This window comes from Hemicordylus capensis, chromosome 2 (genome assembly GCF_027244095.1).
Source record: "Hemicordylus capensis ecotype Gifberg chromosome 2, rHemCap1.1.pri, whole genome shotgun sequence".
NCBI classification, from domain to species: domain Eukaryota; kingdom Metazoa; phylum Chordata; class Lepidosauria; order Squamata; family Cordylidae; genus Hemicordylus; species Hemicordylus capensis.
Window position 1 is genome coordinate 149,288,181 of NC_069658.1, and position 135,075 is coordinate 149,423,255.

General features: G+C 46.1%; 2 protein-coding genes across 2 annotated transcripts; one reads left to right on the forward strand and one right to left on the reverse strand.

The window, feature by feature from the left end:
- Positions 1 to 14,738: 14,738 nt before the first annotated feature.
- Positions 14,739 to 15,506, forward strand: CLDN23 (claudin 23). The gene has a single exon (XM_053288556.1). It carries the CDS (start codon positions 14,739 to 14,741, stop codon positions 15,504 to 15,506), a length of 768 nt encoding a protein of 255 aa, XP_053144531.1.
- An 8,385-nt stretch (positions 15,507 to 23,891) lies between these two features.
- On the reverse strand, positions 23,892 to 91,972 carry LOC128347203 (low-density lipoprotein receptor-related protein 2-like). The gene is made up of 33 exons (XM_053301477.1): positions 91,785 to 91,972; positions 90,740 to 90,853; positions 87,678 to 87,797; positions 82,022 to 82,249; positions 80,389 to 80,502; positions 80,170 to 80,289; positions 78,521 to 78,646; positions 76,351 to 76,557; positions 67,639 to 67,807; positions 66,200 to 66,368; positions 64,520 to 64,754; positions 61,527 to 61,652; positions 60,548 to 60,772; positions 58,440 to 58,751; positions 45,477 to 45,686; positions 43,780 to 44,196; positions 42,970 to 43,182; positions 40,946 to 41,181; positions 39,898 to 40,021; positions 38,110 to 38,285; positions 37,129 to 37,318; positions 35,640 to 35,855; positions 34,750 to 34,933; positions 33,298 to 33,499; positions 32,578 to 32,742; positions 31,101 to 31,301; positions 29,849 to 30,392; positions 28,022 to 28,150; positions 27,531 to 27,638; positions 26,939 to 27,178; positions 25,708 to 26,167; positions 24,536 to 24,656; positions 23,892 to 23,963 (listed from the first exon to the last, which is right to left on the reverse strand). The coding sequence occupies exons 1-33, from the start codon at positions 91,933 to 91,935 to the stop codon at positions 23,925 to 23,927; spliced, it is 6,591 nt and encodes a 2,196-aa protein (XP_053157452.1). The 5' UTR covers positions 91,936 to 91,972; the 3' UTR covers positions 23,892 to 23,924.
- Between the last annotated feature and the right edge of the window lie 43,103 nt (positions 91,973 to 135,075).

Genomic DNA, 135,075 nt, shown 5'->3' on the forward strand with positions numbered 1-135,075 from the left:
CAATCCAAGATCGTTTTGCACTAAGTATTGCCGAACCTACCTCATTAAGTTTATGCAACACACTGTTGGAGATGAACTTCCAGTGCATCGACCTTTTGCACCAACTGTCCTAATGATCACTAGGGGCATTGGCAGTAGAGACAGTGAGTCAGGGTCTCCCTATCTGTCCCTACTCTATGACCCCTGAACTGACTCTGCAGCACTTCCTGTGCTGAGTCACAATCCTTTCTTTTCCTCCTAGAGAGCAGATGGAAACATCTCTCTCTCTCTCCTTACCTATCCACTATGTAGTCCTTTAGATTAGATATAGGTCTTTCCTATCTAAGTGTATTTAACCAATAAATATTTAGTGTTTAGTCGTACAAGGATCTCCATGTGTTTTCTCTAAATAGCTGCAATAGCCAAACCATCCTCTGCTACCTGCTCTGGAACTGGAGTGTGTGCTCATTCCTTAGTGCTCTGCTGTTTTACCTATTGTGGGTAAAAATCAACAACCTCTAACACACACTTCCTCCCAGGGGCAGCGTCAGCTATGCTGGGCACCAGGCAAGGGCCCACCTGGTCAAGTTGAGCCTTTGTTATATTGTGGGGCTATTCTCACAATCGGGAAAAATTTGGCTCGGAAAGCCTAGCCTGATTTTTCCCGATCGAGCCTGGTGGTTCTTGAGCAGGTAACCCGCTTTGGTAGCCCTCCTCTTAGCCCGGGTTTGCGGAGCAAGCGCTTCGCAAACCCGGACTATCTGGTCGTGAGTAGCTGCAGCACGGCTCCACGCCGTGGCTACTCATGAGGAGACCCCCGGAGGGGAGGCGAAAAGTCTCGCCAGCATGCCCTGCATGCTCGTGCAGGGCATGCTGGAGCTTGCGGGGGCCATTGACCCCCGCTCCCTCCAGTCCCCACCTGCTCTATCACGGAGCCGGCAATTGTGTGGGCGGCGGGCCGATCCGGCCGCCCAGGGCTACTGCCCCGATCGTCTGCAGGGAGAGCGGGCTTAGCCCACTCCCCCTGCAGTATCATCAAAAGCGGGTCTCACTGATTGTGAGCCCCGCCTCTATGTCTTGTAAGCTTTTGTGTTTTGTTCTTTGGGTGTTTGTCCCAGTGGGGATCCTGTAGAGATTGTAAGGGGTGGAGTCAGCAGGAAAAAGGAGGGAAAGGAGATGGAGAAAAAAAATGGAGTTGCTTCTGAATAAAGCCTTAAAACCTGCATAACATTTCTTTGGTTTACAAGGGAAGCAGTTATAAAAGCCTTGAACCCCCCAGGCCCAGTGCAAGTTGGCGAATAGACTCGTGCCAGTGCTCTACCCTGCACACCCATCAACAACTGAGAAGGTTCCCCAGATAGGGTTGCCATATTCCAGCTTCCCAAATCCAGCTGGCCTAATGTGTATATTATGCAAATTATGCAGCAACTACTTTGCATTTAATTTATATATTTATTTGACAGATTTGTATACTTCCCTTCCTCCTCTGCCTTTCCATGTGATCGGAACCAGAGTAAAATCCGGGCAATTCTGGCAGCACATTTGAAATCCGTGTAAATCTGGGTGGAATTTAGCAGCCTGCTGGAGGAGCCAAAATCCCGGGGATACCCTAAATTCTGGGGGACATGGCAGCCCTATCCCCAGAGGCCTATCATTAGATGGCATCATCAGAGGGCCTCTAAGGACACCCTTACTGGCTGGTAGGGAAGGTGGAAGGAGGAGGAGCTGCTGCATGATTATCTTGGCCAGGATGTGGCAGCTCATTCACCTCTCACTGGCCAATCATAAGCAGCCATTCTAGTCCAGCATCCCATTTCACACAATGGCCCATCAAATGCTTCCAAGAAGCCCACAGGCAGCGGGTGAGGGCTTGCCCCCTCTCCTGCCATTGTTCCCCTGCAACTGATATTTAGCAGCATCTTGCCTCTGAGGCTGGAGGTGGCTTATAGCCACCAGACTAGTAGCCATTGATAGACCTGTCATCCATGACTTTGTCCAAGACCCTTTTAAAGCCATCCAAGCTGGTGCCCATCAGAGCATTCAATAATAATAATAATAATAATAATAATAATAATAATAATAATAATAATAATTCAATTTCTATACCGCCCTTCCAAAAATGGCTCAGGGCGGTTTGCAAAGAGAAATAACAAACAAATAAGATGGCTCCCTGTCCCCAAAGGGCTCACATTCTAAAAAGAAACATAAGACACACACCAGCAACAGTCACTGGAAGTACTGTGCTGGGGGTGGATAGGGCCAGTTACTCTCCCCCTGCTAAATAAAGAGAATCACCACGGTAAAAGGTGCCTCTCATAAGTTAATTATGTGCTGTTTGAAGAAGTACTTCCTTTTGTCAGTCCTAAATTTCCCGATCTTTAGTTTAATTGGATGATCCCTAGTTCTAGTGTTGTGTGAGAGGGAGAAAAATTTCTCTCTGTCCACCCTCTCCACTCCATGCAAAATTTTATACACCTCGATCATGCCTCCCCTTAGTTGCCTCTTTTCCTAGGTAAAAAGCCCCAGATGCTGTAGCCTAGCCTCATAAGGAAGGTGCTCCAGGCCCCTGATCATCTTGGTTACCCTCTTCTGCACCTTTTCTGGTTCTACAGTATCCTTCTTAAGATGCAGTGACCAAAGCTGTACGCAGTACTCCAGATGTGGCCACACCATGGATTTGTATAAGGGCATTATAATATTAGCATTTTTTATTTTCAGTCCCCTTCTTAATGACTCCTAGCATGGAATTAGCCTTTTTTTACAGCTGCCACACATTGAGTCAACACATTCAATGAGCTGTCCACCATGACCCCAAGATCTCAATCCTGGTCAGTCACCGACAGCTCAGATCCCATCAGCATATATGTGAAGTTGGGTTTTTTTGCCCCGAGATGGACAGTATCTAAAATACAAATATATTAAAATAGGTATTTTCAATACTTTTGTATTTTGTATCTAAAATACTTTTCCAAGCAAGTATTTTGTATCTTGTATCTAAAATACATTTGCTCAGCTATTCTGTATTTTTAAAATACATTGCCGAAACCAAAATATATCTCATTGCTTTGCTTTCTTGCTTCAGGAGCTGCCTTTTTATTGTGAGCAGGCAGCCCATTGGCTTCCAAGCATCCTTGTGTGGGTGCTCTGTTCCTCCCTCTCTGCCCTCTTAAGTCTGAATAGTTTTACTCTGCTGCTGACTGGTCAGTCAGCCAAGTTTGAAAATCAAAGGGGGGAATAGAGACACTGTCCTTGTGAGTAAAATGGGAAATGAGGGGTGAGGGTGGCATGGGAGTCCATGGGGGAGGGGCAAGAGGGAGCAGTCCCCCACCCCTGATTTTGGATACAAGAGAACTCCCTAACTCACAGCTCGCTTGCTTTAAAGTTTCTCTATCTCTCTAGCTGCAATGCTGAAACTAGTAGAAACCTGATCTGATCTGATCAGGCTGAAGTTCTTCTGATACAGTCTCTGTGTAAATCTGCAAATGTTCTAAGGCTTAGGCAAGTTGTTTTGCATAGTAGTTTACAAATATCCACCTGTCTGTGCCCCCTATTGTTTACTGTGGCTGACTGATGGTAGCAAATTTTCATTTCTTTCCTCTCCTTGAAACAAAGGAACAGCATTGAGGAGAGGAGAGCTGGTCTTGTGGTAGCAAGCATGACTTGTCCCCATAGCTAAGCAGGGTCTGCCCTGGTTGCATCTGAATGGGAGACTTGATGTGTGAGCACTGTAAGATATTCCCCTCAGGGGATGAAGCCGCTCTGGGAAGAGCAGAAGGTTTCAAGTTCCCTCCCTGGCAGCATCTCCAAGATAGGGCTGAGAGAGATTCCTGCCTGCAACCTTGGAGAAGCCACTGCCAGTCTGTGAAGACAATACTGAGCTAGATAGACCAATGGTCTGACTCAGCATATGGCAGCTTCCTATGTTCCTATGTTCTCAGTCTGAAGTTTACCTTTAGAGAGCTTTGTATTCACATTGTTGGAGGGCATGCAGAGTGCTTAGCTGGCTTTCCAGGTTACCTGACTGTGGTGGGAGTGAGACATATTGAGGCAATTCTCATGATCGCCGAGAGTGTGTGAGGAGGGCACAGGGGGAAGGCTGCTTTTAACTCACCTTCCCTCCAGATGACCAAGTCCCAGTTCTTTGGCAAACCTCCTACAAGCCCAGATGAGCAGCGCTTCACAGGGGAGTGCAGAGTGATATGCGGCCAGAACTGATTGTTCTGGCCACCACGTACCCCATAGTGCACCATGTGCAGTGCATTGGGGGATTCCCCCATCTCTGTGCCTCCTAGGGCTGCAATCCAAGGAGACACATAATACCCGACAGCTGGGTTAAGGGTGCACTCACACCCTTAACCTTGGCTAACAGATTTATTAAGGGGGTCAGGCTGCATGGGAGCGCTGGGATCTGCGAGGTTCCCAACACTTCACACAACCAGCCTGACCAAGACTTGGCTGCACTAGTCTGAGTTAGGCTGGTCATGAGAACAGCCTCAGTATTACTGTGAGACACACAGAACAATACAGGAAATCAAGTAGTCATGCTTGCTTAAAGTAAGTAAAGTGTGCCGTCGAGTCAGTTTCGACTCCTGGCGACCACAGAGCTCTGTGGTTGTCTTTGGTAGAATACAGGAGGGGTTTACCATTGCCTCCTCCCGCACAGTATGAGATGATGCCTTCCAGCATCTTCCTATATCGCTGCTGCCCGATATAGCTGTTTCCCATAGACTGGGAAACATACCAGTGGGAATTCGAACCGGCAACCTCTGGCTTGATAATCAAGTCATTTCCCCGCTGCACCATTATGTGGCCCATGCTTGCTTAGACTGCTTAGACTGGATTAAAAGCTTCTAAAGTTTTAAAGCCATCTTTTTCCTCACAACAGCCTGTTAGTCATATTGGAAGAGAGAGAGAGACTGCTTCGCAGGAGCAGATGACTCCATGTACAGTATCCCAAGTTTGTTTCCCCCCCATTTTAGCCTCACAACAATTCTTTGAGGTAGGCTAGGCTGAGATCACCCAGAAATCTGAGATCTGAGTGGCCAAGATCACCCAGAAATCGGAGTGAGTAAGGGCTTCATGACTGAGTGAGGGCTTCCACAACCAGGATCTCCCAGTCCTCATCCAACAACCTAATCACTACACAACACTGGCTTATGGAGCAGTGGGGACCTTCTTTATTTTCTGATTTGTAGGAGGATATAGAAATAAATCCTTTTGATTTGTATATAAACTAGGAGGATATTAAAAAATATCCATTTGATTTGTATATAAACTAGAAGCTTTCTTTAGCTTTATTACTGAGTAACAGCTTGGGTTTAGGGGATTCCTGAGTCATTGCTGTAAAGCTTTCTTTACAGACCCCCTTCCCCAATAGCTCTCAGTGTATCAAGAATAGCATAGAGAGAGAGAGAGGAAAGCAGGGAGTGGATTAATTGGGGTAAAAGGAATTGTTCTCCTTCCCTGTGATTTGACCATATGATTGCTTCACCATAAGTACAACTTGCTGCTCATTTGCTATAGGATTGCAGCTCTTCAGTTATTTTATTTCAATGGGTCTAATCTAAGCAGGATTAACATTGGATACATCCTGTTGTGTTTTGAATTTATATTGTGTATATCCTCTCCCCCAGAAAACATCCTGCAGGAGGCTTTGTTTCCCCATGGAGGGTGATGAGAATGTAGAAACATAGCAAATTTGTCCACTCTGTGCGAGAGGATATGGGCACATCACCCAAGGAAGGGGCCCCTCCTAAAGGAGCATTCCCCTCTTCCTTAGACTGATGTCTTCCTTCCCCAAGATCTTCATTCTCCATGACAGCAGAGGAGGTTTCCACTTGGGACTGGGATACCTCTATCACATCCCTGAGGGTCTCCTCCACACACTCCTCTGCCTCCCTGAGCTTCTCCAGGTTGGCCACCTTGGATTCGAGGAAACAGACTTGTTCCCTGAGAGCCAGGAGCTCTTTACACCAAGCGCACACTGACGATTCCTGCCCCTCAGGTGGATAGTCATACATGCAACACTCGGTGCAATACACTGGGAAGCAGCCCCTCCCCTGCTGGGATTCTACCTCCAAAACAGGTTTGATTGGCTATTTAGAATGTATATAGAGCTTGTTTACTTGAAAGCTGGTCTTAGGTGCAGTTGTCAGCTAATTAAAGGTTTTAAGCTCTGTCCCCTAAGAAAATTACAAAAGTGGAGTAGTACTCCCCTTCTCCTTGTGCTGGGCATCTCCTTTGCAATAAAAAGGGATCTTTATTTTCGTGATCAACTTTCTCTTAAAGGACCCTGCATCCTTGCAGAAGCCTTTGAGGAAAGTCTATTGGTCAGTGAGGGTGGGTGGGAAGAGGAGGAACTCTTGCCACTGTTAAAGGATTTGGCAGTGGTAGCAGCCTCTTCTTTCCATCTCTAGTGGCAGCTGTTTTCCTCCTAGTCTATGAGGGTGAGAGGGGGAGGAGCTACCATCACTGCTAAAGATCTCTTCCCCGCCTTTGCCAGTGGGGAAGGTGTGAAAAGCCCACCAGGGAGTTATTCACACATGGCTTCATGCTGCGGGGTAAATGTTGAGCGAAGCCACTTTGAATTACACTTGAGGCATCTGAAGGAAGCAGCCCCTCCCCTCTGCTCTCGGGTTTGCTTTTGATGCAGGTTTGCATTGCATGCCTCTGTGTTTTCCTTCTAGCCAAAGGGGAGAGAGAGAGAGAGAGAGAGAGAGAGACAGAGCACTCCTTGGATAGGAACAGAGTAGTTCTACGTCAGTCCCTCTCCCTATTTGCTCTGGTGTTTTCAGAAAAACTCTCTTGAAACCCGGAAATACATCAAGATAAACTAGAACTTGGAAGACAAAGCCCAATTTGTGTGTGGAGTGCTTTCAAGGATCTCAAAGGGACTTTGGGGTACGTTTGGCTGGTGTGTGAACGCACACAGTCTCTTCCGTAAGAGATTCAGGGTAACAGCCCTGTCTGTAAAAGCTCCAGAGGTCTTTCCCACCAGAGGAAAGTGGAGTTCCACCATACCATTGGAGTGGGTGGAAGCCCAGTGTATCATGGGGGACCCATCCAGGGCAGGGCTTTGCCCCAGGTAGTATTGTCCACCCTCCAGGACATAAGGACATAAGAACATAAGAACAGCCCTGCTGGATCAGGCCCAAGGAAGCCCATCTAGTCCAGCATCTTGTTTCACACAGTGGCCCACCAGAAGATGCCGCTGGAAGCCACAGGCAGGAGTTGAGGGCTTGGAGTCTCCACTGAAGGTAATCCTGGAGATTTTCATGGCTTGGTATTGGGAGGATCTTCAAGGATAGCTTCAGTCAGACTGGCAACCTGGGCTCTAGAGCCCCCAGCAACCTGCTGCTGGCACTGCACCCTCCATTCCATATTACACATATTAGAAACTGCACTTAGGCTTCTCATCAACTTCTGTTTTTCTCCCTCCACACTTTGCTTTTGCTTTAATTTGAGCACTTGATCACTTGTGCCTTCAGTTGGTATTTTGCTGCTGTTGGATTCTCAGTAGCTTTTGTATGTCTGAGGCCATAGAAAGAAAAGTAAGCTTGGCTTCCCCCTTGGCTTCCCCCTTGCCTCCTCAGGCTAGCCCAGACTTTTGACTTGACCTGGCTTTAATTCTCCCTCTGTCACCAGTTAATCTCCTTTGGTTTCTACATGTTTATTTCAAGTCAAGTCATGTTTATTTACGGTTGGTTTCTACATAGAAGATGTAATCACAGCTCCTGGTCAGTTCCCCAGGGAGGCCACCGGTCTTTGGCCTTTTCTTAAGAGGACGTTATCTCACAAGAACAAGGCTCTCTAGAGGCTAGCCTGAGGCAAGTCTAGAATTTGCTCCAGAAATCGTAGTACTCAAACTCACCCTTGAGCTTAAGGGCTCTTCCCCTGCTGCAAGGCTCTGAAAACAGCTGCCCGAGAGGCAGTAATGAAGTGGGTGTCATTTTTCTGGGAAGAATATTGAAAATAGTGTTGGAAAATGCAACATCTGGTGAATTTCTGCCTGTCACAAGCTGTTAAAGGGCAAAGCCCCCATCAGGACAAAAAGTGACAGCTCTATTGGACTGGCTAATTTGTTCAGTATCAGTGCTGTACAGTAAAAATGTAGGGCAAAATACCATTTTGTTGTGTGGAGAGAGGAAAAAATAACTATTTTTCATGGCTTCATGTTCCCCACTTAACTTTTTTCCAGGCCCAGCCCCTCTGCATGACGTGTGGAAATTCAGCAGGAAGAGCTTTTCCCATCACTGCATCACCATGGAGCCCTGGCACAATTCTTATCTATGTACAAGTATGACCCCAAGCAAAATGTTGCCCTACATCCCTGGTGTATACGTAATACCTGAGCCTACGGCTGAGCATGGTGAAAAAATAAACATTAATAACAAATAAAAGAGTCCCTGCTCTAAGTTGGGTATGACTGCTTGTGCAACTTCTCTCCCCCCCCCCCGGTTTCCTGGTTGTTGTTGCTTTAGGTGGGCGGGGGGAGGTGCTGGTGCTCATCCAGCCTAAAGCTTCAAGGGTTAATGTTAAGAAGGAGGGCCCTTCAGTTTTGTGTAACTGCTGGGCTAATGATGGGCTACAGCATGCTTCTTCTGTTAAGTCTTACTGTGGTTAACTGAACCTCCAGAGTGTTCCCATAGATCTGGGGAGTTGTGAGGAAATCCCCTCAAAACCTGCCCACCAGCACCTGGGAGGGAAGTGCTTCATAACTCCACGAGATTAACTGTGTCAAGCTTCTTCTCTTTCAGAAACAGAACTGGGTTCCCTGACTGGTGAGAGAGTCACAGAGCTCCAGCATTTTATTTTCTGGAAACTATTAGACAGCTTTGCCCCTCAGAAACAGTGGGGTTGACTGTCTTGAGTGGGTATTCTTCAAGCTGAAAATTTCCCCGCTCTTTTTGCTGAAGCCCCCTTGCCACTGAGTTTCACTCATTCTGCCCACTTGCTTAACTGCCTGAGCTCATGAACATTTTGTCCCATTGATTAACACAGATGCAGTTGGGGTGGGATTGACCCCCCCTTAGGTTTCCCTCCCTTATCTTTGTGAAACCAACATATATGCGGGTCATCTGGGCCACATTCACACATAATGCAAAACTGGAGGTAAACGGGGCAGAGGTCGAAACTCTGTTACGTCGGAATGTATGCAACCATGGTTTCGCAGCAAAAGTGACCTGCGCTTTGCCTCGCCAAACTCCAATTTGAACCTTGGGTTTGTAGTGAGTATCACTGCTGTAACCTGAGGTTTTTCAGCAGAAGCGTTATGTCAGAACATGATTGGTGCCATAACTGGTTCCATTCACTTTCTGGGGCTGCAATCATAGAGACGGCGGCACAGACCGGCCTAGGATTGTGCCTGTGCCATGCCTGTGGCCCTTCTTGCTGGCCGCCTCTCAGAGCATTTGCCCCGCTACCCCCCCCCGTCTCCAATCCGACAAAGCAGTTGCCTGGCAACAGGGATGCTGCCACATTCCAGCCCAAGCTTGGCAGCCTGTCAAATGGCAACGTCACACAGGGCTATTCCCTCTTCCCACTCTGTCCCTTGTTCCCCCCTCCTCGAGGCTTTACAGACAGGGCTCCTACCTCAAATCTCCTTCACACACCAGGCAAACTTACCCTGAAGTCCCTTCGAGATCCTCGGACCCACTCCACATACAAGTCAGGCTTTGCCTTCCGAAGTCTGGCTTATCTCGATGTATTTCCAGGTTTTTAAAATGCTGGTTTTAAGCTACTTTTTCTGAAAACGCCAGAGCAAATAGGAAGAGGCACTGAAGTAGAATCATTAGCATGAGAAGGGGATACTCTCTTTACAAATGTAGATGTAGATCTTTATTAATCACTCTCCCCCCCCCCATTGGCTAGAAGGAAAACACGATTTGAACTTGCATCAACATCAAACCTGAGAGCAGAGGGGAGGGGCTGCTTCCCTCAATGCCACGAGTGTAATTCGAAGTGGCTTTGCTCAACATTTACCCCGCAGCCTGAAGCCATGTGCAAATAACTCCCTGGCAAGCTGGAGAGAAAGGGGACAGGATGGCAAGACGGGCACTAAGTGCTTTGCTCTCCAAAAAATGAAGCAACAATGATGTTTGTTCACAAGCACATCCCTTCGAGATGGCAACACTAGCAGGGTAACCCAGTTAGAGCACTGGGAGGGAAAAATATGGCAGGGCAGCGATACCCGGGTTGGGTTTAAAAGGCAGCCCCAACCAGGAATTCTTGAATAGCTAAGGTCTACTTTTTGGTAGAATGGTGTTGGGGAAGGGAGCCCCAGCCCTTCTCCTTGGGAACAGGAAAACAGTGCCCCCCCCAAGACACCCCCCCCAAATTGTGCTTGTGCAAGACAGTTTTGTTTGGGGGCTCCTACGAGGGCAGCGGTGCAGTTGCTGTCAGATTAAAGGCTCGCATGGCATGGCATTTAAAGGGATTCAAATGCCCTTTCCCTGCCGAGGGTGAGCAGACCATTCTGAAAAGGCATGATCACACTCAGCACACCTCCGTCAAGATCAGGGCCAATGGCTGCTGCTCTTGTGACACGCTGAGGCCTTGTCCGCAGTCTGGCAACCAGAGCACTACAGAGCCTCGGGATGCTGCCTCGGTGGACCAGGAAGAGGGAGGGGCACCCCTGCCCTGAAAATGGAGGTTGCCGGATCGCAGCTGGACGAACGTCTGCAATGTGATTCACAGTTAGAAAAATTAACTGTAGGTCCAGCGACCTCCGGTTTCACATGACATACGAATGCAGCCCCTGAGTCTGTCAGTACCTCAGACTGACCCAGAGGTGCTCCGGTTCTCCATCCATAACGATTGTCACATTTCCAGCTATTTTGAAGTAGCATATAGATGTAGATCCTACAACTAGACACCTTCTCATGAGAGAAAACATGGGCATATACATACCAAGGACCAACATCCCGGCTGTTGTAGAGAGATGGGATTCAAATTATCCCAATTATGACAGAGCAAACATGTGTGAGGAGAACCAAGCCCATTAAGAGTATCTTGAGACAGACTTTTAAGGTCCCCAAACTTGCAAAGGTTACATACTTGGATAGAAAGCCTGTGTCCCTGAGCTTTACGTGCAGAGTGCAAGAGGAGAACAAGGAAGCGGGAAAGAGTAACATGCAACAAGCAGGTACGAAGAGGACGGGGAGACCTGAGAGTATCCATCTACCAATCAGAAGCCAGAATGCAGAGAGAGAGAGAGAGAGAGAGAGAGAGAGAGAGAGAGAGAGAGAGAGAGAGGAAGACCCTTGCTTACTATCTCTCTCCCCAGTGCCCCAAGTGGTCAATAGGATATTAAGGTATAAAGAGTCAGTGCTAGGGATGGTCAGCAACCATGGCCACCGCGCATGTGCAGAGGCCATGTGTGTGCTGGCACTGTGTAGGGGCAGCTGGGAGATGCCCCACCAGCATGCAGGCATAGCTTGGGGAGCACTGGGATGGCAGCAATGGTGGCAAGTGAAGGAAGAGCAGGTACGGACCTGCTCTCCTCCGTTTTAAAGGAGCTATGTAAGCCTTCAATTCTAAAGGGAGGTGCCCACGATTTGGACAGCCGAATCGCATTGAGGCACATCCCTAGTCAGTGCTCCTAGAGCTGTATCTCCAACACCTGTTGAAGATTTATGATGAATATTTAGATGAATAAGACAAATACGTATATACCACTTTCCAGCAAAAGCTCCCAAAGCAGTTGACACAGATGTAAATAAATAAAATTGTGAGCCCTGTCCCCAAAGGGCTCACAATCTAAAAAAACAAACATAAGATAGACACTCGCAACAGCCCCTGGAGGGATGCTGTGCTGGGGCTGGATAGGGCCAGTTGCTCTCCCCCTGCTCAATAAGGAGAATCACCACTTTTAAAAGGTGCCTTTTCGCTCAGTTAGCAGGGGATTTCCATTTTAATAGGCCTAGTGTACAGGGGTGCCAACTGATCAGAAAACAACCTGGCCTGCTCATGTGACTGCAAGAGCAGCCTGGCACATAGAAATCAACAGGGGAAAGTTTTCACAGGCACGGAGCGAAACATCAGGGGTTAGCATCTGAACATCAAGCTGCCGCTAAAGGCACAGCTTCTAAAGCCGGTTGAAAAGCTGGTCATCCCAATGTTGGGGGAAAGGGAACGGAAGCATATGGCATTAAAAGCACGCAGAAATGATCATGCATGAAGATCTGGTTTATAAATGGGTGCTGTTTATTCCGTTGGCTCAGAGTGCTTGCTGTGCTGCCCCAGAGATTTGTGGGCCATGTGACCCTTTCTCGCAAGGGCAATTACAAGAGTGCGCAAAGCTCTATTAATCCCATCTCATCGTTGCCTCGCAGTGTTTGGCCCTTCAGTCTCCAGGACCGCTTCAAAAAGAACGGCATGAAGAGTGTTGATTCGTTTGTACCTTGATTGCTTGGATGTGCACCTTCCCAAGGCATGAGTGCCGACCTTTGCTCAGAGGACTAAAGATCACTTCCTTCACCTTGGGGCACGTCAGTCAGTCTGACTATGAAGTTGCCCTCGCAGCCCGGACCCCACCTTCCTGAAGTCACTGACTTGGCATCATCACCTATAAAGGCGCTTCTTCCTGATTCTACTGTTCCGCTTTTGTTTTCATTCCCCCCCTCCCTCCCCCATAAAATACCACTCGGAACAAGTTTGGCAGCAGCAGCACTACCTTGTTTCTCTGTACACACAGAAGTTTCGGTCAAATTAGCCAGCTTCTTTTAACTGGGCACCCAGAGGAGGGAAAGCAGCAACTGAGCGGGTGTCTGCCACAGGACTGACAAAGGGAACAGGTAAAGGCTTGTTCTCTCTGATATCTGTATCCATTTCAGGGCCAGCTCCAGGGAGGAGCGGGGGAAGCTTGGGAGCCACGCAAACTGGGAATGATCTCGTGCTGCTTTGAGTTTCTTGGGTGCTCTGTGCAAAATGGGAATAACAGGACTGTAGCACGCCCTCTGACCATCGTGGGGGCCCAAGCAAATGCCTGAATTCAGCACCCTCCTGAGCTGGTCCTATGCCGAGCCGTAAAATCTCATTCACTTCTGATATCCAGTAAGGCAAGGAGAGCTTAGACTAGTAACAGAAGCAAGCTTCCTTTTATAACTCAGATCTCATAGCTCCAAGCAGGGAGACGTCCGCAATGGTAAACAAGGTACAAGCAGGAGGAGGGCAGAAGGGTAGCCAGGGATTCCTTAATAACACAGTAGGTCTTGGTGACGAAACTTCCCTAAGGACAGCTTGTCTGCCTTTTGCTAATCTTGTCCTGCTTTGTACAGCTATGGGGGAGCATAGAGTGGATTTTAGCGTGGACTTGGCTTCTGTAGGGAGTGGCTAGATCTGAGGGGTCTGTCCAGCAGTCCACTCAAGCACAGAGAGCACATCAGAACATGATCTAAGCCTTCTTTAGGCATTATGCAATGCGCTCTATGTGGGGCTGGCTTTGTACATAGTCCGGAAACTTCAGATGATACAGAATGCAGTGGCAAGCTTGGTCTCTGGGTCATCTCAGAGAGACCATATTACTCCTGTGCTTAAAGAGCTACACTGGCTGCCGATAGGTTTCTGGGCAAAATACCAGATCCTGATTATTACCTATAAAGTCCTAAACAGCTGGGCACTGGGTATTTAAGAGAACATCTTTGCCATGAGCCCCATTGCCCATTGAGATCATCTGGAGAGGATTGTCATATTTATCAGGAAATGGCATATCTTTCCTAAATGACTGTCTGGAGACAGTAATGGGCTGGATGAGGGATAACAAACTGAAGTTGAATCCAAATCAGATGGAGGTACTGACTGCGGGGGACCAGGACCTGAGAGATGGTTTAGATCTGGATGGGGTTACACTCCCACTGAAAGATCAGGTACATAGCTTGGGAGTGCTACTGGACCCAAAGCTCTCCCTGGTTTCACAGGTTGAGGCGGTGGTCAGGAGTGCTTTTTATCAGCTTTGGTTGATATGTCAGCTACATCCATTTCTAGAGGTGAATGACCTGAAAACAGTGGTACATATGCTGGTAACCTCCAGGCTTGACTACTGTAATGCACTCTATGTGAGACTGCCTTTGTAGTCCGGAAACTATAATTGGTACAGAATGTGGCAGCCAGATTGGTTTTTGGGACAACACAAAGGGGCCACATAACACCAGTTCTAAAAGAACTGCACTGGCTGATATGATAGATAGATAGATAGATAGATAGATAGATAGATAGATAGATAGATAGATAGATAGATAGAGTTGCCACCAACTCATCTGGTGGCTACTCAGGGAAGGGCCTTCTCCATTGCTGCCCCTGGGCTTTGGAATGCACTCCCAATTGAAATAGCCTCCCTGTCCCTGGCAAAATAATGGACACAGTTTAAAATATTTAAACTGTGCATTAACTGTCCATTATTTAAAATAATGGACACAGTTTCCCCCCAAGTACTGTGTCAAGCAGTCCAACACAGCACTTGAGGATGGTGGGAGGGCTACGGAGCAGGCTGGTTCAGGGGTGCAGCTTGCCAGCACACTCTCATGGGCATTGTATCTGGGTACAGTGCTGATCCTTTTTAGGATACTGGAAGAGGTTTCTAGCATCCCCTTTTATTGGGATTTTTTATTGGATGGATCTTCTTCAGAATGTAAAGATTTCCAGTGGGTTTCCTTGCAATAGATAAACAGATGTGCAGGCGGCTTCCTCAGTTCATTAGGGTTGAAAGCCACTGGTCTGTACCCATCACAGCTTCTCTCTCTGTCTCCATTGCCTGGCATAGCATGCGGACCCCAACAGCCATGATTGTGGGCATTGTGCTATGTCCCTGTGGCCTTGTCCTGAATCTGACTAGCACTCTGGCTCCCAGCTGGAGGGACGTGAGCCGTATCCCCAGCGGCCCTCTGGACCTGATCCAGCACCAAGGCATCTGGGACATCTGCGATGAGTACCAAGGCACCAGCCAGACCCAATGCGGCATCAAGGACAGCCTCGACTACTTTACCCAGCAGCCTGTGCAAGTGGCAAAGGGGCTCATGCCCTCCTCTGTGGTCGTCACTGTCCTGGGCCTGGTTGTGGCTTCCCTGGGCGTGCGCTGCTGGCAGGACATACCCCATTACCTGCTGGCTGGGCTGGGTGGCCTAGTGCTCTTCATTTCGGGACTGATGAGCCTAATTCCTATCTCTTGGTATAATCACGAACTCAACAACCTGCCTGTCATTTCTGGCAGTACCCTGCAGGTGGGCTACTGCCTGGTACTCGGCTACCTGGGTAGCTGCCTGGAAATTATTGGGGGCCTCTCCCTTACGCTCAGCTTTGGTCATTGCTGCAAGGAACGCAAGCGGAAGAAAGCTGCTGTGGATTACAGCTACCCACCCAGTCGGCAGCAGGGCCCAGCAACCATAGCCGCCATCTCCCCCTCCATTGATGGCCGAGAGTTCGAGCTGTACGACCGGACTTCAACGCCCAAGTCCTACACCAACTCCCTGGATGTACTGGAAGGCGAGAGTGTCAGTAACAGGAGCAGGCTTCCCTGCGACTCGGATTTATAGCCATCAGCAGAGACTTTCACAGTGGGAAACCAGCTATAAGCCAGAAGAAAGCGCATGGCAGGACTGTACTAGGACGACATGATGCCCGGCCAGACATGTCCGTTGGCAAATGGAATCTCAGCCATGACTTCTTCGACCTCCTCAGCACATGAGTGCAACTGTCATAGCAGTTCAGAAACACTGGACCTACATATTTTGTACTATTTCCCCAGTGCTTATGCTGTTATATTATTTGGACCGGTTTAAATGATTCCTGTACAGAGAAGAAATAGATAAGCACAAGCACTCTTCTCCTGCACTTCCGTAGGCAGCAATTTTTGTGGTGCGGAAGGAACAAAGGGTACACCGAGCAATCCTGTCAACATATAACAGCACCGACTAAGACATGTATTCTGATCAGTTCAAATATTGAGTTTAATATATGTCGTGCCAGGAGTGGTTTCTACACAAGCACCCTTCAGCTCGGCTGAGGCTTTTCTTTTCTGCTTCCACAGAGGCTTTTCCATGCATTGGTTTGTGCAGTTTCTTCAAAGCTTCCTGCCTTACTTAGTGACAGGCAAAGAAAGACTATGAGTTTCTTCAGAAGCCACCAGAGGCATCTGGAGCCTGCACGAAAGCCCATAGTTAAGTAAGGCAGGAGCTTAAAAAGAACCAACGTGTAGAAAAGCCCCAGAGATTCTATACGGCACTTAATATAGCATAATCGTTCCACCTAACATTTCTGTCATCCAGCAATGTCCTTCACAGTGGCCAAGATGCTTCTGTCATGTTTACTTAAGTGTCATGCAGGGTTAAAGTTTCCTCCTTTTAAGTTTTGCTCATGTGATGGCTTCTTGTTTTGAGGATTTTTGACAATTTGTCCCTTAATTAAGCAATATTCAGGCATGTGTGTGTGTGTGTGTGTGTGTGTGTTCCAAATGTATATGCACATTTGTATAGTCATTTTTGTGTGAATGCATTCATTTTAAAGGGGAACTTGGGTAAAGACCCTGTCAAATACAGGTATAGATAGGAAGTGTACTGCTGCTGTCCTTGTGTTCAACATTATATGAACTGTATGTATGTACAGATAGGTGTGTGCACATACTATACACAGAAGCCATTATCGTTTAAGTTCAATGTATGTACAGTCTAGTCCTATAGTATTGTATGTGCATTCAGGTACTGATACACATGTACATGCTTTTCTGAGAATGACACTGTTCATTTAAAAAATGAACCTGAGTAAAGTCGACCTCAAATTCAGATACAAACAGGAAGTGTACTGCTGTATATGCATTGAACATAACATGTGAATAGGGCTTCTGTGTACACTTGTACAGTAATTCAGATGTTATAATAGAGACAGCAGTATACCTTCTATCTGCATGTCAGGTTTACTTTTAATGCATGAATAGAACAACAAACAGCTTACAATGCAGAGGGATTAGGGTGGTGCTGTAAACTATTGGTTTCTTTGCCATTTTTCTTTCTTAGAGCAAACACATTTTACTATCAAGAATAATGATTAAAAAAAACCCCAACCAATTATGCCCCTCAAAAGTAGGCAGAAGCTACAAGCAGGCAGCTTTCAATTAAATCCACAATAGCATGTAAGAATTCAAAAGCGCTTGCTTGGCTAGGGCAGGAAACAGGCTCACTTTGCAATTGCATTTTATTGCTCTTGCTGATGAAGCTGCCACCACCGTCTGCCACCCCGCTGCCCCCCAATCAGGTGGGAGAAAACACAGGGAAATCACTGCAATGCACATCATCGTCTGGATTCTCCATAAAAAGGGAGTGGACAGAAATAGCAACTCCTGAGAAAAGGACTGGTGTGTGGAAGCAAGTGCTTATCAGTGACCCCCATGCTTTTGCACGCATTGTTTCCTCCTTCCAGAGCAACTGGGTGGAAGAGTCTCCCATGATTTTTCTGATGCCATCATCATAGAGTACACACACTAGCCCTTTCCCGTTTCATCAACACCCCACTCCCTCTAATTAAAGCTGCAAAGGCAGGAGGCGGGGCTCGAGATGATGTACCAGAGGGTGGCAGGTCTTGCTCAGACGACAGAGCTGCTGTTCACCCTCCCTTGCTGCTATTGGTCTCTTGCCACTGTAAAAGGCTGAAGATTCTTGCTCTGGGTGTGGATGTGTACTCGGGGCATATGTAATTTATTTACAGAGCGAGGAGGACTGCAAAACGGGAACAGAAATCTTTACGGGGCAGCTTGCTTTTGCCCCACCTGTATTGCATGGCTGGCTAAATCTTCCAGGCACTGAACAATGCATACCAGCTTGCCCTTGTGCTGCCAGTCTTTCTTTCAGCAAGAGCCCTTAGCAAGCCCCAGCCTTTCCTCTTTCCACACCCACTCCCTTTCTGAGCTAGCCAAATAATCAACAGGTACTTGGTAGGAATATGTAAAATGTTAATCTGCATGTGTTGTTTCTACACCCAGTACTGCTTGAGAAGGAATAACTACTCGACTAATGCAAATCTGTAGCAAAGCTTCTTCTACTCTTAGCAAGATTCAGTGGTGCAATATTTATATTTGTTGAGCAAGTCTGTTGTCCTCTCCTGTCAAGAGAGACCGCCACAGACCCATCATCCTAATTTACATTAAACCCTGTGTGTGAGAGAGAAGAGCAAGTCATCTTCATGGCATTCAAGAGAGAATGTTACTGTATCAGATGTTAACAAAGTGCTTTAAAAAAACCCCAAACCATTCTGGAATCTGGAGTGATGCACATACTGTGTTTGCATTTAAAAATAGGGAATGCATATTTTGGATTTTTTTATTTATTATGACCTTAGGAATGTGTTCCTAACTGCCCTCAGAGTTACAGCAGTTTCCAGAGGCCCAAAGAGGAAGAAGGTTCCCACATATATTGCCGCTGGATACATTTAATCGTTTCTACTACCTAAACAAGTGTTTTAGCTATACTTTAACATAAGAATTGGGATTACTCTGAATTAAGCAGGTTTTGTTTTTTTAAACATGAAAGTTAAAACAAAGCAGTTTGCTGGATTGTAGCACTTTATTCAGAGAACCCATGCAAAATTCAGAACAAGCAGAACTTCAAATAAACGATTCATGAAATTCATTCCTAAAGTAAGTTATTCTTTGAGCTACATGAAAAGGTTTAGTCAGTTAATACATGCACAAAATGGTTTTACCTTCTAAAAATATGTTCCGGAAACTCAAGAGATTAGCGCTCTTGAATTACCTGGCCTCCTAAAACAGGTTTTTACCTAGCAACCAAAGGCCACACCAGATTTTATGGAGGGGAGTCGAACATTGGCCAGTTCTACTCTGAAGGAAAAGGAGTGTTGCCTCCTTGCAAAATGCATAGCTATCAACATGGTACATCCAAGTTACTCTCTCTGTGTGTGTGCATATATATCTGTGTAATGTTGCCAATATAAATGAGTCAATGTTTGTGGACTATAAAGTGATACCAAGACTCATGTATTAGCCATCCCTGCTCTAAGATATGGCTATAAAAGCAGACCACCGCTGAGGGGTAAAAGGTCCAATTATAGAAGTGTCAGTTTCTCTCTCCAGCCTCTCCCCCACTGTTAATATTTTACTGGTGTGTGCATTGCTATGCAAACAATCACAGCCTGCATCCCTGTGGCTGTATGAAGACTGCTGTGCCAAACCATGTGAAAAGGTAACTCTGAAGGGAGATTTTTTTTTGCTGAACTAAGACTAAAGAACACTATGCTCATGTGTACAAAAGGCAACTTATTACTAATATAGTGGGTTGTGCTGACACTTAAAGCTATGCCCCTACTGTGGTTTTTAATGGAAGATGTGCTTATTTTCTCCATTGGCAGGCAGCAAGGAGGCTATTCAGGATACAACACACTACAACGGCACTTTCAGGGTAAAAGATGAATTGCACTGGTTCCCAAAACCTGAAGGGGCAAACAACTGTTTGCAGGAAGTGTCATTTATATTGTTATTATTTATTTATTTATTTATTTACACAGTCAGACAGGTGTTATTGACTGGTTTGTTTTATCCAGACATCGAATCCTTCCCAAGGACGTGGGATGGCTCAATTTTATTGTCAATGTTGTTATAGATATCGTTGCAGAATATAGGCTGTTCCCAGTAAAGTTGCTTTTTGTAATTGGCTGATGGTGATTTCTGTGGCCCCTATGGTGTTGAGGTGCTCTTCAAGGTCTTTTGGAACTGCACCCAGGGCGCCAACTACCACTGGGATTATTTTGGTCTTTTTCTGCCACAGCCTTTCAGTTTCAATCTGTAGATCTTTGTATCTTGCTATTTTTTCTATTACTTTTTCTTCTGTTCTACCACCTGATATTGCTATGTCAATTATTATGACTTGTTTTTCTTTCTTCTCAACTACAGTTATATCTGGTGTATTGTGTGGCAGATGTTTGTCTGTTTGTAGTCGGAAGTCCCATAATATTTTTACATCTTCATTTTCTTCAACTTTTTCAATTTTATGGTCTCACCAATTTTTGGCTACATGTAGCTTGTATTTTTTGCAGATGTTCCAGTGTATTATTAAATTAAATTTGTATACTGCCTAACGCAGATGGCTCTGGGTAGTTCAAACATAACTGAAAAACACACATCACTCCTTAAAAAGAAAATTAAGACTAGTTTAGAATCATTCCAGGCATTAAAATCAAATGCCTTTTCAGGGCATGTTCAACAGCAAAGTGGTACAGAAGTTTTCAGACACCACCCCCTCCCCTGCTGCTTCAGAGTAAAAGCTTAGACAAACATTTGTGTCACATGTGGTTTGGCCTCCTAGGAGTGTTTAATCTGGGGCTCTAAACTAGGACCTGATCCAGTCAGAAGCCAATTGTCTTTAAATTATGGCTTATAGTTCAGGGAGAATTACCCTTACAGTTACACACAAGGCTCTCCTTCAGTTGACTGTACTGTGGGTCACAGCTTGCATATCTCGAACTGGACCCTGTATTACAGCCAGCTGTAGACTGACCACAAGCTGTATCTGCCTCCACAGAAGCTCCATGCTACTCTCACCACAGTTGTCAAGGGCCACATTCTTCTAGTACACTCTTAACCATAAGAAAATGGTATGGACACATTATGAACAGTAATGAGAACACTATGGATTATATAGTAACATCTGAACTGTTTCATTGAGTGGTAGCCCTAGAAAATAGGAGTACATGAGAAGCATGTACAAGAGATCCCATTTCAATCTTCCACATCTCTAAAGCATTTCTGGAAGTAATGCTGAGAGAAACTTCTACCAGAGAGCTACTGGGAGTTAGAATAGTTAATAGGCTTGACAGACTATGGGCTAGCTGGCAGTTTCCAGTGGCCGCAGCTCCAGGGGTACTTTAGGTAAATTTGCATGTGAGTAGACATGCACCTCACATTGTAATTAGACAAATCACATGGGCATGAAGCAACATTAAACTACTGCAATTAAACAGTTACAAACTGGGGCCACCTTCTAGCTCAGAAAGTCTGCTAAGATCAATGCATTTTGTTATACCCCCATCCATGTGGCATTTATTTTTAATTTGCTTGGTTCAGAAATGAGATTTACTGTATATAGGATGCACAAGTTTTAGTGCATTAATTCTGGAAAGCTATTTTATATGCTACAACTCAGCCTATGGGTATAAAGTGTGCTGCCAGTTTTAGTTGTATTTAAGTCACCACATTTACCCTTTTCTATGCATTCGGACCCAAATCCAAAAGGAATCAAGCTTGCTTTCAAGCAAGCATGGCATAGGTCAAGTTTATTAGAGAGAGGCCTCTAACAATCTACTTCCAAAGGGTAACACAGCTACTACGATCTACCTGAAATTCTTCGTTTTGGTTAGATATGGTAGTTTGCTTTTGCTCTCAACACACACTGGATTAAATACTAACTTTTTGTAATCTACATCTAACTCCAGGTAGATGAAGTTTCTCTGTGGTTGGGGAGAAGTTTTAACAGCAGGGCCAAAGTGGCCCTAAATGCAAGACGTGCACAGCAACAACTCCTGGCAGAGCTTATACAGTATGATGCCAATCACCAATTCTCAAACAATGCAGCAGAGCTTAAATGTCAGGCTGAATTATTACCCATCTGTATTTTTAGGACTGCAGCATCAAGATTAGCACCAGCAAATTAAAATTACTAATTAATTCCAGTAGGACCACACATTTGGATCTATTCTTATTTTACTTTCAGTGGTAACATTTGATAAGTTTTAATGAGATACTAACATTTGCAGATTAACCTAGTTATAGCCTGTCTTTCTACAGTTTACAGAATGGAGTTCACATTCTAATCTCAAGTGCTAGAGCTCGACATTACAGATATCGTGCTCTGATTTAGAGGATGGGACAGAAGACACCAGTGTTTTGCTTTGAGCTTTCATTATGTGGATCTTCATTTCCTTCAAACACACCAAAATACAGTACTACCACGTACCTTTGGAAAGGTAGTTGCCTGACTTGTTGCCTCAGCAAGTTGCTGCTCCACAGGTGTCTGTTCGGCAGCAACAACTCACAGTGGAAGGCTTCTGAGGGCAGTTTGCTCTGCTTTGTCTGCAGACACTTCATAGCCAGGGCAGGAAACTGAGTGCTTGCCAGATTGGAAGCAAGACGTGGCCATCCCTCAAATAAGGTAATCGTTTCTACATAGATGGAGAGATGCCTAGTATGCAAACCTTAACTACTTGAAGAAGAAAAAATAGAGTTCCTGATGAGGACTGAGCATACTCAGTGACTTCCATAAGCCCACACACACACTCATCACACTGGGACAGGGAGAGAATGGACTAGCTTAATTCTGTAATGGCTTATAGAATACCTTGTAAAAGTGGAGTTATGGAGCAAAATGTGTGGTCACTATTTTTCAAGCCTTAGGATTTTTTGGTGTATAATAACTTTCCCTCAATGAATCCCTTTGAGGATTCATTACACACCTTCATTTCTTCTATTCATTTTGACTTTTTTTTGACAGTGCCAACTGCCATGTGCCAACTACACCCCACTCCCACCCACAAGGCAGTGGGGTACTACTCAGTTTATGTTCTAGGATTTTTTTTCAAATGTTTAGACTCTTTGATGTCTACAACCTTTCCTCATAATGAATCCCTATGAGGATTCATTACACAGCAAAGAGTCCAAACACCTCAAAAATTCCTAAAATATAAACTGAGTACCCAGTGGCTTGTGGGGTAGCTGGAACATGGGATGCCACTAATTCGCCACCCCCACCTGCAAAGCAGTGGGGTCAAAATGAACAAAAGAAATGAGGTGTGCAATGAAGACAAAGAATCTAAACATTTCAAAAATACCTAAAAAATAAACTGAGTACCCCAGTGTGTAGGGGTGGGGGAGGTGTAGTTGACACATGGCAGTTTGACAGTTGGCACTGTCTAGTGACAGTCAAAATGAACAGAAGAAATGAAGGTGTGGAATTAATCCTCAAAGGGATTCATTATGAGGAAAAGTTATTATACACCAAAGAATACAAACACTTGAAAAATAATGACTGCACATTTTGCACCATAACTCTACTTCTACAAGGGCTAGAGCTTAGCTTTTTCTTCTTAAATGAAAGCTGGGGATCCATGTTAGGGTTAGAATGTGGCAATTTTGAATCCCTATTGTTTCCTATGGCAGAAGTGTACAAAATAAGTAAAGACTAAAAAAAAAATCATTAAAAATCAACTAAATGTCCCAGAGCCTTGTAATTTGGGTGGTAGGTGGCACCCATGGGGACCTACCCATCATCCAAATTTGGTCCCCCTAGGACCTTAAGTGGTCCAAATCAATGCCAATAAAGGCAAATACAAATTGAATCTGGGGTGATTTGGAGTGGATAGATTTGGATACAAAACAAACCAGGGTGATTCATTCTGGGCACAAATTGAATTTTAAAAAAATCGATTTGTGCACATCCCTACTGTCAAGTCACTGTGTGACTGGAGGGTCTTGAAGTGGTCCAAGGTCGGTGGCTAGGAGATCAACTTTGGGTACCCATCCAGCATCCCTGAATCCTGTACCAGTAGCACTTCCCATCACCAACAAGTGTTAGGTACATGCTTTTGGTAAATTGATAACCTACACTTCAACAGTCCGAACATGCTGTTTTCCCTCATTTTCCAAGCCAACAGTTCTAGGTTTTGCAATTTCAGCACTATATACTAAACCTTTAACTGGTTTAGTCTATAATGCTGAACTTGTAGAGTTCTTGCACAGCAGTTATAACACTGGCAAACCTCACCTTTACTCTAGAGTCTTGTTCAATCATGCACACAGTTACAAGCAAAGTAAGAAAAGCTGTAGGAGGGAATGTCTCAACTATAGTTCTTGCAGAATTATGTACTTCTAATCTACACCAAGTAGTCCCCATCTCTTGGTGGCATTTGAAAAAAAAAATAAGCCATTGTAAGCAAGTTTGCACATTTTATTTTTGTTTTTACAAGTCTTTTTCAGTCTTCAGAGGAGTTTCCAGTTCCTGTAGAGGGGGAAAAAGGGAGAAGTCAGATTTTTCACACCGTTCCCTAGCAATGCTACAGGATGCTTCCGTGGAATACAAATCCTTCAGCCAAGTAGTCAAGCTACTTTCACTGACAGCCCTTCTCTACTTCCCACCACAGTACCTGAAGTCATTCACAATGACAACTTTGAGAGAGATGGAGTGACAACTGGACTACAACATTTATACACTGCTTTTCAACAAAAAAGTTTCCAAAGCTGTTTACATATAAATGATAGATAAATAGATCCCTGTCCCTGAAGGGCTCACCATCTAAGAATATAAGTTAGACAGCAGCCGCCGCCACTGGAGGTAGTGTGCTGGGGCTGGATAGGGCCAGTTACTCTCCCCCTGCTAAATAAAGAGAATCACCATATTAAAAGGGTGCCTCTTTGCCCAGTTAGCAGGGGTGTATGCTAACTCATGTAGTAGTATGCCTACTACAAGTTTAATATCTTGGTAGGACAGCCCCTATCTCAAGAATATGCAAGGAGTTAGCTTCCTAGCCTGCATATTGTTTGAGCTGCAATCTTTGAACAGGATGCCCTCACTTGTTCTGGCTGATAGGCTTCATTGATACACGTTTCGTCTTCTACGAAGTGGACTTCTGCTTCAGATTCACTCTCTTTCTGGTAGGTGGTCAGTGTTCTAGAGGAGCTTGTACTTGAAGACCTGCAAGGAGGAACATGCAGGTGGACTGAGGTTTAAGAGCAAAATTGAAGGCCTTAACTGTAGTGTAGGTGGTGCTATAGCAAAATAACTACATTTCTAGTGTAGCCAGAGAGGTTGTTCACACCAGATCAGGGGCATAGTAAGGTTGGAGTGGGCCCAGAGACAATATTTTAAAATAGGCCCCCTACTCACTGAAGCTCAGCTCATGAAGTAAAGAAATCTTAAATGAGGCTGAATAGTGGTAACAAAAAGCATAGTAAAATGAATGAATGAATGAATACACACACACACACACACACACACACACACACACACACACCCTATGTGCCACAATAGATCATCATCCTAAATTATTTTTAAAAGGTTTGTAAATTGTGGACGATGCAAGTCATTTAATGGTACTAGAGAAAGACATGCTGTTCTGGTAGCTCCAGGTCTTAACACTCATATCAATTTCGGAGGAAGAATACAACTGAAGGAAGCCCTGGCGGGTGCGCGGCTGAAGGAGTCAATCATGTGACTTGCCTCTGGGGCCTCCCCAAGGCAGTGGGCCCCCAGACAACTGCCTCCCCTTGCCCTATTATAGTTACACCCCTGCGGCATGATGCTTGAAGGTAGATGCTTCAGATGCTTGAAGGCAGATGCTTTCAAGGTCAGGTGGCAGCATCACTGAAAAATCCCTGCAGTAGAGTTGCAGGAACATATCCCAGGCCAGGGGTAGTTTATAAAGAATGGTACAACCCCCACCCCCCACGCCAGCCTGAATCTCTTGGAGGAACGGAACGATACAAAGTATAAGCTGCTGAGTAGGAGGGCAGGGGTACTACTCCCACTCTTGTCAGTACACTATAACACCAGTAGTGACCTCCAGTATCCCACACCAGTTAGCTACATCCCAGGAACTTTCACATTATCCTTCAGCCTTTATTTAGGAGTATTAAAAAAAATGCAGAGGCTGAGGTTTCCTCAGGAAACTGCATTATGGTAATCATGGAGGAGATGTCTCCAGATCATGCAGTTACTCAACAGGGTGTTAAGACCACAGGCTTACCTTTTGCGAGGGCTATGTTTCCGGAAGTAGACGAAGGCCCCTGCTGCTGCCATAGCAACAAGCAAGAACACAATAATACCCAGAACAGTGGAACCTGCTGTAGAGCTTTCCTCTTCTTCACAATAGTCACCACTGTAGCCCAACAGACAGCGACACTTGGCTCTGTTGTCTTCAATGGTGCAGTCTCCTCTCATGTGACATGTGTCACTGCTACAAGCTTGTGACTCCAGACCACCCTTCACAATTCCCTGTGTCCGAGACGACTCCTGCCATTTCTGTAGTGTGGATAACCTGGTCTGCGGACCGCCGCTTGGAGGGAGTGCTGGTGCCATCGTAGGTTTTGCGGCTGTGGTTCTCATAGGGGCCAATGTTTTTTTCTTACCAGGATATTGTTTGGTTTGCAGCAACGTTGTCCAAGATGGGCTTGTGGACCGAGGTTTCTTCTTGACAGTGTAGCTGCCTGCAGATAGAGGATGTAAACTTGTTACCTCTGGAAGACAGTGTCAACTTAGTATTGTATAAATGGCCGGGTGAAATTCTTGCCACGAGAGAGAGCAGGCTTTTCCCAGCGATTGTACTACGCCCTCGAGGCAAGCCGACTGAGTTTTCTTTTTCACCCTCCTCAAAGATGCAGAGGTTGGACAAGCTTCCAGAACCAGTGTGTTGCCTTCAAGTGGGTTATCACCCAACCTGAAGCAAGGATGGCTAGCATTCAGCTGTGGGCATATTCCACTCTATTTTTGCAATTTACCCCATCTACACCATGACTATTCCGTATTACTGCAATGCTTGCTTCCCAGAAATTTTGGGAGAACCACAGATTGGCAAGGTGCCAAGTATTTGGGAGGTCCCTAGTGCACATGCTCTCTCTCTCTCTCTCTCTCTCTCTCTCTCTCTCTCTCTCACACACACACACACACACACACACACACACACACGGAACCCAATAAGAGCGAGGGCTCAAAATTGGTTTCAATATGTAGTGTGGCTATGCCTTATCCGCTTGAGACTATGCATGTCAATACTGTACTTTCCAGAAGTGTTGCCCAAATTTAGTGCATCTAGAACTCTACTTAAGCAGAGTTCCATAAAATGGAAAGGAAACCATTTTACCCCAACCTTTAGCTTCACCCCTTTTGTGCCAACACGTTTCCTAATCTCTGAGAAAAAGTGGGAGGCTAGACCCGTTTTGCATATTCACCAAGGAACATTTAAAGATAGATTGACTCACAGCCAGTCTCATCAGATCCATCAGGGCAATTGGCACTACCATCACAGACTTGCTCCTTCTTAATACATTTACTGTTGTCCTTGCAGGCTTGAAGTGGCTCCGAGCATCTTAGGGCTTTAGTGCATTCAGTACTATGTTCTAGATTGTACCCAGTGGTGCACCTGCAGCTCCTCTTGCCTTGAGGAACTGGTAAGCAGATGTGGCTGCATCCCCCATTGTTTTCCGAACAGCCATTGCTACCTAAATGTGGCAAGAGAAATGAGCTTAGCTCTTGGAAGTCACATTTTTGGAGCGCAGCAGAGAGGCTGCTTCTCATCTGCTTTGTTGCTAGTGTAGTAAACTCAACATTTCTTGGAAGCATTAACTCCTTCCCTGGTTTAACCAACCAGGAACAAGCTTAGAGATACATACATTTCCTCCCACTGCCACAGAGAGGTGCTAAGCCTATAGGAAACAGCTAACGTGCCCTTGTCAGAGACTGCACCTCTAATCAAGAGCACCTTTTTGCATTTGATGCAATGGCCATCAGCATCAAGTTATTGGTCAGTATAACCCAGCTCACCCTTTTTGAGCACAGAGATATGAATCTTACCTTGTTGGTTTAGTCTGCTGTAGATCTTTATATCCACAAGGTTCTGGTCCACTTGGAACCACCAGTTCTCTTTCACTTCCAGTTTGCTGTACCATACCTTGGTTGAGCCTGAAACAGATTGGTCAGTTAAGGAAGCCATGCACATGGCATTGCTGCCTCTTACCCTGTAGATATCGAGGACTACAACTCTCACCCCTTGGCTAGGGGCTGGCATCCACTTATGGCTGAGAATTCTCAGCTAGAGAATGCTGGATTAAGAAACGCATGAACACTTGAGAGTTTATACCAAACGAAGGCTCCCCTTAAGTTTTGGAGAACGGGAAAGCTCATGTAAACCCATGGAATGCTCAGTCAGTTAGATCTTTTAGTTTGTCCACAAGTCTTCGTCTGGCCCTTTGACATGCCATGGGAACAAGAGTATGCCATTGTCTGCCATATCTAGTTCTATTCCAGATCTGTCCCCGGCTGAACTCTATATCAAGCCTGCTTACCACCACGTGCCACTGTTGTCCAGAACATCATTCCTTCCCCGGCTGCAAAGAGTGCGATGTTACGCAGCCCTTCCCGAACGACTTGGAACTGGGAGCCATCCATGTGGATGCTTTCTACGGTGCCTTTTGCTGCAGAATAGAAAGTTATGTAGTCCTGTCATAAGAACTTTTGCATGAGAGAGAGAGAGACTGCCTACAATATATTGTTACAATGATTGTTTGCTGCAGAGTCATTTGTCTTCATACAATGGAGAGCCTCCAAGCAGGTGTTCCATCTCATCTAGGAGCAATTAGATGCTCTAGTAGGAAGTTGTCAAACACAGCTGTGGCTAGACCTGGTTAGGAGTCTGTACCGGATGGTTTGACTTTTGCAGGCAAGGTACAGCTAGAAGTTGGTATCCAAGTCTGGGCCAAGAGTCAGTTGAAAGTACTCCCATCTACAGGAAGCGGCCTCTATGGTACCCTGCCTAGGACGCCAAGTTGCTAGATATACCGGATATTCTAGAGCTGTTAGAAGCTACTAGAGTTCCCCATCTTGAAGGGTTTGGAGGATTTGCAGCAAGTGTCTAGACCAAGTGCCCTATTTGGGACAGAGTCTATCAGAACTAAGCTGACCTTGTGCGCTTGTCTGCTTAACTATAGAACACCTGCAGTTTAGTGATACTTTTGCCAGCTGTTTATCAGTTACGGCCAACTAGATGTGGTCACCTTAAGTGGCACAGCAGGGAAATGCTTGACTAACAAGCAGAATGTTGTAGGTTCGAATCCCCACTGGTATGTTTCCCAGACTATGGGAAACACCTATACTGGGCAGCAGTGATATAGGAAGATGCTGAAAGGCATCTCATACTGTGTGGGAGGCAGCAATGGTAAACCCCTCCTGTATTCTACCAAAAGAAAACCACAGGGATCTGTGGGTGCCGGGAGTCAAAAAAATAGACTTGACAGAACACTTTACCTTTAGATGTTGGTGGCTAGGTCAGTGGACCAAGGCTGAATGCCATTACAACTGTGCTTTAGAGCAGGGGTTCTCAACATTGGGTCCCCAGATGTTATTGTACTTCAGCTCCCATAATCCCCAGCCCCAGTGGCCTTTGGCTGGGGATTATGGGAGTTGAAGTCCAATAACATCTGGGAACCCAGTGTTGAGAATCCCTGCTTTAGAGCATTAGCCCATTACTGAGAAGCCCTTCCTCAGTGTATTTTATTATAGGATGGCCTATAGTTTTAGATTTATAGCTATGAGATGCTTTTAATGTAGTGTCAGCAACACAGTTTGTTTTCCTAAGCCATTTTATACAGATAGTCTAGTTTTCTTTTATACTCAATTTTTTGATAGAATTATGAGTGCAACTAAAGGGAACAGACTTTTCAGTCATTTTATAAAAGCCACCTTGAATAATAGTTCACAGAAGAGCAACATCTAAGGGGAAGCTAACTCTCCAACACACACCTTGGCATAAATAACTCCGTTCAGGTATAGGCTGGCATGGTTCTCAGTGGCTGCCATAAAGTTCTCTGGGACCAGCAGAGAAGGAGCAACATTTGCTTTTATCTCCCAACATCAATATTAATGGAAGAGGAGAAATAGGCCTGAACTCTCCATTCCCTCTCCTTCCTGACAAAGCCAACAGGTCTTTAACTAGCAAATAAGGGAGCCATTTTGTTAGACATCCTGCTTTGCCACTAAACTGTTACCTATAGGTCTGGCTGAAAGCCTCCAGCAAGGCATGTTCTTTTGGGAAGCCAGAAAAGTGCTCTCATGCACCAGGGCAAGCAAGACCGAGCACTCCATGTTCATTGCAACCAGCAAGCATATCAACTTACCTTGGTCAGCCCAGTAGAGCCGAGTGCCGGCATCCACTATTGTTAAGCCGACAGGAATCTGGGTTTTCTTCCAGAGAGTCTTTCTCCGGCTCCCATCCATAGATGCACACTCTATCTTGGGACCAAGCATGCCACTCCTAGCACCCAAGTCAGCCACACACATAGCTGCACTTGGGGGGTGCAGCGCCACAGAGGTGGGTCGGGAAAGCCCGTCACTCATCAGCACGTATGTGTAGAAGCCGTTTGAGGTTGCTACCTGGACAGATGGGTACCTGCTGCCAATCCAGTAGATGTTGCCACTCAGCCAGTCCAGAGCTAGGGAGACAACAGTGCCCTCAACTGGCAGGATTGTCCAGGACACCCTTGCAGGATCCTTGATGTTTAACCTTCTAATGAAGCCACCCTCAAACTCGGAGAAGTAGAGTGCCGAATCTTGTAGAGAGTAATCTACAGCTGTCAGGTGGGTAATGTTGGTCAAGGGGAGAGTAGTGTGGTCAGGAAGAGTCACTTGCCCTGCTCTGGAGCGGAGTTTCTTCAGGTAGATCTAGAATTAGGACAGACATTATGTTCAAGAGTGGCTGCTAGTTTCTCATCCTAAATGGATTTAGCAGATAATCCCATCCTCCGAGCAAGATTCTGTTTGAGTCTCTTCTCACAGCACAAAACTAATCTTCTGAAATGGTGCGATCCACTATCATTTTCCATGCAGACTGGAGCTTTCTTGCAAGATGAGCATGTCAGATCTCTGAAACACCTAGTTACTGAAGCCAAGTGCCACTTTTCCCTTTGAAAAAAGCTCTGGCTTTTTTTCAAAAGAAACTAGGCTTCAATCTTGCACAGCCTGACCCAAATATTTACTTGCAACAATGGACTCACTTACAAGTTAGAGTTTAGGAACATGGGATGAAAGAATACACAAATCCATTCAGTTACTAGAAGACTGAAAGAAGTGGGGGCAAAGAAATGGGCCTTTTGACCATTTTTATTCTATAGCAGCAGCTCTCCCTGAGAAGTGTGCGAGGACTGCACACCAACTTCTGCATTGTCCTCTACCATGTAGGAAGTGCATTAGTCTACAAAGTAGAAGGGCTCTCAATGCCGCCATCAGCATATTATGCTCTTAGGAACTGTCAATGCCCAAGGTGCATCCCGTCACCATTTACTTAAACCAAGAAATGGTACCTCTTTGCCTGGACAAGCCAAATCCAAAGATCCTCTCAACTTGTCTCAAGAGACTATTTAAAAGCCATACCTCAGTAATAGTTGTTTCCGCAACTAGAAACACAAACGCAGAGTCCTTCAGAGAAACACAAGTCTTCCCATCATCTGAAAGCAGAAGTCCAATGGGGCAGCGGCAGCTTCCTTTTTTATCAGGGTTCAATAGGCACAGGTGTGAGCAGCCATTTCCCACACAGGGATTTGTTGCGGCTGGTTGGAGGACTTCATGGATTACCTGCAAACCATTTTCCAAAATTTTAGTTATCTGGGCTAGGAGGCCTCCATGGCTGAGGTTTATATTCTAGTTCGTCACGCCTCTATACTTGGCGTGAACCCAATGTCCGATTAACAGGCACTGCTGCAAGGCATGTGCACACCAAGTAGGAGGAGGAAGATGTGGAGGAAGTGAGCTTTGAGGCCTATGACTAATGAGGAAAAAAGCAAAGTGGTTTGCTGGAGGAAGCTTCCACCTACCAGTTGTCTGGAACTTGGGGCACGCCTTAAGACTGGAGGCTAAAATCAGATGTGCGTGTCAGAATGGATTCAAACAAAAGATTTAGAAGTGGTAAGTTGCATAGAAATTGTGGCAGGGATCAATGCAAGTTCACCCTTAAGTTCAGGAGCCAGACCCCTTGGACGACAATTGGGACAGCATTTGAAGGGGTGGGTGGGAAGACAGCTTGAATGACATTCTACAAAGGAAGTTCATTGAGTACACAGGAAGCTGCCATATACACCGAGTCAGATCATTGGTCCAATCTAGCCCAGTATTGTCTACAGTGACTGGCAGCAGCTTCTCCAAGGTTGCAGGCAGGTGTGTGTCTCAGCCCTATCTGGGGATGCCAGGGAGGGAACTTGGAACTTTCTGCATACAAGTGCTCTTCCCAAGCAGCCCCATCTCCTAAGGGGAATATCTTAGTCCTCACATGTAGTTTCCCATTCAAATATAAAACTAGGGCAGACCCTGCTTAGCAGAGGTGACAATTCATGCTTGCTACCACCAAACCAGCTTTTCTGCAAGCGGAATGTAGTCACTATAGCCTGGAGTGCTTGTGGTAGTCTAGAAGCCCTTTTCCATTTTCCCATGAAGCATTTATAGGGGGACCTACCAAAAAAATAATAATGCTATTTCAATTGACTTCCAACATATGGAAGTCAATTCAATGTGTTAAAGCCCAGTTGTATGAGTACCTGTAGTGGGTTTTGTATGACCCTATAGCTGCATGAAACAAATACAAATAAGTGCTATGAGGAAAAAAACCCCAAGATATTTATACAAAATGTAGAAAATAAAGATATGTCTATAAATAGACCACCCCATTCCTGGACAAGTTTCCATTCTTAGTCTTAGATCAACTATTGTGATAGAATCAGGATTTTGTCCAAAGGTTTCCCAAGCAATAGGTTTAGAGCAGAGTGCTCATTTCCTTTTGCCAAATCAAGCTAGGGCACTTATGACAAGGCACAATGCTGGTGTCCTTTTCAGGACACACATTTCATGTTGACTATACCTTTAGCCCATACGGCTGCCCATGGCGCTTGATAAGAACTGCCATATTCTTTCCAGTCCTTTTGTCTACCCTACGCACAGTCCTTGTTTTCATCTCAGACCAGTATACATAGTCTTCGAAGACAGCCACTGAGAAGGGCGTATAGATTTCAGACAGCTGGAACACCTAGGAGTAGAGGGTATATTAGATGATCACAGCTTGGTGCCTTTGGCCCTTAAGTTACACACTCCAGGGGAGTATTCGAGTGCTGCCTCCCATATATCCCATCCGACAGGATTCAGTAGTTTAGGAAATATAGGAAACTGAGTCAGACCACTGGTCTATCTAGCTCAGTATTGTCTACTACACAGACTGGCAGCGGCTTCTCCAAGGTTGCAGGCAGGAGTCTCTCTCAGCCCTATCTTGGAGATGCTGCCAGGGAGGGAACATGGAACCTTCTGCTCTTCCCAGAGCAGCTTCATCCCCTGAGGGGGAAGATCTTACAGTGAGTGCTCACACATCAAGTCTCCCATTCAGATGCAACCAGGGCAGACCCTGCTTAGCTATGGGGACAAGTCATGCTTGCTACCACAAGACCAGCTCTCCTCTCCAACCCCTATTAAGCGTTTTCACAAGATCGAGAGTGAGTAGTGTTCACTTATCTAGTCTTCAGCTCTGCAAGGACCTGCCTGCAGCCAGCCTTACAGACCGTGTTGGAATAAGCTGATGGCGATGTAGTACCTTGACGCCAGTGCCATCCAGATTGGCTGAGCCAATGCAGTGGAATTTATCATCCATCCAGAAGATTTTCCAGCTCAAGAGATCTAGAGTTATGCTGGTGGGCCAACCAAGTTCACCAGCAATTAGGACATTTCTGCTGCTTCCATCCATGCCAGCTTGCTCTATTTGAGGATAATCTCCTATTTCAGACCAATACATTAGCCTACAAAATATGGGGGGGGGGAGTATTAGACACTGCTACAGAATCAGTCACTACAGCTTAAAAGAGTCTTCTAAACAGACAAGCTTATTCCATTACTATTTTAGCATTCTAGACTTAAGTCTGGAGTTACTGTACGATAGGATCAAAAGTGGCCCACCATCTTAAGAGTGGTTGAGTAGTAGCTTCTTTAGAAGCAGAGTACTAGGATGTTTGTGATTCTCGCCCTCTGAAGGCAGATTCCTTGCCAACTCTCAGGAAGAGGCTGCTCATTGTGTGGGCTTAAGAGAGCTTTCTAGAGGTATCCTGCATTTGCTTGGTAGTGCTAGAGACAAATCAGCTCCTAACCATATACAAAGGCACGATGGAAAATGAACTAGATGAGTTAGCTTTTCGTTTCCACTCACACCTGCAACATCTGGATCTGCTCCAAGACCCAAATTTAACTCAAGCCAAGTCTTGGTCCTTCGCCCAACCCCAAAGCAGGGCTGGAAATAGGTTTGTACAAAGGTAACGTGTGCTCTGCACCATGCTTCAGCACGTTGAAGCCAAGAGGCAGATGCAAGTTCCAGCGCCTCCTTAAGATTTCCCCGATCAAAAGTCTCATGAAGTGACCTGACTTTCAACATGGTAACTATACTGACTTTTATATAAGCCGGTCTCTGCAAGGTCAGTGTGGCACCTCCCACATTCACCTTATTTGGGGGCAAGTGCTTTTTGCTCAACAAAGTCAAGCCAACCACATATAAAGCAGTCTTTACCCATTTCAGCAGCAAGGTGCTCATTTGCTGTTCTGTACTCTGTGGTTAGGAAGCTGCAACAGCAGCCAATACAAAGAGCCAGCGGTGGCATAAAATGCTGGTAAAGACTCTAGTCTAACTCCAACAATCCACAGAAGGCGTCCATGTAGTCCTGGCCTACCTACTTCCTGTAGGCCATTTATAGTAATAAACCCAGCTCATAGGAAGCTGCCATATACCGAGTCAGACCACTGGTCCATCTAGCTCAGTATTGTCTTCACACAGACTGGCAGCAGCTAGTCCAGGGTTGTAGGCAGGAATCTCTCTCACCCTATCTTGGAGATGCCAGGGAGGGAACCTGGAACCTTCTGCATGCAGGGGCTCTTCCCAGAGCAGCTCCATCCTCTAAGAGCAGTATCTTAGAATGCTCACACATGTCTCCCATTCAAATGCAGCCAGGGCAGACCCTGCTTAGCCTTTCCAAGTATCCCAAAAGCAAGCAACTACTCTTACCCTTCCAGAGGCTGGAGAGCCAGGGACCGAGGCTGGCCCAAGTCTTCATCAAGAACCACAGTGTAGTCAGGATTTCCCCTCCAGATACCATCTAGCCGTGTAGCCAAGAGCTGTCCCGCTGTTCCGTCAGTCCAGTAGAGATTCCTTCCTATCCAGTCCAACGCTATGCTATCAGTCTTGATTCCTGCAATGGGATCGTTTCCAAACCATGTAAGCCAAGGCAAGCCCCGTATGCTCATTGCAGCTACTGCTTTGCATCCCGTCACACGGTGAAGGCAAGGTAGCATTCAGAGCCCCCTTTTGAGATGCATAGCACAGCAACAGTTAGGTCATGTGCCTCACACTGGAATAGTGCCTTGGGGCAGGGGTGGGGTGGGATTTCGCAGCCAAAAAATAAAAATACACCAGTTGAGATAGGTGGTCAATGTCCTAGCCTCCTGGCTTCAGCACTGCCTCAGATGATGCTTTACTCTGCTGCCTTGACCTGTCCTTTGAGTTGTAGGGAACTTTCCAGCAGGTGCTCTGCAAGGATTAGGCACCATGCCATCCTTATTACCAAACCATTTTATTTAGTGTTAGCAGTGAGCTCAAGCTTGCTGTATCAGAACACCTAGTCTTCAGGCCATTATGCGAGGCAGCTTCCGTCTAAGCTACAAACAGTTTAATTTTACAAGTTCCTGTCCTGTTTTGTTTATTCTCAGCAACCTTCCAAATTAAGCTTGGTTTTGGACACTAAGCTCTCTAGATTGAGATACCATCACCAAGTGGTATCCGAACCAGGCTTAGAACTTTGCGTTCTGCTTTTCATTAGATCTTTTCAGTCTGAATTAGTGTGACCCAAGCTAGCAGTTCCCTTCTTAGGACTGCCCAATGATAAAGCCAAGACCCACCTTTTACAAGAGACCCTCTCTGGTTGGTTCTCATGTTCATCCATTTAATGCTTTCTGCATTAAGGTCCATCCAGAAGACTTTCTGGTCCACCGAGTCATAGTCAATGGAGAAGACAGGGTTCACATCATTCGTCAAGATAACATCTTCTTGCATGCTCCTTAACCCATAGAAGATCAAGTCAAACTGCACTGCAACTAGCAGTTTTGGCTCAGAGCCTAAAGTGGAGACAGGTAGTTGTGTTGGTAGTTTGCTGCTTCCCACCACTACGAGCAAATATTGACATGGTAGTGCATGAAATCCTATCCAGGAGATGGTCCAACAAGGCTTAATCTGATCTCAGCAACCTTAGCCTCCAGTAACCTGTACCCAAGCATTAATTCTCCAGGCCCAGTGCCAATTACACACGGGGCCCCTTCCCTGTATTGAAAGGACTTAATTTGCATCCATAGCTCCCCTTTAAGCTCCTATTTTTGGCTGCCCATTTGCATTTATAATGCAACATGGCAAGTCTATTGCCCACTCCTTTAAATGGAGCTTGTTGTCCCTGATCTCTAGTGGTAGTTCTTCTATGCACTTGAGTCTCCAGAGACTCGACCCACTTGCTCCTGTGTGTGGTGGGGAGGCCTCCCTGTCCCTTCCTAGGCTAGACTTTGGGGTGCCTCCTGCCTGTGCATAGGAAGTTAGCCAACCAACTCTGGGACTTTGTCTTGAGTGCAACTCTTAAGGTGGCACGCTTCTGGACTAGCAGTTGACCATCTGTCCTAGAGGGTGGCCTGAGCCAGCAGGCCACTGTTCAGCATTGGGTTGTTCTAATCCAGGTGGTTCTAGCAAGTCTTAAAGACACTGATAAGATGCATTGTATATAAAACCATGACCTACAATTTAGTTGCATGGTATAGCCCAAGCCCAGTCTGGGCTTCTCTGGACTTTCAAAGTCTGGTAAAAAGAGAGTACCTTTCCTTCCAGTGTCCACATGTGCTAGGACTCTAGAACCCACTGAAGTGCACTGTGGGTGCTTCAGCAAATTGCTAAGGGGTAGCTGGTGTCTATTTCCCATTCTTCAGTCCAACAGGGATTCAACCCTTAGTACTATCTATATCCCAATACAAATTCAGTTTTCTATCTATTCATCTAGTCAGACTAGATTTCTGCCATTTGCCTGCAGTTTCAGTCCTAGCCATGAGTGTTGCTTTTGAGCAGTACTATGACTCCAAATAGGTGTTTTGAGAGTCCTCTCTCAGCCAGCAGTTTGCATGCTACTTCGTGCAAGTTCTTCCTACTAGCTTGCTAGAATAGGACAGGACAGATCAGATGTTTATGGCAACTCCTGGGTTTCCAGGGCCTCTTTGGCAGAGGCAAGCAGTTGATTAGAGCCCAAGTTCGTGTAGCGCTGTTTCCCCATTTCAGAAAAGCACGGTTTACTCAGTTTTGAGCCATGCAAACAGATGCCCATTGGGAGATTCGAGGAGTGCAGTCGTGGAGCCTTACCAATGACTTTGCAGGTGTGGCCATCTGGTTCCATCAAATAGCCAGGATGGCAAGTGCAGCTGTGGCTACCATAAGTGTTGACGCAGGTCTGACTGCATTTCTCCTTCTGTCCCAGCTCTTTACACTCATTGATGTCTTTGCAGGTCCGTCTGTCACTACTTAGCCTAAATCCCTCATTGCAGGCACATTTCTGAAAGTTAGAACTCATGTTAAGTACACTCCTATCTTCAGGTCAATGCAAAACCAAGTAGCTGTTTTCCAGTAGAGCTTAAAAATCTAAAGTCGGTCTAGGAGGAGACACCTAACTCTTTCCCCAGAAGAGGTCCTGCAGAGAAACCTAGCAGCTGATGCCCTTCAGAGGGGTTAACTGTTCAGGATGGTTGCCCCACTAACTATCAAGACAGGAAGGAAGGTCCAGGGGTTTAGGCCCAGCACCCCGATATCCAAGGAACAGAAGACTTCCTCCAAGGAACACTCACAGATGCAGCTTTCTATATTATAAGCTGCACCTGCCAAAGTGTCATCCTTAAGGTGTAGCATCCTTTATCTGGTCACTAAACAGGAGTGGGGAAGAGGGGGAACCTTCAAAGTACAGCCTCCTTCTCAGCATCTGACTACAAAGAGCCCATTTGGAGTCTTTGCAGTTTTAGTCCTGTTCAAAACCAAGTTGGCTATATGCAGTATTGGATTATATCTTCCCACTTCCACCCTGCCAATTCCAAGTAGGATGTGCCATAGAGAACCTCCTGCTTCCAAGAAGCAATATTATGTCTAAATTGATATTTGACTAGTTAAAATTGGAGTGTGCATGGTTGTTTCCAGGCAGTGGCCCTCATCTAGCTTGCCTGCTAGAACGGAATTTGGAGCATGCACACAGCACCAAGGCAGCTCTGGCCAGGCAAGCGAAGATCACCTTCGCCACCACTCTTATCCCAAGCTAGACCACCGAGTGGCAGAGCCAGCCTCCTACTGTTTACTTACAGGCCCACTAGGGGACTCGTAACAGAAGTGGGAGCATGATCTTCGACATGGCACATTGCAGTTTCTTCCTTCATCCGATCCATCTTGGCAGTCCCGTCTCCCATTGCAGACCACAGTGAAATGGACACAGCCCTGGCCACATTGGAATTCGTCAGCCCTGCACTTCCTGGATGGACCTGTGAGGTAGAAGAGGTAAGTGGCTTATCTTCAGATCCAAGGGCCTTAACTGTAGCAGAACAGCCTCTAAATAAGTTGTGACACTGGGCAAAAGGAGCATGTAGTATTATACTAAGAGAGAGTGCCCACCTCTACAGCTGGAACTGCCCCGGGGCCTCACAAAACAGGAAACCTAGTGTACTGGTTAGTTTAGATCAGTGGTTCCCAACCAGGGTGCCTCCCGATGTTGTTCAGCTACAACTATCATCACCCCCAGCCCCCAATAAGTTGTAGCAGGGAATGATGGCTGTTGTAGTTCAGCAACATCTCAAGGAACCCAGGTTGGGAACCACTGGTGTGTGTGTGTGTGTGTGTGTGTGTGTGTGTGTGTGTGTGTGTGAGAGAGAGAGAGAAAGAGAGAGAGCAGGAGGCAGCCAACTGTTTTGTGTCTGTTCAGCACCTTTCCCTTGGTCTTTAATAGCCCTCATGCAGTTCACTACTAAGCAGTAGTTAGTATTATTGTTTCATGGAAAAAGGGGGCTCCCCAGGGATGGGCACGGAGCTGCAATTCCAGCAAATCCAATATGGATTTCAAGTGCGCCAAGAGATTTGGGGCAACCTCTTCTCTACCTTCGGCTGCTCTTTGGACACAGGATCGATGCCATGACCATTTCCCATTAGGAGGGAAAGCGTCTTGCCTGATCCATGCAACACTGGTAATTTGATACTGCTTGGACTCTACTAAAGGTGTTGTCTGGACTTCAAGGTTTCCCTTGATAGGAATTCGCTTGATTCCCCTTGTGTTAACTGCCCTGAACCAATTTTGGAAGGAAGGTATAGAAATCAAATTATTATTATTATTATTATTATTATTATTATTATTGATGATGATGATGATGATGATGATGATGAAAAAATATTATGGGACTTCCGACTACAAACAGACAAACATCTGCCACACAATACACCAGATATAACTGTAGTCGAGAAGAAAGAAAAACAAGTCAAAATAATCGACACAGCAATACCAGGGGATAGCAGAATAGCAGAAAAAGAAATAGAAAAAATCACCAAATACAAAGATCTACAAACTGAAATTGAAAGGCTGTGGCAGAAAAAGACCAAAATAATCCCAGTGGTCATTGGCGCCCTGGGTGCAGTTCCAAAAGACCTTGAAGAGCACCTCAACACCATAGGGGCCACAGAAATCACCATCAGCCAATTACAAAAAGCAGCTTTACTGGGAACAGCCTATATTCTGCAACGATATCTATAATAATAACAGCAACAATATTGATAATAAAATGCAGCCGTCCCAGGTCCTTGGGAAGGACTCAATGTCTGGATAAAACAAACCAGTCAATAACACCTGTCTGACTGTGTAAACAAGAAATAATAATAATGGCAAGGGCTTCCAACATGAGCCACAAGTTTAGAACCATGGGATGTTCAAGACCAGAAGCCTCAAGCTGCGGCCATCCTGAAGATGTTGGCCTCCAGCTCCCACCATCCTTGGCGACTGAGCTGTGTGACTGAGGAGGGTGGGAGTTTAGTCTGCAGCCAAGTCACCTAAGACGCCTGCTTCAGACCTTGCTGTGCCTATTGAAGTTGGTTAGAGAAAGTAGTGCTTACATCCAGCTTCATCACTCCGGTCTCTGCAGTCCGTCTCCCCGTCACAGTGCCACAGGTCGGGGATACACTCCACTCCACTGCTGCATCTCCACTGCCCCTCACCACACTTTGGCAACGGACAGTCCTGCAAGGAAAGACGACATATTCAGCAGGAGACACTTCGTTTCTCCTTTGCAGTCAGTTGCATAGCAGGGATGGCAACTCCAGCTCTGTACATACTCTGGGACCGTCCTCAACAAGGGCTCAATGGGAGATATCCATGATCAGGACTGTTGGCTCAGTGTGGAGTCTGGCATCTTGACTTTAGGTTGCGAGCACTTATGGGCTGAAGGCCAGGCCTGAAGCAAGTATGCTGGGAGAGCACAGCATTAGGAGAATGCTCCAGTGAGCGCTCTAGGAGATGGGCCTTTGTGCCCTGCATCTGGCTTCTAGCCTTCACAATACACACATTGTACTGCTCCCAGCTTTATCTGGCAGCATTGGAGTTACCTTTACACAGAACTGTGTGGACTACATAGCCCTGGGCTTCACTGGAGAGAACAATGTGTTCACATTCTATCCAAGGACTCTAGATAGGTTTGTGAGTTCTTATCGGGCTTCTTCACACAATAGCAAGCTCAGGTTTGCCATCGGTCTGCAGTCACAGGAGGCTTCACCCAATCCTGGTTCTGGCAGGATACAGTGGCCCACATGCTCTGCAGCATAACATGGGTTGCTCCAATCTGTCCGCGCTGCCGCAGGTGTCCAAGTACTGAAGCATGGGCAGAGGAGAGCCACCCATGTTGCACTGCTGAACACATGGGCTACTTTGCAAGCTAGTGATTGCACATGGTTGAAGCAGCCCTGGAGACCCTGGGGAAATCAAGGGTGCGCGGGTTGTGTGCATGCAAGCACTTGCTCAGGCTTGCAGAATGTTAGTGCTTTGCAGTGGCAGCCCTAGTGTGCACAGTCACTTCAAGCACTAGCTGCTACTCCAGTAAAATAGCATCTCTTTTGAACAGTGGATTCCACATCTGTTATTGAGTGGTGCTAGAGAACTGCCAGTTACCTTTTCATCAGAGTCATCGTTGCAGTCTGTGTCTCCATCACAGTGCCAGTCCTTTAGGATGCACTCCCCACTAAGGCACCTGATTTCATCTGGAGTGCAGAGCTGTAGAATGGGGGGAATTGGGCAGTCTTCTTCATCCGAGTGGTCCTTGCAGTCATGGTCCCCATCACAGCGCAGGGAAAGAGAAACACACTGGCCACTTCTGCACTGGAACTGGAGTTTGTTGCACTCATGAACTGCAAACAGACAGCACAGAATTCACTCCTCCTGTTCTTCGGAAGACAGACTTCACGGGAGTCTTTAGTCAGACTGACACACCTTTGGCAGCAACCAGTGTGAAGATCTCTCAGTTTTAGAATGTTTAATGCAGATGTAGTGCCTTTACAGGAATGGTATTTGTCTAGTGACCTCCCCATGTCAGTTCCCATGGGTCCTATACCTTGTCCTCATTATCTTTGAATTTCTACCTCCAAGAGACTAAGTCTGACTAAACCTGATTTTACCTGCTGCAAATATTAGAGTGGCTATTTTAGCATCATTTAGACACCCATATTATAGTCTTGCAGCATTTTAGGAACATAGGAAGCTGCCATATACTGAGTCAGATCATAGGTCCATCTACCTCAGTGTTATCTACACAGAATGGCAGCGGCTTCTCCAAGGTTGCAGGCAGGAATCTCTCTAAGCCCCATCTTGGAGATGCTGCCAGGGAGGATACTTGGAACCTAGATGTTCTTCCCAGAGTGGCTCCATCCCCTGAAGGGAATATTTTACAGTGCTCATTTTCCCTTCAGAGGTGCATGACTTCAATGCCTTCACAAAACCCTCCAACTGAGGGGGCACAACAGGCAGGAGATCACAGTACTACAGCCAACCCCCATCTTCCAGGCAAAGACACAAGTGTGCCATAGCATGGACTGCAGAAGAAGTGCAAGCCAAGTTTCGTGTTTAGGACCAGCCGTTGACTCTAGAGTCTGTGTGAGAGGTGGAGAGGCTCTCAAGCCCTTTTGGTATCCCAATACATCCTGCCACACTTTGTGTACACAAAGCTAAGCCATGCCAAAGTAAGCTGCTGCCCTTAGAGAGGGCAGAGGAGCTGCCTAGCCAGATGCTGCAGCCAGGGGCGGCTCCATCATGAGGCCATGTGAAGCAGAGGTCTTGGGCATCAAGTGTTGGGACATCACCCCACCACCATGGGCCACTGTGCAAAACAGGATGCTGGACTAGATAGGCCTTGGGCCTGACGCAGCAAGGCTGTTCTTATGGGGTCTGCTGCCGCAAACAGGCAGTTTGTGAACATGCAAGGCACTAGCAGCTTCATGCAATGGCTTTTCACTGGGCTAGTGCAGTGTCTCCCTCTAAGCACCAAAAGTGTCTGGAGGAAAAGGATGCTTGACAGGTGGAGGGGAGAGAGTGCTCAGCAACAGCAGCAAGGAGGACAGCACAGTGTTGTTGGTGCTAGATGTACATGAACTGCAGACAGCAGTACAATCCATCCAACAGGGGGTGGGGTGTCCAACACCGAGTACTGGCTCTTGACTGGAAGAGCTTGTCAGTCACCCTAAGCAGCAAACAGCAACAAGCTAGTGCTGGCTAAGTTGTGGTCCCGGGGCATATGTTGGGGCTCCAGATTAGGCTTTCCAGCCCACCAAGTTGAATCACCCTTGTCTTGAAGTAGCAGCCACCATTGCTCCCCCCGCCCGCCCATTTAAGATCCAAGCATTATTTGCATTTGGAGGAGCCTGGCTAGGTCAGGACAGAAACATCAAGGTTTCTGTAGCAAGCAACAGCTGACAGGCTCAGCGCCAAAACTGGCATGCACCTCTAGGTCTCCCAGAAGGGACCATTCAAGCTTTTAAGCAGGTGGCAGTTTCAGTCTGGGGCACCCGTTTTGCCATCCTGGAAGCAGCATCAAAAGCTTAGAGACACCTGCTTTGCCCCACATAGTTAGCAACTTGGGTCGGAGGCCAGCAATTTAAGTCACCCGTCCTCATTTAAGCGTCTGCTTGCCAAGTGTCCCTTACCACAGCCTCTCTCATCTGCATTATCGGCACAGTCAGAGTTCCCATCACACAGCCAACTCTCGGGCACACAACGCGAGAAGTCACAGCGCAGGGCGCAGTCCGCTGTTGGGGTCCAGCAATCCAGTTCATCGGAGCCATCAGGGCAGTGGCTCACCCCATCACAACGATACTTTTCTTGAATGCATCTGTTGCCACTCTGGCACTGGAAGATTCCTTTTTTTAAAAAAAGAGCATTGTATAAGAAGGTTCAAAGACCAGGCCTTTCTAGCTTGAACATGGCCGGAGGAGGAGTGCATGCCGGTTTACAGATTAAGCTAGAGCAAGTTAGAGCATTGCCAGGGAAAAGGATACATGGGTGCTCTTGTAGCCAAGTAATTCATGTGTGGTACAGCAACAATCTTAGTCTTTGCTCATTAAGGAGTTAAACTGAACTGGTCTGACTTTATGTTGGGTTAAACACATGAAGCGGTTTAGGACTGTAAAGTTACATGTACCAAGGGATCTGGCAGACTAGTGCCCCCAGTGCTAGTCCTTAGGGGGTCTTATGTCCGCCTCTCAACCCCTTTGGTGCATAAGACTAAACACCCCCATTTCCAACAGCATGAAGTTGAACCAAGTTCAAGTGGGGCTCATTTAACCACCTTGGTTCACATCTTAGTGACTGGGAAGTACTCAGTGTTTGATCTGACCTTTCAGTGCCCCGTGTGAAATGGGAAGGTTTCATTCCTCACACATGGGGGTTGAGTCACAAGCCAAGAGGTGCACTCTTGCAAGAATACAAGGCAACAGGCAACAAAGGAAAGTTTGTACCTGGGCTATTACAGAAGTTAGAACAGTTATTTTCATCAGACCCATCTTCACAGTCTGCCTCTCCATCACAGACATATTCATAGGAGACACACTCCTGCCCATTCTGGCAGAGTATTTCTGCCCAGCCACAATCCACAGGTATCCTGTGTGTGGTCTTTGCCGGAGTGGCAATTGTGGTCCGAGTTGTAGTAGAGGTAGTTGTGGAAGTAGTAGTAGGCACTATTGTAGTGGTAGTGGTTGTAGCTGGCATAGTAGTAGTGGTCGTAGTTGGCACTGTAGTAGTGGTTGTCGTAGTAGTGGTCGTCGTAGTGGGTGTGGTTGTCGAAGCAGAGGTTGTGGTTTGTGGTACTCTTTTAGCTGTAGCAGTTTTAAGCACAACAGTGCTTACAGCAGCAGGCTTAACAGGGAGAACTTCCACTGCAACCAGAAAGGTTGAAACTGGTTGAATACTGTGGCTCATCTTCATACTCCTGCTTATAGTTCATGCATCCAATGCAGTCCCTCCATCCTCCCACCTATTTTGGCACGTGTGCCCCATCATGCAAGATGCAGGCACTTTTAATCCTGTGCTACAGGACTGCTTGCCTTCGTACAGTGCAAGTTGCAATCCTGTGCAAGGTTGGATAGTTTCGCGCCTTGTCTACAAAATCGGGCACAAGCCTGGCACTAGAGACGCAAGCAGGAGTCTCAAGGTGGGGGGCCTTATTGCCTAGACTTGCCAGGTCTCAGGTTTGACCCGAAGGTGCAGAACAGTAGCCTCCTCTCGGGAGCCTGAGCCTGATGAGCAAGGACCACCATCCTTTACTTGTGCTATCTTTCTGCTCTGCCTCATGTCAGGTTCTGTCCACTTTGATGCCTTCCAAACAGGTTCCAGGCACCACTAGGCTCTACTCATACCTGACCATGCACCATTTAGTCCTAGGCTCTGTCTCCTTGCCCTTGGATCCAGGAGTCAGGAGACATGGTGACTTTGTGCTATGTGCCACCAACTATGTTATTGGTGGCACTATGTCACACGCACAGGATGAACACCAAGAAGTTGTCTAGTCAGGAGTAGGGAGCAGAACCTGCCACTGTAAGCTTGCCACCCATTCTCAAGAGGCAACTCCATGAGCCGCCTTACAGATTCAGCCCAAGGGTCCATCTGCTCCAACAGTGGCCAGTCCTAGGCTGAAAGCAGCTCACAAATAGGGCAAGCAAAAGCTGTACTCCCCACGCAGAGCACTCCCTTTGGCTTCATAGCTAGTATCCATCAACAGATTTCTCTATGAAGAGGCCTAATCCTTTAGGACAATCACCATATAGTCCTAAAGTTCCAAGTACCGGAAGACCAGACTTCAACTACCCCCTCCATTCACTTTATATGCAGCTGGTTTTCCAGAGCCAAGAGAACCCAACCCCTCTGTCCCCCTCCCTGCATAGCACGGGCTCAACAGTTGACATCTACATCATGGGAGCCAGAGGCTTGTGGGCAGTAAAGCAAAGCATTGCAGAAAGCCCTCGAGGGCTCAAGAACTGAAGTTTACAGCAATGTTAACGCTATTCGTGTTTGTAGAGCTGCTTTAGTTTAAGCTAACAACAAGACCTTTCAAGGGATGAAAGGTCATCCTTCTGCAAGACCACCTAACCTATATATAAATAAAAAGGTTTTGCTGCCTAGGTGGCTGTGCAGAAGTTCTGGTAGCAATTCAGCTTACCGGTTACCAAGTTTGTGTCCAAGACCATAATTGCTTTCTGTATACCAGTTACTTGCACCACAGAGGGTTCCATTGCTTTTCTGTTCCAGACCACAAGTGCTGTGGCATTGAGTGTCACCAGATAAGGCCCATAAGCAGCTGCCACGCCATGTGGCCACCTTCTCTTCAGACTATGTGCTCTGTGTGTGATGAGGTTCAGCTCCTTAAGAACTTCCAACAAGACAAATTTAGGATTAGTGTTCAATCATGACAGCCAAAATATTTTATGTATAAGAAGAGCCATCACATCTAGTTTTTCTAAATAAGTGAACAGCCCCTCATTTGTTTAAATAGTTGCATATCTGAACTTTAAACATAGGTGCCTTTGATTGCCTATCAGGAGAAAGTGTACCAATCCCATTAAAGGATGTTCTGTCCTGGTGTCAGAATGGGAACTGCTTAAGTTTTTTTAACCTACCAGCTTAAGCTTGCAGCTATAGTCAGTCCAAGTTAAGGTAGTCCTAACCCAATAGGGAGTAGTCCCTGGAGTTCGCCAAGATGTCCCTTCACTAATTTCAAAGGTGTTACAGCTGGAACTCCAAGCACTTGAGTGCTAGGTAACACTGATTCAAGGTGTCACAAGTCTTAGTTTTTTGTAATCTAGTACCATAAGTGGTTTAGTGAAAGGACATCAAGAATTTGAAAACAAGCTTGAAAACTTAATTATATCCGTATTAGTAGACTTGGAGTTGTCACCAATGGAGCCTTTTGTTCTTCAGATCTTAAATATCAAGTTATAGATTGGAGTATTAGTTCACTTACCGTGAAGGCTTCTTCTTAATGCTGGAATCAAGGATATCTCTATGGGTTATCCCCCTGCCTTATCCTCCAAGGCATGACAGTTTTGATTAGCTGAAGAAAAATACACTCCTACCCGAGCCTGAGTGGGAAAGCCCTGCCCCAGTTTTCAGGCCAAGTTATGAAAAGGTAAAATGACAAAATGTTTTGTCATAGAAACATCAGTGTATAAACATGAGAAGTACATAACCACTCAATTGGAGTGAGCAACAAGTAGTGTCCAATAGATTGTTGGACTATAGAAGCAGGTAATGAAGTTATCCTCTTCAGACTGTTGAGGGCAAGTGTGGATGGCTGACTATGGCCCCCAAGGAGTAGACAGGGGTGCCAAGCTGGGTGGACTGAGATGTCCTTGACTCCAGCATCAAGAAGCAGCCTTCATGGTAAGTGAACCAATGCTCTGTTCTCCGATGCTGGGGTCATGGACATCTCTATGGGACATATTACAGCTTGTATATCACCAAGGAAGGGAGCACCTCTGTCTACTCCTGGGAAAGCACCTGTTGCAGCACTCTCCTACTAAATGCCACCTGTACTGAAGCATATGTAAGTTTTGGGCGGTATGAAAATGTTAAATAAGCGTCCATCTTGTAATGCTTTGTGAAGGTCGAAGGATTTTTCCACATGGTGGCCCTACAGATCCCATGAATTGGAGCATTTGTCAAAAAGGCCATTGACATAGCTGCTGCTCTTGTGGAGTGTGCCAGCATATGTGTGGGTGGATGCATCCACTGAGTCTCATAGGCTAGTGCAACACATGCTCGAATCCACCTGGCGATGGTCGAAGATGACTTTAGTAGAGAATACTCTACTACCCTTCCCACAGAGCCAGATAAAAATACAGACAATGGATCTGTACCTTGGAAAGATGTGGACTGTTTTATATAGCTTTTAAGACAGCGACGAACATCCAACTTATGCCATTGTTTTTCTCTTGGATGTGGACAAAATGAGGGAAGAAATATATCCTGAGACTGATGAAACTGAAATGCTACTTTGGAGTGAATGAATGGGTCTGGAATAAGGTATACCAACTCCTGTTGGAATATGCAGTATGCCCTGTGAACAGACAATGCTTGGAGCTCCAATACCCTTCTTGCTGAAGTAATTGCTATTAAGACGCTCAGTCTGAAGGATAGGATTCGTATGGGAATGTACTGTAAGGGCTCAAAAGGGATGTGACTGTAGAGTCTTCCAACACTGTGTGTAAGTCCCATGAAGGAAAGCAGTGCATTGTAGGTGGAAATATCAAGTTTACCCCTCATAAGAACCGTTTTAGATGGTGACGTGAGTGTATGGACCTAGCCGATAAGCCAGAACTAAGTCCTACAAGGGAAGCTGCTTGTCTTTTGAGTGTCTTTGGTCTGAGGCCCATTTCCAGCCTCTCCTGGAAAAACTGAGATGATGTATGGATGCTGCACCCTGAGGTACTGAGTGACATGTCCCCCCATCTTAAAAATGCTATCCACATACACCGGTAGATCTTGTTTGTTGGCATCAAGATGGGTGTCAACATAGTATCTAACACCTTATCCGAATATCCTTGTTTTCTCAATATTCCCCTCAGTTTCCATGCAGCAAGCCGCAACCAGTCTGGGTTGGGATGTTGCACTGGGCCCTGAAGAAGAAGATCCAGTGTTACCGAAAGGAACCATGGCTCCGTGGCTGCCAGATGTAATAACTCCGTGAACCATGGCCTCCTGGGCCAGAAGGGGCCTATTAGTATTACTCTTGCCCTTAGTAGACAGAGCCTTCTCAGCACTCTTGCCATCAGCTGTGTCGGTGGAAGTGTGTTGAGTAGGCCCTCTGGCCACTGTGCTTGTAGTGCATCTACATTCTCTGCCTCCCTGCTGGGGAATCTGGACGTGAACCATGGCAACTGTGTGTTCTGAAGGGTCATGAACAGGTTCATAATTGGCATTCCCCACCTTTGTACTATCTTCTGAAAGATGTTTGGGTTTAGAGACCATTTGCCTAGCATCAGATCCTCCTGAAACAGCCAGCTGGTTGAGATCTCCCTTTGACTGGCTGATATGGACGCTAGGGGCAGTTCTGCCCAGCTCAGCAACTATACTGCTTCCACTTGCAGGGACCTTGATCTCATTTTCCCTCCTGTTTATGTGGGCCTTGCAGTAGTGTTGTCCAACCAAATTAGAACGTGATGTCCTTGTAATGTCTGGTGAAAAGCTCTCAAAGCCAAGCGGATGGCCTCCGGCTCCAGCCAATTTATGCTGTAGCCCTTTTCCTGTTGAAACCATGTTCCTTGCGCTGACATGAGTTGGCAGTGAGCACCCCAACCTCTGTTGCTGGCAACTGTAGTTACTATCACCTTGGGTGGGTCCAGAAACTGTTTGCCCTGTACAAGTTTTACGGAAGCAACCACCACCTCTGATGGACATGGTGAGGTAGTTGTAGCATTAGGCGTTTTTTCTTTGCAATGGCTGTCTGAAGTGGTAGCAGAAACCAATGGAACCTTGCCCATGGGACAGCTTGTAGAGTCGCAACCATCAAGCCCCAAATCCTTGCCAGTGTGAGTAGGAGGGTCGTTGAAGGCGCGAGTGCAAGCCTTCTCTGTGGTAAGTGTTTGGAATCTGTCTTGAGACTGAAAGACGGTCCTTGCTTGTATCGATCACCACCACCACCGGTGCTGAAGCCTGTGTGATGGGACGATCTGGCTTTCTGCCTGGTTGACAAGAAACTTGTGTTCTTGTAACATTAGAAGAGTTGTCTGAAGATCACGCAGTTCTCGAAGGAGACGGGATCAAAACGTCATCCAAATATACAGATATCCTGACCCCCTGAATACAAAGGTAGGCCATCAGTGGAGCCAACACCTTTGTAAAGACCCAAGAGGTCGATGATAGACCGAAAGGCAGGGGGGCATACTGGTAGTGTCTTCCGACATACTTTAACCTGAGAAGGTGACAGCTGCTATGGTGTATTGGTACATGTAAATATGCCTCCTTCAGGTCTATTCATGAGGTAATCCAAGTGGTGGAGCACTTCCACCACAGATCTTAGTGATTCAATTCAGAATCTTTCACACTTGACCCACCTGTTCAGATATTTTAAGTCCAAGACTGCCCTTTCTGAGCCGTCCTTTTCGGGGGATGGTGAAAAAGATACAATAGATGCCCTTCAGCTCCTGACAGGGGGGAACCAGCTTTACTGTCCCAATATCCACCAGATGAAGAATTGCTTTTTGTAGCTCTGTGTGTTTGGTAAAAGTGAGCATGCAGTGTTGGAAGGAACCCGTGGGAAGGTCAGGCATCCAGTTCTATCTTGTACCCCTTTTGAATTATGCTGAGAACCCACTTTTCCATTATGGAGTTCTCCCATGAATGAAAGAACTCCGACAGGCAGCCCCCCAGCTGCGTATGGCCCTTGTTGCAGTTTGGTTTTGTTTCCCTTGAGTAGAGGCCTGTCTGTTTCCAAAACCTCTGGAGGGGAAACACAGATGGTTCCAAGCACTAGGTTGTGATCTGTAATCTCTCTCCCGGCCCCTGAAAGAGGGCCAGAAACTACAAGAGGGTTGAAATGGCTTTATAGGTGGGTTTGCTCATCTTCTGTGGGGCTGAAGGCATTGTTTCTCACCTTTTTTTTCCAACCTTTGAGTGCGGATTTGCCAAACAACTTGGTACTGTCATAAGGCAGTGCCGTCAGGTTGTTCCTGGGAGGCAGCATCTACATGCTAGCTTTCCAATCATAGCTGCCTTCTTCCCACTACCAATGCTGTAGAAGCCCTGGAAGTGAACCTAATGGAATCTAGTGTGGCATCTGCCACAAAAGCCTGCACTTTCTGAATGTTTACCAATGGCTGCCTCGTTTTAACTGGATCGTAAGATGGGTCGTTTAGCAAGTCATCTACCCACAACAGTGATGTCGTTGCTACCGTAGAGGCTACGACTGCAGAGCAAGTGGCGAGTGAGGAATTATCATGCACCCTTCCTGAGTGCAAATTCAGCTTTTTGTCTGAGGGACCTTTGAGGTACCAGTGACCCTGAAGTTGTACAATTGGTGCATCTGTGGATGGCAGTTTTAGCAAATCCATTGGCTCCTGCTGAAAAGTGCAATAGTGGCTCACTGCAGCCATCCATTTCCTGTTTGCCACCAGGAGAAGTCATTCCTGCTTTACTACCTCTGTAAAAAGATCTGGCATAGGTAATAGCATGTCTTTAGGTTTTGCCGAAAGACGAGATCCCCTTAGCCGATCGTGCCGACTCTGGCATTTCCTTCGTTTGTAACCCAATAATGGTTATAACCCTTGTCATAAGTGGGTCAAAGTCTTCCGAGACAGAGACACGCTGTGAGACATTTCCAGGGTCTGGATCGTCCCCCTAGACCATTCACCCTCCTTGTCTGGGACCAGATCAGAGTCTTGGTTTCCTCCTTCTACTTCATCTGGGTCCCCTTCAGGGTCAGCTTCTAAATCAATCACTGGAGTTGCTGTGACCTTACGCTTACCGGGGATAGGTTTCAGGAGGGCAGGGTCCTGACAGGTCAGAAGACTACTGCTCAATATTTTTGTGCTTAGAGGAGAAAGAACTCTTGATCTTGTTAGAATGTGAGCCCATGGCATGTTTTCTCTTTTTCTTTGCCGTTTTGGACAATGAGCTATCTGACTCTGAAGTTGTGTCCCCAGATGAAGAGGAAACCCTTCATTGACTTCTCTTATCTTTGGTGGCCTGATTTGGTGGATAGTGTCCACTCTCCACAAGGAAACCTCCATTCTTCCCTATGGGAAAAATCCTATACTTCAAAAACTCACCAAAAATCAGCCCTTTGCCCAATTCCTCTGAAATTTGGGTGGTAGTTTCCACCCATTGGGCACTCAGATTGCTCCTGGTTCCGGCCAACCCCTGCTACTGTCGCCAACATCATTCATGCCTTTGCTGTCCACTGGGAGCCCTCTCCTTTTTTGGCACCATTTCCCCTTGCTTGTGCCATAATGGAGCTCCCTGCTGCCACCACAGAAGCCCCTGATGTTCCCCAAGCCCTCAACGCTGCTGAGGTGGGAGGAGGGTCTACAAGAGGGAACACTGTTGCTAGCCTCAGTCTTGTCTAAAGAAACAATTGCATTCCTAAAAATGCTCCTTGGCCCATGTTTTTGCTGCTGCTGGAGGCACACTGGGCCACTTTGCTGTGAGTTTCGTGAACCACAGGCAGGAAACTTGCAGCAGCCTTGTCAGTGGTCTCTGGGTGGCTATGAAACAGTTGGTCCTGATGCATGTGGAGGTGGCGATCCAGGTGCCCTGGTTGCCTTAGAGAAGCCACTTTGCCTTTTGGCACCAAAATCATTCTGTACCCTCCTGCATGCTCCATAGCAGGAGAAAGGGAGGGTATAGTAGAAAAGAAAATGTGAAAGTGGAGGGTTTTTTAAAAATGAGAAGAAACGACACTGAATAATAGGAATGGGCAGGTTTCCTACCTGTAACCGTAGTTCTTCAAGTGGTCTTCTGTGCATTCACACTTGGGATTATATGCTTGTGCAGATAGCAGGTTCCAGAAAATTCCATAGCTTCACCCTTAAAAAGCAAAAAAGAAGAAGAAGCGGGAAACTACCCCCTCTATAGGATAGAACCCCACTATACCTCAATCCAGGAGACCGCCGCAGCCAGACAGGTACCAAAACAGGAGTCCTAGAGATAGGCTGCAGCAGGGAGGCTGGGTGGGAGTCTGAATGCGCAGAAGACCACTTGATGAACTACCATTACAGGTAGGAAGCCTGCCCTTCATGTTCTCTGTGCATCACACTTCGGATCATAACAATCTCCACTTACTTACCTGGTCAGAGAGAGCAGCCTATTGAGAGACTGACTGCAGTACCGATGCACCAAAGGCAGCATTGGATCTGGACCGGACATCCAGGGCATAATGCCGGACAAAGGTCGATGGGGTCGCCCAAGTTGCCACCCAACAGATCTCCTCTATAGGGATTCCATGCCAGAAAGCCTCTGATGCTGCCACCGCTTGCACTAAATCGGCCCGAACAGTGCCAGGTAGCGGCTTCTTCACTATCTGATAGGCCAATCCAATAGCCTTGGAAACCCAGGATGACAGCCTCTGAGTTGAAATGGGCATGCCTGTGGTTGGACCAGCATAGCTCAAACAGCCTGTTAGGCTTTCTGAAGGCTCTTGTCCTGTCAATGTAAGAGGCCAGTGCCCTCTGAACATCAAGGGAATGATACGCTCATCCCTTATCAGAGGCAGGATTAGGATAAGAGACTGGTAACTGCAACTCTTGAGCCATGTGGAACTCTGAGACCACTTTAGGCCTAAACAAAAAGGTCTGGACACAGTACAACTGTTTCTATGGAACATCAGATATGGGAAGTCTCAACAAAGGGCCCCGCAATTCACTAACTCTGCAAGCCGATGAAACGGCCACCAAAAACACTGTCTTAAGTGATAGAAGCTTCAAGTTACACGTGGCCAATGGTTCAAATGGGGGTGACATCAACTGCGAAAGTACTAACTGCAAATCCCACAAGGGTAGCACACGTGGTGCAGGCAGGAACAAGTTCAATAACCCTTTCAAGAACTTCTTAACCATCAGGTCGGTGGACAAACCTGAGGAGTTGTGGTAGTATGCTATTGCTGCTAGGTGTACCCTTACGGAAGTCTGAGCCTGTCCCGACTCCATTAGGGCCAAAAGGTACTCCAAAATAGCAGGAACCAGTGCTCGCTTGAGGAAGAGATTCCTTTCCATGGCATGGGAGCAGAACCGCTTCCACTTAGCAGCAAAACTTCTATGCGTGGAGGGCTTTCTCGCCGCCTCCAGCACCCTTTTAAGCGGGTCAGGGAGTAGGGCAGGTCCTATATTTTCCAAGCCATGAGGCATAGCAACTCTAGGTCAGGATGCAACTGCCAGCCATTGGCCATCATCAAGAGTCAGGGTTCCAGAGGTAAGTGTCGGAAGGTCCAATTGGCCAGATCGAGAAGGCTGGTGAACCTGGGCTGTCTCAGCCACCACAGGGTGACCAAGATTGCCCTCGCCTTGTCTGTCTGCAATTTCTCCAGGACCCTTGGGATTAATGGGAATGGCAGGAATGCATAAACAAATTCCTGACCCCAATGACAAAGGCAGGCATTGCCAAAAGATCCCCGATTGGCTCCTGCCCACGTACAATAATGCTCGCACTTCTTGTTGGCGGCCGTAGCAAAGAGGTCTGTGGATGGAGTCCCTCATTTGTGGAACAGGTTATGCAGGGTCCTCCAATCCTAAGACCATTCATGCGGGCTGGTTGTTTGGCAGCTGAGTGTATCTGCCAAGAAGCTGGAGGCCCCTTCTATGTGAACAGCCATCGGCCATACCCTCTGGATCTTGCACCAAGACGATACTTCCAACGCCAGCAGCATCAGGCACTGCGAAACTGTTCCTCCCTGACGGTTCAGGTAGAAGCGGGCAATAGTGTTGTCCATCAAGATAAGGACCAGGTGCCCTCTGATTCAATGGCGGAAGGCCTTCAGTGCTCAAAAGATGGCCAGTAACTTGAGATAACTGATGTGCATATGTCTGATTGAGCCTGAACACTGACCTACCACTGTAAGGTTTCAGCTGGAGGTGGACGTGTCTGTCGTTATGGTCAGTCTCAGGGAAGGCCTCTGAAAAGGCATCCCCTCCTGCAGGTGTGACCCCCACTTCCACCAGCAAGGGCAAGTTCCTTGGGCGGGTGGCCAGAAATATGTGCATTGGTATTGGCACTGAGGGTTGTAATCATCCAAAAACCATGCCTGAAGGCGCTTCATGTGGGAACGTGCCAGCGGAAGTATTGCCGTGGTAGAGGCCATGAGCCCTAGAAGTCTTTGTATGTCCCACACCATCTGCCTCCTCTGCCGACAAAGGATCGCGCTGCGGCTCTGAGACAGACTATCCTGTGGGGTGCCAAGTACACCCTCACTCTTGTGAAGTCCAATAACGTTCCAAGGAATTAGAGTCTGTTGGAGTGAGTGCAGACTTTACCAAGTTCACCTCCAGTCCCAAGTCCTGTAGCAGGTGAAGGGTGAGTTGCAAGTGCTGTAGCAGGTGGTGCAGCGTGGCGGCCACCAGTAACCAATCATCGACGTACGGAAAGATGGTTACTCCCTGCAGTCTGAGGTGAGCCACCACCACTGTCATGCACTTTGTAAAAATATGAGGTGCCGACACCAGTCCAAATGGCAGGACCCTGTATTGGTCCATCCTGTTGCCCACACAGAATCAAAGGTATTTGCGATGAGGCATGAGAGACAGGTGGAAGGTCAATAGACGCGAACCAGACATAGTGGGATAGGAGTAAAATGGTTGAGATCATCACCATCCAAAAATGCCAGTAGCAAAAGAATGTGTTGACACCTCGAAGGTCCAAAATGGGCCTCTAGCCACTGCCACGCTTCAAGATGGTAAAGTATCTCGAATAGAAGCCCACGTCTAGGTGGAAGCATACCTTGTAACAAAGAGTTTATTTCGTTTAACAATTCTGGGGAAGGCCTAGTATCTTTCACGCCAGAAAAAGGCAGAAGGGAAACCAATCCTATGCCGTATCTATTTCAGACGATTGTAAACACCCAAGAGTCTGATGCGTGGGCTGCCCAAGCATCATAACGGCTGGACAGCCAAGAGGCTGCAGAGTTATTGTCTCTTGGGGTAGGACGACTTGGGTTTGGAGAATCTTGACTTGTAGGCTGTGGAGGCATTGCCCTTGTGCTGCTGATACTTGCCCTGCTGACAAAAGGAATCACTCTACTGGTATCCTGACTGATAGTGTTGTGGTTTATGCTGGCCATAATGTGGCCAATAGCGCCCACCATGCAGAAAAAGTAGAGGAGAAAGATGCAGAATAGGTCATCCCCATGGACCTCGCCGTAGAGTGGAGTTTCTGCACTTTCCCTAATGTGTTGTCAGTTTGCTGACCGAACAGGGCCTCTCCATCGAATGGCAACTCTTCGATGCGGATATGTGCTTCTTGTGAAAGGGATGTTGCACGAAACCATGCATGCCTTCTAAGGGACACAGCCGCTTCCATGGTTCGGGAACCCGCATCAGCACAGTGTCTCATGGAGTGAAGCTGCTGTTTAGCTACCCCAGCACCCTCCTGTAGGAGGGTGGTGGCTGCCTCCCTCTGGTCTTGAAGCTGGCTCAAAAAAGGGGCTAACTTTTCCAGGATGAAGTGCTGGTACCTAGCCCAATACACCTGGTGATTTGCCACTCTCAGGAGAAGGCTTGATGTAGAATAGACATGCTTCCCCAGTGCATCCAGCTTCTTGCCTTTCCTATAGGAGGGGGTCGACAGCAGCCACTGCTTTGATTTGGACTGTGCAGACTCAACGACCACCAAATTTGGGACAGGGTGTCTAGTAAGGTGGTTGGTGTTGCACCCTGTACATACCCTCCAATCTCTTGGAGCTGGGTGGGACCGACACTGGTTTCTCCCACGCAGCCTTTATATTTGGGCAGTTGTATCAGGGGAAGTGAGACCGGCCCCGGAGTTTGAGGCTGAATCAATTCAAAAATAGAATCCTCAATGTGGAACCTGGGATCAGACGTATCCAATCCAAGCGAGGTGGCCATACAAAGCAAGCGCTCAGTGTAATTCTTAAGTTCGGCTGAGGGAGTGCCATCAGCCGGATCTGCCCCCACATTCTCTCCTTCACTGTCTACTGGCTCCCCTTCTGGGATAGTCAGTGTATCCAGCAGTCACAGATCAGTGCCAATCGAGAGTCCCATGTCTGGACTGGTTGGTCCTGCTGGAGGCAGCAGTTGGGGTAGGGCCACGGGTGCCACTGGCAATGGTGGATTCAGCTCTGGATTCAAAGGCTCAGGTATCTAGGAGCTGCTTGGTTTTGCAAGCTTCTTTTTCTGTTTCTTAGGATGTCTCCTTGGGCTAGATGATTCCGTTCTAGACCCCGAACGGGTGCGTGATCTTCACCGGGCATCCCGCCACTGATAGTACACGTTGTCCCCTGGGAAGGGTTCTGGTTAAGGTCTGAAGTGTGAGGGATAAGGATAATGGTCCTCCTCATCACTGTAATATTCATACACCCAGTGGGGTAGCCGTCTGTCCCTCCCATAACGGGTATCACGGTCCCAGCGAGGGTGCATTCTGCCATATGGGAGGAGGTGACGTCTTCCCAGCTTCCTAGTGGGAGGAGTCAGTGGGGGCGAGCCCTCAGAGGAGTTGCTGGAAGATTTTGGCACGTAGGGGCCCTCGTGGTCCTCCGAAGAGGAATCTTGTGGCACTGATGGCCGATAGGAACTTCAGAACCCAAGGAGCCCTCCTCTTGATATTGAATGGGTAACAGGTAAATAGGGAGCGGTATGGGAGACTGGGGCATGTGCTTCTCTTTCTTCTCGCACTTTCTTGGGCCAGGCACGTGCTCTGGTTCATTCCTTGCACTCTCCTTTTCGGGCTTGGCCGGTCGCTTCTGCTGCTTTTTCTTTTGCAGCAGGCCATGCGCCCTGGTCCCGAGTGCCGAAGCAGGGCGCTGCAGCACTGCCACCTTTCTAGGAGCCGCACCTCTCTCCCCCAGGGACTCAGCAGGCTGTCTTGATACCGATACAAGTACTGAGTGGGCAGATGACGTTGCGAGAAAGCCTTGAGCACCCTGGAGTGTTACTGGGGTTGAGGGAAATATCGGGCATGACACCGGAGCCTGTAGGAGCTCGCCCTGCACAGCCGTGACCTTAGAAGCTGACACCGCTACCCCCAATGTAGTATGCGCTGTGTACTCCATATCAGAAAACAGAGGCTGGGTCTGTAAGACGACCACTCCCTCGGCTAGGCTCTCGTTCAGCTTCCAAGGGGTTTGTGGCAGCTGTTGAAGTCGCTTGGAGAGTTTGTTCCCATGAGCATGCTAAGCGGGACGCTCGGTTACGACGGGCTTGTTTGGTAAAGGACTTACAGAGCACGCACAGATCAACTCTGTCCGTCTCCCCTAAGCACAGTAGGCACTTAGCATGGCCGTCCGATGTAGGGATTTTGGCTGTGCAGCTCTCACACTGCTTAAGTGTTGGTTTAGCCAAAGCCACCATAAGAGACCCATGGCTGTGGGTGGGTGAGGGGGAAATACCAACTGAAATAAACATGCAAAACAAATACAGGCAGAAGTAAAACGGTAAAGGGGAGTAAAGAAAGGAAGAATAAAATGAGAGAATAATATGAAGGACAAACTGTAGAGATTTGCCAAGGACAAAGCCAGACGAAAGATTCCACGATCCTGCTCTGATGGTGGTTGATGAAAGACTGAGGTATATTGGGGTTCTATCCTATAGAGGGGGTAGTTTCCCACCTTTTTGCCTTTTAAGGGTGAAGCTATGGAATTTTCCGGAACCTGCTATCTGTGCAAGCGCATAATCCCAAGTGCGATGCACAGAGACCACGAAGAAGAACTGAAAGAGTCTGAGGAAATGCAGCAAAGGAAACTTAGCAGTAAGGAGAAAAATTGGAAGCTGCCTGGAGCTATGCAAGACAGAAAGAACTGGGGTGGGGCTATCCCCACTCAGGCTCGAGTAAGTGTGTATTTTTCTTTAGCTAATCAAAACTGTCCTGCCTTGGAGCATGTGAGGGGGCTAACCCGTAGAGGTGTCCTTGACCCCAGCATCAGAGAAGGATGCATTTCAAGAAGTTGCATGCCAGCAAAGTTTTACTTTAGCACTTGTGCAAATAGTCGATAGCTAGGTTGATCTGTATGCCTGGATACATAAGAACATAACAGGCCTGCTGGATCAGGCCCAAGGCCCATCTAGTCCAACATCCTGTTTCACATAGTGGCCCACCAGAGGCCTACTGACAGGAGTTGAGGGCATGCCCTCCCTCCTGCTGTTAGTCCCCTCCAACAGGTACTCAGAGGCATCCTGCCTTTGAGGCTGGAGGTGGCCTATAGCCCTCCAACTAGCAGCCAATGATAGACCTCTCCTCCATGAAATTGAGGGAGTTTAACTAGAGCAAGTTTAACTAGAAGGGGGGTATGCTTGTCAGGTGGCTATGTGATGCGACTTGATATTTACTCCAAGTTCTAGAATGCTTAGGAATATTCATTCTCAAGTCAGAAAGTGCTCTAGCTATTAAAGCAGGTTTTGCAGTGGCAACATTCACTATGCAGCTAACCTGGGAACTGCAAACTAGAAGCTCAAGAATTAGCATTTACCCATGTCTCTGGAACTCCAGAGGACACTGCTGGAGCTTGTGTCCAGGGCTAGTGGGACATCTTCTGTCCAGGTTTCATTCCACACTTCTTTGATGTTGCTACCATCAAGGTTCATCTTCTGAATAGGTTTGCCACTTTCAAGCCAGTAGAGAAATGCTCTTTCCCAGTCGAGGAACAGATGCCATATAGACCTTTTGGCATGATAGAGGATCTTGGTCATCATGCCAGCAAAAGTAGTTACTCTGATTTCAGTTCTGTCACAGGTCAGCCAATATAAGTCTCCAGAAGGTATATCAACACTTGCTGAACAGACTAGGGGGGGAAGAAAAGGAGAGAGTTACTCTCCCTCCTACATTAATCCTTAGCAAAGCTGCAAGAGGCAGGTAGAGACCAGTAATTCTTCCCACCATTGCCAACATGAGGTTTTCCATTTGTGCTTTGTTTACCACCACTCCATGCTTTAGTCAGCTCAGCAAGACTTACTTTTGCCTGCCTTTTTGTTCAATGAGTCATCAACGAAAACTCTTCCATATCCTAGCTGTGATGCCCTTTGCAATAAGGAGCAGAGCTGCTCCTGAACCTTGGGTCTAAAGCTGCAAGGGGTAGTGAAGTCAGACTCTGTGATCCCTCAAAACTACTTCCAGCTTTTACTGTGTAAGATATCACTACTGAATAGGCAAGTTCACTTTTGATATTTCTACTTACTTCCCCCACACCCATCCCTGAAAGAGGGCCTCTCTCCAAAGTTTGGGGCTATCAGTATTACATGAAGCTCTCATAGCATCTATCCCAGTACTGTACTCTGGCAATGTTCTCCAGGGTCCTGGTAGAGGAATTCTGCTCCATGACCAAGGAGCAAGATGCCCAGGCCAATCTTAAGTGCAGAAGGTAGACTATTGCCCCTTTCAAGCAATGGTGTAGCCCTAGATCTTGCTTCATTTGATTAGCACCAAATGAAGCAGGTCTGTTATTTGCAGGCTTTAAAGGTACTCATGTGCAAGGCCCCTGCTGGCTTCTACCCACTTTGTGTCCTGGGCATGTCCAATGGAAATATAAGAAAACCCCATTATTTGTAGGGGTTCTGTAGCATGGGGGCTTTGGATAGCAAATGTGTTGATAATGCTAACTTGGCAAAGAGGCACCTTTTAATGTGGTGATTCTCTTTATTTAGTAGGGGGAGAGTAACTGGCCCTATCCACCCCCAGCACAGTACCTCCAGTGACTGTTGCTGGTATCTATCTTATGTTTCTTTTTTTGATTGTGAGCCCTTTGGGGACAGGGATCCATCTTGTTTATTATTTCTCTGTGTAAACCACCCTGAGCTATTTATAAAACAAACCAGTCAATAACACCTGTCTGACTGTATAAATAAATAATAATAATCGTCAATACAAATTGTGGGTTAGGATCCTGAACTATTAATTGCTGCAAGTCAACCCCCCCCCAATGATAAAATTGACAAAATAAAGTGCCCTACTGTGCTCCACTATCCTTGGAGTCCAAGGATGTCCCCCATGAGTCAAAAGGTCACTGAAAACTGATTTAGAATGCAATAAAAATGCTCCTGAACTCAAAACAGTGGTTGGAAATTACCTCCAAGGTCATTTCTGGCCACCCCTGACCTGCAGATACTAGAGTTTAACCTGTTTTTTCTCCATGAATACAGAGGTCGGGTGTGTATTACTCAACCATGGATACATGGAACTGCAAATTGTGAGCCTGTGATTAACAAAGTTCTCCTGTGTCCAGTCTTGCACACTGGACTGAGATGCAATCCAGTTCCTCTGGTAGCAGGAGATTAAGGGGTTTACGGTATGTTACACATAAGCTAAACTATGTTGTAGACACTGGACTAAACTTTTAGAGTCAGGCCATGAAGTTGTGTTCCAGCTGCCAAAAGTACATCATGAACCTGATGCGATTCGTTTGTCTGATTATTCCTCTGTAGCCTTGTGGTCCAGAGAGACTTTAGGCAGTTTTCTAATATTGCAACAGGACTGAGAGTTTAGCTTCTGATCTAAATTTGTTTGCTGCCCTGCTGTTTGGCCAGAACTAGCTTTAGAGACAGGTGCTGAACTCTTGCTACATATTGAACAGCAGCCTCCCACCTGGCAAATTAGTAGGAATAATTAGTTTGGCTCTTGTCTCTTTATTGAAGCGCATCAGTTCTCCTTCGTCATCAGTCCAGTAGATTAAGCCTCTGCTCCAATCCATGTCCTGGAAGTAGATTTGTTTTGGCCACTCCTGGATCAGGGTGTGCTGCAACACCATTCCCTTTGGGCTGATTTGCAGCAAGGAGATGTTCTTAGCAGTGGCAAATAAGATCTTCAGCTCTGTAGGAGAATCACAGGCATTAGTGGAGGGTTAGGTTGGCTAGCAATTTTTATATTGCATTGGAATCCATTCTAGCTCAGTGTTCAAGTACTTTTTCATGGTTACACCTAAGCCAGAGCTGCACAGTTTTGGCCCTCCAAATGTTAGACTACAACTCCCATCATCCTCAGTGGCCAATAGGGGGATGGAGGTACAGCCTAACCTCTGCAGGAGGGCCTAAGTTGTGCAGCCCTCACCTAGGCATATGCTTGCAAGAAGCAATAGCTACTGAGTTCCTTATCAGTCCTATCTAAACACGACACAGGCTTGCTACTTTAAAGCCCCAAGATAAGGTAGTGATTAAGCAATGGATGCAAGAACTCCTTTTAAATGTCTATAGGAAGCTCACACAGATGAACTCAATTTGAGATGTCTATAATGCATGGTTTCATTTTACAAGTGAATCGAGTTCTGCTTTGAGCCTCATGCCAGAGTACTCAAGGATCTGCTGCCCAGTGATCTTGCCGCTCTACAAGGATTAAGTAGATCATCAATGCGAGTCAAGACCAAGCCCGAGAATCAGATTTCCAATTCTGGTTGTACATGGAGATAGGATTGCTTGAGTGGAAGCCTGCCACATGCTACCTGCAGCTAGATGGGACTGAAACATGTTGCAGATGCCAAATCCTAAAGTGTTGTTCAGCTTATCTGAAAGGTGGTGGAAGAGCAAGTGCATTCCCAGCAAGTTGAGCTCTCCGTTAAGCACAGGCTTACCTGCACATTTGCCAGAAGACAGGAGGAAGAGACCCTCTGGGCAGGCACACTTGTAGCCCTTGGGATGAACTGGTGACAAGAGGCAGATGTGGCTGCACAGTCCAGAAGCACATGCAGTTCCAGTATCTAGTGATCAAGAAAGTTTAGAGAGTGAATTCAGCACTTTCCCTGGTCTAAGCAAGCAGTCAACAGCAGCTTCTAGGTATGAGCAGGCCATGTGTCGTGTCGTGTCAAGTCAAGTCATGTTTATTTATGGTCATAGACCAAAATTTACATACATAATAATACACGTAATATAGTAATAATATAGTAATAATATAATACACAGGCCATGTGTATTATATACACTATTGTGTGGAAGCTACAGGAGCCACATCTCCAGTTGCAGAGGAGTAACTGCAGGAGAGAGGACATGTCCTCTCATAAGTTGATCCCCCGCCCCGCCGCTTCTCTCTCAAACCCGTTGGCATATTCTGAGTAGGTAATGTGCAGAGTGTGATGTAGGTTAATGAATGCTTGTGAATAAAACTGCAGTGGCCTGACACATACAGTGAGCCATTTTCACAACATATATATTAACTTGCCCTGTCCTAATTTAATATTTCCCCATGCTAAAGATACACAGTTCAGTAAAATAACTCAGTGGCTGACATCCAGACTAACATTGCATGTGCTGGAAAATGCTGCATGTGCACAATGGAGAAGGAGCCATTTTTGCCCATCTCCCCTTGCCTCTGCAGCCCACTGTGCATCCTGAAAATATCTCCCCCAAGCATCCCACAGGCCTTGGGGATGTATTTTTGGGATGCGCAGTGGGAAGGGGAGAATACCCCTCCTGCATAGTATGTGCCAAAAAAGTTTCACATGTGCAATGTTAGTCTGGATGTCAACCAATGGGTTCAAACCAGTGTTCCAAAATACAGATGGCAGTGGAAACCCAGGAGAAAGAAAAGCACTGATGTGACAGAATTTCCCTTGCTCTCTTAAAATACCTGATATAACTAGTGGACTGCAGAAACTTGTGCGAATTATGCTGTAATGGCAGAATGCAGCTCACACACACACCCAGCTGCAGATGTAGTAGCAGAAACAATTGTGGGGAGCAGGAATGAAGTGCGTGAAGAAGGCTTCTTAGTTCAAATCCAAATTAGGTTGATGACTCAATTTATTTAAAACCACTCAAAAGGTCAAGGCATTTTTTCCACATTTCAAGGACATCAGTTTTCAGTTAAGCCTTAGGTTTGGTATCTGGCTGGTACAAGGGGAGAGGAGAGCTGGTCTTGTGGTAGCAAGCATGACTTGTCCCCACAGCTAAGCAGGGTCTGCCTAGTTGCCTATGAATGAGAGACTAGAAGTGTGAGCACTGTAAGATATTCCCCTCAGGGGATGAAGCCGCTCTGGGAAGAGCAGAAGGTTTCAAGTTCCCTTCCTGGCTTCTCCAAGATAGGGCTAAGAGAGATTCCTGCCTGCAACCTCGGAGAAGCCGCTGCCAGTCTTTGAAGACAATACTGAGCTAGATAGACCAATGGTCTGACTCAGTATATGGCAGTTTCCTATGTTCCTATGTCCTCAACTCCTGCCTGTGGCTTCCAGTGGCATCTGGTGGGCCACTGTGTGAGACAGGATGCTGGAGTAGATGGGCCTTCAGCCTGATCCAGCAGGGCTGTTCTTATGTTCTTAGTTGATGTTTCTGGTCTGTATGACTAAGGAAGTGGTTTTCAAGCCTGTATGAGCAATGCCCAACTGGAGGTGTCACAGGACTGTGGGAATTCTAGCACCTTAGTGGAGGTTCTATGCCTCAGTTGTACAGGTAGTGAACGTGCAGCTCAGGGAAGTCTGGTATACACAGGTCTAGCGACATGCAGCCCAGAAGAGGCATCAACCACTTCAGGACGGACTGGGTAGATGAAGACCCAGGGCATGGAGTAGCCCCTTTGGCAGATAACCTTTTAGAAGAATCTGCTTGTGTTCTAGTCTGCAGTCTGGAACAAAAATAGCATCCCAAGCAACTAGTACCCCTCCCAGAGGGGGACAAACTCATCTGTAAGAGCAGCCGTTTCCATTGCTCTTTAGATGGCATCTAGCATGGCAATCTATGAGCAGTTCTCTATTTAGCTATGGGGAAAGCTCCAGGCTCTTCCAGCTCCTCTCTTTCTCACGGAAGTGCAGTTGATCTGTCAGCTGGGTTGGAATGGCCTTCCATGCAGTTTGGGATCTGTTAGGTGGGACTCTGGCTTTCCAAGCCACTGCTTTCCTGCTGCTTAGGGCAGCAGAAGACTCATGAATGGTCTCCTCAAGACAGCACTGCCTGTGCATCCCCAGGTAATGTGTGGAGGTAGTGCCGGGGGCAATGCAGTCACATAAAGTGCGGGTGTGAGGGACACAGGATGGCAGGTGCCACTCTAGGGCTTTGCAGCCACCACCTCCCTTCACTCACACACTGGGGCATGACGTTTGTTTTGGCTCTTTGCCCCACTCCAAGTGAGCTAGAGCACTCCTGTCAATACCACTCCTGGTGGTATAGTCCAAGTGTTCCTTGGCATGGCCCAAGAATGCCAATCAATCCATCCCTTTGTTATAAAACTGCCGCCCTGGAACCAGAAGGTTACAAGTTCGATCCTGACCAGGGGCTCAAGGTTGACTCAGCCTTCCATCCTTCCGAGGTTGGTAAAATGAGTACCCAGAATGTTGGGGGGCAATATGCTAAATCATTGTAAACCGCTTAGAGAGCTCTGGCTATAGAGCGGTATATAAATGTTAGTGCTATTGCTATTGCTATTATAGTCACTGACCAGCGCAATACCCAGGAATGCCATGCACCCACCCACGGATGGGGCATTCTTATCCTTTCCCTCAAGGCATAAAGTGTCTTGCACTGGCTCTTGATAGTGCCACCTGGCAAGGGTGGAGAAAAGCCATTTCTACTACTACCAGGTCAACTCTGTCCATTGCTAGCTAACCATACATTCTAGCTTTAACTCGGGTTTACTTACCCTGAGACGGTGGAAGCGCAGGCATCATGGTGAATGAAGCAACTGAAGATATTGACGAGTTCAGCAATACACTGGGAACACCTGGAGAGGTGCGGGTTGCATAGAATAGGTGCCCTTTGTCTGCCCAGAGGAACCAGTTCTCAAACACAGCCAGTCCCAGAGGTTCTTGATCTTTCAACAACATATCTGGGAAAGTGTGTCTGCCAGTACCATCCACTTTCATGGTCTCTATGGACTGGAGAGCAGCAATAATGCTATGTTAGTTCTCTTGAATAGAAGCTAGGACCCCATCAGTATTCCAGCTAGTACCAGTTACAGTCTTTGATGCCAACCGTTATCCACCTGCGTGTTCTGGGGAACACCCTTACCCCCAAACAGTTCAGGAGTGCTGGTACAGCACTATACCAGTATTCTAGATCCTACCGCTTAATTTTTTTTTTAAAAAGTTGCTTAATAGCCATTTTACTGGATGCAGAACAACTCTGGAGGCCAAAGCAACAAGCTAGTTAACACCCTAGACATATAGCAAAGCTATAGTTTGGCTTGCTGAACCTCATCAGCAAGGCATGCATTGACACACCAGATGCAGTTAACTAGGTTTTGCTAGCTTCCAGCCATGGTATCATTTGTAGCCGGTCTAACATTGTGCCTGTAGAGGGCTAGAGTAAACAAACAGTAGGAGCTATAGGCTCCTGGAAATTTAAAACTGAGGTCTGCTCATATTTAGCTTTACACCAATCTCCAATGTTTTTAGAGTAAATATTCTAGGATAGCACATGGTTCCCCAGTCAAGCTTCATGCTATACATTTTAGGAATAAACTAAGTGTTAGCAGCTGAGACATAGTGGTTTCTTGGTAGCAAGCTATGTCTTGTGGCTTGTCTAGATCTGTCTTTGTCCCCTTGCAGGTCATGTCTAAGCTGCTGCAACAGCAATCTCTGTACAAAGAACTTTGTCATCAGGCATTTGCTTTAAGGCAGAGGCCTTCCATGGGTGGTATCCAGGCCAGCTGCCTACAGAGCAAGGAGTAAGTGTGTCTTAGGAATTTATTGGGTTCCACCATTTTATATTCACACTTTGGTCTTACTTACATGGATATAGTAGTGGCCATGCATTTCTAGGATGACAGAATGTTGAAGTCAAGTCTAAGCCACTGGATACAAGATCCAGCTTGGAGAGCAAATATTTAAAGAGACTCTGCTGCATACAGAGGTTTACCTCATATTAGAGAGACAGGACTCCTAGCACAGTGGCAGGTAGATGTAGACCCAGACATGGGGAAGGGGACTCAATTGCCCTTTCATACTTTACTGAACCAGGAGAAAGGAAGTTTCCTGCAGCAGGCACGTTTATCCATGCTTACAGACCTAAAACAGAAGTACTAGCAAGCGGACACATGTCTGTCTTCCAGACTACTATACTAGCCAATACAACTAGGCTGTAGTCTGTGAGGGCTCATGCCACATTAGCCTAAAGGTGCCGATTACTCTAGATGTTGATTAGTGAGGTGATTACTCTCGATCAGGCCTGCTCAACTGAGGCCCCCCAGCTGTTTTTGAACTACAACTCCCATAATCCCCAGCCACAGTGGCCAATAGCCAGGGATTATGGGAATTGTAGGCCAACATCTGCAGGAGGGCCAAAGTTGAGCAGCCCTGCTCTAGATGGTCAAGTTCCATACCTCTTTATATCCACTGATCCAGTATAGTCTATCAGTTATTTCATCCAGGGTCAATCCTATAGGCTCTTCTGTTGTTGCCACAGCAAGTGTGTGTCTGTCCGAGCCATCCATCCCTGCAGCTTCTATTAGAGTCCTGCCGTTTTTGCCACGATTCACCCAATACATGTACCTACAATCATATGCAAGGTTAGTGTACTGCAGTATATGCTGTGGTGCTACTAAAGCACTGTAGCAACATGCAAGAGGGTGGGGCAGGGGGGAAGTTGACTACTATTTAGCCCACTATAAACCCAGTTGTGTTCTAGCAACTCAGTTTAGGTACTTTCCCACCAATTCAACTTTAACTACAGTGTTCAGCTAAGTAGTGTCTGTTAAGCCCTGGTTTGTCTCACTCTCAAGCCCCAGGTTGCCTTTTGCTCCACATATTTGTGCTGGCCTTAACAGCAGCTCATGTGCAGGATCTTGGATTCATGGCAGCTGCCTCCACAGGGTACATCTGTAACCACCAGCCACAGTCCTTGTATGGCAGGATCTCACCATGAAAGCTAGAACTTCATTTCCATAGCAAGAGGTAGCTGGACTCCGGCTTGGGAAACTCTTTACATCTGGTCCTAAGTGTGTGGGCTGGCAGTTGTGTACTGGTACCCCAGGACAGGTTTATATATGTTCAGGAGCACAGTTTTTGCCAGGTCCAAGCAAGTGTTGGCTCAGAGCCAGCTCCAAGTAGTTATTTCTCTCCAGTAAATCATGCCCGTGGTTCTCTATACTACATTCTCATCTGACCCATGCTTTCTAAGATCAGTTTCTCCAGGAAGATTCTGCTACATTCCTGAGACAGTCACTATATTGCTTTGCCCATTAGATTCACTCTTAAAGAAGTCTACTGCTTTTTATTCAATCTTGGTGTTGTATATGGCACCAATCCTTGTTACTTGGAGAATAGAAATCTTAACAGAACACTCCAAGGCATTTTGTTTTCCTACTCCAAAGTTTGTAAAGTACTGACTTGGGCAGCTTTAAGCAAGGATACTATAGAAATAAAATTCAGTCCAACACTGCAGTTCAAAACATACTAGAAGTTGTGACCAGCTGCAGTAGTTCATAGGAGTTCTAGGCATCAAGGTCAAACATTGTGCACTCTGTGGACAGGAACACACAAATGATGCATTTTATAACCTTCAGATAGAGCTCCCAGATTATGGAACTGTTGTGCATTAGGACCCTACAACCAGTGAGCCTCTTGACCTACTATATAGATGGTAGGTCAACTCTCCCCAGCACATCTCAAGGACTGTAGTGGTAATAAGAAAACAGACTAAGGGTTTGTGTTTAAGGGTTCTCTGTACCCAATATGAGACCTAGTAACAGACCCCTGAAGTCAGGTCCATCTGGCTGCCAACTCCCAGCACAGCTATCAGCACTATTTTTCTATTTCTCACCTTTTCCTTGGAAATACAATCAGCTGCTCTGGCATCAGGTTCTTCTCCAGAACCTTCACATATCCCCTGCCATCACTCAAGCCCACAAAGATAGCTGGAGGTGAGCTGCTGGCCCAATACAGCTGCCCTGTAAGCCAGTCTACAGATATGCTGTGGATATCACTGGCATCTAGAAAAAGGATCAGTTATGTTCAGTTAGGCTCTAGTATTTTGCTGGATTTATATAGCTATAGGCAAGAGCTGGAGAGCAAGGAAAACTATTGTGAACAGTAGGAACATAGGAAACTGCCATATACTGAGTCAGACCATTGGTCTATCTAGCTCAGTATTATCTTCACAGACTGGCAGCGGCTTCTCCAAGGTTGCAGGCAGGAATCTCTCTCAGCCCTATCTTGGAGAAGCCAGGGAGGGAACTTGGAACCTTCTGCTCTTCCCAGAGCGGCTCCATCCCCTGAGGGGAATATCTTGCAGTGCTCACACTTCTAGTCTCCAATTCATATGCAACCAGGGCAGACCCTGCTTAGCTATGGGGACAAGTCATGCTTGCTTCCACAGGACCAGCTCTCCTCTCCGGTCCCAATATCTCAGCCATAATATGCTCTTCACGAGGGAAATTGTTTCTGGTAAGTTATACAGACGCAATTGGAGAATTGAGCATTGGTTCACTTACCGTGAAGGTTTCTTCTTGTTGCTGGGGTCAAGGACATTACGATGGGTTATCCCCCTCACGTGCTCCTAGGCAGGACTTTGTAACTAGTTTGAAAAACAGAAGCCTCTAGAGCCTGAGAGAGATTACTCTGCCCCCAGTTCTTTCAGGCCAAGTTTAAGAAGTATGACTAAATGTGTACCAAGAATATATAAGCAGAATAGGGTAAAAACATGAGAAACTGTGTCTCATAGTACAAAGAGGTCATTGATAACTTTCCTCCAAGTAGTCTGGTAAGAATTCTTGCCACATAACATTGAATCAATTGCGAGTAATATGTCATGATCATAAATAATCGAGGATGTGATATCTCAGGAGCAGACAGGTGCACTAAGCCGGGAGGGCCGTGATGTCCTTAACTCCAGCAACAAGAAGCAGCCATCATGGTAAGTGAACCAATGCTCCATTCTCAGTGGCTGGGGTCAAGGACATCATGATGGGACATAGCATAGCTTGTACGTCACCTAGAGAGGGAGCACTTTTGTCTACTCCTGGGGGAAGCACCCTTCTTCTGAAGGCTGCCTGGGCAGAGGCATACATGTCTATTTTATAACGTCTCGTGAAAGTTGGATTCTTCCATGTAACGCCTTACAAATTTCCTGTAATGGTGCATTTGTGGAAGAGGTGGCTGATGTAGCTGCCTCCCTTGTAGAATGAGTCATTTTCATAAGTGGATAAAGACACTGTGTCTCATACACCAGTGTTCTACATGGTTTGATCCATCTTGCAATGGTCAATGAAGACGCTGGCCTCCCCACTGATGCTGGAAGGAAGGATACGAACATAGAATCTGTAGTGTGAAAAGATGCTGTCCAGTTTATATATGTCTTAAGGCATTGTCTAACATCCAGTTTGCGCCATGCTTTTTCTCTTTGATGATGATTTGGATGTGGACAAAGTGACGGAAGAAAAACATCCTGCGATTGATGGAAGGGAGAAATAATCTTAGGATGACCAAAGGGATCAGGTACGAGACATACAGAGTCCTTTGTGAATATGCAATATGACCTATTTACAGACAAAGCTTGCAGCTCTGAAATGCATCTCGCCAAGGTAATTGCTACTAGAAAAGCTAACTTAAATGTTAATAGTCTTATCGGGATTGAATTTATCGGTTCAAAGGGTGAAGATTGTAAGGCATTCAACACAGTGCCCAAGTTCCACGAGGAAAAACAGTGTGCCGTCGGTGGAGACAGGAGAGTAGTTCCTGAGGAACCATTTCAGGTGTGGATGTGAAGTCATAGTTCTTGCCCAAACACTTGAGATTAGACCTACTAGTGATGCCACCTGTCTTTTTAGCGTATTAGGCTTCAACCCCATATCAAGGCCTTCTTGTAGGAATTGTAGGTGTTGAATCAAAGCCTCCCCTCAGGACACTTTGTGGCATGCTGACCACCTTAAAAATGCTCTCCATGTACACTGGTACACCTGGTTTGTGGAAGGCCTTTGGGATGCCAAGATGGTTTCAGACACCCTGTTTGAGTAACCTTGATGTTTCAGCAATCTCCACTCAGTCTCCAAGCAGCAAGCCATAACCAGCTTGGGTTTTGGTGTTGAACTAGCCCCTGCAGGAACAGATCCAGTGTGATTGGAAGGAACCATGGTTCTGCTTTGGCCAGGTGTAGAAGTTCTGCGAACCATGGTCTCCTAGGCCAGAACGGAGCCACTAGTATCACTTCTGCTTGTAACATCCTGATATGCCTCAGCACCCTGGCTAACAGTGGAGTAGGTGGGAAAACATTTAGAATGCCCTCTGGCCAATCTGCTGAGAGAGCATCTGTGTCCTCTGCTTGTTCGCATGGAAACCTGGACATGAACCTTGGCAGTTGGGCATTTTGTAGAGTAGCAAATAGAACCAACATTGGGCTCTCCCATTGTTGAGCTACCTGATGAAATACTTTATGGTTCAATGCCCATTTGCTTGGCATTAGGTTGACCCAGTCGGCCAGTTGTTTCAGGTCTCCTTTCACATGATGTGCCATTAGGGACACAAGATGTAGTTCTACCCAGGACATTAAGAGAACTGCTTCCGGGTGCAGGGCTTTTGACCGTGTGCCCCCTTGCTTGTTTACATGGGCTTTCGCTGCCATATTGTCTGTTCTGACCAGTACATCGCGCCCCTGCAGTTCCTGATGAAAAGCGGTTAGAGTGAGGTGAATAGCTCTTAATTCCAGCCAGTTTATACTGTGCTGTTCACTTACCATCCACTTCCCTTGTACCGAGTGTTGAAGGCAATGTGCTCCCCAGCCCCTGTTGCTGGCATCTGTTACTATAATCTTTGGGGGGTCCCGAAATTGCTTTCCTCTCAGTAGATTTTGCGGTGAGAGTCACCACTGGAGAGAGTGATGCACCTGGGGAGATAGTGTCACTAGCATATGTCTTTTATTGGCTATAGCCTTTTGAAAAGGAGAAACCATTGGAGTTCCCTCAGGTGTAGTCTCGCCCATGGGACTGCCTCTGACGTTGCTACCATCAATCCCAGAAGTCTTGCCAATGAGAGTAGAGGTATTGAAGGAGTGGCCAGTGCCTCTGACTTCTGCAATGATAATTGTATATCTGTCCTGTGGCAAGAACAAATGGTCTTGGACTGTGTCCATCACCACTCCCAGGTGCTGTAGCTTGTGTGATGGAGACAATTGGCTTTTCTTGAAGTTCACCAGGAACCCATGTTCCTGTAAAGCTTGTAGTAAAGCTGTAAAGTTCCCATGTTCCTGTAAAGCTGTAAACCCATGTTCCTGTAAAGCTGTAGATCGGTTTCTGCTACTTCCCTGGACAACGACTGGATCAAAAGATGGTCTAGATAAGCAAAGATCTGAACCCCCTGGAGGCTGAGATGAGCCATTAGGGGTGCTAAGACCATTGTGAAGACCCTGGGAGCCAATAAAAGGCCAAACAGAAGTGCCAAGTATTGGTAGTGTTTGCCTGAATATTTGAACCTGAGGAAGCATTGGCTGCTGGGGAGTATCGGAACATGAAGGTACGCCTCCTTCAGGTCAACAGAAGAGAGGAAGTCCAGGTGGTGTAGGGCCTCTGCTACTAATCTTAGAGATTCCATCTAGAACTTTTTGCACCTGATCCACCTGTTCAAGTACTTTAAATCTAGTATTGCTCTTCTGGAACCATCCTTTTGGGGGATGGTAAACAAGAGGGAATAGATTCCCCTTCCCTCATGGTTTGGTGGTACTGGTCCCACTGCACCTATTTCCTGTAGACAAAAAAAATTTGCAATTCTAAGTGCTTGGAAATAGAGAGATCTTGGGCTGGAAGGAACCTGTGGGAAGGAGGGGCTTCCAATTCTTTCTTGTAGCTGTGCTGAATTATGGTGAGGACCCACCTGTCCGATATGGAATGTTCCCAAACCTGGAGAAATTCTGACAGGTGACCCCCCCAGACGTACTTCTGAGTCACAGTTGCTTAGTTTGCTTGTTCTGGTTAAAGGTTTGTCTGCTGCTTCCAAAACTCCTGTTCTGGAAGCATTGCTGGTTCCAGTTTCCATGCTCAGGCCTGAAATCCCTATCCCACCCAGTAAATGAGGGGTGGTAGCTCCGAAAGGGCTGAGAGGGTCATTTAGACGTTGGCTTATCTGGTTTTTGTGGTACCGAGAGCATGGTTTTTCTTTCATCCCTGGATTCTACAAGGACCTCCTTCAGTGCCTCCTCCCTGAACAGCTTTGTGCTATTGTAGGGCACGGCAGTTAGATTTGTTTTGGAATTTGCATCCACCTGCCAGCCTTTTAGCCAGAGGTGTCGCCTGCCCACCACAGAGGCAGCGGATACCCTTGTAGCAAGTTTTATAGAATCTAACATGGCATCTGCCACAAAGGCTTGAGCCTTTTGAATTCTGAGCAGTTGTTGCCTCATTTTAATTTGATCTGATGGGGGAATCAATGAGCAGGTCATCAATCCATAGCAAGGATGCCCTAGCCACGTGTTGCCAAAGCAGAGTTATCATGCACTCTAAATGATATCACTGCTTTTTTATCAGAGGGATCCCTTAAGGTTGCCTCTCCATCTCGGGGGAGTAAGGATCCAGATAAAAATTGTGCCACTGGGGCATCCGTATTAGGCATTTTTAGTAAGTCTGATGACTCCTGTAAAAAGGAACAACAACTATTTGCCAAAGCCATCGGTTTCCTATTTGCTGCTGGTAGGAGCCATTCCTGCTTTATTGCCTCAGTAAAGCATTCAGGCATTGGCACCAACATATCCCTGGGCTTTGCCTTGGGAAATACAAGGGCCTCCTTTTGCTTACTGGGTAGACTCTGGTGCTACCTTAGATTGTAGACCAGTAGTTGCTATGACCCTAGTCATTAGTGGGTTAAAGTCCTCAGATATAAACAGACATTGGGAAACGTTGAGCCTGGGTCTTCCCCCTGACCATTCACTCTCTTCAGGTACCATGTCCTGGTCCTTTGTGTTCTCATCTCCTTCCTCTGGTTCCCCTTCAAGGTCATATTCCACACCAAGTACAGGTGTAACTGGTATTTTATGCTTATCAGGAAGAGTGGGTCTGGGGTTCAGTGGATTAGGGTCTCCTGAATTTGGACCTGACTGATCTGAGGAATGTAGTTCCCTGGGTTTATGTTCAGAATCCTTATCCCCTTTTGAATTTGGAGTGTGTTTTCTCTTTTTAGTAGCTTTCTTGGGGGTTGGACTAGGGGTGAGGAAGAAGAGTTTTTGTTTTTTGGATTTTTTAGACTTAATGTGAGGTTTAAGCTGCTGAACAGTATCCACAATGACATTTTTAAAGCTTGCCACTTCAGGAGAACAGGCTTGGTGAAGCTAGGAAATGGCATAGAGGGACCTGCGTGGGAACTATTCACAGTAAGAAGAGGTCTCACCAGCAATCCTGACTGTCCCTGGTCACAGTCTGATGTCCTCTGGTGAGGTCCTCCATAATTCCCCTGAGGAGCTTTATATTTTTGTGCCCTTTGGGGCACTGACGCTATTTTGGAGCTTGCTGTCTGCTGCTGTCAGTGAGGAAGATGAGGGGCCCGATCTGGCCACTCAAGCCCTCAACTCTCCCTCTGTTGGCAGTGGCTTGGGAAGGGGGCCGTTGCCTCCCTCTGAAGCATGGTGGCAAGGGAGGATGGAGCAGAGGCTTCAGCATCTGCTCCAAGCACTCCCCGGAGGTCTCTGGCCGCACTACTGCATGTCTCACAGCCCGAAGGTGGGAGACGCGCTGCGGCACAGAGGAGCGCTTTGCTGGGCGGGGGCAGCAATCTGGGCACTCTCAGAACACAGATCCTCCTCTCGTTTCCTGCACTCTCCATGGCAGGGGGAAAAGGCAGAGAAAGGGGAAGGGCAAAGAGAGAGACAGCAAGGATGGAATGACAAACAGGGGTTTTTGTGTGTGTATTTTTTAATTGTAACAGTTAAGGATTGAGGGGGAAAGGAAATGATTCAATGAAAATTGAAATGGTAGAAGATAATGAGCTGAAAGTGGAGAGATAAGATCAGTCTGTCCGGAGCGACGCAGAACTGAAAGAACTGGGGGGCGGAGTCATCCCCCTCAGGCTCTAGAGGCTTCTGTTTTTCAAACTAGTTACAAAGTCCTGCCTAGGGGCACAAGAGGGGAATAACACATCTTGGTGGCCTTGACCCCAGCAACTGAGAATGGCATGACAGTAGTATAACCCACATGTAGCTGAACGTGTTGCTTTCACATTTAACGTGATCGTCTGGATTTCTAGTTAGTGAGGGAGCTCAAAAAGGTGTCAAGGGACAGTGCAACATTTGTGTTGTCCACAAGGAGAATTTCTGTATCACAATCCATATTTTCACTGCCAGCTGACAACAACAAATATTTATATGTTCCTTTTCAACCAAAGTTTCCAAAACGGTTTACACAGAGAACTAAAATGGCTCCCTGTCTCCAAAGGGCTCACAATCTAAAAAAAATCTAAGATAGACACCAGCAACAGCCACTGGAAGGTCAGACTACTGTCCCACCATAGTACAAGCTTAGATGTTTTTACTGGAACTGCTGGAGGCCATTTTAGTTAGAGACACGGAAGAAAATGGGGTTCTGGACCACAAGGCACCCTTCAGACAGATCTAGACTAACTGCTTCCCTACACACACAAACACACACACACCAGCCTTCACAGATCTTGCCTTTCCCAAGGAAGGAAGATACAGGCATTGTTCTACCTAGCTGTTCCAAGCAAGCCTGTTCTTGCCTTCAGGGATTCTGGCCAATAAGACTGATTAGCACCCAGAAATGTTATATTCAACCTAAACGTTAAGAATCTAGTTACAGCAACTATAATCCCTACTGCACTGGTTCCATTTTGCCCTTCTAAGGGCCCCTTCATGGGCAGAAGTGTATCTAGGGAAAATAGCGCCTAGGGCAAACACTGAAATTGCGCCCCCTGTCCAAACATCCGACACCCATCTTTCAGATAACTTTACCATAATATCAGCTGAAAAATACAAGTCAAGCTTGTTAATCTTTTAATATTTCAGAAACTATTTAGCTGTAGACATAGCCAGACCAAAAAGTGCTGGAAAACTACAAATTTCAGTATGCTGGGGCTCATGAAATATCCAAATACTATGTGGAAGTGTACTTGGAAAACTAATGTCTAATTCTCTACTATGCATTGTAGCATCACTATTACTTAAATTTTAAAAATAAATGGAGAATTTGACTTTTCCCAGAGACACTGAAAATCGTTAAAGGATATGCAGAGTAAACTGTGTCACTGCTTGGAATAGATTCTAGTATTTCAGAACGACAGTTAAAATGAGAGAAAGAGAGCAAGAAACTCCCAGTGGGCCTTAATACTAAGGATTTCACACTGATTCAAAGACAAACTCACCATTAATAGCCATATTATTAAGACATCACATTTAACTCACTTATCTCAAGAAGCAAAGTAAGAGCAAATGAATACAATCCTAGCTCCTAAGCATCAGCTCATTATTCACAAGCCCTGATTCTCTGTACATAGTGCCAAACTGAATATGTGTACAGTGACTTATATTATATTAAATTTAAAAAATACCTGTAGCCCCTTCGGGGGCTTCCTAAAGGCTGTGGGGTGAGTCTGCAAAGGTCCCCCCTCCCCTCGCTGGCCTCTATGGCTTTGCAGGGACCATTTGAGTATGTGCGGTGTGTGTGTGTGTGTGTATATATATATATATATATATATATATATATATATATATATATATGGCTGCTGAGAACAAAATGGCTGCCATGCATGCTCAAATGGCATGGCCTAGGGCCTCACAGAGGCCATTTGAGCATGCACAGTGGCAATTTTGTTTTCGGTGGCCATTTTTTTAAAAAAAAATTAAAAATGGCGCCCCCCTTCAAGTGGTTCCTGGGGCATGTGCCCTGCCTGCCCTACCCTAGATACGCCCCTGTTCATGGGCATTGAAAGCCCTGGGCCTCATTGTCCCAAGTGTTTTTTCTTGAGGCCCTGGATCAGTTGCCCCTCCAACCGCATTTGGGAGGCAGAGGGTAGTGGTGCTAGCAGTGCTGGAGGAGATAAATTTAACAGCAGCTTTGCTGCCACAAAAGAAAATGCTGAATGGCCAAGTGAGGAAATGGCTGTGCAGGGATCCTGACCAACAGAAAATCTGCATCAGCTTTACAGCTGCAAAATGAGAACCTCAATAGGGAATTGAGAGGCACAACTTAACTGCCATAAGGTGGCTTTACCAACACAAAAAGATAGGTACCAAGGAACAGAGTGGAAGTGGGAGCCTGAGCTAGGACCTGTGGGCCCCAGATCTTTTTAGTGCTTAGCCACACCCCTGCATGGCTTCTTCCTGAAACACTACTCTCCTCACAGCCATCCTGTTAAGCAGGTCAAGTTCCATCACCAGCGATCCTTGTGGCCACGGAGGCTCTGAACCTGGGCTGGTTCTAGCCCAAGCACCATTGTGCTGTCTAGCCACTGAAACATTCCAAGCACAGGCTTGAACAAGGTGCTAGAGGCGCAGTTTTTCTTTGGCTCAGGGCTTAGTCAAGTATTGCATTACCCACAGCTTTACCTGGATAGAGGGGAACTTCATTTTTCCCTGGCACATAGACGTGCAGTTTCTTCCTTTCATCCACCCAGTAAAAGGTTTGTCTCAGGAAGTCACTGGCAATGGAGATAGGAGTTGTCTCTGTAGATACTAGGACCACGAGTCGGTGAGTTAATATATCCAGAACAACAATGTTTTGGCCAGCAGCCAGCAGGATTTTGGGATGACCATCTGGAAGAGAGGCTTCATTAGCTTCCAAGCTGAACTGAACAGCTCTCCCTCCCCAAACACAAGCCATCTAGCACATTCATCTACTTTCTACAAGAGACAGCAGGTAGCTAACGATCCATGGAGATTTAAGCTGTATGAAGTAGTCTTACTGGGGTGTCCTTTCCACAGGAGGCATTACTGAAGCTTGTCTTGCTACCAAGCAAGGGCTAGTTTTTACCTATAAAGCCCTCAACAGCTTGGGTCCCAGCAACTTGAGCAGAGCACCTTAGTCATGAACCCTGCTGCCTATTAAGATCTAGGGAGGTCTGGTTCTGGTTGCCAGCAGCTCATTTGGGACAAGTTGGGACTGGGCCTTCTCTGTTGCTGCCCTGGGGCTTTGGCATATGCTCCCTATCAACCGAAGACCATCTTTATCTCCGATTGCTTTTAAGAAGACCCTCAAGACACCTGTTTTCTCAGGCTTTAACTGAAAAAGTGTTCAACTGTTTTAGCCATTTTGTATTTGTTTTAATTATGCACACTGCCTAAAGATACATTTATCAAGCAGTATATAAACAAAACATACCGTGTACTGCCAATAGTATATCCCAGGTCTAGGGTAGATCTAATCCCCTGTCCTGAGATTTTAGAGTCTTATACTTGGTCTTGCATGGTTTGCCAACCATTTGATCATCCATTTGTCTAATTTGGTTCTATTCAGAACCATTTTGTCTTCCCAGGGATCTGAGTTGTAAGTGAGAACTCTGGGCTACTCTTGTTTGGTGACAGGATTCTCCACGATCTCAGTTGCCAAGCATCCTTTAAGGTTGTGTGTACCTATTCAGCTTCTCATTTAACACATGAGGATATGTACAGCCAGCCATTCTAGAAAGAGTCTCTACTCTCAGGTTAAGTTGCCTTCAAGGAAGGGTTTCAAAATGTAATCAGATTTCCATATTTGTTATTGCTAACCAGTCACCAACTCAGTGACTAATAACTTCTAGATGATTAAGTTAATGAACATCCTATCAATACTATCCAACAGCATTATCTTTGGTTTATGGTTAGGATATTGTGCACTCCCACCAACACACGCTAGCTATCTGGGGCCAATTCTACTTCCAGCATACATTCAAGTGTGCAGGTTTCCACTTTGTCCCCAAAGCAATTGAGCAATTAGTATTAGACACCACTGCTCCCCCCCTCCCCCATTTATGCCCAGGAATGCAATTATAGCCAATGGAGGAGTGACATACCATGCAATGTTTCAAGGAGATCTGTGGTGTGGACCCAAGTATGACTGGTTAGGTGATGTAGTTGGGCTACTTGGTACTTACCATGAATCAGACTGGTAAAACTATTCTGTAGCCTAATCAATATTGGTTAGAAATGCAAGATGACCAAAAGCAAGACAGGTCAGTCTAGTACATGACATGCTTTCAGACTGGCTATGTGCTCTGGGCCAAGCTACAGCTTTAGCACACTCATAGGTATGTCCCGAGTTTTGTGGCAGCAAGCTTGCTAGCTTTGTCCATACTGAGTAAAGCCCTCTGCTTCTTCCATGGAGTTATGTTCCTATCAGTGCTTTTAAAACAACCAGTATATCCTACTTTTCTCCAGTAGAAACAAAGCAGCCTTTCAACTCTGGTGTTTATGCCTGCTAACTGAGTAAAGAGGCACCCTTTAAAGTGGCAATTCTTATGTTTAGCAAGGGAGAGCAACTATCTCTATCCGACCCCAGCATCCTTCCAGTGGTGTCTAACTTGTGTCTCTTTTTAGAGATTGTAAGCCCTTTGGGGACAGGAATCATCTTATCTATTTTTCTATGCAAGTTGCTTTGAGAATTTTGGTTGGAGTGGTATATAAATATTCATGGTCACCTCAAAGTTGGAATATCTTGAACCAATACCATCACTGGTTTAAGAGCTCTGGTTTGCCTTCCAGGTGAAATCCACATTACATGCAGTTAGAGGCCAAGGCTTACCTGAAACCTCACAAGTAGTTGCACTGGAGAGCCGGTATCCTTGGACACAGTCACAGGTAAAAGATCCCATTGTGTTCTTGCACAGCTGATTACAAGGACTGTATACCCCCGAGCACTCATCAACATCTGCAATAGAGAACATTAGATTGCTGAAACTAGTTATTCCCATAAGCGGGACGGGGTGTGTGTGGAGTCCGACATCCCTGCATTTGAGGCCCTGCAGTACTATTAGATGTTTACATCATACTGGGCAGGACACTACCCCCACCAGCATCTAAAGGTTCCTTCATGCATCTGTAGGGAAGTTGTGCAAGACAAACCCTTTAGAAGGGCCAAGTGACCTAATGCCAGGCTGAGCCAGCTGTTCCAAACCCCTCGTGCCAGAGAGTTTGCTAGCTAGATTCAGGTAGGGTTCTTCTAGGTAAGGTTTTACTTTAGGATTGGTAAAGTGGCAAAAAAAATCTGTGACCCAAGTGTCATGTGAGAAACAAAATCTCATGTATTATGTTAGTGAGGAAGAGAGAGAACAGGGCATTAATGGGCAGCAGGAAAACAAGATGTAGGGTTGGGAGTTCTCACCTTCTTCCCCCACAGACTTCTAATGTTATTGGCTATGCCCTGTTGGCAAAAAAAAACCTCCTTTCCAAGCTTTTGAACATTCTGGGATGGCAGAGCATGTGGGCTCTGCATCTTCAGGGTGATTTTTAGCCTGCTTTCCAGTAGGCTTATGAGATCACCCAGCATTCTGTGTGTCCTGCCCACCTTCTGATCAACTTCAAAGTGCCTGGACCAATATGAACCAAATTGGGTACAGTTGTAGGGACACAGAGATGCCTCAGTGGTGGTTTGTAATAAAAACATCCACTCCAATCCAAGATGGTGGATGTGTAAGTGTTTGAGACACAAGTGAACTGCCTGATTTTTTACTAGAACAATTTGTTGGTTCTGGGTTGGACTGGCTTCCCCCTGAAAAGCAACATGTTTGTACATGCCTTGTGGTCCCTTCTAGCATGCCAAATGCCCCACCACCCTTAATGGGAGCTACTTGGTCAGCAATGCATTAATAGGCTCTACTCAGGATTGTTGCACCCCAAGTTCTGAGTAGCTGAGTTTCCTTTAACTTGCTGGAGTCCTAAACTGCTGTAGCTTTAGCTAGCTATGTTGGAGTAACTGCATTTCACTGTATGCAACAGGAGGCAGAGCACCAAGGCTGCTGTGTCAGTCACTCAAGTAAAGGACTCAAGAAATTGTGTACAGCTGTTCTAGCACCACAGCAGGAAAGATGTATAGCAAGTTACAAAATGCTTTGTTACAGCATTTTCTAGTTTGCACAGGCCAAATCTCTTGTATCTCAAGGTCCTCTCACGGAACAGTATAATCCAGGAGTTCTTGAACTTGTGCCCAGATGTTGGACTACAACTCCCATCATTCCCACCTTGGGCCATTGGGGCTGGGAATGATTAGCGTTGTAGTCCAAAACTATCTGGGGGACCACGGTTTGAGAACCCCAGTGTAGAAAATAGCTTTCATGTCAGCAAGATGTATGCTTTTTACAGCTTACCCATTTAGAAAGCCCGTTCTGCATTTACTGCTGCAGAGCATCAGCTCCTGAGTCAGGACTAAGATGCATGACTTTACTTGACCCATACCTGTACAACGCTGACCATCTGTATCAAGCTTCCAGCCAGGACCACAGAAGCACCTCACACCCCAGTACGTCTCTGCACATTTCTCCATGCAGCCTCCATTGTTCAGAGAGCAGTTTCTGCCTAGATGTGTAGAATGAGTGTTACTACTGCTACTGTTTAGGAGCTGCTAGTTCTACTGCATAAGGGATGGTGCCAGTTTTAATTCAGGTGCTCCATTACCACAAGTACGGGGTTCATCAGTGCCATCCAGACAGTCCTCTGCTCCATTGCACATCTGAGTTGCCAGAATACATTGCCTCTTGTCACAGCGAATCATTCCTTCTGGGCAGTAAGCTGCATTGAGAGGCCAGAAGGGTTAATGTTAGCAAGTAGGCCAACACAAGTACGTTTGATCAGATGCCAGCAGTTCATGTCTCGGGAACACTGCAGACTGGTTGTGGGAGTTAATACTGGGCGGCACAGGCATATTGCTTCTGTGCTCCCATTTAGCTAGAGAGCACATGTACAGGTAGCTGTTAGATCTCCAGCCAGTTTAACTCATTTTCTTGCTCTGCCACTAGACTGGAGGTGCCAGTCTCCTCTAGAGTAACAATCTTATCCATACAGCTATGGAAAGAACACACTTCTCTAACACTCTTAAAGCCCTTCCCTAGTCTTATTGGAATGCCAAGGCAGTTAGAAGTAGCCTATTCCTAATCCTAACTTGTGCACTCCACAGTTGGTAAGGTATCAGTTGTTGATTTGTCAGTGTAAGTGCTAGAGCCTAAGCAACGCTCCTGGAACGCAGAAGGTTCCAACAGCAAGACCAATGAAGCTCTTCTCACGAGCCGTGGGAAGAGCTGGTTTAGCCCGCTCTCCCTGCAGATGAGCAGCCGCTCGTAGCTGGGAGGCTGGATTGGACGGACACACAGCTGCTGGCTCCATTACAGAGCCAGCGGGGGCTGCAGGGATCGGGGGCTGTGCAGCCCCCAGAAGGTCCAGGATGCCCCTGGAGAGACCCCCGAGCCAGGGAGGCTGCTTGCAGCTTCCTGGCTGGGGGGTCTACTCATGTGTCACCACAGCAACACATCAGCAACGAAATGAGGTTAACCGAGCGCTTGCTCCGTTAACCTCATTTAAAGGGAGGGTGTTCTAGGTGGACTAGCCGCCTTGGGAGCACCAGACTCGCCTGCGAGCCCGGTGGTTTGCATGATCCCTTAGCCCGCTTTCCATGGATCGTGGGAATAGCCTCTATACTGGCATGGCTTTTGCCAATACCTCAATCCAACACCTTTGTTAAAATTACAGCCCTATAGCCTCCATTGCTGTCTTAAGAGCAGGTTACTCTGTAGGAAAGTTCTACACTAGATATGCACAAAGTGTTTTGAGCTCAGCACAAGATACCCTTCAAATAAGGAGCCCATTCTGAGCTCAATACAACCCCACTTCAACTTGAAATGTTTTGAGTGCATTTTGGAGGGCTGTTCTCCCTAGGGGGAGCTGGTCTACCAGTTGGGATTTGCAGGTAGACCAGCAAATGCAGGCCAAGGTGCTAAGTCCAGAGCAGAGGTCTGGTCTACCCACTGCATGAGGTGGCTAGACCAGGCCTCTGCCCCAGACTTAGTGTGTTGGCCCTCAGAGGGCTCGTCTACCTGCCAACTCCAATTGGTGGACCAGCTCTCCCTGGAAAAACAGCCCTCCAAAATGGTGCTTGAAACATGAAATGTTTTGAGCTTGAAATGAAATGCAAAATCTGTTTTCTGCATCACCACCTCCTGTCTATGCTGCACTATGTGCCTTGTGTAATGGGAGATGAACTTTTAGATATAGGCCAACTGGTACCTGTGCATACTTGCAAGAAGGAGTTACTTACCACAGACTTCTTCATCAGAGAAGTCTCCACAGTTGTTGATGCCATTGCACTTCCAGTCCTCCATGATGCATACTCTGTTCCTGCATTGCCACTGTCCAGCCAAGCAGTTACTCAGGGGACAGTTTGCTTCATCTGAACCATCTTCACAGTCTTTATGCTGATCACATATTTCCCATTTATCAATGCACTGAGAACTTCCCCGGCATGGAACTTGTTTCTCTGCACAAACTGTAGTTATACCATAGTCTCATTATGCTGTATCCATCAGAAGGGATGTTTTCCCTTCACATCAGTCAGGGATGAATGGTTTAAAGACTCTGGCATGATCTGATTGTCAACTATGATGCAGACTGAATTTGACTGGGAAAGTATTATTTCCTCAATGAGAAGCAGCTTTGATATGGTTTGCTATCTTGGACCATTGCTTCAAGAGAATGCTCATGTTTCACATGCATAAGCAAAGACCCCTCTTTAGCCCCTGGCATCTCTAGCTGAAGGGTTGTAAACAGGGAAGACCTACAGTATACAAGGCCTTGCAGAACACTAGGGCAAGGTGGAGCCATGGTCTCACTGACTGAGGCAGCTTCATGTTGGCATTGGATTCAGGAGACCCAGAAGGAAGTACTTCAACCATGCTTTGAGCCGCCTCATGAAGGGACATCCATCTGCACCTTTGAGTATGGTCTTGGAAGAATTGAAGCTTTGGGCCTCTAGTGTTACAGGGCAGAGGTCAGAACATGCTAGTCCCAACTCACTGGTATTTTAAGCATCATCTTATATTAAACTGCTCCATTTTGGAATCATTCGCCTGCTATTTATGTATGAGTTTGATTTATATACCACCCTTCCAAAAATGGCTCAGGGTGGTTTACATCAAAACAATTATAATCAAAACTAAATTAAACAATTAAAATCATTTAAACATTAGACACATTTAAAAACCATAAATCTAATTAAAAGCCTGGGTGGATAAGTGTGTCTTCAGTGCCTTTTAAGAAGTTGCTAGAGATGGGGAGGCTCTTATTTCAACAGGGAGCGTTTTCCAAAGTCTAGGGGCAGCCAACAAGAAGGCCCATCCAAGTAGCCGCCAAATGAGTTGGCGACAACTGCAGACGAACCTCTCCAGATGATCTTAAGAGGTGGAGGGGCTCATGGTGAAGACGACATTCTTTTAAATACCCAGGGCCTAAGCTGTTGAGTGTTTTACAGGTAATAACCTGCACCTTGTATTTTGCCCAGAAACGTATTGGCAGCCAGTGTAGTTCTTTCAACACAGGAGTAAGATGGTCTCTCCGAGATGACCCAGATACCAACCTGGCTGCCGCATTCTGGACCAACTGTAGTTTCCGGACATCGTACAATGGCAGCACCACATAGAATGCATTGCAGTCATCCAGCCTAGAGGTTACCAGCATATGTACCACTGTTTTGAGGTGGTTTTTATTATATAGTTCCAATATAATAAAATCCTGCCTTCTGGCAATATGGAAGTGGCCAATATAATCCTTAGGGCTGTTCTCACAACCAACAACTGGGTAGGACAGATACCCACAACTGAGTTTAGTCCCTTCTCTCTCTACCAGGGTTGCTCAACTTTGGCTCGCCAGCAGATGTTGGCCTGCACCTCCCATAACCCCTGGCTATTGGCCACTGTGGCTGGGGATGCTGGGAGCTGTAGTCCAAAGACAGCTGGCAGCCTAATTTGAGCAGGCCTGCTCTACACAGAGTTCAGTGTACTCCAGCCAGGGGCGTATCTAGGGGTAGGGCAGGCAGGGCACGTGCCCTGGGCGCCATTTGAAGGGGGGCACAATTTTGTAAAATTATTTAAAAAAAAAAAAGGATGCCAAAAACAAAATGGCCATCGTGCATGCTCAAATGGCCTCTGTGAGGCCCTAGGTCTTGCCAGGCCTTGCAGAGGCCATTTGAGCATGCGCGGTGGCCATTTTGTTTTCAGTGGCCATTTTTTTAAAAAAGATCTTTTTAAATGGCCACTGCACATGCTCAAATGGTCCCTGCGAGGCCCTAGAGGCCAGTGGGGGGAGGAGGAACCTTTGCAACACCCCCCCAGCCTTTAGGAAGCCCCCCCAAAGGGGCTACAGGTAAAATAATAATTATATATAATATGTCATTGTACACATTCAGATTGGCACTATGTACAGAGAATCAGGGCTTGTGAATAATGAGCTGATGCTTAGGAGCTAGGATTGTATTCATTTGCTCTTACTTTGCTTCTTGTGATAAATGAGTTAAATGTGATGTCTTGCTAATATGGCTATTAATGGTGAATTTGTCTTTGAATCAGTGTGAAATCCTTAATATTAAGGCCCACTGGGAGTTTCTTGCTCTCTTTCTCTCATTTTAACTGTCTTTCTGAAAAACTAGAATATATTCCAAGCAGTGACACAGTTTACTCTGCATATCCTTTAATTATTTACAGAGTATCTGGGAAAAGTCAAATTCTCCATTTATTTTAAAAACATATGTAATAGTGATGCTACAAATCATAGTAGAGAATTAGACAGGCACTTCTGTTTAGTTTTCCAAGTACACCTCCACATAGTATTTGGGTATTTCATGAGCCCCAGCATACTGAAATGTGTAGTTTTCCAGCATTTTTTGGTCTGGCTAAGTCCACTGCTAAAATAGTTTTTGAAAGATTAAAAGATTAACGAGCTTGACTTGTATTTTTCAGCTGATATTATGGTAAAGTTATCTGAAAGATGGGTGTCAGATGCTTAGACAGGGGGCGCAATTTCAGTGTTTGCCCTAGGCGCTATTTTCCCTAGATACGCCTCTGACTCCAGCAGCTATAAGACAGGCATTCTTAACATGCCTGTAGTTCTCTAATGTAGCCACTTGACAGTGCTGTTCTCATGACTGTTAACTGGGTACAACAAGCCTCCTACCCAGCTTCAGGAACTGTGCACACTCCCGATTTAAAAGCTAGGTTGGAGGGGAAACAATTGTGATGGGGCAGGGGCAGACTCCGATGGTATCATCCTACCCAGCATTTCCTCCCAAGTGAGGAGGAAATGCTGTCAGAGCCTGTGCCCACCTCCTATACAATCACTTTCCCCCTCCAATGTAGCTTTTAACTCACACACAACTGGAGATGGGGAGTGTGCACAGCTGACAAAGCTGGGTAGGCGGCTAGTCCTACCCAGTTAACAGTCATGGGAACAGCTCTGTCAAGCGGCTACATTAGAGAACTGCAGGCATGTTAAGAATGCCTGTCTTAGAACAGCTGCTGGAATAAGCTGATCTTGGTGTAGAGAGATACGTAAACCTAGCTGACAGCCATTAGTTTAGACTTAAGTTAATGCTCCCCCTGCTAACTGAACAGAGAGGCACCTTTTTAGAGAGGCAGTTCTCTCTGAGAAGGGGGAGAGCAACTGGCCTTATCCAGCCCCAGCACAGCATCCCTCCAGTGGTTGTTGCCAGTGTCTATCTTATTTTTTGAGCTAGTGAGCTCTTTGGGGACAGGGATCCATCTTTATTTTTTATTTCTCTATGTAATCTGCTTTGGGAACTTGTGTTGAAAAGCAGTAAATAAATATTCACCACTGTTTCTGAATCAAGAGAATGTCTGTATCAATACAGAGCCTAGCAGGCTTCTTTGAAAGAGCCTGTTTGACAGCTGCTGGACTACCAAGGCATTCTAGCCAATGTACACACGTCTACTCAAGTTTCTACATGTTCAGGGAACCTTTGCTCCCAAGCAAGTGCACATAGGACTCATCTTCATGCCAATCATATCAAGAGGCTGATATGAACTGACCAGAAGATCCCACCATAAGTGGAGGCTCATATGCAAGTAGAGATTAGTAAGCTCTGATTACCCTCGGAAGAAAGGTTCTGGACCACAGACAAGCAGCAACAAGTCCTCGAATGGTCATGATCAGGGTTGTGTATTCTATGTTACTTTGGAACTCATTAGCTACAGGGCAATTCCCACCCCTGGTTTTAGAACCTAAAGGTCTCTTTTTAATATCTTTAAAAGTATCTTTAGCCACTGCTCATTTCAGTAGCAGGCACTGCGTTATGCAGCAGCCAGTTTAACCCATCACTGCCTGGGATGTAGTGTTGACAGGAAGTTGCTGCCACCCAGAAGTGACAGCTTTTTATATTCACTGCCCTGGGACATGCTGCATCCTAAAGTAATTGCAACTAGAAGTCAGCTTTGCAGTGGAGCTCCTGCTAACACAGATTGCAGCAGAAGTTACTTGCAATATGGATTCTGCAGGAGTGAATGGGGTTCTCAGGACACTTAGACCCTACTGGTATTAGAATGCAACATAATGGGCCTCATTTGTCCCAGAAGCAAATACATACCTCTGATTGATGCAGCAATGAGGGGAAGAATCTGTTGTGGTACCCATAGGAATGCTTGGCTCCTCCAGCTACAAGGCTGTGTATTTGCTGTTGTCAAACAGCTTATCTGGGAGCTGCAAACAGCACCCCTCTATATGATTTGGAACTGTGGGGCCAAAGCTTCCATTTTGCAATACCTGGCACATGGGATTGTGAACTCTGTTCATGCCACCTTTGGCAAATTATGCAATTAGGTCACTTAACACAAAGCATGGGACAATGCTGCCCTAGGTCACCATAGAGGACTGAAGGGAATCACCCCCAAACTTTTGTCTAGTTTTCAAAGAGAAGGGAAAGCTGGCAAAGTCGACTTCGTGTTAAAAAAAAAAAACATTCCCAGAGGGAACAACTAACTTCCTCCTGCAAGAAATAACCCTCCTCAGATAAGTACAGTGCATCCCCACCTCACTGTCAACCTAATGAGCAGGTGAGGATTAAGGAGCAAAGTTGTTCAGATTTAACTAAAAATCTCTCTCCACCTGGAGAGCCATCCTAGTTCTCAGTTAAGCTTTTAAGGTCACCCATTCAGACCTCCACATTCACCCTTCCCTAGCCATTTCCAGCCTTTCGTTCTGTGGGCCTACACCCAAGTTGACCCACTCCTGCAACCATAAACGTCATTGTTTAATCCGAGTTATGTCCCCACCCCCGGGAGGGAGCTTGATTTATAAGTTGTCCCTGGCTATTTTTTGGAGTACAACCACTCCTGGCCTAGCCACATGGCCTCAAGACCAGAACTGGAGTCTGAAACTATATGGACCTTTACCACATTGGTTCTCAAGCTTGTGAGTAGTAGCTCTATTGTCACTCGCCCTTTCTTCTTCCTGTTTGTCTGCTGCCTTCCCCCTGTGAGGAAATCTGCTCATGTGCTCATCTATAAGTGCACTGGACAAGGATAGGCAACACTAACCTTCTGCCCCTCTCAATCTCCTTGCCCCCTTCTCTTTCCCTTCCATTTTGGCATCCAAGCCCTTCCTATGGCAAGCCTTAAGTTGATTTACTTACAATTTGGACCTTAAGCCAAGATCCCTATTCCATGATATTCTTGTTAAGACTGTTAGTTCAGATTTTATTGCTTTGCCTAGCCAGCTTTTCATTTTCTGTAACCCTTTCCCCCTTCAAAATCTTTAAACTGCATATACACGTCCTCATTTCCAGACCAAAGCTTTGCTCAAGATTAATACTGTATGAGACTGCTCCCTCGCAGTCAAGCTGATTCCCCATGGCAACCCAGAAATACAGTCAGGGTGTCCTAGCCAAGCACATCTATTAACACTGTACATACCACAGTTGCTTTCATCTGAGCCATCCATACAGTCACTGGTGCCATCACAAAGCCAGGAAGCAGCAATACACTTTCCGTCATTGCACTGCCATGCATTTGCATCACCATGACATTCTTCATCTGGAGAAGAGTGCAGAACTTGCTTTAAAGTTTAATTTCTGAGAGCAGCCTGGGTACGCTTCCCTTTGAAGGTGTGTCTCTAGGACAGGCATCCCCAAACTGCGGCCCTCCAGATGTTGCTGAACTACAACTTCCAGCATACTCAGCCACAAAAAATTGTGTCTAGGGATGCTGGGAGTTGTAGTTCAGCAACATCTGGAGGGCCGCAGTTTGGGGATGCCTGCTCTAGGATCACCGCCAAGCTACTCCAGGCTAAAGGTGGTGTGCTTTTCTTACTGGATTCTGAGCTCTTACGGTAGTACATCTGTCTTGTATGCGAGTGGTAAAGTAGTCCTTTCCCCTAGATATGGCTCACTAAAGCCATTCCCAAAGAATGACTTTATATATTTATATACTGCCATTCTATAGCTTTATATAAGCTATATATTGGCTGTGCCATTTCTGGCTATATGAAACCCAAACTAATAGAGTGCTGACATAGTACATATACAGTGAGCAGTGTTCCCTCTAAGAAGGAACTGGTCTTGTGGTAGCAAGCATGACTTGTCCCCTTAGCTAAGCAGGGTCCACCCTGGTTGCACATGAACAGGAGACTAGAAGTGTGAACACGGTTAAGATGCTCGCCTCAGGGGATGGTGCCGCTCTGGGAAGAGCAGGAGGTTTCAAGTTCCCTCCCTGGCAGCATCTCCAAGATAGGGCTGAGAGAGATTCCTGCCTGCAACCTTGGAGAAGCTGCTGCCAGCCTGTGAAGACAATATGGAGCTAGATAGGCCAATGGTCTGACTCAATATATGGCAGCTTCCTATGTTCCTATGATACCCAGATGTTGTTGACTACAACTCCCAGAATACCCAGCTGCAATGGCTTTTGCTTGTGGATTATGTGAGTTGTAGTCAACAAAATCTGGGAATCCCTGTTAGAAGGAACACTGCTGGACACTCATGTTCTAGGCCATAATAAACCAAGCAACTTTTCAAGGCTTGTTACCTTGGGCCATACAGACAGCTCAACTAGAATGAACAAAAGTAGCTGGCTATATTGTTCCTCTAGCGAACCTTTGCACAGAGTCACATCTTATCCTAAGGATGAGGAATTTTAAAATTGACAAGGCATTAGGCTAACCATATTGATTTATTTGGGATTAGTAAATAAAGATATAATGAGTTGAGCAAAGAATGGTCTGTAGGGAAAAGATTGTTGCACACTCATTTACACAAGTTAGTTTGAGTTGCATTGCTTGTTGATGAGAACAGGCATTTCACAGCCTAGAGTTAAGCCTACTATTCCTACTAACAAGCAGCTCTATTTGTTAGTTGCCCCATAACAAACTATTCTCTGTGTGGCTTACAACACAATATTAAAACATGAGATTGACACACATGTTCAATGATAACAGACCAAAAAGGAGAAATACAAAATACGCAAAACAATTTACGAGACATTTTTTAAAATCAGATCAAACTTTAAGATTTAGGAGGCCTGAGTGAACAAAGAAGCCTTCACTTGGTGTCTAACAGAACAAAGTGAGGAAGCCAGGGGAACCTCACAGGAGAGGCTATTCCATGAATGGGGTACAGCCACTGAGAAGGCCCTCTCCCTAGCAGCTACCTGCCTCACCTTGTTTGAGGGCACTCAGAGGAGGGCCTCCAAAGAAGATGCCTAATCCTGTAACTAAGGTGGACTTGTCAGTCACTATCTTGTCCCAGCAAAGCCTCTAGGGATCACATGTCTTACTCAAACCATTACTATCTTGTTGTCTTGCCTCCACTTCCCTAGAAGGAAGGCGCAGATAACCATTTATCCGCCTCGAAGCAGTAGTTTTAACTATAGACCCTGGGTGTGCTGCTGAGAGATTCTGCCATGCCAATGAAGTGGGAAGTTCTTAAGAAGAACAGCCACATCCCTGTACAGTGGTCCCTCGACTTATGTAAATAATCCATTCCGAACGCACGTTCGGAGGTTGAAATTTTCGTAAGTCGAGGAGCGCACCACGGAAGTCTCAAAGCACTCGTAATTCGAGGAAGCTGCATCTAAACATTCGTAGGTCGAGTAAGCAACTACTTCCGGTAAGCAACTACTTCCGGTCTTTTTGTCGCTCGTAACTCGAAAACAACGTAAGTTGAGTAGTTCGTAGGTCGAGGGATTACTGTATTCTCTTTCAAGCAAGTCACTCACTACATAGTAACATATACCAGTACATATAGATGAGGGGACAGAGCTTCTTGGACTGTTGTTTTTAGTTATTGCAAGGTAGGCCAGCCATTCAGGTTCTTCAGCCCACCTTGCTCTAACATCGGTGCAGTTATCAGCTCTTTTAAAGCCAATCTAGCTTCTTTGGATCTAGCTAACCAAGAAAGAGGCAACCTTAAGTGGCACAGTGGGAAAATGCTTGACTAACAAGCAGGAAGTTGCCTGTTCGAATCCCCGCTGGTACTATATTGGGCAGCAGTAATATAGGAAGATGCTGAAAGGCATCATCTCATACTGTAAGGGAGATGGCAATGGTAAACCCCTCCTGTATTCTACCAAAGACAACCACAGGGCTCTGTGGGCACCAGGAGTCAACACTGACTTGATGGCACACTTTACCTTTAACCAAGGATAAAGAACTAGCTGGCAAGAAACAGCTGGGGAAACAGAAGCTCCAAGGGTATGATTTTGAAGAGGGCAAAGAATGAACTGGTGTTGCTTTATGGACAGGCAGCCTGTCTATGTGCACAACTTGTATGATAAAATTAGTATTATAGAGACCTCTCTCCCCCCCAGCCACCCAGAATCCTGTCTCACAGATTCTGCTCTAGAACCTCTAACCACTCAGGGGGAGGGGAGAGTCATGAAATATCAGGTGGTTATTAAGAGCAGTTATATCCCATCTTTCTGTCCAAAGGAGACCCTCAAAGCAGCCAGCCATCATATTTGATTAGATGGTCCTAAAGACTTACCACAGTGCTCATCAGAACCATCAGGGCATTCTTGTTCACCATTACACAGCCAGGAAAAAGGAATACATTTGTCTTCACAAGTAGCTTGCTGAGAAGTATTACAAGACCTTCCATCTGCAGAGGTAGAAGAACTGTTGAACCAATTGTGACAGCCAGCATAGCATAATGGTTAGAGTGTCTGGAATAGGACCAGAAGACCGGAGTTTGAATCCCCATTCAACCATGAAACTCACTGGGTGACTCTGGGCCGGTCATGCATCTCTCAGCCTAACTTACCTCACAGGGTTGTTGTGAGGATAAACATAACCATGCGCCTCAGAGGAAAAAGTGGGATATAAGTGTAAAAGTAAAATACAAAGTTTAAAAACCCTGTTTACAGAATTAGGAGAAATACCACCAACTTTCTTTATAGCCACAACTGGCATGCAGTTTCAGGAACAAAAGGGCTCTGCTAGATCAGAGGTCTATTGAAGCAACCAGGGAGACTCAAGTCCAAATCTCTATTCAGCCCTAAAAAACACTGAGTGATACTGAGCCTATCACTCATCTCCCAGCCTAGCCTACCTCACAGGGTTGTTGTGATGATAAGTATAGCCAAGTACACTTGTTCTGGGCTCCTTGGAGGAAGAGCAGGATACAAGTGTAAAAAATGGTTAAATACAATTTTTCCACAGTGACAAGAGGCTTCCAGGAAACTCACCAACAGGACATGAAGGCAATAGCTCTCTACTATTTACCCCCCAGGAGCTACTCAGAGGTAAACTGCTTTTTAACCTGGAGATTCTGTTGTCTATCATGGCTAATAAGTAGACTTCCACAGCCTGATACCATGCATGCTTTTGCAGAAAACCCATCACAATAATAGAATTTATGTTTAGTACGTTGTAGAATTTATTATGGCCAGAAATGTGTAACAAGCAGTCTCCCCCCAACTCGAGACTAGTCACACGTTGCCCCCAATACAGCCAAGGATACCACTCTGCGAGAAGACATCACGCATCGTCTACTAGCCCCACTTCCCGCCCCAGGGCCCCACGCCCCTCACCTCTCTCAGGAGACGGACACCAGCTGCCCACAGCAGCCAGGAGAAGCAGCAGCAACGTCCGGAGCGCAGGACGCCCCATAACGCAGGGAATGCGCGCACGATCAGGCGCAGCACAACATACAGAAGCAAGTAAGGGTGAGAAAGAAGCCATACCGAAGCAGGCGCCCGAAGAGGCTTTTATCCGCCGCGCAGGAGTCCCATTGGGTGGGGGCCGGGCGCAGCTGGGCGCCAATCAGTGGATCCAGCCCCGCGGCTCAGCCGCCCTGCTGGCCTTGGCGCGCACCGCACGGGACTGCGATCCATCCTGGGCGCACTTAATGTGGAAGCACGCCATCTTGCGATCCGTGGGGATCTTACATGCATGGCGTGGCAGTGGGTCCGTACTCTTGGAAGAGTACCTGGGAGCTCCATAATTTGGCTTCAGTGGCGCTTGATTTGGAGAAGCGTTCATAGGATCAGGCTGCAGCATGGCTCTGAGTAAACGGGCAAAGGATCGGGAGGGAAGTGTCCCAGCTCAGTCCATTCCAGCCCTATTCCTGTTGATTCGGAAGTTAAGCACCGCTAAATTCGGAGTGGTTAACGCCCAAAAAATTGTGCATGGAATGCGGCCCTCGAAGCAGCCCTTCCACTGCTGAGCAATGCCCGTCTGGGAGTAGGCCCGCGTGGTGCAGCGGAGAGACGCCGGGATTTGGACGGAGGAGAAAACGGACTGGGCTCCAGTCCCAGGAAGCCACAACACTCACTGGTTGGTGTTGGGTTAGTCCCTCACTTTCAGCATTCTTCATGGTGAGGAGAGAGGCAGGGCTCAAGTATTTATTCTGCCATGAGCACACCCAACGTAGCCATGTCATTGGATGAAAATGTAGAAGTCGCGCAGCGCGATTCATTAATTAGAAGTGTTAAATTGGTCACTTTAATTCATTTTAATCTAATATATATTGGTCCCTGGAGTCATAAGGAGTTACTGTTGTTGAGGCAATGTTTTGTCATAGCCAGGTGGTTTGCTCACTTTCCCCCCTGACAGGGAGGGCTCAATTCATTTAACAGGGGCAGAACTGGCAGACATTTAGCTGCTGAACCTTTCCCCCTGGCATGGGGATGCATTGATGTGGAGCACTTCACCTGCTGAATTTCTGCCTGTCCTCTGCAGCAGTTAAAGGCAGAGGAGCTCTGCCAGGGGGGAAAAATAGCAACCTTAGTTACAGGATCAGGCATCCACAAAGCAAACAAAACACTAATCCCAAAAAGCTACATCCATGCACAGGTAGTGTGAGCCATTTTGAAGGTAGCTGTGTTACTATTTGTGTATCGTTTTGTTGTGAGAAAAACTTTTAGACTTAAACATGGGACATAAATGTATGCTGAGGTATCATTCAGGTGTGCAAAGGGTTATTTATAGTCTGCCTTCAGAAGATGAAACAACTTCTACTCAAAGAAGAGCGAGTTTCAGATGCCAACACACCAAAGGTCCACAGCTCCTTTATTGACATCTTACCCAAATTTTGGTACAAACAAGCAAGTGATACTGCATCTTTGCCTATGAAACCACCAGGTGCATGGCAGGAAAGATGAGTCAAGGCCAAGAGACTGATGACATGCACAAGGTGACCAACAGCAGATTAAAAAAGAGGACTTCCATCTTGATTCAGGGGCAAAAGTTATCATTGGTTATGGCTGCAACTACAGATGTTAACAAATCAATAAAGCCAGGTTGCTTAGGGGAGCTCCATATTTAAAACCAGGCAAACTCATACTCAAAATATTGAATTCTTAATTTGTTCTGTCTGTTAAAAGAATGAACCAGGGCCTGATGAAACAGTCACTTGAACCAACTGAAGGTGGCCACTCGAGTCCCATCAAGAACTGCTATGTAGGAACATAGGAAGCTGCCATATACTGAGTCAGACCATTGGTCTATCTAGCTCAGTATTGTCTTCACAGACTGGCAGTGGCGTCTGCAAGGTTGCAGGCAGGAATCTCTCTCAGCTCTATCCTGGAGAAGCCAGGGAGGGAACTTGAAACCTTCTGCTCTTCCCAGAGCAGCTCCATCCCCTCAGGGGAATATCTTACAGTGCTCACACTTCTAGTCTCCCACTCATATGCAACCAGGGCAGACCCTGCTTAGCTAAGGGGACATGTCAAGCTTGCTACCACAAGACCAGCTCTCATCTCCTTTTTACAGCTGTAGTAGTGGGTAACTTTGAACACTCTAGACCAGGTTGATAGGTTAGGAATGCATTTTAAACCCTCATCTAGCTAGGAACATGGTTAATCTTTTGCTGATCTGCAGCCTCTCATGTTATGTACAAACGATTGTTTCATGCTTTGATTTATTGTAATCTGCTCATTATGATCCAAAGTAGACATGATGTGGGTGACCCACGAACACAAAGAATCTCTTACTGTTTGTTAACAGATCAAAGCCGCTGTGGGGGCTTTGGGGATCTGATTGGGGCCATGGTGCTGGGAAAGTGGGGTAACACTTCCTCCATTTTCTCAATTAAAATCAGTCCTTGATGCAGCGGGGAAATGACTACCAAGCCAGAGGTTGCTGGTTCGAATCCCCGCTGGTATGTTCTGGCAGCAGCGATATAGGAAGGTGCTGAAAGGCATCATCTCATACTGCGTGGGAGATGGCAATGGTAAACTCCTCCTGTATTCTACCAAAGACAACCACAGGGCTCTGTGGGCTCCAGGAGTCGACACCGACTCAACAGCACACTTTACATTAGCTGCTACAGGTATAGTATGCATAACAGCTGGAAGGGGCATTTCAATCAGGAAAATGGAGCAAAGGAATCTCTCTCTCCATGCTGCGACTCAGTAGGTTCCCTCTGCCCCATGCTGCTTTGATCTTTATAAAAACAGCAAGCAGCCCTGTACACACTATGTCTAGTTTGGCCCTAAGAAATGTATTGCAAGCCTGTGTTTTGGTCGCCTTGTTCCCTGGAGAACAGATGCATGGAGATGTGGAGCCAGTGTGGTGTAGTGGTTAGAGCGTTGGACTAGGACCTGGGAGACCCAAGTTCCAATCCCCATTCAGCCATGATACTAGCTGGGTGACTCTGGGCCAGTCACCTCTCTCTCAGCCTAACCTACTTCTCAGGGTTGTTGTGAGGAGAAACCTAAGTATAAGAGCGGGATATAAAATGTAATAATAATAATAATAATAATAATACTCTCTGAACCGAAAAAAGCTGAACTTTTAAAATTAAAGACTTGTATGAGAAACCCCAGATCTCATTTGAGAGTGCTTCCTGGAGCATCTGGGATTTCAGCTCCCTGTTGAGTGCTCTGAATAAACCCACCTCTTCTGTTTTGTCACTATGTGGATTCAGTAGTCCAGGTACAACACTGATCCTTTTTTTTTTAATTTTTAACAAAGGAAGACCAGTCCAGTCCAGACCCACCTTCAGTCATGTAAGTCAAAACCCATCAGGAGGAGCAACTTTAAATTTGGATGGAAAATCTTAAAATCAGATTGGCAACTGGTATAGGCCACACCAGAGATGGGACAAGTCTCATTCGACCTAGGGCCTGTCAATTCCTGGAAAAGTGGAGAGCCTTCTCTAGTTCCTATGAATATTTGAGCCTAGCCTCAAGTTGTTCTTATCCTCCGAGCTGGTGTGTCAAGGGAGCTGCTGCAAGGAATCCTACTCCTTCAGCCAGGATGCCCAGAACACTGCTTCAGTCACTTCAGTGTCAGGGGCAGCCCTTTCATGAGGCAAGGTGAAGCGATCATCTCAGGCGGCAGGTTATTGGCGCGGAAGCCACCTGCTGCTATCGGAGCAGCTCTTTGGGCCTGATCTGACCTTTGCAAGCTTTTCAAGGAGCGCCTCTCCTCACAAAGTTTGCAAGAAGCACAAGGAGAGAAGAGGAGGCTGCTGGCAACCTTCTCTCTTCCTTGCCCTCTGCACCACTTTCAAGGCTTGCAAGAGTCTGTTTTGAAAGGGCTTGACCCCACCAGGGCCTTGGTGCAAGGTAACGGTTGGCACCTCTCCTCAGGAGCCACAGTACTTGAGGCTGCCCCTGTGAAGTAAGGTAAACTCAGCTTACTAGTTAGTTGGTTAGTTACTGTGAGTTTTTAGCCTACTTTCCAGTAGGCTTATGAGATCACCTGGTATTCTGTGTATGTGTCCGTGTATCCCTGTGTCCGTTGGTGTATGTGTCCCCCCCACCTCATCAACTTCGCAACGCCTCGACCAATATGAACCAAATTGGGTATAGTTGTAGGGAAGCATAGGGACACCTCAGCGGCATAGTTTGTGATGATGTCACCCATCCCGATCTAAGATGGTGGACACATAAACCTTTGAGGCTCAAGTGAACGGCCAAACCAATGTGCGGCGCAAGAGATCTAACCTGTGGATCTTGATTTGCACCAAATTTAGTCCAGATGTAGAGACAGTGAAAGGAAAGTAGGCTGATTTGTTCTTACTTGAACAACTTGTTTCTTTCTACATTCCTGCCTGTGTCTTTTGCTCCCCCCACCCACGGACATTTCCTTATTATGTGCAACTCTTTTTTTTAAAAAAAGATAAAACTCATATATTTAGAAGGGGCTTTGATTTGATTTTAGAAGGTTCTGGTGCAATATTTGCAAGCTCTTCCTCATGTATTGTGCACAATAAGCACACTACTGTATACTCTCGTCCATATAGGTCTATCTACAAACTATAGGGTTTGTCTAGAACTGGGCTTTGCAGACTCTGGTTGTGCCACATCAGGAATTCTCAAGCCAGGCAGTTCTAGGGTTTGTTGAAGCCACGTCTGAGTCTGTTTAGTAAATCTGGGTCAATCTTCAGCCTGTGGCAGACTACCTTACAAGAGAGGCATGTTCCTAAAGTGGGATCAGAACCTCTTTCTATTGAGGGTGAATACCAGGGTAAAGGAAGAGCCCTCCAGTCTGTCAACACTTGGCAGGACTGTATGACAGAGGCACTCTTACCCCTGGACTTCGGGGCTAATGTCCAGGGCCTCCACACCCCCTGGGGCCCCCCAAATCCTCTTTAGTCTGTCCTGGGTGGTGTGGTTTCTGCACTCAAGAATTTACATGTTAAAAAATGATGCTTCTTGCAGCGGTCAGGGTGGGGGGGGGGGCTCCAAAGTCTTTGGGTCCAGGCTCCAAAATTACCTAGGTGCACCACTTCTGTATGATATTGGGGGAAATATTTTTCACCAGGATACAACCAAGTGAAATGACAACGCAGAATAGGGTCAGCATGCAGATGATTAGAGTCCTGGTAAACTTCGTCATACACGAAGGTCTTCTCCCTTGCAGAACATTGCTTATAGTAATGATAAAGCAGAAAGGCATTGGTAAAAGCTAAAACATTAAGAGAGCTTTTTTTAAAAAATCAATAAACAGGCTCTTTCCCACTGTCCATTAAGAGATGCTCAATTTTTCCAGGTGAATAGCAGGCATAAGAATCCTTTCAGCTGTGGAGAGAGCATAATCCACAGCAGGAATACAATTCATAAACTGCATTTTAACTTAAACATTTGTGTAGTTCTGGACTTTATCAAAGTCTGTTTCCTGCAGACAGACAGGCTTAGGCCACAGTAATAATCTCAGTGTCCTTTGCACAGTGGCAGCCAAGTTCCACAGGTGAACACATGGTTTGTAGATACTCATTCCTTGGTCCTTTTTTGCCAAGGGACAAACTTAACATGCATATCAAACTTCGGCTTAACAGGTGGGGCTTACAGGAAAATTCTCCACAGTTCACATCACACACTGTACCTGTGGACTCGGGGGGCGGGGGTAGCTATAATTGAGCGGATGGGTTCAAAAAATCTGGGGGCCCAGCTCCTGAGGACCTCCCCGCTCCACCCCTCCCTATTTTCTTCATCATCTCCCTCACTCCAAGGGACCACAGGGGAGAGGGGTGAACACGGACCCCCTCTCCCCTATTTATAGGGTTGCCATATTCTGGCTTTCCAAATCTGGGTGCCTAATTTGCATATTATGTAAATTGGCTTGAAAATCATTTTTGGGCAGAATAGTGACTGCAAGTTTTGCTCCACAACTCCACTTCTACAAGGGCTAGAGCTTAGCTCCCCCCCCCTTCTTTTTTTTTTAAATGAAAGCTGAAATCCGGGTGAATCTGGGTGGGCTCAGCAATCTGGGTGAGATGCTTAAAGTCCAGGGGAAGACCAGAATTTCAGGGGGCATGGCAACTCTATCTAGCTACGCCCCTGCTGGACAAAAGCATCAGGTTAGTGGCTGATGGTTCTTCAAAAGCAGGGTGCATCTGCTGGAGGGATTTATCCCCCCACTCAGTTCAAAGCTTGTGTTTTGTAAACCATCTGTACCACTCTTGGATGTTGATTCCTCTACAAACAGCTGGTTTGCAATGCAGAATTCTCTTCCAACATCAGATTTAGTTCCAGGTGAAGAGTTCCTGTAGTTGAGTTTTTGGAGTTGATTGTGAAATGAGAAGGCATTTTATAAACAGCTAGAAGAGAAGGAACAGTCACAAGTCTGAGTAATTTTGGTCCTTTAGTATTGATCCCAGCAGCTTGCTATGTGGGTGTGTCACCACTAGGTGGGTGTTTCCACATCTAGCAGGCTATCGCTAGTCTTCCTTCTTTTATAAATGTATTCCCCACTAGATGGCGCCTTGGTCTTAAACAGCTTGGAAAGGGATATGTTCCGTTCAAGGGACCATCAAGTCTTGGAGGAGCTTTTAGAATGAAACTTCTGTTCTTCTTGTTTGTATTTCTGCTGGAGGTAGAAAAAGAGTTTGTCCACATGGCATCCTCCACTATAGCCGCTGCTTGAGTAGCAACCCACAGGAGACACTGGCTGGGTCCATACATATAATAATAATGGCGGCACATAAATATGGAAGAACTACTGGATCCTGGATCCCTGTCATGTGAATGCAGAAGTGCAGGGTGGAGAATGTCGGGAACCAGCACTTCTACTTACTTGCTGCCATTAGATGTGAACCTGCCCACTGTGACTGGTAAAGAAGCTGCTCTGAGAGTGGTTGTCCCTATTTCTGTGTGTCTCCTTCCTTAAATACACTTGTTGAGCAAACATAGGGTGTTCACATGATCGTTAATGTGAAAGAACAAACACCCTACCTAGCTTCAGGAGCTGTGTGTGCTCCCAATTTTCAGTTGTGTGTTTGTGGAAATCTAGGTAGGAGGGGAGAGTGAACATCTGCATCTCAATACCAGTTGCAGGGGAGCAACAGCAAGAGAGAGGCATGCCCTCTGCCTATTGGCTTCTTGAAGACATCTGGATGCTGGACAAGATAGGCCTTGGGCTTGATCCAGCAGGGCTGTCCTTATATTCTTATCTGAGAGCTGGGAAGGACAGCACCACCCTACCTAGCATTTGTATCCAGCACTTTAACAAGACTGGAGGAAAAGCTGCCCTACTCAGCTCCCATTTCAGAGATGATCACTCCCCCCCCCTCCTCCTACCTAGGTTTTCGTTCGCACACAACAAAACATCAGGAGTGCACACAGCTCCCAAAGCCGGGTAGGATGCTTGTCCTACTCCATCAATGATCATGTGAACAAGCCTTCCCATGACTAGCTGGTGTGGATGCAAACTACTGGCATGGCCCCAATGTTGGGCTGACTGTCTATTTACTGTACATGCAGCTTCAGATACAACAACAGATCAGTATAGGTGAAGATTTGGTAGACATCCCAAAAACCACAGATCCCATCTGAATCTCTGCCAGTCACTTAGAAATGAAGGGAAGTACTCTTCACAAGGACCGTATAAGTGAAAGCACTCTCCACAAGCCCCACCCAGGAATAATGGAAGGGGCGGAAGAAGATTCTGGCTTGAAAGTGGACAACGGAGAGCAGCAAATGGGAAGACGAAGAAGAAATGTGTGGCTAATGCCCTGAGTTCTGAAAAGCTGCTGCTGAACTTTGGCCTCTGTACAGTTTTTCAGTAATGGCACCTAATATGTTTCTTCATGCTATGCTGATGAAAAGCCCGCACTTAAGTGACTCACAGTGAGACGATGCGGATGTAATTGAATTCCTGATTTTGGTTATGCAATCAGATTTTCTAGAAGAGTCACAGAAATTAAAGTACAGTGATGTGATACTGCTCCGAGAAGCTGTCCCTTCATCATTCCTTCATTGGGACAACTGAGGTCACTCAATATCCACTTCTGCATAGCACAAGTGACAGTGGTGCTATTTCAGGAGGGTTTTTTGGGAAGGGGGAAAGAAATTTCAGCCACAGCGGGGCAAGATTGACTGCAAAGTTCAAAGGCCTGGATGTACTGAAGATTAAATTGCACGAACACAGTGCATGTTAAGAGCGTTTGTCGTGGTTAGCTCTGAATAATTGGCGACATAGGTGCTGCAAGTAAAGTTGTCACCTTGCAACCCACTAGGACATATTTTAGTGAAACAGGTTCTGCCAGAGCCTGTATCTGCTGTGACCCACCATGACAAAAGAAAACCCTAAACCAGGGTTTCTTAATCTTGGGCCCCCAGATGTTGCTAGACTACAACTCCCATCATCCTCAGCCACAAAGGCCATGTCTGGGGATGATGGGAGTTGTACAACAACATCTGGGGGCCCAAGGTTAAGAAACCCTGCCCTAAACAATGCAATCCCTAAACCAACTAGCAGCCATATAGAGCAACCCACCATGAACTTGATAAACCCCCTGTTTTTGTTGCCTGTGGGACTGAAGGGAAGGGGGTAGAGGGGGAGGTGGCACACACATCTGGCATGCCACAATGCATTGCCTCTCCTATCCCCCCCCCCCCACCTTCAGTCCCAGTCAGGCAGCAAAAGCAAGGGGTTTATCAAGGGTTAACTCTATGGGTTATCAATGGGTTGCTCTATATGACTGCTAGTTGGTGTTCAGCTTTATGGTCACAGATTGCACAGGCACATTTTATGGTGATGCGACAATCCTTCCCTCTCACTGCATACAGAGTGACACTGGAAGATCTTGGATGAAAGAATAACCCAGTTTGCACTCGTTTGATTAGCTGAGCTATTACTATGTTACAGTAATCCCTTGATTAAGCTTGGCTCAGCTCAGTAACCTTACACCACAAACTTGGCTGGCTTCAGCATTCTAAAAGTCTACTGTACTAGAAGCCAACTTACTCCCTGGCAGTACAGTTCTGTAACGGACTAACAGAATTGTAGAGTTATATAACCACCTCAGATATCTATATTGTGTTTCACTTGTGGCAGTGAAGCCTCTGATACCAGTTGGTTGAGCGGCCAGTTTGACGTTGAAGAATGTCCACTAATATTCCAAGTTGTGCCGGTATTGTCGGGGAACAACGCTGACAGCAACAGAATGTTCCTAGGTCAGCTTCTGTGGGAAGGGGTAATTGTCAGTTGGTCTTAGATTAAAACCAGATGCAGGCCTTGCAGGAAAACATGTACACCTCAGAAACCCAAGAAATTGAACATAATTGCCTAGTGGAGAGCATCTGGATAAAAATTAATGGAGAAAGATGTTAGAACATTGTACTTGAAGTTTACTACAGACTGAGACACCTAGGGAAGAATGTGGATGATAGTTTCCTCCAACGGGAGACAAAGAGGCTATTCTCACAATGGGGCGAAATTGGGCTAGCAGAGGCTAGCCGAATTTCGCCCCATTGTGTGAACCACTGGGCTCGGTGGTTCCTAGGTGGGTAACCTGCATAACTACCCCTGCCCTAAAACCAGGTTTGCGGAGTGAGAGCTCCACAAACCTGGTTTTGAAGATCGTGAGTAGCTGTGCTGCGGCTCCGCGCTGCAGTTACTCATGAGTAGACCCCCGAAGGGGAGGCGAAAAGCTGCCTCCCGGCTCCTGGGGTCTTCCCAGTATGCCCTGCATGCTCGTGCAGGGCATACTGTAGCTTCCGGGGGCCGTGCGCCCCCCGAGCTCCCCAGCCCCTGCCAGTGCCAGCAATCGTGTGGGCGGCCAATCTGGCCGCCCAGGTCTCCCCGTGCACTCTCCAAAACCGGGTCTCAACCAGCTCAAACTATGCTAAGCACCGAATCTCCAACAAATTCCTGATGTGCCTTGCTGACAACTACCTCATTCCAAAGGTGGAGGAAAGAACAAAGAGATTGGCTGTTCTTGAATTGATTCCAACCAATAGGGAAGAATTCTTGAGCAGTCTAGCCTTCTACCTGACATGCTATTGTAACCTACCCTCACCCCACCCCACCCCACCCCCAGGGTGTAGTACTTGGTTCAGGTTGGTGGGCATGGTTAAGCAGCTACTCAGCTGTGAGTAGACTCAGTGGCGCACCTACGTCCAAAATCAGCCTGGACCTGAAGGGCTTCGGAGCCCGCCCACCCCCCGCCGCAAGCCCCCCACACCATGAGGCCACCCTTAAATTTTTTTTCTTAAAAAGATACCTGCCGCTGCCCCACTGCTGCTCCCAAATCAGGGGGGGCTCCAAATGATCTGTGGGGGCCTGCAGAGCCCTGCCACTGTGCTGCGCCCGCCCCACCACTGCCCCGCACCTGCCACACCGATATTTGTCATCTTCACTGCATGGCTGGGGGGTGGGGGTGAGCCGGGCGGAGCAGGCCTCCCCCTGTGGTGGTGGCAGCGGCAGTGGGTGCACTGGCTGGTGGGCCTGTTTGGAGGGCATGCCTGCTCAGTGTGAGTATGGAGTGTCTGCTGGACAGGCCCAGCATCCCTGGCCGCACAAGTGGCAGTGAAGATGGCAAATCTCTGGGCAGCGGCAGGCACAGGGCGTCAGGATGAGTGCTGGGCAGCAGGACAGCACCGGGGCTCTGGAGCCCCCACCCCGATCATTTGGAGGCCCTGCCCCGGAGACAGGAGGCCACGGACCAAACCCCCAAGGTCTGTGTGTCCATGTGTGCCTCCCTATCAATTTCACAACACCTGGACCAATATGAACCAAATTGGGTACAGTTGTAGGGAAACATAGGGACACCAAAATGGCATCGATTGTGACGATGTCATCCAACCCTATTCAATATGGCGGTCACATAAACTTTTGAGGTGCACAAGTGCACTAACTTGTGGACAGTCCTACCGATTTGAACCAAATTTGCTACAGCTGTATGGACAAATAGGGATGCCCCAATGGTGTAGTTTGTGATGATGTAATCCACCCTGATTCAATATGGTGGGCATATGGACTTTTGAGGAACACATGCACTAACTTGATGACTGTCTAACAGATTTGAACCAAATTGGGTACAGTTGCATTGAGTGACACACAGGGACACCTCAGTGGTGAAGTTTGTAATGATGTCATCCACCCTGATCCAAGATGACAGACACATGGACATTTGAGGTGCAAGAGATCTAACTTGTGGACCTTGGTTTGAACCAAATGTAGTCCAGTGGTAGAGACAGTGAAAGGAAAGTAGGCTGATTAGTTCATACTAGGACAACTTGTTTTTTCTTAGTTTGTTCTGTTCCAAGAGTGCCCTGAGCTGGCTGAGAGCTGCTGGGGTATTGCTTGAAATCTGAGTTGCCTGGTTAATGAAAACTCTCTCTCTTACAATCTACTTTATGAAGAGACATTTGTTCTAATTGCATACTCATGTTTTTCTTTTAATCTAACTTTAAAAACAAACAAGCCCTTGTTGATGAAGTGTGCTTCACCCCATGGGTGTGCTTCACCCAAGGTATGTGGTGATGGCCACCAGCTTGGACAGCTTTAAAAGGGGCTTAGACAAAGTCGTGGAGGACAGGTCTATCAATGGCTACTAGTCTGGTGGCTGTGGGCCACCTCCAGCCTCAGAGGCACAATGCTTCTCAAAACCAGTTGCAGGGGAGCAACAGCAAGAGGGCATACCCTCACCTCTTGCCTGTGGGCTCCCCAGAGGCATCTGGTGGGCCCTGTGTGAAACAGGATGCTGGACTAGATAGGCCTTGAGCCTGATCCAGCAGGGCTGTTCTTATGCTACTCTTCATTTTGGATCTGTCCTAGTCACATACCTTTGGAGGCTTAGGACTGCTCAGCCCTTCTAGGAAGGGTTTTGCCATTTTAACCTCCACCAGGAATCTCATGTGGAAAGAGTGGTTTGTACCACATCAAAGTAAAGTGGATTTTGGGAGCCTCCTGTGAATCTCTTGCGGTCAAGATTCACCCCATTGAATTCCCTCCTCCTCATCTGGCTCTAGTAGGCGCTATGATAGTATTATGTAATTACAGGGCTGTAATTCTTGAGTTTGTCTTGTAGGCCTTCATGGAAAGCTGCAAATTAAGTGTTTGAAAGCAGAAGAGCTGGATCAAGCCAGGAATTTGTTGGTTTTACTTTCCTTCTCCACAAAGTAGATCAGTTGGACTTTTTAAAGAGAAGACAGGAGTGGGAAAGATGTGTGAGAACTGCTAAGTTAAATGTTTCTGTTAATGGATACTTGCATAAATATACTTATCACTTGTTTTGCCTTTAATGCTCTTTTGCAAATTCCTTTGCTTGAGAACCTACATGCTGCACAAGCTTTCTTTGTGCAGGGAGTTTTCTGTACAAAGGAGTGTCCAGTTATATAAATTCTCACTTGCAGTCTGAAGTGGTGTAGCTCAGACACAGGTTTCTACCTCTGTGAGAACTAGGCCTGAGTGTGTGGTGAGGATCTGAATTTAAGTTTTCCAGCCTCTCGACTGGAAGAAATGATCCACAGATCTTTCCTCTGTGCAGTTCACTCATCTGCTCAGCTGTACCATTTCTTATAGTTGAGAAGTGTTGCCTAATATTTAATTTTAAACTACCATCCTGTAACTTAAGATCGACACTTTCCTGGCCTATTTTTTGTGGCGGTTATGATTAAGAATGGTGCCTCTTCTCTGTCATTTCAGACATTGTTTTAAAATACTACTATTTTACTATTTTACTATGGCAACATATTCTCCTTCAACATGCCAGTCGTTTTCTCAAAGGCTAATACACCCAGTTTCTTTATTCTATTCTCAAACTGACTCGCCTTCTAGACTTTCTGTTGTCTTTGTACTTCTCCGGCAATTCTTTCCAATTTGTCACTGTCCTTCTTCAATTGAGGCATCACTGGGATTCTGTTCAATAGTACAAGGGAGCATTTATTTTATAGTTTGTTGTGAACTTGGCTGGCTCAATCACCCTGAATGTGTGGCCAAGACCTCTCACAAAAGAATGTCAATGTCCCTTTAATAGCTGTGGATCAATTCCTGATCATTCATGTGCTAGGATGATGGGGGTCTCGGTCCTTGCTCTGCAGGGTTTGTGCATGAGGAATGGCCGTTTTGCAGCTTGAGGCAGAGAGTGTTGCGGGGAAAATCCTCTGGAATCTAGCCTTCCTGTTTGAACCAACCCCTTGCTTTCATCCTTCTATTGCATTTGATAGCGAATGGGGCACCTTACCGGACCAAAGAGGATTAGACCAAATTCCCACAATATGACTTGTCGCCTGACTGAATTTAAGTCAAAATGCAACAAGGATGCATGCTCAAAATAAGCTTTTATTTCATGTCATGAAAGGCACAAGTACAGCCAGAGAGAATCTGGCTGGTGCTGTGCATTGAAGCTGTGCAGTTCGTCAGTTTATATAGGTTTCAAGCAGACAAGCATATCAGTAAAGCAATTAATACATGTCATAGAGAGCCAGCGTGGTGTAGTGGTTAGAGTGCTGGATGGACTAGGACCGGGGAGACCCGAGTTCAAATCCCCATTCAGCCATGATACTAGCTGGGTGACTCTGGGCCAGTCACTTCTCTAACCTACTTCACAAGGTTGTTGTGAGGAGAAACTCAAGTATGTAGTACACCACTCTGGGCTCCTTGGAGGAAGAGCGGGATGTAAAATGTAAAATAAATAAAATAAAATAGGTAATTAAACATAAGCATTCCAGTGGTGCACTTCAGATCTTCAGAAGATAAGTTACTACTTGACCTTTCTACTGACCCTACCCCCTATCGGTATCTTGGAATTTGTGCACACCCTGTTTCCCCAAAAGTAAGACCTAGCAGTAATTTCTGATGTACCGCTAATTGCCCTAGTGCATTTTTGGGGGCTAAAATTAATATAAGACACTGTCTTATTTTCGGGGAAACACGGGTACCTATATTATCTATAAGTACTTGGTGCATACCTATATTATCTATTTCCCCTGACAGGTTCTGGCATTTGTTATTTCTGGCCTCCTATCTCACATTCTTGAGAGGATTGTACACTGGTTTGAACACTTTTCCTGACTCAAACAATTTTCTTTATTTTAAGCCTAGTTGCTTTTCAGCAGCCTAAACTTTGAATCAAACTCTTATATACTTATTTGTAGGCCTGGATTAAACAATTCCAATTAAACAATTCCATATCAGAGAGAAAGCTGAGAGTTTCTAGCTGGAGTTAGCTGAAATTGGGGGCGCAGCCTTTGGCGGGGACGGCAGAAAGAGCTCTCTAAGGATCTGTTGCCTGCTGTAGTAGTGTCCGATTGTCTCCAGTTATGTTCTTCTTGTATAAATACAAATAAAGCAAAGATGATAGAGGCACCATCAAAGTTTCCAGTGCTTTCTTATCCAAGGGAAACTAAAACCCCTGTAGTATTGACCCGTCCCTGAAACTTCTTGGTGTGCAGAAAATGAGGAGTGCATAAAGTTAGAAGTTTGAGGCCTCACTTATTGACTGGCTGATGGACTCAGAGGGCTATCAAAATTATTAAGATACTTCCTGATGCGCTAAAGCCCTGGAATTTGATATAGATCACCATCCACCACTTGATTCTTAGAAATATATATCTCTGTCCCCCTCGCTCAAAATGGGGCCCCAATAGTTAAAAGAACTTCTAGGGCATGCAACAAGCTAAATTTTGGCACATGCGTAGTCTGCTCTAAGATATAGTAACTGAAAGATCTTGTGTTGTATTTATGCAGAATAACTCCAGGCAGCCACTGAGCTCTTAGCAAAGCATTTTCATTGAGCAACACACACACTAAGTAAAACTAGCAGATACAACATCGTGGCAGATTCAAGGTACTTCAGACCAGAGTGAAAGCAAACTGCAGATTCACTACATAATTCAACAGATCTAACAGCAGCCCCTTTCAAACATTCAAAGAAGTGGGGGGCAAGGGAGAGAGCAGGATTGCGATGGCAATCGCTGCCCCCAGCCTAATGCATTCATTTTGAAGATCTGCATAGTAAGACCCCGCACACCAATGCATTTTGGCTAAGAAGTCTCTCTCTATACATGTAAGAACTGAAGGATGGAGTAGGGTGGGGGACAGACTGGAACGTCAACTTTGGACCAGGAAGGCATGGGTCAGAGCCCCCATTCATTCAACCATGAAACTCACTGGGTGACTTTGAGCCCGTCACGTATATCTCAGCCTAACCTACCTCACAAGGTTGTTGAGTGGATAAACATAACCATGTACACCGCTCTGAGCTCCTTGGAGGAAAAGCGGGATATAAATGTAAAGATAACAATAATAAAACAATAATTGAATAAAAGGACTCTTTGCTCTGTATTAGATTGTCCCTGGTGCCATCTGGAGCTGAACCCAAGCCAGCTCTCAACAGGATGAAAGAAATGCTTCAATCCCCACCCCACCCCTTCATACGGGGGGGGGGGGGCGGGATGTCAGGGCACAGCTTTGGGGAGCATCATGAAGTGGCACAAGGCTTGAAGAGTGTCAGACAACTAATTAGGAATAAAACTGGTACACCACACAGACACATATATAATAGGTATCTATTTATCATTAATTATTTGTATACTGTTTTTCAACAAAGATGTTCTCAACACCGTTTGTACAGAAAAAAGAATAGAAGTAAAATGGTTCCCTGTTATATGTATAAATATAGAGGCAAACATTGAATATTGGGGTTGGGGAACAGCAGAGTTAAATGCAAGATGAAATGTGAGAAGCTAATTTAATGACAAGTCTACTAAAAGTTTAGACTACAATACATTCGTTAGTCTATATTAAGGTGCCAAAGGACTCTTTGATGTGCTAGTTAACTCGTGTGCTTTTGAACCTGATGCTTTGATTTTATCATGTCATGCAGTCTTTTATTTCAGAGCTTCTTGACAAAGACCACAGTAGCCTGTAAGCAGCTGAGTAATGTTACTAGTGAATCCGCCATTTCAGCAACAATGCAACACCAATAATAGCTGCTGTTTTAATATCCTGGACAAAGATCTAAATGGGCAGAGCTTAGCTGAGTTCCCTAATAATGAGATCTTGCGGGGAAAAGAGGATGATCAATCCCTTTTAGCCACACCAAAGAAAAGAGAGCGTGTATACTGCAATCTCTTTGTCCTCCTGCTGAGTGTTTCTTGGGCAGGAGGTTTTTCACACCCGGCTTTTAGTTCGCATCTCCTCTGGAATGGAACTGTGTGTTCACATATCAGCCAGATTTACCCTGAAGTCCCTGTGAGCTGTCAGGGAGTACTTCACACACAATTCAGGTTTTTCATCATGCGTTAGAGTGTAGCCCGATTTATACCCAGAGTTAAAAAAAATCCACTTTTTGCGTCAGTTTTTTGGACAACTTGGAAGTCGCAGTAAAGCCTCACAGAAAATCCACGGTAAAGCCTGCTGTCTGGAGAAAGGGTTTCTCTTTTTCTGAGCAGAAGGTAGGTTGAAAGAGAGCTTGCCACTTGTTCAAACATACCACTCTTGTCTCTGGTCAACAGGTTTGGCTGGTTTTTGTATAGCTGTTGACCAGAGAGGTGGCAGTGGACAAAAGAAACGTCTGTGAAGACTATGGGAAGTGATGCATCTTGCAAAGGACTCTTATAGTGAAAGCCTTAGCATATTTACTCAGAGTAAACCCCACTGAACTCAGTGAAGCTTACTCCCTATGACATGTGCTTAGGATTGCAACCTTTGAACCCTATGGTCTGTCTACTGCTTTTGCTTTTGGGGGTGGGGGAATGGCACGTGTAACAAGCAGTCCAAGCAAAAGTACTGACAACAAGCCAAGATATTAATTGCAGCATCCCCCAAAGTATGTTGTCATTTGAATGTTCTATGAGAGAGTGAAGCTGCCCAAAGTGCAGCCTGATCTTCCTGCTATAGATGGGTCGACTACCCTTCAGGGTAGGCCCTTTCATGAGCCTCAGTAAGGCTTATCCTCCTGCACCTTTTTCACCACCACCCCTTCCCAAGGGGCAACTTGTGGCAAATAAGGTGATTTGCAGGGAAATGTTAATTCCCTCATTGCTGTGTGCCACAAGCCAGGGTTGGATCAGTGCTCCGTGACTAATTTTTAAAGATAAAAGAACCCATTCTGGTCTACTTCCACATTAAGTCCATCTTGTAGGGATGCCGTGATAGTCTGGCATTTAAACAGGGCTGATTTAAATGTGTAGTGTGTGGGAAATGGAGTTCCAGTGCATCAACCTTTTGCACCAACTATCCTAATGACCACTAGGGGCATTGGGAGCAGAGGTAGCTAGTGAGGGCTCCTCTCCTTACCTGTCCTTGCTTGCCTCTGCTCTATGACCCCTGCCTTGACTCCTCAGGCACTTCCTGTCATGAGTCCTCTTCCTTTCCTCCTAGAGATAAGGTGGAAACATTGCTCTCTCCCCCTACGTATTCATTATGTAGCTCAGGGATTCTCAACGTTGGGTCCCCAGATGTTATTGGACTTCAACTGCCATAATCACAGGGTTGCCAGAACCTAAGGGGTATACCCGTGGGTCAAATGGGCTGTAAGCCAGAATTTGGCTTTTTAAAAGCCAAATCTGGCCACCTAGATCCCCAACCCAAGGCCACTGGGACTGGGGATTATGGGAGTTGCAGTCCAATAACATCTGGGGACCCAGCGTTGAGAATCCCTGATGTAGCTGATAGATAGGATAGGTCTTTCCTATCTCAAATGTACTTCACCCACAAATCAATTTAGTTTGGACTCTACAGTGATCTCCATGCATATTACTCTAAATAGCTGCAATGACACTTCCTTGGTGCTTTGCTAAATAATCACATGCCCCAACAGGGATACGGGCCCAGCAGCCCAAGAGTCCACAGCAGAGTTTTCCTTTCAAAGTGCAGCTGAGTGAGTTAGTAAGACAGCATGGATCCAGAGGGGAGCAGCGCTGCCCTCTCCAAGCTGAATGGAAGGAATTATGAGCAGTGGGTTATGAAAATGGAAGCCCTTCTGATGGCAAAAGGACTTAATGGAGCTCTCACAGAACCACGGCCAACAGATGGGGTGGCTGCCCAGAAGGAGTGGGATTCACAGAAAGACAGAGCATGTGGCTTGATTCTCCTAAATGTATTTCAAAGAGACTGAAATTGCCTCAGAGGTGTTGAAAAAGCTCAAAAAGTCATTTGGCAGAGTGTCCCTCAACACTACTGTCCTTTTAATGCAAAGGATTTGCAAAATGCAGCTGGAAGAAGGAGGGGATCTTCCCACCCATATAAGTGGAATGCAGGAGACTCACAGATTACTTAAACAACATTGGGTGATCATGTTAATTGGCTTGATTCTGAGATCTTCGCCACAGAGTTATAACCATGTGAAGATGGCACTGGAAGTTTCACATGATAAACTTGAATTGGAAACTGTAATTGCATGCTTGCAAGATTTCAGCCTTAAACAGGGAGAAACAGATTTTGCGAAGCATGGGGACGGTACAGCAGCCTTTTTCGGCAAACAAAGGCATTGCTTTAACTGTAGCAAAGCAGGGCATTCACATGCTAATTGCCCAGAGCTCAAAGGCAGCAATCCCAGACTAGTGGGATATATGGATCCAGACTGGGGCGAAGACAGAACAGACTGCAAGTCCACCAGTGGACACCTGTTCTTGTATGGAAATGGAGCCATAAGAGCCGCAAGCAGTCACTTGCTGCTTTTTCATCCACAGAAGCAGAATATATTTCCTCAGCTGAAGCATGCAAGGAAGCGGTGTGGATACACCAGATACTATCGGACTTTGAGATTGAGGAACCAAAGCCCACACTAATGTTTGAGGATAACCAAAGCTGTATATAGATCCCCCAGATGGAGAAAATGAAGTCTCGAACCAAGCACATTCCCATAAATTATCATTATGTCCAAGACTTGCAAAGGGGTAGTCCAGTTGGAGTACTGCCCAACAGAAGAGGTGGTGGCAGATGGATTGACTAAGCCACTGCCTGGAGATAGAATCCAGATGCTTTGTGAGAAGGTGGGAGTCATGAGCCGGTGTGACAGGCGATGAGAAGGAGTGTTGGAGATGCAGTTCCAGTGCATCGACCTTCTGCACCAACTATCCTAATGACCACTAGGGTAGACATTACTATTTGAAGAGTCTGCCCAAGGTGCTTGTGAGTATGAGGGTGCCTCAAGGACTGCTACATCACAGCCAGACCTCTGCCTTGGAGCTGGTGCTCATTAAGTCCCAGTATTGATCATCTGGGACTTCTGCCCAGGAGTGATGGAATGGGAGAAGCCGTCAGTGGTGAGTGTACTTCCAGAAAACAAATGAACAGCAAACAAAGCATTGGACTGGAATTATCCCTTTGCCAGGATGGAGTTTTCAGGCAACAACTATAGGCTATCAGGGAGAGAGAGAGAAAATCAGCCCTGTGTATCTCTCTCTCTATCCGTAACATTCCGGGCTGGTTCACATGAGACACCGGCTGTGCACACAATAAAGATGGGGTCAGGCCAAGAGCCTGCCCACCCTGATGTCATCAGAGGATGTTCTGACAGGCTCTTGGAGTGTCCCTTACTTGCATGAGGGGGCTGTTCATTTGAATCTGTTCTTGTGGTAGCAAGCATGAATTGTCCCCTTTGCTAAGCAGGGCCCACCCCTAAGCAGGGCCCGCCCTACATTTGAATGAGAGAGCACATGTGTAAGCACTGTAAGATATTCCCCTTAGGGGGTGGGGCCACTCTGAGAAGAGCACTTGTATGCCGAAGATTCCAAGTTCCCTCCCTGGCAGCATCTCCAAGACTGGGCTGGGAGAGACTCCTGCCTGCAACCTTGGAGAAGCTGCTGCCAGCCTGTGCAGACAATGCTGAGCTAGATGGACCAATGGTCTGACTCGGTATAAGGTAGCTTCCTATGTACCTAAACAGGTATTGGGGGTGCATATAAAGGGATGATTCAGATGAATAGCCCCCTCATGCAAATAAGGAATGCCCTCAAAGCATGTCAGGATGTCCTCCAGGGGTGACAGGATGGGTGCATTCTGTTTTTACCATGCGTGCAGCTGGTGCCTCATCCAAACTGACCCTGTGACACACTCTAGCAGAGAACAGACTAGCACTCTGCTGCTTTAGGGGATTTTGTGGGTAGAATTTGCTTCTTTCCCCAGATGTAGCTTCTGGCTTAAGGAGAAAGCTTTTCTTATCTCCTTTTTGGGATCTGGAGTCCATGTCTGAACAGGAGGCAGGGTTAGAAAAAGAAGGCCTCACCTCACTCTTTGTTCTGTCTGAAGTAATGACCTTAGTTATGGATAGGTAAGTGGGATATGGGGGAAAGAAATAAAGGAGTGAGGTTAAAAACAAAACAAAACAGAGATTCTGTTTCCCACCCACCCTATTTGACTGCTATTTAGCTGGTGAACAATACCATTCAGGAATGCACATTATTTGATTTTGGGTTTTAGCCACCATTTACCTGTTCATATCTGTCAAATAAAACCTGTTTGGGTTTAATTTATCTGTGAGAATTCTAATTTCAGTACTTGGGAAAGCCATTGTGGACCCTAACATGGAACTTCCCCAAAGTGCGTCATTTTGAGGTCTCTCTTTCACACACATTTTACAAAGCATGATGCTGCACTTCTGGGCTGTTTTTGGTTTTCATTTTCTTATTTCATTTCAATATTTTATTAAGTCAATTCCACTTAAGTGTTTGATGTGATGCCAAATCCATTCATGCTGTTACTTCATGAATATCATATTGATTCTCAGAACAATGTCTTCCAGCATTTTGATTGCCAAAGATGATAATTGCCCTGAAACAATTCTGAATGGTTTGGCAGGGATAGACTGAACTGCTTCTTTGTGGAAAACCCCATGTAAAGGACTCTGAAGAGGGAGAGCATTGGAGGAGCATAGTCGATGGGGACTAGATGGCTTTCCATATGAAGTGGAGTGCACCTGCCCAGATCCCTCTTCTACACAAGTAATAAAGATACAGAGATCCTTTACTTTGCTGCATCTGGACTCCTTAACATGAAGGAGTCCAGATGCAGTTGGATGTCCATTCATTTAACTATATCTGGAGAATTGTTTTTGTTAAGGGCATGTCATTCTCTCTAGGTCAGGGATTCTCAACGTTCGGTTCTCAGATGTTATTGGACTTCAACTCCCATAAGCCCCAACCAAAGGCCACTAGGGCTGGGGATTATGGGAATTGAAGTCCAATATCATCTAGGGACCCAACATTGAGAATCCCTGCTCTAGGTCAATATCCATATCAGACTCATACCAGTTTCGCTGTAATGGCACCAATCAGAGAAACCTGGGAACTGTCATGTAGGGAGGCTGCTGAGAATTCTCTGCTCACAGAAGAGTCATCCCCAGGGCTCCCTAGAAAAAAACTGAAAACAGTTTTAAGTCTGCAGTGTAGATCTGTCCACACTCTGTAGAGAAGCCTGCAGTGCTACTGTTATATACAGCGATCAACTACAACAGAACTCACAGAAATGCTCCATTAAAAAAACACAACAACACTGTGGCAAGCATTCCTGCTTAGTTGTCATTGACTTTGCCCATTTATTTCTAAACTTGCCTTTGGCAACATTTATTAGGAGCAGAAACAAGTAGACTTACAAAAGAGCAGACTTACAAAAGCAATTGTCCCTACTGGACTTGTAGTTCACAATACAAGGGCTGGAGGTGAACATATGGATGGGGGTGATATCACAACATATAAAGTCGGCTAAATTACTTTGTAAGGATTTGCAAGTATTGTTCCTTGGGATGAAGGCATGAAGCAATTGAGATTTAAGGTATAATATTTAAGATATAATCTTCTCAGGGCAATGGGGATGGTTAAAGCACCCTCACTGTTTTCCGTATTGGCGGGGAGCTCTGAAAAAGTAGTTCTGCAGGTTTCCAACATAGTTCAGTTTGAACCAGAGAAAAGTGGGTGTCCCCTTAGTTAGTGTCTGTCTCTTCCCCAACACACCAGTTGGAGAGATCCTTTTGGAGCGCCTCATAATCTGTGTTGGATTTCACTGCTTTAAATAGTATGGTGTCATCTGCAAATATGGCCACCTTGTTGCTTACCCCAACTTCTAGATCATTTATGAATAAATTTAAAAAGCACTAGTCCCAGTACAGATCCCCGGGGGATGGGACCCCGCTACTTTCTTCCCTCCATTTAGAGAACTATCAGTTTATTCCTACCCTCAGTTTTTTTCCTGTCCTTCAAACAGTTACCAATCCACAGATGAACCTGCCGCTTATCTCGTGACTGCTTAAGTCTTATATCTTTAATGAGGAACTTGGTTGAACTATGATGAAAGCTCTTTAAAAATCCAAGTATACTATGTCAACTGGATCACTTTTAACCACATGCCTGTTAACACTTTCAAAGAACTCCAAAAAAGTTGGTGAGGCAAGATTACCTTGGCAGAAGCCATGCTGGTGGTTTTCCATCAGCAGGGCATGCTTTCCATCAGACATGTAATTTCCCAGATCCCTGCTGGATCCCTTTTTGAAAATTGGTGTTATATTGGCTACTTAGCAGTCCTCTGGTATGGGGCCTGATTGTAGGGATAAGTTATATATTTCTACAAGAAGATTGGCAGTTTCACATTTAGGTTTTTTGAGTACTCTTGGATGGATGCCATCTGGCCCTGGAGATTTGTTAATTTTTAATTTTTCCAGATAGTTTAGAATATCATCTCACATAATCTGTGTTAGTGAAACTGTCCTAGAGTGTCTGGACAGCACCCCAATGTTTGGGCTTTGTGGGGAAATTAGCTCTAAAAGGGAGCCAGTTCCATGTCAGTTTAAATTTGTGATGACTTGACTGAGACAAGGTTATAGTTTCAAAATAAAAAGAAGATATTTATTGTAGGAGAGTACAGAAAAGATAATCACGTGATTAGCTATATTACTTATAAAATATAAGTAATATGTTTCTAAATGAACAAACTACAATGAGGCTTTTTAGCTTAAAGTCCAAATTGTGTAAGTTCCCAGGTGGGCAAGAGAAAGAGGATTAAGAGAAGGGGCGGGTAGCTTAGATCTAATAAAGGGATAGAGTGAGTCCAGGAATGGGGCAAGCGTTCACCTTCACCTGATCCGGATGACTGGACCTCAGGACTCCGGGGAGGGCTGCAGAGACTCGTTCCTCTGAGATAGTGTGATGGGAAGCAGGAGGGTTGCAGAGAATAGTAGAGGGAGAAGTGCCCACAAGGAGGGTACCTCTGTTGGGTCAGCTTCCTATGGTGGCTAGGCCATAGTTTTTATTATGCATATCTTTTGCCAGAGTTTGTGTGCCTCTCTGTTCTCTCCATTTGGGCAGACCTTCTAATTTCTGAAGGAATTATTCTCCTCCTTTACATCTTCCTTGACTTTACTTGTTAGCCATGCAGGCATCCTTCTGGGCTTGGTGGTACTTTCCCTCCTTTTTGGTATACATTCTACCTGGGCTTCTATTATTGTGGTTTTAAATAAACTCCTTGCATTCTGGAGCGAAGTGACTCTCCTGATTTTCCCTTTCGATTTTATTTTCACCAAACTCCTCATTTTAAACACGTTTCCTCTTCTGACATTCAAAGTGTCTGTGTTAGACTTCCTTGGCGATTCTCTCCTTGTGTATATATGCGGAATTTGATCACATTATGATCACTGTTCCCTAAAGTCTCCATCCATGACTCTGACATCTCACACCTGGTCCTGCGTACCAGTCAGGATTAAGTCCAAGGTTGTCTTCTCTCTGGCTGGTTCCATGACCAACTGTTCTAGAGCACAGTCATTCAGCATATCTAGAAATCTGGCTTCTTTGTCATTACTTGAATGTGAATTTACCCAGTCTCTGTGTGGGTAATTGAAGTTACCCATTATACTCATCTTTAAGGTGCCACTCGACTTTTGCTGGTTTTTTTTTTCCCCTACAGCAGATAACATGGCCACGCCACTGGAACTCAAGTGCTAGAGATGCAGCTGTAAACTACCTAAGCCTCTTATGCATATAGTTCTGCTATACTGGGGGAAAATAGCATAAACGTTGACTGTAGAAACCAACAATATTAGTAAACAAGGCCTGCATCTTCTGAACTTTTAATCTCAGAACAAACTGACAATTCCTCCATGCTCTGATTTCCGCCTCTTCCTCCCCTCTTTCTCCCTTCCTAATTGTCTCTGGGTTGTTGTTTTAAAAAATTGTAAGCCTGCAGGTAGGCTTTGTTCTCAACATTTAATGATTTATATTTCCACTATTGCATGTATAAAACCATTTGCACCTTGCCTTCATACTCAGAGTAGCTAACACTAGAAATTTTAGAGCCTAAAAAACAAACAAATAAACCAATCCACATGAAAACAAGAATGAGCAGCAGTAGAAAAGAGAAAACAATGCAATTGTTTTGGTTGCTACAGAACATAAGTGCCCTGCTGGATAAGTCCCAAGGCCAATTTAGTCCTGCATCCTGTTTCCCACAGTGACTCACCAGATGTCTCTAGGAAGCCCACAGGCAAGAGGAGAAGAGGTGAAGGTATGCCCCCTCTCCTGCTACTGGTATCTGGAGGCATCCTCCCTCTGAGCCTGGAGGTGGCTATAGCCATCTGGACTAGTAGCCATTATTAATTATTTATTATTATTATTATTATTATTATTATTATTATTATCATCATCATCATCATCATCATCATCATCATCATCTCAATTTCTATACCGCCCTTCCAAAAATGGCTCAGGGCGGTTTACACATTAATAGGCTTGTCTTCCATAAATGGTCTAAGCCCCTTGTAAAGCCATCCAAGCTCGTGGCCAACACCACATCCCAAGGCAGAGAATTCCATAGCATTGTGTCAAATACCCCATTTTTGGAAAATGGATAAGCTCCGCAAGGTTGTTGCCATCTGGAAGACCTTTGTCAAATTGTTCCCACACTGACTATGATGTGGAATTATGTTGTGTGAGACTTGTGTCTAGTTCAAATTCTGGTGGGTTTTAAAAAATGTATTATTTATTGTCGTTTTCACATTCTTTCCTCGGTGTGTCAAGGTATTCAGTATGGGGACTTAAAGGGGTGGGATCTCAGAGGTCTTGTTACTATTGATTACATAACTTTACTGAAACTTTAATGAGAGAGGGAGAGGCCAAGTTCAGCCAAACACCTGCCAAAGCAAAAAAGGCTTTTACCTGGTGAGAGAGCATCATAAGGCAGGGGGCCAGATGGATTTCCTGAGGCAGGGAGTTCCAAGACCTAGGCAAAGTGGCAGCAAAGTTTTTCTTTCTTTGATGGAACACAATATCTAGTTCTGCAAACTGAATTTTAAGGACATAGATAAGCTGGAAATGGAGGAGGCCAAAAGGGATGGTGAAGGGTCTGTAAAACAAGCCCTATGCAGAACAGTTGAAGGAAGAATCAGTTCTCTCACTCCCTGTCCCTGATGCCCAGGAAGAGGGGAGGCTTGATTTCTCCCTTCTAATGATTGAATATTAATTAAATGAATATTATTATTTTTAAAAAGACAATCCAGACCACCTGCAGAATGGAAGAAAGACAAGATCCCGTCACTGTGAGGTCCATCTGTCCAAGCCAGGCAGAAGTGGAGGTCACTCTGAGAAAAACCTTTTTAAGCCTGCTTTAAAGGAACATTTTCTGGCCCCCAGCAGGGGTCATCCATCAGCACCACCTTTTGGGAAACAAGGAAAGAACTTCGGAGCTAGTTTGGAGCACAAAGGGCTTCTAGGGCAAGGAGCATCTGCCCTCTCAATTGGTCCAACATTTGAAACCCGAATTTTAAATTGCATTTGTAGCCTGTTTCATGAATATGGTGCATGCAGGAAAGAGTGAACCCTGACATAGAGATATTACGTTTGCACACATAGATCTGTGGATCTGTTTTTAATCCATGCCACAAATCCATGCCAGAATCCATGCTTCTAATGTTACAGAAGCTGTTTAATTTTAAGAATAACTGAAATGTCTGGGTCACCCAACCCTAAGTTTGCCCTGAGAAGAAAGAGTCTAGTTCAGCGATCTCCCTCTGAAGTGTTGTGTGGAAGTCTGAGGCTGGCAGCAAGCAGTGTGTCCCCAGGAGAGGAATAGGTTCTCCTCCTGGCTTTGGAAGCTTCTGTTTTTCATGTCCATGATTCTTAACTATCTCAGGGGCTATCAAACAGGCCCTGATCCTTTGGACTGCCATCATCCCCAGCTGCAACGGCCTAGGCTGGGGATGATGGGAGTTGTAGTCCAAAAACATCTGGAGACCCAAGTTCAAGAACCCCTCTATTCACTTATTGAATTTGAAGCCAATCAAGACTGAGGTTGCCTTTGTCTGCCATGGAAAGTAATGATTCCTCTTTAGGTGTTCGTTCAGCACAGCAAGAAAGACAGCAATGACCCACCTTACAGGGTTGGTGTAAGGACAGCAACAGGATAATGCATGTGAATGCATTTATTTCTTTTATTTATCACTATCCTGTATTTCAACATATTATTTTCAAGGTGGCTTACAAAATCATTTAAAATAAACAATAATTACAATTAGAGTAGAAAACAATGTTTTTCTATAGCCATTGGGTTGGTTCCTGGGAGCCATTTAAAAACCACAAAATCACCGGAAGCCATTAAAACACAGTTTAAAGCCATTAAAGGCCTGCAGAAATTGAATTCGTTGTTCACCTGGTGCTTAAAAGTCATTGGATTGAAGGAATCATTCTTATCTTGTGAATATCTGTGCTCTGTGGATTAATGTGACAAACTCATTGCTACATCTTTATGTTGCCGGCCTTCCAGCCCCACTGGGGGGCTCCCAACAAGTTCACAAGCTCCCTCCCCTCCTGCAAGAAACTTGGCAGATTCTTCATTCCCTACAAAGAGGCTCTTTGACTGGCTACACCCTCTTATGCAGCCCACACCCATATACCAGAAGGCTCTTCCCGGGTGGAGTCTTTTTTTCAGGAGACACCTCGCATCCTTCTATGATGCACAAAGTTCAGGGGCCAATCGGCTGCTGGAGCGGGCAGAATTGAAGGTGTCACTGAACGGCGGCTGGAGCAGAGTAGCTGTGGCCTAGCAAGTGGAGAAGGTGAGCAAGGGCACCCCTGAGCATGTGCAGAATGTCCTTGCTGCTGGAGCCTTTACAAGGAAAACAGGGAGAGGAAGCACATAAGGACCATGTTTCATATATCAAGCAAGCCCTCTTTGGTTAGGATGGAGCTGACATTCAAGCAGGCGTGCTGAGGACTAGCGCCTTGTTTGGATTTCCAGTTTAGAATTCAGTTATGCTTTCAGCCAGTTGCTGGCAGAAGGATGTGTTTTCTGGATGCTGAATAACTATGGAATTAATTGTCACAAAAGAAAGCACTCTTTTGTGCTCTCCGCACCACTACAAGTAAGCAGAGAGGTCTGATCCTGGAGTGGAAGGCAGGTTACTTGTCAGGGAGGGCTTTGTTTTGGGAGGCTTTTGATACCATCAAACACTGTCTCCTTCTGGATCACTTGTTTGTTAACTAAGCAAAGAGACACCTTTTTAAAGTGGTTATTCTCTTATATTTAGCATGGGGAGAGCAACTGGCCCTATCCAACCCCAGCACAGCATACCTCCTGTGGTTGTTGCTGGTATCTGCCTTATGTTTCTTTTTAGGTTTGAGCCCTTTGGGGACGGGAGAACATCTTATTATGTATTAAGCATTTTTCTGTGTAAACCGCTTTGAGAACTTTGGTTGAAGAGTAGTAGATAAATATCCCTAGTAATACACTCAGCCTCTGAGCATGAGCGGAATATGCTTGTTGCTGGGGCTTTGAGCATGTTGAAAGTCTCTTTTCCATACCTGAGGAAAAAATACATTGGACTGATTTATTTCCATATTGTGCATGTGGGTACAAAACGTTTGGCTCTTTTCAACCAAAACATTGTAACAATTTACATGCTCAACATTAAAGCAACCTAAACCTCACAGAATGCCGGTAGGGCTTGACTTCTGAGTAAAATGTGCTTGTTTACCATTGTACCATAGATTTTTTTGGAAGTAGGTGTGTGTATGTGTGTGTGTTTCTTAAAAAAAACAACACAGGTGGAGTACAATTGTGAGGCTTAACTTGTGACTGTTTCCATGTTCCTTTAGAACAGGCGTGCTCAATTTAGGCCCCCCAACTGTTTTTGGACTACAACTCCCATAATCCCCAGTCACAGTGGACAACAGCCAGGAATTATGGGAGTTGTAGGCCAACATCTGCAGGAGGGCCAAAGTTGAGCAGGCCTGCTTTAGACTGTTGTTCCTTCCCTAGTTATGATGCATTTAAGATTTATAAAGCCTGTACAGCTGGTCTATGTACATATTTTCTCAGAACTGGAGCCAGCACCAGATTTCAGGCTACCCTTGGCTATCTGCCCTTCTCCCCCTCCAAGTGTTTCTGGAATGGTGGCTTTCCTGCTTTTTTTTTTAGTCTTCGGCTGCAAACAGAGAGTCAGTAAGAAATGTGCAGTGGAACCAGATTCTGCCCGATCTGCTGCCCACAATGAGCCTTCTAGCAATTTGTTTTGTGGTTTTATGATCCACCATTTTGAAACATTCTTCACTGTGTTGGGTGGGTGGGGAGACTGAATAATGTAACCATATTCATAATGTAACAATAATGTAATAAACTCCCCGGGTGACTCTGGACCAGTCACTTCTCTTTCAGCCTAGCTTACCTCACAGGGTTGCTGCGAGGATAAACATAACCTTGTACACTGCTCTGGGCTCCTTGGAGGAAGAGTAGGATATCCAAGTAGAAAGAGAAAGAAAAGGTGTCCTGAGCAAGTGTCTGCTATTCCCTGATCTAAGCTAAATGTCTATTTTACCTCGAATGCTGAGACAAAGATAAATCTGTCCCAGGAGACTGCTAAGCAGTAAGCCACAGAATCGGGCCTCTGTGCGAGAAAACCTGGTTTTCAGCTTTCCACCTGCTGCCTCCATCCCTCCCTCCCGCCGCAGTGATCCAGCCCCTTTAGGGCCCCCTAGCCCCTGGAGTCTGCCTTCTTTCTGGAGGGTGTTGGCTAGGGACACTTCAGCCAATCAGAGATGAGAGGAGAGAGGAGCCCAGCCAATCAGGACTCCCTGAGAATCTGGAACAGAGATGGGAGTGGGATGTAGGGGTGGCAGATGGAAAACTGCGGAGGAAGAGGAAAATGGACCCCTTCCGTGGATGATGAGCCCATCCCTTGCACAGGGGGTGCTCTTCCGGGGGAGTGGGGGCCTCTTAGTAGTGGCCGATTCGATCATTAGGGCTATAGAGAGATGGATTTGTGACCTGCATGCCGACCGCATGGTGATTTGCCTGCCAGGTGTGAAGGTTGTGGACACGTCACACAGCATCTAGATAGGCTGTTGGCAGTGCTGGGGAGGAGTCAGCTGTCATGGTGCCTGCCGGTACTATGTTGGGAAATGTAGTCAGGAGGTCCTGGAAGCCAAATTTAGGCAGCTAGGTAGCAGATTGAAGTCGAGGGCCTCCAAGGTAGCATTCTCAGAAATGCTTCCTGGTCCATGCACAGGATCAGCAAGGCAGTAGGAGTTCAGGGGTCTCCACGCATGGATGAGACGGTGGTGCTGGGAGGAGGAACAAGATTACCCTTTACAAAATGGACAGGCTCCAATTAAACCAAGATGGAACCAGACTGCTGGTGCTTAAAATAAAATAAAAAAAGTTGCAGAGCCGATTTTAAAATGAAGCCTGGGGGATAGCTGACAGGAGCTAGGCAGTATCTGGTTTGGCAAATGCCATCCCTTAATATGTGGGGGTGTGAATGTTTCAGATAAATCAGAGTAGAACCAGATAAAGAGCAGACAGAAGGATATGTTAGCTGGTCAAAGAGATGAAATGGCTGTTCTTTTGTCTAAGAAAGATAGCACACACCAGGCAAGAGAATTAGCATATATTATTTCGTGTTTACACAGTCAGACAGGTTTTATTGACTGGTTTGTTTTAGCCAGACATCGAGTCCTTCCCAAGGACCTGGGATGGCTGTTGTTATAGATATCGTCGCAGAATATAGGCTGTTCCCAGTGAAGTTGCTTTTTGTAATTGGCTGATGGTGATTTCTGTGGCCCCTATGGTGTTGAGGTGCTCTTCAAGGTCTTTTGGAACTGCACCCAGGGCGCCAATTACCACTGGGATTATTCTGGTCTTTTTCTGCCACAGCCTTTCAATTTCAATTTGTAGATCTTTGTATTTGGTGATTTTTTCTATTTCTTTTTCTTCTATTCTGTTATCCCCTGGTATTGCTATATCGATTATTTTAACTTGTTTTTCTTTCTTCTCAACTACAGTTATATCTGGTGTATTGTGTGGCAGATGTTTGTCTGTTTGTAGTCGGAAGTCCCATAATATTTTTACATCTTCATTTTCTTCAACTTTTTCAATTTTATGGTCCCACCAATGTTTGGCTACAGATAGCTTGTATTTTTTGCAGATGTTCCAGTGTATCATCCCTGCTACTTTATCATGCCTTTGTTTGTAGTCAGTCTGTGCAATCTTTTTACAATAGCTGATTAGGTGGTCCACAATTTCATCTGCTTCTTTACAAAGGTGGCACTTGCTGTTTGTGGTAGATTTTTTGACTTTTGCTCTTATTGCATTTGTTCTTAGTGCCTGTTCTTGTGCAGCCAGTATTAAACCCTCTGTTTCTTTCTTCAAGTTGCCATTCTTAAGCCATTGCCAGGTCTTGGTGATGTCTGATTTTCCACCTATATTGTGCAAATATTGACCATGCAGGGGCTTATTTCTCCAATTTTCTGCTCGGTTCTTGACTTGTTCTTTCTTGTAGGCCTGCTTTCTTTCATTGGTGTTGAATAGTTTCTCGTTATTGACCATTTGAAGTGCATCTTCTTCACTGTCCTTGATATATTCTTCAAGGCCTCTTTTCTCCTCCTCCACTGTTTGATGGACTTGCAGCATTCCTCTTCCACCTGAGCTGCGGGGGAGGTATAGCCTATCGACATCACTGCGGGGGTGCAGAGCATGATTGATGGTCATGATTTTCCTGGTCTTACGATCTAGCGTCTCTAGCTCTTCCTGGGTCCAGTCTATTATTCCTGCAGTGTATCTGATAACAGGTATAGCCCAGGTGTTTATGGCTTCTATGGTGTTCCCGCCATTGAGTTTGGACTTGAGAATTTTTCTAACTCTCCTGATGTATTCACTTCCCATTTTTCTTTTAATTTCAGTGAGTGTGATGTTATCAGCCTGGAGAATGCCCAAGTATTTGTAAGGTTCTTTCTCTTCCAGGTTATTGATCTTACTTCCATTGGGCAGTTCTATTCCTTCTGTTTTTCTTATTTTTCCTCCGTTCATTATTAATGCAGCACACTTGTCTAGTCCAAACTCCATTGCTATATTGCTACTGAATATACGGACAGTGTTTAGCAGTGATTTGATTTCTGACTGAGACTTTCCATACAACTTCAGATCGTCCATGTACAGCAGATGGTTGATTTTACTGGATGTTTTAGATGTTTGGTATCTGAGGCCTGTTTTGTTTAGTATTTGTGAAACCCTGCGATTGTAGCTATAATGTAGCTATAACTGAGCGAAAGCATTCAAAGAACTTGGAGCCCCAGCTCCTGAGGGCCCTCCAGCTCCATTCCTCCCTGTTTTTTTCATTATCTCCCTCCACGGGCATAGCTATGGGAGTGGGGGCCCATGTTCATCCTTCTCTCTGGCGGCCCTAGAGTTTGGGAGAAAATAGGAAAAATGAGGAAAATAGGGAGGGGTGGATCTGGAGGGCCCTCAGGACCTGGGGGCCCGTGTTCTTTGAACCCTTTCACTCAATTATAGCTATGCCCTGGGGGTCACTGGAGAGAGGGATGAACCCAGGCCCCCTCTCCCCTAGCTATGCCCCTGCACGAACTGGTTCAGCAGTCTAGTCGCAGACGACCAAACCAGTTTGAAAGACCAGCATTCAAGCATGTTTCAAGGTGGGGAGGGGTTGCTTTAAGGCACGTGGAAGGTGTCCTTACCTCCCCAAGTTATATCAACTGCTGTGTATTAGAGGAAAATGCTTCCATATTGCAGATATCAGAGGGCTGTGACAGAACTGTTCCTGTTTTGCTTTGAAAATGGACAACCATCTTTTTCATCTTCTCTGTTTCAAGAGCCAAGCTTCAAAATTATTGTCTTTTCCTCAGTCCCAGAACCTAGTTTGAGTCAACTACAGAGTGATGGATTACTCATATCTCAGTAGCCAATTACATTATGACCAAATGCTTCTCAGGCTACACCCAGATGAACTAGACTAAACAGGAGGAATTGAGAAACTGTTCAAACATTAGTCACTGATGATGTTACAAACGGCAGCATGCCCAGAAATGCATGCCAAGAACTTCCAGGGAAAATGTGCATGGGAGCGAGGATTGATCTATCTAGACTAGAATACAGATACTCCTCTGTGAGGTCTCAATTGACTACCCATTATGTCCAATATGAAGAATGTCACTTTAACCTAAATATGGATCTACAAGAGGTATGAAAGAAGTACATACAACTGTAACCTTGTTCAGAACTTCCCCCTCTCTCCATGTGTTAATTAAATGTGCAAGTGGAAATGAGTCCATGCATGCTCTTCTGCAGATGGATCCTCAGAGGTGTACATTCAGCAATCCTTGCAATCAGGAAACTTTTGTAGGCTCCCCTTGCAGACCTTCACTGGAACTCATGGAAGTTACGGGATCAAGTTGCCAGACAATCATGATAGGGCTCCCTCTCCATGAATGCATGGAGCGGGAAGGTAGGAATGGAGCTGCAATGGTCAATCTTGAAAAGCATTTGACATCTAAGGTTGAAAACCAACTTAACAATCTAAATGTGGTGGAAGGGATTTGAACACACATTCCATGCTCTGCAAACTTTTTACAGAATGCATATTGTTCAACCTGCTTCCATCACATTAAAAATGTTACGTCTGGCTTCACCCTCAAAGCAAAAGATGGGCAGGTGACCCAGCCAGCTCTCAAAAATACATGAGGCTGCATCCCTAGCATACTTGCTTACCTGGGAGTGAGTTCCATTTAACTTACTTTGGAACAGATACGCATAGCATTCTGCTGCATGAGTGCATTTTCACCAGAAGCTTTTTATGCTGATCTTTACATGGTGGGGATGTACCATTTGGGACCCAACATATTTCAGAATCATTGCACAGAAGACATGCTTCTCTTTAAAGAATATTTGTCAGGAACATGTAGCAGATTCTGTACCTGGGACCTTAGGTCCGGTTCAGCACTGAGGTTGGCATTCAGAAGGCCAACCATAACATAAAAAGGTTTTAAATGGCCACTTTGAATTCCTGGGAGGAAGGATAGGATACAAATGTAATACACCAAGTTGCAATGTGACGCATGTTTATTTAGGAATAAAGGTAAAGGTAAAGTGTGCCATCGAGTCGGCGTCGACTCCTGACACCCACAGAGCCCTGTGGTTGTCTTTGGTAGAATACAGGAGGGGTTTACCATTGCCATCTCCCACACAGTCTGAGATGATGCCTTTCAGCATGTTCCTATATCGCTGCTGCCCGATATAGGGGCTTCCCATAGTCTGGGAGACATACAAACATACATACGAACATGCAAGACTCCCATAGTCTGGGAAACATACCAGCGGGGTTTTGAACCGGCAACCTCTGCCTTGATAGTCAAGTCATTTCCCCACTGTGCCATTAGGTGGAAGTCCTGCTGAAATCAGTGGTACTTTCTTCTGAGTAAAGATGCATGGATTAGGCTTGAAATTGCTTATTGAGGGAGGAGATTTCACCCAGCTGCAAGAATCAGCTTGCAGTCCCTTCCGCCTGTAGCCCAAGGATGGGATCAGGGGCATATCTAGGGTAGGGCAGGCAGGGCACGTGCCCCGGGCGCCACTTGAAGGGGGCGCCATTTTGTAAATTTTTTTTTAAATGGCTACCAAAAACAAAATGGCCACTGTGCATGCTCAAATGGCCTCTGTGAGGCCCTAGGTCATGCCAAGCCTTGCAGGGGCCATTTGAGCATGCACGGTGGCCATTTTGTTTTCAGTGGCCTTTAAAAAAAGATTATTTTTAAAAATGGCCACCGCACATGCTCAAATGGTCCCTGCGAGGCCCTAGAGGCCAGTCGGGGGAGGAGGAACCTTTGCAAAAAAAAACCCAGCCTTTAGGAAGCCCCCCCAAAGGGGCTACAGGTGTGTGTGTGTGTGTATGTCACTGTACACATATTCAGATTGGCACTATGTACAGAGAATCAGGGCTTGTGAATAATGAGCTGACGCTTAGGAGCTAGGGTTGTATTCATTTGCTCTTACTTTGCTTCTTGAGATAAGTGAGTTAAATGTGATGTCTTGCTAATATGGCTATTAATGGTGAGTTTGTCTTTGAATCAGTGTGAAATCCTTAATATTAAGGCCCACTGGGAGTTTCTTGCTCTCTTTCTCTCATTTTAACTGTCTTTCTGAAATACTAGAATATATTCCAAGCAGTGACACAGTTTACTCTGCATATCCTTTAATTATTTACAGAGTATCTGGGAAAAGTCAAATTCTCCATTTATTTTTAAAACTTAGGTAATGGTGCTGCTACAATGCATAGTAGAGAATTAGACAGGCACTTCTGTTTAGTTTTCCAAGTACACCTCCACATAGTATTTGGGTATTTCATGAGCCCCAGGATACTGAAATTTGTAGTTTTCCAGCATTTTTTGGTCTGGCTACGTCCACTGCTAAATAGTTTTTGAAATATTAAAAGATTAACGAGCCTGACTTGTATTTTCCAGCTGATATTATGGTAAAGTTATCTGAAAGATGGGTGTCAGATGCTTGGACAGGGGGCGCAATTTCAGTGTTTGCCCTAGGCGCTATTTTCCCTAGATACACCTCTGGATGGGATTCTTGTACAACAACTGCTGGTAATCTTTATGAGTATGGGAGGTTTCTCAGCTTGCCTTAGCCTCCAGCTACATCACTGTTTTGATGCCACCTGCTTGGGCTGCAACTGTATTTCCCACCACCACGCTGAACTACAGCATATTAACACCACTGTCAACACATTCCTTATCTGCTTATCAGTGTGTGTGAGAAATTTCTGCACCACCACACACACACACACACACACACACACACACACACACGGGGGCGGGGGCGGATTATGGCAATGACTGATGAAACGGAATGATGCAAACAGCAAGACTGTTAAAAGCCAGGGAGAAAGTGTCCTGAAGCTAGCCTTGCTATTTTGATTGTGGTGTTAACTTTTCATTGCCTTTATTATTACAGAGTTAATAATAACTCTGAGTTAATAATAATAGCCTCACTCTGTTTTATTATTCTTTTACTCTTTTATGGTTTTATCATGGATTGTACAAATATTAATCCATGATAAAAGAATAACTCTTGATTTTAATCAGAGTTAATCATAATGGTGTTAATTTGTCAATGTCCTTATTATTATAGAGGCAACTCTACCATGAGGCAAGGCGAGGTGGCTGCTGCGAGTGGCAGGTTGGGATGCCATTAAAGGAGGGTGGGGTGGAGCAGCGATGGACCAAGCACTGAGACACAGCCAGTGGGGGAATCCTCCTGTGCTCGTCTTGCTGAAATGAGATCTGCCCACGAGAACTACCTTGTTGACAGACAGTGCCCCATAATAATGGATCATGAGTGTGCATGTGGCGGGGCAATGTGGGGCATGCCATTTAGGTTTTCCATCTGAAAATGTCTTGGACCACATTTTTGTTACTGTGGTTGGGATCTGAATTAGGACATGTATTGCTTACATTATGAATGTTAAATAATTAAGCTGTTAACAAACCGAGAGACTGATATAGTGCCATCCATGAACATAGGTACATAGGAAGCTGCCATATACTGAGTCAGACCACTGGTCTATCTAGCTCAGTATTGTCTTCACAGACTGGCAGCGGCTTCTCCAAGGTTGCAGGCAGGAATCTCTCTCAGCCCTATCTTGGAGAAGCCAGGGAAGGAACTTGAAACTTTTTGCTCTTCCCAGAGCAGCGGCTCCATCCCCTGAGGGGAATATCTTGCAGTGCTCACACTTCTGGTCTCCCATTCATATTCAACCAGGGTGGACCCTGCTTAGCTCAGGGGACAAGGCATGCTTGTTTCCACAAGACCAGCTCTCCTCTCCTGTCAAGCACCATGAACATGAAAAAAAGAAGACAGGCCCAGGGGCGTAGCTATAATTGAGCGAAAGGGTTCAAAGAACACGGGCCCCCAGCTCCTGAGGGCCCTCCAGTTCCTTCCCTCCCTATTTTCTTCATTGTCTCCCTCACTCTGGGGGGCCGCCCGAGAGAGGGATGAACACGGGCCCCCTCTCCCCTAGCTACGCCCCCCTGGACAGGCCCCTGTGCTGAGGAGCATACAATCTGGATTTCAGTAGTGGACGAGACAACAGAGAGATGGAGGGAAGAAGGAAAGGGAGAAGCAAGGCTAGCCAGGGATTAACATGAACAGCAAATACAGTTGCTTAGGCATTGCTTCAGCTGGGAATGAGGATGAAAGGTTTGTTATGATAGACTTTGCTGTTGCTGCAGACAGCAGAGAATAAACTGCTGCCCAGGCACTTCCAAAAATCTCTTCCGTTCCTGGCCTCACAAAACTGGAATTCCTGTTGTATGCATTCTTTACAAGCACTCGGCTCCCACCTTTGTGTTTCGGGGAGGCATGAATAATATATACACAACTGTCTCTGTTCAACAGCACTCAGCAGACTCCCAAGGGGAGGGGGGAAGGGAAGAGAGGAAACCCTACTGATGTGCTGGGACCAAATTGTTGGCTCATTAAAAAGAGAGAGAAAGGCCCCGCTGCTGTAAAGATATCAGTTTATATTAGCATGTACGCCATTTACTGTAACAACTCTGGGGTGCGTTCGCAAGCTCTGATAACACTGATGATTATTTATTTTGGAGTTGTTACTGAGGCAGCTGTTCCCATGCCACCCTGCCAAATCCATCTTCACTGCGTTAATTAGAGCCACCCCCAACTAGCACTACGAATGGGGAAAGTCATTGCAGCCTTTTGATTTCTTTCTATCCACCTGTATTTTGCCTTTTATCCCAATGCAAACCGCTAGACTGATGTCAAAGGGGTGGAAGTATGTGTGGACCTACCTACTTCGGTGACCACTCCATGCAACTGACAAAGTGGGCCCACTAAAGCTCATGCCACATGATCAGGGCAGCTGACAATAGAAGCACCAAAACACACACACACACACACACACACACACACACACACACACACACCATAATAAAAGATTCCATAGGATACACCATTCTTTTTGCTGCAAGAGGCTAACATGGCTTAGTCTTCTGAATTTTGATGTTATGGTAAGGGCAGCAATTTATTTATTTTTTAAACCCATCATGCTGCTTTTAGGTCTTGCACAATATGTGTTAATCCAGCTAAGCATCGGCCTTGGAAATAAACCCACAAGATTTACTAGCCCTCAAGTTTTTTTTGCTAGCCTATCAGTCCACCTATTTATTTATTTGAAATGTTTCTATCCTGCCCCTCCAGCACACCAGGGCTCAGGGCAGCTTACAACAGAAGCATCAAAACATCAGATCCATGATAAAAGAGTAAAGGACAATAAAATACAATGAGGCTGTTCTCACGAGCAGCCAAACCCAGGCTAGGGCAGCCCAGCCTGGGTTAGGCTGTTTATGGAGTCCCGCAGTCACTCCTGATCCTGGCACTTCTGCCCTGCCTAACCTGACATTTAACCCCAGCCTTTAGCCAGGGTTAAGGGCGCAAGTGCTCAAGTCATCTCCCAGCCTGCTCCAATGCCTGCAGTACCCCTGTATACCAAGGGGTTGCTTGAACTTGATGGGTTGGAAGAGGGAGCTTAGATATGACTGCGTTGATTATTCAGACCAGGGTTTCTTAACCTTGGGCCCCCAGATGTTGTTGGACTACAACTCCCAGAATCCCCAGCCACAAAGGCCATGTCCAGGGATTCTGGGAGTTGTAGTCCAACAGCATCTAGGGGACCAAAGTTAAGAAACCCTGATTCAGACCATCTCCACATTCCAGAATGAGACAGGTAGCCAGTGAGAAAGGTCTACAGTGTCAGCGGGGAGGAAGCCTTAAAAAGTTGACCTCCCCGCAGATGATCTGTTCCTGTTTGTTGGCCGGGCGAATCGCCCATCCAGATATTGCTGGCTGCTGCCAGTAGCTTGGAGGGCCAGGGAGGGTGCAGGGACAAGTCACTGTCCCCACCCCCACCCCCGCCACTCCAATAATGCACTGTGAGTGCACAGTGTGTTATGGGGATCCCCCCTTCCCGAAGCCATCCAGGAGCCCCACAACAAACAGCTGGCACTGGCAGATGATTAAAAAAACAGTTTTAAGAGAGTGTTTGCTCTCTTAATCCCGTTTTAGAGGGTGGTTCCGGAGGTGGGTTTGCCACCGACGTGCTGCGAGGATCGAGCACAACCCCAGCGGTTCTCACGCACAGGCAAAACGGGGCTTGGCTTCATGAGCCCAGTTTTGCCTGTGCATGAGAACAGCCTCAGGGAGTCAACAGGGCTGTCTGCTCTCTTGGCAGGAAACTCCCCCAGATCCGTCAGGAATCCTTGAAGATCCATAAGTCTCCAGGGGCAGATCATCCTAACTGGGCCCCCACCCCTGTAGCGGTGTTCTAGGCCAACCCTCAATACAATCTTCTCTTAGTCATTTGTGCCATATCCATAGCCTGGGTGGGTGGGCGAGGGTCCACATTATTTTCAAATTTATAAAATATTCCCCTCCTGGACATTTGGAAGTGGTTTTACTTTTCAAAAGTGATTGTATCCTTTTATAATTATTATAGACCTTTAAAAAAAAACAAAAAAACTTTTTCTATGTATGTAAACTGCTTTGGGGACTTTTGTTGAAAAGCTCTATATAAATATTTGTTGTCGTATTCATTCTCAATATTGTGCCTGCAGAACTGTTGAAAGAGCTTCTCTGGCTACCAGGTTGCGTCTAGGTTTGGTTCGAGGTGCCAGTTTTGGTCTTTAAAAATTCTAAATAGACCGGGGTGTGTGAAAAAGACCACATTAATTTGACCACCAATGAAGATCGGCTTCAGGGGTTCTTCTCCAGGTGCTTCACCTTCGGAGGCAATGCAGGTGGCTACTGGAGGCAAGAGCTTCTCTGTGGCGGTTCTCGACTGGGGGCCTCCCTCCACAGGATCAGATTGCACACAGCTGGAGAGTGCTAAGTACACTTGCTAGGAAGTGAGCCCCAGGGTTCAATGGGACTTCCTCAGGTAAACTTATGTAGGCCTGAGCTGGGCTTCTAATGACTAGGAGAAGATGGAAGGCCTGATTAAAAAGTAACATATTGCATCTGAAGCTACCTTATACTATTAGTCCATCCAGCTCAATAATGTCAACAATGACTGGAAGAAGTCTCCAGGGTTTCCAATGGAGGCCCTTCCCAGCCCTGTCTGGAGGTCTGAATCTGGGACCTTCTGTTTGCAAATAAGCGCTCTGTTACGGAGCTCCAGCCTGTCCTCAAATCCCTACATACATTCCTGGATACTCCATTTGGGAGCAATTTGGACTCCTCTTTGTTGTGCCTGTTCTGCTAATAATAATTTGTATTCCCAGTTTCAAAGTCATGATAGAACAAATGCTGTAATTCAGATCTTAAACAATGGATTTCAAATATGATGCAAAGGATGATGGCACTCTTTTAGTTCTTAACAGTTGCATAGGAGAGAGGATTTGGGCTGGTGCAGTGTGTCATGTAGGGGAGGAGGGGAAAGCTGCATCTGTTTTGCAAATAAGTGCTCTGTTACTGAGCTCCTTCACTCTTCCTTAGAACTACTAAATGCACAGGAGTAAGTTCTAGGGATGTGCACTAACTGGTTCGGAGGCCCATTTACGGACCTCCGAACCAGTTCGAAGGTTCGGGCCGGTTCGGCGGTGGTGGGGTTACCTTTAAGGAGCAAGGAGGGTGCTCTTACACTCCTCTGCCACGTTTCCCCCCACCGGCACTGACTGCAAAATCGCTGTTGCGGGGAGGCAGTGTACCTTCTTGCCACCTCGGTCAGACTGGAAGTGGACGGTGCACATGTGTGATGTGCGCACATGCACCGGCCACTTGCAGTCTGACACTGACCGGGGTGGCAAGAGGGTACGCTGCCTCCCCATGCCAGCGATTTTGCAGACAGCACCAGTGGGAGGGAACGCGGGGGGGGGCAAGAGCACCTTCCCTTCTCCTTAAAAGTAACCCCGCTGCTGCTGTCGAACTGGACATCTGCAGTTCCATGCACATCCCTAGTCAATTCTGGTCACTCTACCAACACATTCAAGGCACTGTCTCATGACTTTAAAATGACCTAGTTTTAAACTGTTTCTAGTCAGCACAACCTGAACTGCAGTAATCTCTCCCAGCAGAAAAAGAGATTGTCCATCTAGGGGCTTGCATCCAATCACTGCGGCTAATTATATAGCTAAGGGAGGAGGAGGCCTGGCTGAAGGGCTCTCTTCTTTTTCACCGCTTCTAAATCTGTTCCTTGAGCTGCTCAAGCGTGTTTGGCATCTCTGAGTCCGGCATTTGCTTGGCCAAAATAAGAGTGCTAATGGGGGTTGGGAGTAGAGGTGGTTAAGGTCAAAGACCTGCTTGAAGTTAGGCCACTGGGTGTGGCGTGTGGGTCTGTGTAGCCTGGAGAAGAGGAGACTAAAGGGAGATAAGACAGCCCACTTCACAGATCTGAAGGGCCATCACAGAGAAGGTGAAGTACAGGGTCGTAGCTAGGGGAGGAGGGGAGGCCAGTGTTCACTCCTCTCCCCGGCGGCCCCTCGGAGTGAGGGAGAAAATGAGTTGGCCCGGGCACAGAGCATCTGTGTCTCTAGTTCTCCCTCGTTCTCAGCCCCTCCTCAGCCCTCCCCCTCCTCTTCCCTCGTCTCCCCTCCAATGTTGGCTGGCCTGTCCGTTGGCCTTATGTTCCCCACCGCTGTCACTTTCCTCTTCCCCTCCCCTCGCTCGGCAACTCTCGCAAGAACTGCGACGCATGGCCATGGGTACATCTTGGAGAATTATATAGATAGGGAGGGATGGAGCTGGTGGGGCCCTCAGGAGCTGGGGGCCCGGGTTCATTGAACCCATCCGCTCAATTATAGCTACATCCCTGGTGGAGCAGCCCTGTTCTTTGTGGTTTCTGAGGATAAGACTAGAACCAGAGCGTTGGAATTTCACAGAAGCAGATTCAGGCTAGACATGAGGAGGAATTCCCTCCCTAGAAGAGCTGTGTGGCAGTGAAACAGTCTGCCTCATGCAGTGGTTGCCTCTCCTTTTCTAGAGGTTTTCAAACAGAGTCTGGGGTGGCTCTCTGGCAGAGATGCTATAGCAGACAGACCCAAAGACCTTCAGGAATCCATCCAGCTCTATGATTCTAACTATCTCAAGTAGATAAGGTATATTTAAATAAACCTTTTCAAATATAGACAGCCTGGTTGCACATAAAAGTGTGTCGTAAGATCTGCAATTCTAGCTGCTTATTTGGGAGTGTGGACCACTGAATTCAGTGAGGCTTGCTTCTCAGAGCATGATGTGTAGAACTGGGCTGTGGAACATCCCATGCCCATTGTGATCCAGACCTCTCTGATGGTGACTCCCCCCACTCTGGGCAATGATGCCTACTGAGGATCATTAGACCCGCAGTTCATTTGAGGAGGAGCTACCAGTTTCCAAATCAAGGAGTGGCTGCTCAGATCTTTTGGGTGAAGATCTTACTCTGCCCATCAGCCACCCAAGACTGTTTGACATTCAATAAGAAAATTAGAACAGCCCTGCTGGATCAGGCCCAAGGCCTATCTAGTCCAGCATCCTATTTCACATAGTGACCCACCAGATGCCTCTGGGAAATCCACAGGCAAGAGCTAAGGGCATGCCCTCTCTCTTCCTGTTGCTCCCCTGCAACTGGTATTGAGAGGCATCGTGCCTATGAGGCTGGAGGTGGCCCACAGCCACCAGACTAGTAGCCATTGATAGACCTGTCCTCCTTTACTTTATCTAAGCCCCTCTTAAAGCCATCCAAGCTAGTTTCCATCACCACATCTTGTGGCAGAGAATTCCATAGATTAATTATGCACTCTGTGAAAAAGTCCTTCCTCTTATCAGTCCTAAATTTCCCGACCTTCAGTTTCATGGGGTGACTCCTGGTTCTAGTGTTGTGAGAGAGGGAGGAAAATCACTCTCTCTATTCCATGCATAATTTTATACACCTCGATCATGTATCTGAGTAAAGGTAAAGTGTGCCGTTGAGTTGGTGTTGACTCGCAGTGACCTGGCACCCACAGAGCCCTGTGGTTTTCTCTGGTAGAATACAGGAGGGGTTTACCATTGCCTCCTCCCACACAGTGTGAGATGATGCCTTTCAGCATCTTCCTATATCGCTGCTGCCCGATATAGGTGTTCCCCATAGTCTGGGAAACATACCAGCAGGGATTTGAACCAGCAACCTCTGGCTTGCTAGTCATCATTTCCCTGCTGCACCATTAGATGGCTTGTCTCTGAACAGTCACCTCTTGTAGTAACCACTTTTTCAAACTAAAAAGCCCGAGATGCTATAGCCTTGTCTCATAAGGAGGGTGCTCTAGTCTAGGCCCCGATCATCTTGGTTGCCCTCTTCTGCCACAGTCCACACAAGGCAGCATACAGTCTCTTTAAATTTATTGCAACTTTCCTTGAGGGGTGGGGCTCATACTCACCAGGTCCTGCATGGGGATATAATGGCTCATGGAGGTGGGGTGGGGGGAGGTGGGTAGGGTGTCCTTTCTTGTGTGGTATGTGAGAAGGAGCTATTCAGATTTTGTAGTTGTCTGAGCTGGGCTAGCTTTTTGGTGCTGTGGCCCTTTGTTAGGTTAACTCTTCTCAGAAAATGCCTGCCACTCTGCAGGTTCTTGGTGTGCCTGGAACAGACCAGTACCAGCAGGTACATTGTCTTTGACTAGTACAATGTTGTGGCGGGAGATCACTTAGATGAAAAATGTGGGAGTTAGCCAACAAAGGGTTGTGCTGATAGAATCTTAATATGTCTGAATAGTTAAGGCCCTTTTGTGTAGTGTGGTTCTGATTGCCTTCCTTAACATGAGTGGGAAGAGGGATTTTAGGCAGACCCACAAGCTAAATGTTTCTTTCCCTGTTGCATGAGAGGCTGTGCCCCTCCCTGCCTCAATGAGCCAAGATCTGATGGGGATAACCTGGCCATGCTCCCATGATTAGCCTGAATATGTAGCT

Coding starts and splice junctions, on each gene's coding strand:
- CLDN23 (XM_053288556.1), top strand. CDS start 14,739: ATGCGGACCCCAACAGCCATGATTGTGGGCATTGTGCTATGTCCCTGT.
- LOC128347203 (XM_053301477.1), bottom strand. CDS start 91,935: ATGGCTTCTTTCTCACCCTTACTTGCTTCTGTATGTTGTGCTGCGCCT. Junction 64,755..66,199: donor GGATCAGTGGATATAAAGAG/GTATGGAACTTG, acceptor GCTGCTCTCCAG/TCCATAGAGACCATGAAAGT. Junction 43,183..43,779: donor TAACTTCTGTAATAGCCCAG/GTACAAACTTTC, acceptor TTTTAAAAAAAG/GAATCTTCCAGTGCCAGAGT.